Source organism: Calonectris borealis, unplaced genomic scaffold (assembly GCF_964195595.1).
Source record: "Calonectris borealis unplaced genomic scaffold, bCalBor7.hap1.2 HAP1_SCAFFOLD_33, whole genome shotgun sequence".
NCBI lineage: Eukaryota > Metazoa > Chordata > Aves > Procellariiformes > Procellariidae > Calonectris > Calonectris borealis.
Genome location: NW_027441449.1, coordinates 1,943,567 through 2,085,620, shown reverse-complemented (window position 1 = coordinate 2,085,620; position 142,054 = coordinate 1,943,567). Strand labels below are relative to the sequence as shown.

Below are 142,054 nucleotides of genomic sequence, written 5' to 3'. Positions count from 1 at the left end.
GTATTGTATGGTATTTATTGCATGGCATGTATTGTATGGTATGTATTGTATTGCACGTATGGTAGCTATGGTGGGGTATGGTATTAAATAGTATTGTATTGTATGGCATTGTACTGTACAGTATTGTAATGTATGGCATGGTATTGTATGGTATTGCATGGCATGCTGTTGTATTGTACGGCATGTATTGTATTGCAAGGTATTTACTGGATTGTATGTATGATATTGTATGGTACGGTATTTAGTGTATTGTATGTTTTGTGTTGTATGTATTGTATTTTGGTTTGGTTTGTATTTGTGCTGGTTTGGCCTGGATAGAGTTAATTTTCTCCACAGTAGCCTGTACGGGGCTGTGTTTTGGAGTTGTGCTGGAAACGGTGTGGATAACACAGCGCTGTTTCGTCCCTGCTGAGCAGGGCTTACACACGGCCACGGCCTCTTCTGCTCCTCCCTGCGCCCCACCAGCGAGCAGGCTGGGGGTGCCCCAGGAGCTGGGAGGGGACACAGCCGGGACAGCTGACCCCAGCTGGCCACAGGGATGTTCCGCACCACATGACGTCACGCTCAGCATATAAGGCTGGGGGAAGAAGGAGGAGGGGGGACGTTCGGAGTGATGGCGTTTGTCTTCCCAAGTCACCGTTAGGCGTGACGGAGCCCTGCTTTCCTGGGGATGGCTGAGCACCTGCCTGCCGGTGGGAAGTAGGGAATGAATTCCTTGATTTGCTTTGCTTGTGCGCGGTTTTTGCTTTCCCTGTTAAACTGTCTTTATCTCAGCCCAGGAGTTTTCTCACTTTTACCCTTCTGATTCTCTCCCCCATCCCACCGAGGGGGAGCGAGCGAGCAGATGTGTGGTGCTTAGTTGCCGGCTGGGGTTAAACCACGATGGTATTTTATTTTGGTTTGTATTGTATTTTATGTATTGTATAGATTGTCTTGTACTGCATTGTCTCTATTGTTCTGTATGTATTGTATTTATTCTATTGTCTGTAGTGCATGGTGTGGTATGTTTGTTACGTATTTTATTGTACGTATTGTATATTTTGTATAGGATATATTTATTGTATGTATTGTATTGTATGGTATGTATTGCATGGTATGGTATCGTATGGTATGGTATTTATGATGAGGAGAAACAAAAAGAAATGGATGAGGAGAAGCTGGAGGAAAAAGTGAAGGAGGAGCAGGAGGAGAAGGAGGAACACGAGAAGGAAGACGAGGATAAGGAGGAAGAAAAAACAGGACGAGGATGAAAAGGAGCAGGACGAGGAGAGGAGAAAGATGAGAAATGAGCAAGAGGAGGAAGAAGAGGAAGTGGAGGAGGAACAGGAGGAGAAGAAACAGGAAAAGGAACAGGAATAAGACGAGGAAGAGGAAGAGGAGGAGAAGAAAGAGAAGGAAAAAAGGAGGAGGGGGGACAGGAGGATGAGGAGGAAGAGAAAGAAGAAGAGGAGGAGGAGGAATAAGAGGAAGAAAATGAAGAAGAATAGGAGGAGGAGGAGAAGGAAGAACAGGAGGAGGAGAAAGAAAAAGAGGAATATGAGGTAGGAGAAGATGAAGAGGAGGAGGAAGAGGGTGAGGAAGAGGGTGAAGAACAGGAGGCAGAGGAGAAGGAAGGAGAAGGGGAAGGAAGAGGAAGAAGTAGAAGAAGAGGAGAAGGTGGAAAAAGAGCAGAAGGAAGAGGAAGATGAGGATAAAAAACAGGAGGGTAAAGAGAGTAACAGAGTAACAGGAAGAGAAGGAAGAGGAGGAAGAACAGGAAGAACAGGAGGAGGAAAAGGAGGAGGAAGAGAGAAAGTGGAGGAGGTGGAGGAAGAGGAGGAAGAACGGGATAAGGACGAGGAGGAGAATAAAGAAAAGAATGAGGAGGAAGAAAAAAGGAGGAGAAAAAAGGAGGAGGAGGACGAGGAGAAACGAAGAGGAAAGACAGGAGGAGGAAGAAAAGGAGGCGGAAGCACAGGAGGCAGAGGGAGAACAAGGGGAGGAGGAGGAGAAGGAAGAGAAGGAGGACGAGGGGGAAAAGGAGGACGAAGAAGAGCAGGAGGAGGAGGAACGGGAACAGGAGGAGAAGGAGGAGGAAGAATAAGACAAAGAAGAACGGAGAAGGAGGAGGAGGAAGAACAGGAGGAGGACGACGATGATGAAGAACCAGAGGAGGAGGAGGAGAAGCAGGAAGAGGAGGAGAAGGAGGAGGAGGAGGAGGAGAAGGAAACACCTCCAGATTCACTCTAGAGTGTCAGCACATCAAAATTTGTGGATGGAGCACCTGCTACATCTCTTTGTCCATGGGGATTCACTAAATCCAAGCCTACTGGTGAAGCCATTACTCACAGGAGTCGTTCCACGTCGTGGCCGTCACTCCTCTCGGGAACAGACGGGAAAGCTCTGGAGGACAAAGGCTGTCAGGACACGCTCCAGAAACGGAAGACCGGTGCAAGAAGATCTCCATCACCTAATCCCATAGAAATAATTCCAGCTCAGTGAAATGATTCTTGAACATGAAACACACAGAACAGCATCCGCCATCAAAACTCCTTCAGCGGCAGTTTGAACTGCTGCAGAGCTGCAGGCTGACGACCTTACCATCCTGTCACAGGACCCCAAAAGAAATAATAACTGGCAAACAGTAACTCTACCCATAGCCCATCTCCAGCTAGCCTTTCAAGGTAGAATACCTTAGCCCACAGCTCTGGAGCTATAAACCAGCCTATACTGACATGCTGTGTCTACCTACTCGATGATCTGTCCAGAAAGTCAAATCATAATTACCTTGGAAAGAGGACGGAACTGGGGGGTGGGGGTGGGGAGAAAGAAAGAAAGTGATGGGAAAAAGGGAACGTGTAGGCACAAAATTAAAAAAGAAAGGAGCCGAGTTATCCCGAAGGCCAGCTCAGCCCAACTCACTTTTGCTGGTGAAAAGCTGTGCGGCCTGGAGGGAAAAAAACCTCACTTTGGTGCTGGGATGCACGCAAATGTCTGAGTTCAGATCTGAAACAGCAGAAAAACCTCGCCAGGGCTGCTTTTCACTTTCCTCGTACCTGTGTGCATGCTGTGACTTCCTCGTCTGCCTGCAGTCCTCCCAGACTAACAGGGAAGGGGCCTCTGTCCAGTTCGTGTGCCATGAAGAGAAACAGTTTTGACTACGAAGGGGGTAGCAAACAACTGCATCTGCAGAAGCAAAGGGAGAGCTGCCCCTCAGCTTCGGAGATGCCCGAAGCTGCCCAGAGCCCCAGGAGCCCCTGGTAACCCGGCATTTGCTTGGCCCTGAAGCCCTGTGGGGCCTGCCAGCACTGGGGAGCCCCAGGACAGAAGCAAAGGACAGTGGTCAGCCCCCGTATGCATGCTCCTGAGTTCTTGGAGATGCAAACAGAAGCCTTTCTGTTACGGCCTAGGAACTAACTCACCCATGAGCTGTTCTTCAGAAAGGGCTACCGTCACTTGTCTGACATAAGCAATGCCCAAAGAGAGTTTCTGATGCACAGGGATGCAAACAAGGGATTGCTAAGACTCAGAGTAACTCACATCATGTAAGAACCCACAACAGGCACCTGAAAGTGAAAATGAGCCCAAAGAAAGTTGCAAAGTGGTGACACACTGGCACAGGTTGCCCAGAGAGGTGGTAGATGCCCCAGCCCTGGGGGCGTTCAAGGTCAGGTTGGACGGGGCTCTGAGCAACCTGATCTGGTTGAAGATGTCCCTGCCCACAGCAGGGGGGAAGGACTTGATGACCTTTAAAGGTCCCTTCCAACCCAAACTATTCTATGATTGTATGGTTCTATGAACGGGGTCTTTTCAGAATCAGTATCTACTTCTTTTTCATGTCCATATTTTCCTCACCACAGGGAGGAAACACAGACTCTGCAGCCCCTGCAGTCAAATACGGTTCTGCGGGACAGGGGGGAGAAGAAAGTAGACAGACCTGAACACGGAATTTTCAAATTTGTGAAGAATCAGGTAGAAACAGGTGCAAAGTGTAGCATCAATTTATAGAAATTTAAACCTGATGGAGCCGAGTAGTAGAAGTGAGCATTAGGGAGAATGAGAGGGGAGCACTGCAATCAAAAGGGTAAGCAATGCAGACAGCTCTAAGTGCACATTTGCACCCGACTGCCTTAAACAAAACAGGCTTGGGATCCCCATTGCTCACTTTGCCCTGGAATAGTCCCATTCCTCCTCTGAAAGCTACTGTGCGCCTGGCGGAGGACAGACACAATCCACACAGACACCAATCAGAGCTTTCCTTGGAAAGCATACGTTTTTTTTTAGAAAAAACTTGTTACTGCAAGAACCAGGAAGAAAAAAATCCCTGACAGGTTGACTGGAACCTCCCAGCTGTGGTAAAACCATCCACCCTCCGCACCTTCATTTCCCAAGAGCCGGCAGCACAGTTTGGGTGAGGGGAAAGGCACGTACCAGACCCTGGGGCCGAGAGAGGAGAATAAGCATCTGCCAAGGGATCTGCATCCTACCAGGAGCGCTCCCCACTTGCTTCTCTGACAACAAAGCCCTGGTGCGTGCTCTACCAGGACAGAGAAACACCTTCCACGTCTGGAAATCCCCATTTATGAAAGGCTCTCAACAGAGATGGGGTCGTCCATGAGCACGAGACCCACAGGAAGGCCTGGGGACAGCAAAGGCACCTGGTCTGTCCCACCAGAGCATGCCTGCTCCAAAGCTTGGAGCCTCCCGTCGGAGAGGAGGCCACTCTACCTTCCCCTGGCCTGCGGACATGAAACACCAGCTGTCAGGGCTTGGGCTGGTGACTCTCGGGGCAGCAGCGGGAGCCGCTCTGACCCTGGTTGTCGGGCTGTCCCTGGGGCTGAGCACTCGGGCCCAGGGCTGCTGAACTGGGTGGTGAGGTCTCCAGCTCCCTCCCCCCAGGCCTGTCCTCGCTGGGAGATACCTGCTCCAGCGCCTGCAGCTCTCCTACCCGTTGTCCTGGCATGGTGACTGGCCTGGCCTGGCCCTGGCCCTGGCCCTGGCCCTGGCCCTGGCCCTGGCCCCCAGCCCCGGCTGCCCCCCGCCCGTCTCTCACCCATTTCTCCTCAGGCCCCTCGGCCTCTGCCCCCTCCGGCCCCGCCCCAGGCCAGCTGTGACTGACAGGCCTCCTCCGGCTCCGCTGATTGGCTCAGCCGTGGCCAATGGCGTGGCTGTTGCCGGGCGGCAGGGGCAGCCCGGGCCTCTCCTCACAGAGCTGCCCTGCGCGCACCCCCCCCGCAACTGCTCCCCAGCCAGCCGGGACACTGGGCCTGCGCAGAGACGGCCCTCAGGAAGGGCCATGGCTCCCGGAGCGGCTCCCCCAGCGGCTCCCCCAGCGCTGCCCCGCACCCTCCCACCCGCCCGGCACCGCAGCCACGGCAGGGCCTCAGCAGCCTCTTCTCGCCGCAGGCGCCTCTCCGCAGCTTCGGCAGCGCGGCCTGGCAGCCGTCCCGCGCGTCCCAGCGCCCCCGAGAGCCAGACCCGGCACCAGCAGCCCCCGTCCGTGCCTGGAACAGCGGCCCGCCTGCCACGGAGCCCTGGAGGACCGGCCCCCGCCAGCCCGGACAGCCGCCCGGCCCGCCCGCCCCCAGCCCGGCCCCATGGCTGTCCCACTCCGCCAGCCGGCTGTCGCGGAACGGCCCCGCGCCCTCCAGCCCCCGGAGGAACTGAAACCGCCCCCCGCCCCCCGAGCCCAGTGCCCTGATCCTCCTGCAAGGCCTTGGGGCGGCCCCGCCAGGGGACAGCTTGGGGGTGCGATGAGAGACGCCTGAGGGACAGCTTCAGGGGTCGACCCTTTCTTGCTGAGTAACAGCACAGCAGTAAAGAGAGAGCAGCAGCACAATCGTCTGGGTCGTAACGGCAGCAAACCCAGGGATTCACCAACTCTGGGCTCAACTTTGTATCGGGGCACAGAGGGATGGGGATGCCTGGGGTGGTAGCAGGCAGGGAGCTGGGCATGTGACCCGCTGGCCATAAAAATGAGGGTTTGGGCCATGAAAAGGCAATTCTGAAGTCTAGAATCCAACCTGTGGACCCTAAAAGTGGAGCTTTGAGCCCCAAAAGAGGGGTTTACACCATAAAAATGAGGGTTTAGAAACTCAGTATATGGCTTGGACCCTAAAAAGAACTGGCTGGATCCTAAAACCGAGCGTTTGGAGCCTGAAAATCGGACTTTAGAAACTAAAAATGCAGCTTTGGACTCTAAAAATGAGATTTTGTAAACTGAAATGGAGCCTTTGGACCTTAAAAATGAGGGTTTGGGCCATAAAAAGGCAATTCTGAACTCTAGAATCAAAGCTGTGTACGCTAAAAATGAAGCTTGGAGCCCCAAAGGAGGGGTTTGGACCATCAAAATGAGGGTTTGGGCCATAAAAAAGGCAATTCTGAAGTCTAGACTCAAAGCTGTTGCCCTTAAAAATGAAGCTTTGAGCCCCAGAAGAGGGATTTGGACCCTAAAAATGAGGGTTTGGGCCTTAAAAAGGCAATTCTAAACTCCAAAATCAAAGCTGTGGAGCCTAAAAGTGGAGCTTTGAGCCCCAAAGGAGGGGTTTATACTACAAAAATGAAGGTTTTGTCCGTAAAAAGGCAGTTTTGAACTCCAGAATCAAAGCTGTGGACTCTAAAAATGAAGCTTGGAGCCCCAAAAGAGGGGTTTGGACCCTAAAAATGAGGATTTGTCCATAAAAATGGAGTTCTGAAGTCTAGAATCAAAGCTGTGAACCCTAAAAATGAAGCTTTGAGCCCCAAAAGAGGGGTTTGGCCCATCAAAATGAGGGTTTGGGCCATAAAAAGGGAATTTTGAACTCCAGACTCAAAGCTGTGGACCCTAAAAGTGGAGCTCTGAGCCGCAAAAGAGGGGTTTACACCACAAAAATGAGGGTTTGGGCCAAAAAAAAGGCAGTTTTGAACTCTAGAATCATAGCTGTGGACCTTAAAAATGAAGCTTTGAGCCCCAAAAGAGGGGTTTGGACCCTAAAAATGAGAGTTTGGGCCATAAAAAGGCAATTTTGAAGTCTAGACTCAAAGCTGTGGACCGTAGAACGGGAGCTCTGAGCCCCAAAAGAGGGGTTTGGACCCTAAAAATGAGGGTTTGGGCGACAAACAGGCAAATCTGAAGTCTAGAATCAAAGCTGTGGACCCTAAAAATGAAGCTTTGAGCCCCAAAAGAGTGGTTTGGACCATCAAAATGAGGGTTTGGGCCATAAAAAGGGAGTTCTGAACTCTAGAATCAAAGCTGCGGAGCCTGAAAATGAAGCTTTGAGCCCCAAAAGAGGGTTGCTGACCACAAAAATGAGGGTTTGGACCACAAAAAGGCAATTCTGAACTCTAGAATCAAAGCTGTGGACCCTAAAAATGAAGCTTTGGACTCTAAAAATGAGATTTTGTAAACTGAAACGGAGCATTTGGACCCTAAAAATGAGGGTTTGGGCTATAAAATGGCAGTTCTGAACTCTAGAATCAAAGCTGTGAACCCTAAAAATGAAGGTTGGAGCCTCAGAAGAGGGGTTTGGACCACAAAAATGAGGGTTTGGGCCATAAAAAGGCAATTCTGAACTCTAGAATCAAAGCTGTGTACGCTAAAAATGAAGCTTTGAGCCCCAGAATAGGGGTTTGGACCATAAAAATGAGGATTTGGAAACTCAGTATATGGCTTGGACCCTAAAAACAACTGGCTGGATCCTAAAACCGAGCCTTTGGAGCCTGAAAACCAGACTTCAGAAACTAAAAATGCAGCTTTCGACTCTAAAAATGAGATTTTGTAAACTGAAACAGAGCCTTTGAACCCTAGAAATGAGGGTTGGGGCCATAAAAAGGCAATTTTGAACTCTAGACTCAAAGCTGTGGACCCTAAAAATGAAGCTTTGAGCCCCAAAAGAGGGGTTTGGACCCTAAAAATGAGGGTTTGGGCCATAAAAAGGCAATTTTGAACTCTAAAATCAAAGCTGTGGACCCTAAAAATGAAGCTTTGAGGCCCAAAAGAGGGGTTTGGACCCTAAAAATGAGGGTTTGGGCCATAAAAAGGCAATTCTGAACTCTAGAATCAAAGCTGTGACCCTGAAAATAAAGCTCTGAGCCCCAAAAGAGGGATTTACACCATAAAAATGAGGGTTTGGAAACTCAGTATATGGCTTGGACCCTAAAGAGAACTGGCTGGATCCTAAAACCGAGCCTTTGGAGCCTGAAAATCAGACTTTAGAAACTAAAAATGCAGCTTTGGACTCTAAAAATGAGATTTTGTAAACTGAAGCGGAGGCTTTGGACCCTAAAAATGAGGGTTTGGGCCATAAAAAGGCAATTCTGAAGTCTAGAATCCAAGCTGTGGACCCTAAAAATGAAGCTTGGAGCCCCAAAAGAGGGGTTTGGACCCTAAAAATGAGGGTTTGGAAACTCAGTTTATAGCTTGGACCCTAAAAACAACTGGCTGGATCCTAAAACCGAGCCGTTGGAGCCTGAAAATCAGACTTTAGAAACTAAAAATGCAGCTTTGGACTCTAAAAATGAGATTTTGTAAACTGAAGCGGAGGATTTGGAACCTAAAAATGAGGGTTTGGGCCATGAAAAGGCAATTTTGAAGTCTAGAATCAAAGCAGTGGACCCTAAAAATGAAGCTTGGAGCCCCAAAAGAGGGGTTTGGACCATCAAAATGAGGGTTTGGGCCTTAAAAAGGCAATTCTGAACTCTAGAATCAAAGCTGTGGAGCCTGAAAAGGAAGATTGGAGCCCCAAAAGACGGGTTTGGACCCTAAAAATGAGGGTTTGGGCCATAAAAAGGCAATTCTGAAGTCTAGACTCAAAGCTGTGGATCCTAAAAGTGGAGCTTTGAGCCCCAAAAGAGGGGTTTACACCCTAAAAATGAGGGTTTGGGCCATAAAAAGGCAGTTCTGAACTCTAAAATCAAAGCTGTGTACGCTAAAAATGAAGCTTGGAGCCCCAAAAGAGGGGTTTGTACCCTAAAAATGAGGGTTTAGAAACTCAGTATATGGCTTGGACCCTAAAAAGACCTGGCTGGATCCTAAAACCGAGTCTTTGTAGCCTGAAAATCAGACTTCAGAAAGTAAAAATGCAGCTTTGGACTCTAAAAATGAGACTTTGTTAACTGAAACGGAGCCTTTGGACATTAAAAATGAGGATTTGGGCCATAAAAAGGCAATTCTGAACTCTAGAATCCAATCTATGGACCCTAAAAATGAAGCTTGGAGCCCCAAAAGAGGGGTTTGGACCATCAAAATGAGGGTTTGGGCCATAAAAAGGCAATTCTGAACTCTAGACTCAAAGCTGTGGACCCTAAAAATGAAGCTCTGAGCCCCAAAAGAGGGGTTTGGTCCCTAAAAATGAGGGTTTGGGCCATAAAAAGGCAATTCTGAACTCCAGAATCAAAGCTGTGGACCCTAAAAGTGGAGCTTTGAGCCCCAAAAGAGGGGTTTACACCATCAAAATGAGGGTTTGGGCCTTATAAAGGCAATTCTGAACTCCAGACTCAAAGCTGTGGACCCTAAAAGTGGAGCTTTGAGCCCCAAAAGAGGGGTTTACACCCTAAAAATGAGGGTTTGGGCCATAAAAAGGCAGTTCTGAACTCTAGAGTCAAAGCTGTGGAGCCTAAAAATGAAGCTTTGAGCCCCAAAAGAGGGGTTGGACCGTAAAAATGAGGGTTTGGAAACTCAGTATATGGCTTGGACCCTAAAAACAACTGGCTGGATCCTAAAACCGAGCCGTCGGAGCCTGAAAATCAGACTTTAGAAACTAAAAATGCAGCTTTGGACTCTAAAACTGAGATTTTGTAAACTGAAATGGAGCCTTTGGACCTTAAAAATGAGGGTTTGGTCCTTAAAAAGGCAATTCTGAACTCTAGAATCAAAGCTGTGGACCCTAAAAATGAAGCTTTGAGCCCCAAAAGCGGGGTTTGGACCATCAAAATGAGGGTTTGGGCCATAAAATGGCAATTCTGAACTCTAGAATCAAAGCTGTGGACCCTGAAAGTGGAGCTTTGAGCCCCAAAAGAGTGGTTTGGACCATAAAAATGAGGGTTTAGAAACTCAGTATATGGCTTGGACCCTAAAAACAACTGGCTGGATCCTAAAACCGAGCCTTTGGAGCCTGAAAATCAGACTTTAGAAACTAAAAATGCAGCTTTGGACTCTAAAAATGAGACTTTGTAAACTGAAATGGAGCCTTTGGACCTTAAAAATGAGGGTTTGGGCCATAAAAAGGCAATTCTGAATTCCAGACTCAAAGCTGTGGACCCTAAAAATGTAGCTTTGAGCCCCAAAAGAGGGGTTTACACCCTAAAAATGAGGGTTTGGGCCATAAAAAGGCAGTTCTGAACTCTAAAATCAAAGCTGTGTACGCTAAATATGAAGCTTGGAGCCCCAAAAGAGGGGTTTACACCATAAAAATGAGGGTTTGGAAACTCAGTATATGGCTTGGACCCTAAAAAGAACTGGCTGGATCCTAAAACCGAGCCTTTGGAGCCTGAAAATCAGACTTCAGAAACTAAAAATGCAGCTTTGGACTCTAAAAATGAGACTTTGTTAACTGAAACGGAGCCTTTGGACCTTAAAAATGAGGGTTTGGGCCATAAACAGGCAATTCTGAACTCTAGAATCAAAGCTGTGGACCCTAAAATTGGAGGTTTGAGCCCCAAAAGAGGGGTTTACATCACAAAAATGAGGGTTTTGTCCATAAAAAGGGAGTTCTGAACTCTAAAATCAAAGCTGTGTACGCTAAAAATGAAGCTTGGAACCCCAAAAGAGGGGTTTACACCATAAAAATGAGGGTTTGGAAACTCAGTATATGGTTTGGACCCTAAAAACAACTGGCTGGATCCTAAAACCGAGCCTTTGGAGCCTGAAAATCAGACTTCAGAAACTAAAAATGCAGCTTTGGACTCTCAAAATGAGATTTTGTAAACTGAAACGGAGCCTTTGGACCTTAAAAATGAGGGTTTGGGCCATAAAAAGGCAGTTCTGAACTCTAGACTCAAAACTGTTGACCTTAAAAATGAATCTTTGAGCCCCAGAAGAGGGGTTTGGACCATCAAAATGAGGGTTTGGGCCATAAAAAGGCAATTCTGAACTCTAGAATCAAAGCTGTGGAGCCTAAAAGTGGAGCTTTGAGCCCCAAAAGAGGGGTTTGGACCCTAAAAATGAGGGTTTGGGCCATAAAAAGGCAATTCTGAACTCTAGAATCAAAGCTGTGGACCCTAAAAGTGGAGGTTTGAGCCCCAAAAGAGGGGTTTACATCACAAAAATGAGGGTTTTGTCCATAAAAAGGCAGTTTTGAACTCTAAAATCAAAGCTGTGAACCCTAAAAATGAAGCTTTGAGCCCCAAAAGAGGGGTTTACACCCTAAAAATGAGGGTTTGGGCCATAAAAAGGCAGTTCTGAACTCTAAAATCAAAGCTGTGTACGCTAAAAATGAAGCTTGGAGCCCCAAAAGAGGGGTTTACACCATAAAAATGAGGGTTTGGAAACTCAGTATATGGCTTGGACCCTAAAAACAACTGGCTGGATCCTACAACCGAGCCGTTGGAGCCTTAAAATCAGACTTTAGAAACTAAAAATGCTGCTTTGGACTCTGTAAATGAGATTTTGTAAACTGAAGCGGAGCCTTTGGACCCTAAAAATGAGGGTTTGGGCCATAAAAAGGCAATTCTGAACTCTAGACTCAAAGCTGTGGACCCTAAAAATGAAGCTTGGAGCCCCAAAAGAGGGGTTTGGACCATCAAAATGAGGGTTTGGGCCATAAAAAGGCAATTCTGAACTCTAGACTCAAAGCTGTGGACCCTAAAAATGAAGCTCTGAGCCCCAAAAGAGGGGTTTGGTCCCTAAAAATGAGGGTTTGGGCCATAAAAAGGCAATTCTGAACTCCAGAATTAAAGCTGTGGACCCTAAAAGTGGAGCTTTGAGCCCCAAAAGGGGGGTTTACACCACAAAAATGAGGGTTTTGGCCGTAAAAAGGCATTTTTGAACTGTAGACTCTAAGCTGTGGACCCTAAAAATGAAGCTTGGAGCCCCAAAAGAGGGGTTTGGACCCTAAAAATGAGGGTTTGGGCCATAAAAAGGCAATTCTGAACTCCAGACTTGTTGGACTGACCATGGGTCGGAGTGGGAGCGCGTTCCCGGAGTAATGAGGAGTCCCAATGTGGGTATGGTCATTCTCCTTTATTTCAAGATATTGTGCTACTTTTATAAGCCAGCCACAGTAACACGCGCACCTCCGAATCCTCTATTGGTTTACAGTCAGCAAGCACACGAATCTGAACATACACGGATTGGTCAAAAGCAGGTGTCCACGCGAACGCTTCCTGCGCCTGCATTCCGTTACCTAATCTACTGATGTTTACATTCCTCAGCCTGTTTTTCCTACTCTGCGATCACTTCAGAGACTCTAAAACTACAATTGCTCTTTAGCAGCCTTATACTATTGCTAACAAATCCTCAGTGCTTGGAATGCTCATAGGATGACCGTTACTTAATAAAAATCCCTCCACAAATTCCCCCTTTTTTTTTTTGAACAATCCAAGCCTGATTTACTACTTTCGATACAGCCTTTTTTATACAACTAAAAGCAATACAAAAGCATACGCACAATATTAAGATGATAATCAATATACGCAAGCCTTCTTTTATCAGAGCTATCAGCCATTGAGCAACTCTCTAAAAATATTCATGAGCCATTCATCTAAAATGCCATGATTTTGTGGTATCATGCTTACATGGTTTTTTAATCATTGTAATTGTTTATGTGTAGACTCACCATGATCGGATAGGTTCATGCAACACATAAACTCTTCTACCCAGAAACCAGGCCCACCAAACAGGTTCTGAAAGGCTCAGTTGCCGTAGCAAGAGACAAAACAAAACGCAGATTGATCTGTTTTGTTTGCCCAGGTAACCTCTTCTTGTGAGAGTGCAGGCTTCACCGCTCGGCTAGGCACCCGTATTGGTCCCTTATCTGTGGAAACACACATGTATCCCCTCCCATTAAATATTACCGAAACTGGGCCCAGCCACGTGCCAGTGATTGGGTCTCGATACATTACTTTTAGTTTCGGAAGCGTTGTATGAGAGTTAAACTTAAGGTTCTGGTGATGGATTATAATCGATGGCTCTTCTCTGTCTCCCATCAGACACAAATAATTTAGGGTAAATAGGACTTTATGCAGTCTCATCTGCGGGTCCTTTTCTCCCTCCTTTTGCTTTGCTAGATAGTCCTTCAATACCTGATGCGTGCGTTCTACAAGGCTCTGCCCCGTCGGTGAGTGTGGGATGGCAGTAATATGCTTGACCCCCCATCTCATCAGAAAGGTTCTCAGCTTCTGACTGGTGTAAGCAGGGCCATTGTCTGTTTTCAGTTGTTCTGGCACACCCAACACTGCGAAGCAAGCAAGGAGGTGCTTACACACATGATGAGCCTTCTCACCCGATAAAGCCGTGGCCCATATTACTTTAGAGAAGGTATCTATGGTGACATGCACATATTTGAGCTGCCCAAATTCAGCAATGTGAGTGACGTCAGTCTGCCAGAGCTCTAAAGCCTTGAGACCTTTTGGATTAACGCCCAGCCCTATTCCAGGTCCATGATTTCCACACTTGGGACAGGCCTGTATGATAGAGCGAGCTTCGTTTTCTGATAACCCATATTGCCTTCTTAAACCCTTTGAGTTTTGATGAAATATTTCATGACCCTGCCTAGCTTGTAAAAATTTATCTACAGGTGGTACATGACACGCTGGACTGACAAGATTGTCCGCTATCTGATTGCCCCATCCTAAACCCAACTCCCATTGATGGCTACGGATATGAATGACACAGCACGGAGCCGCTCGCTGGGAGATGGTCGATCTTAATTGAATAAATAGTTTCCCTAGCTGAGGATTATTTGTTTCCCTAATCAGCGCATCTTGAATTCTTGGGATAAGGCCAGCTACATATAGAGAATCAGTCACCACATTCAAAGGATGATCAGGCCAGTTCCCTAACGCCCATACCACCGCCATTAATTCTAAAGTCTGTAAGGTATCTCCAGCTTGCCCTTGCAAAATCTTTTTGCACCATTGATCTGTTTCCCACCATACGCACGCAGCTTGTCTAGAACGTTTTCCCGCATCTGTGTATACCGTCAACCCCTCGAGTATCGGGCTATCAACCACTTTAGGTTTTTCTAGCCACTGATTTCGTTTTAGAATCTGCCACAATTTCCCTTGAGGTTGCTGAGAATGCACCTTTCCGCTAAATCCTAACAGAGATTCTTGAATGGCCAGCACGTGACGTATCCACCACTCTAAATCTACAGCGTTAACAGGAATACTGATGTCTGCTGGTTCCTGTCCTGTCAGCTCTATAATTCGCGTTCTCCCTTTTCGGATTAATTCCCCTACGGCTTCAGGACGAGTTTGTATACTGCAACGTGGTTGTACCCATAAGAAAACCCATTCCAAAATTTGAAAAAGGGAGGAATTTGGCAAGTTATCATTACTCTTGTTGTCAATGGCAATCACGGAGTTCATTCCCTGTTGTCCCTTCATCTCCCCCTTGTTTTGCCATTGACATATAACGGCAAAAGGTGATTCTTCGGTGTTACAGATAAGCAAAGAAAGTGGCAGTTCAAGGATTCTTCTTGCGGTCCAGGCTATAGTAAGTTTGTTTATAATGTGCTGTAAGGCTACGTGGTGTTTGTCCGTCATATGAATTTCAGCTGCAGGCTGAGTGCCTCGCAGTAATTCAATTAGTGGTTTAATGTCTGCATTGGTAATGCCAGCGCAATTGCGAACCCATTGGATGTCGCCTAAGACCGTTTGCACATCAGCCAATGTTTTAAGAGGAGTTTTTAGTGCTATTTTTTGAGGACGAATTTTTGCCTGTTCAATGATCCACCCTAGGTATTTCCAAGGTGGAGACCTCTGGATCTTTTCTGGTGCAATTACAAGTCCCTTGTCTGCTAGCATGGTTGTTAATTGTTGTATATGATGCACTTCAAAAGGAACTTGTTGACAACACAAAATATCATCCATATAATGATAGATGATAGTGTCAGGCCATTTTTCTCTTATTGGTTGCAGTGCCCAGGCGACATATAATTGACACAATGTAGGAGAGTTTTTCATCCCTTGTGGAAGCACCACCCACTCATACCGCTCTGCTGGTGCTGCTTTATTTATCGAGGGTATGGAAAAGGCAAATCTCTGAGTGTCCTGAGGGTGCAGTGGGATTGTGAAAAAGCAGTCCTTTAAATCAACTATAAGTATGTGCCAGTTTTCAGGTAACATCTTAGGTGATGGCATTCCAGGTTGTAAGGCTCCCATAGGCAACATTTGGTCATTTATTTTCCTCAAATCATGTAGTAAACGCCACTTCCCACTTTTCTTAGGGATGACAAAAAGAGGAGTATTCCATGGACTGACAGATGGTTTGATATGTCCCCCTATAAGTTGTTCGGATACCAGTTGTTTAATTATTTGCAATCGCTCTTTAGTCACGGGCCACTGGTCAACCCAAACAGGGTCATTGGAGATCCATGTTAACGGTGGGTTGGGCGATTGCTCCCCAGTGCCCATGACTAAAAATGCTTTGTAGTCAGCATTGCCCCGATCTGACTGAGAACATCACGTCCGATTAGTGCTTCCAAATTTCCAGGGAGTGACAAAACATGGACCTTCAGTGTTGCTCCCTGGCCTTCTGGGAAACTCACTTGAACCGGTTTACTACTTATATATGAGGCTGAGTTCCCTCCCACTCCTGCAATTAATGCCTTTGGGGTTTCTATTTCCCACTGCAACAGCCAATTTGCTCGATTTATAATAGTTATGTCGGCCCCAGTGTCTAACATTGCATTGATTCTTATTGAAAGGTTCTCCTGAGTCAAAGTCACAGTTTCGAGTGGGCGATGGTCTAATTTTGTAGTGAAACATACAGCAGGTCCAGTAGAACCAAATCCTTTACACCCACGCTCTTCCCAATCTTGGTTTGATTGATTTAAAGGATTTTTAAAAGCTAATATCTGGGCTATCCGACTGCCTTTTGGGATGAAGAGAGGAGGACTAATTGTATAGGCCATAATATGAATTTGACCAGTATAGTCTGCATCAATGACTCCAGGAATTACGATCAATCCTTTTATTCCTGCAGAAGATCGACCTAAGAGGATTCCACCTATCCTATTACTATCAGCTACTAAAGGCCCTACTGCATTGCTAGGGATTTTGCACACTTCTGTATTGGTTAAAGTGAAATCTATTGTTGTTTCCAGGTCGACTCCCAAACTTCCTTTGGTGGCAGCCGAGTGTTTTAGTAAAAACCCTGATTGCTGCTGTTGTTCTGAGGGGGCATTTGTGTCTGCACGCGGCCTCTCCTCGCGCTCAATTTGAAGTTTCCCGAACAGGCCTTAGTAGCATGGGTATTTTTTTGACACCGATCACACCATACGGGAGCACGACAATTTCGCTTGCTATGCCCCTGTTCCCCGCAACGATAGCAGATGCCTTTAAAGGGCTGAACTATTCCTGGAGAGTGTTTTCGCCTAACAACAGCTGCCAATGGTTGCACTACTTCTTGGACAGCACTTTGCAGCACAGCTGCCATCCACTCATTTTGTTGTTGAACTCCTGCTCTTTCCACCCGAGAAAGCATTTCTTCCACTCCTGCCCCTTTGGGCAGACTGGCTAGAATGGCCCTGGTAGTGTTATTGGCGTTATCAAAGGCCAAAATTCTAAACATTTGTTGTTTATTGTCCTCTCCCAAATCTGGGTGGTTCATTACTGCATCCCAAAGCCTATCGATAAAGTTGCTATACTTCTCAGTTGCACCTTGCGTCACCGAGCTGAAAGAAGGGCCTTCCGATCCTGGTAAGGAAAGAAACGCATCTAAAGCAAGCTTAGAAGATAACTGTAACATATTGACAGGAAAAGTCAGTTGGACATTTATATCCGCATAACGTCCCCCACCAATGAGCATTTCTGCTGTGACCCCATATAATGGATCCCCTGGCTGCTGATGTTGGGCAGCAGCATTCACTGCCCTCTGAGACCATGACGATCCCCATAACAAAAACTGCGTAGGTGTCAACAGAAGCCTCATCAGACTTTGACAATCATGAGGACACATCAAATCAGCAGAAAAAATCCAAATAACAATTTGTCGCGAGGCTTCCGATTTAACACCATACTGCGATATAGTATTTTTGGCTTGTTGTAGAATCTTCCAGTCATGCGGTTCCCATTTTCCTTGACCGTTTTGCTGTACCACCGGAAAAGCCATGGGGCCAATGTTGGATACAACTCCCCACTGTCCATCCAAAATAGCATCCCGAACACCTCCGCTCCATCCGGTAGCCGCGGTAGGTCCGGAGAAACAGGGTGGCAAGTTGTCTCTCGAACCGGCGGCTGACCAAGGTTCTCCTTTTCGCTGAGTCTGTGTAGTCAAGTCCTTTAGTTGTTGCACAACCTCTTTTAACAGCTGATTAATACTGTCTGTGGAATTTTTCTCTTTTCCGCTGGATGGCGGTGTGGCAGCACCGGAGGAATCACCGGAGAGTGGCAAGGGGGGGCGGAGAGGAGGGCGGTGGGAGGAGGGCGGCGCGTTTCCCGCCTGGAATCGGGGGGGTGGGTGGAGCTGGCCACTCCTCCCCCTCATGCCCGGCGGTTGCTCTTCTGCTTTTGTCTCACGCTGCTGCTGGGCGTCAGCCCCGGCAACTGCCGGCTGCTGTGGCGCAGGTGATATTGTCGGGCAAGATGGCGAACATAGACTGCCGAGCGTTTTTCAGTCCCGCTCAACTCTATCGCGCAATTCGGCAACAGTCTTAGAGGCGGACCCCGTCATACCCTTCACAGCAGGCAGCCCAAAAAATCGCGCGAAAGGTCCCGCCTTGGATTCCATGCTCTGAGACTGTTCCGGCATGGGGTCCGGAGCCAGCATCTGAGCAGCCGCACACGCCACCTCCCGTTCAGCTTTCATAGCTTTTAAAGTGTCTCCCCGCAAGTCTGACACAGACTCAAGCTCCTTCTCCAATTTTTTATCACCTTCAGTAAGCTTCTGCCACATTAGTTCTCCCAGCTCCCGCCATTCAAGCACAGAAAACGACATGTGAGAGTCTTTAAAATGTCCCAAACGTTGTCCTAACTTAATTAGCTTGATAAGCTGTTTCACCGTTGTCTCGATCCCTCTCTTAGAGAGTAGTCCTGCGAGCAACGCAGCTGCTGCCTCACTCTCCATGATGGCAGCGCACCCTCTGGGAGGCAGTTGGCCACCCTGCACCGATATCTATTCTATCTGTTTGAGCAATAGAATAGTACAACTCCCAGTCGCTGGTTTCCCGCTCCCCTTCTCTCGCTGCGCTTACCGCAGTCTCGAAGAATTGTAGTCTCTGCTACCAGACCTCTGGGTTACGAGCCCAGCACGTTTCCGCATCCTCTGCTACCAGATGTCGGAGTGACCATGGGTCGGAGTGGGAGCGCGTTCCCGGAGTAATGAGGAGTCCCAATGTGGGTATGGTCATTCTCCTTTATTTCAAGATATTGTGCTACTTTTATAAGCCAGCCACAGTAACACGCGCACCTCCGAATCCTCTATTGGTTACAGTCAGCAAGCACACGAATCTGAACATACACAGATTGGTCAAAAGCAGGTGTCCACGCGAACGCTTCCCGCGCCTGCATTCCGTTACCTAATCTACTGATGTTTACATTCCTCAGCCTGTTTTTCCTACTCTACGATCACTTCAGAGACTCTAAAACTACAATTGCTCTTTAGCAGCCTTATACTATTACTAACAAATCCTCAGTGCTTGGAATGTTCATAGGATGACCGTTATTTAATAAAAATCCCTCCACATAGACTCAAAGCTTTGGACCTTAAAAATGAAGCTTTGAGCCACAAAAGAGGAGTTTGGACCATCAAAATGAGGGTTTGGGCCAAAAAAAGGCAGTTCTGAACTCCAGACTCAAAGCTGTGGACCCTAAAAGTGGAGCTTTGAGCCGCAAAAGAGGGGTTTGGACCTTAAAAATGAGGGTTTGGGCCATAAAAAGGCAATTCTGAAGTCTAGATTCAAAGCTGTGGACCTTGAAAATGAAGCTTTGAGCGGCAAAAGAGGTGTTTAGACCCTAAAAATGAGGGTTTGGGCCATAAAAAGGCAGTTCTGAACTCTAGAATCAAAGCTGTGGACCCTAAAATGAAGCTTTGAGCCCCAAAAGAAGCGTTTACACCATAAAAATGAGGGTTTGGAAACTCGGTATATGGCTTGGACCCTAAAAACAACTGGCTGGATCCTAAAACCGAGCCTTTGGAGCCTGAAAATCAGACTTCAGAAAATCAAAATGCAGCTTTGGACTTTAAAAATGAGATTTTATAAACTGAAATGGAGCCTTTGGACCTTAAAAATGAGGCTTTGGGCCATAACAACGCAATTTTGAAGTCTAGACTCAAAGCTGTGGACCTTAAAAGGAAGCTTTGAGCCCCAAAAGAGGGGTTTGGACCCTAAAAATGAGTGTTTGGGCCATAAAAAGGCAATTCTGAACTCTAGAATCAAAGCTGTGGACCCTAAAAATGAAGGTTGGAGCCCCAGAAGAGGGGTTTGGACCCTAAAAATGAGGGTTTGGGCCATAAAAAGGCAATTCTGAACTCCAGACTCAAAGCTGTGGACCCTAAAAGTGGAGCTTTGAGCTGCAAAAGAGGGGTTTACACCACAAAAATGAGGGTTTTGGCCGTAAAAAGGCAGTTTTGAACTCTAGAATCAAAGCTGTGGAGCCTAAAAGTGGAGCTTTGAGCCGCAAAAGAGGGGTTTACACCCTAAAAATGAGGGTTTGGGCCATAAAAAGGCAGTTCTGAACTCTAGAATGAAAGCTGTGGACCCTAAAAATGAAGCTTTGAGCCCCAAAAGCGGGGTTGGACCATAAAATATGGGTTTGGAAACTCAGTATATGGTTTGGACCCTAAAAACAACTGGCTCGATCCTTAAACTGAGCCTTTGGACCCTGAAAATCAGACTTCAGAAACTGAAAATGCAGCTTTGGACTCTAAAAATGATATTTTGTAAACTGAAACGGAGGCTTTGGACCTTAAAAATGAGGCTTTGGTCCATAAAAAGGCAATTCTGAAGTCGAGAATCAAAGCTGTGGACACTAAAAATGAAGCTTGGAGCCCCAAAAGAGGGGTTTGGACCATCAAAATGAGGGTTTGGGCCAAAAAAAGGCAATTCTGAACTCTAGAATCAAAGCTGTGGACCCTAAAAGTGGAGCTTTGAGCCCCAAAAGAGGGGCTTACACCACAAAAATGAGGGTTTTGGCCGTAAAAAGGCAGTTTTGAACTCTAAAATCAAAGCTCTGGACCATAAAAATGAAGCTTGGAGCCCCTAAAGAGTGGTTTGGACCCTAAAAATGAGGGTTTGGGCCATAAAAAGGGAATTCTGAACTCTAGAATCAAAGCTGTGGACCCTAAAAATGAAGCTTGGAGCCCCAAAGGAGGGGTTTGGACCCTAAAAATGAGGGTTTGGGCCATAAACAGGTAATTCTGAACTCTAGACTCAAAGCTGTGGACCCTAAAAATGAAGCTTTGAGCCCCAAAAGAGGGGTTGGACCATAAAATATGGGTTTGGAAACTCAGTATATGGCTTGGACCCTAAAAACAACTGGCTCGATCCCTAAACTGAGCCTTTGGACCCTGAAAATCAGACTTCAGAAACTAAAAATGCAGCTTTGGACTCTAAAAATGAGATTTTGTAAACTGAAACGGAGGCTTTGGACCCTAAAAATGAGGCTTTGGTCCATAAAAAGGCAATTCTGAAGTCTAGAATCAAAGCTGTGTACGCTAAAAATGAAGCTTTGAGCCCCAAAGGAGGGGTTTGGACCCTAAAAATGAGGGTTTGGGCCATAAAAGGCAATTCTGAAGTCTAGAATCCAAGCTGTGGACACTAAAAATGAAGCTTTGAGCCCCAAAAGAGGGGTTTACACCACAAAAATGAGGGTTTGGGCCATAAAAAGGCAATTCTGAACTCCAGACTCAAAGCTGTTGACTTAAAAATGAATCTTTGAGCGCCAGAAGAGGGTTTTGGACCCTAAAAATGAGGGTTTGGGCCTTAAAAAGGCAAATCTGAAGTCTAGAATCCAAGGTGTGGACCCTAAAAATGAAACTTGGGGCCCCAAAAGAGGGGTTTGGACCCTAAAAATGAGGGTTTGGGCCATAAAAAGGCAATTCTGAACTCTAGAATCAAAGCTGTGGACCCTAAAAATGAAGCCTTGAGCCCCAAAAGAGTGGTTTACACCCTAAAAATGAGGGTTTGGGCCATAAAAAGGCAGTTCTGAACTCTAGAGTCAAAGCTGTGGACCCTAAAAATGAAGCTTTGAGCCCCCAAAGAGGGGTTTGGACTATCAAAATGAGGGTTTGGGCCATAAAAAGGCAATTGTGAAGTGTAGAGTCAAAGCTGTGGACCCTAAAAATGAAGCTTGGAGCCCCAAAAGAGCGGTTTGGACCCTAAAAATGAGGGTTTAGAAACTCAGTATATGGCTTGGACCCTAAAAACAACTGGCCGGATCCTAAAACCGAGCCTTTGGATCCTGAAAATCAGACTTCAGAACCTCAGAATGCAGCTTTGGACTCTAAAAATGAGATTCTGTAAACTGAAACAGAGCCTTTGGACCTTAAAAATGGGGGTTTGGGCCATAAAAAGGCAATTCTGAACTCTAGAATCAAAGCTGTGGACCCTAAAAGTGGAGCTTTGAGCCCCAAAAGAGGGGTTTACACCACAAAAATGAGGGTTTTGGCCGTGAAAAGGCAGTTTTGAACTCTAAAATGAAAGATGTGGACCCTAAAAATGAAGCTTTGAGCCCCAAAAGAGGGGTTTGGACCCTAAAAATGAGGATTTGGAAACTCAGTATATGGCTTGGACCCTAAAAACAACTGGCTGGATCCTAAAACCGAGCCTTTGGACCCTGAAAATCAGACTTCAGAAACTAAAAATGCAACTTTGGACTCTCAAAATGAGATTTTGTAAACTGAAATGGAGTCTTTGGACCTTAAAAATGAGGGTTTGGGCCATAAAAAGGCAATTCTGAACTCTAGAATCCAAGCTGAGGACCCTAAAAATGAAGCTTTGAGCCGCAAAAGAGGAGTTTAGACCATCAAAATGAAGGTTTGGGCCATAAAAAGGCAATTCTGAAGTCTAGAATCCAAGCTGTGGACCCTAAAAATGAAGCTTGGAGCCCCAAAAGCGGGGTTTGGACCCTAAAAATGAGGCTTTGGGCCATAAAAAGGCAGTTCTGAACTCTAGAGACAAGCTGTGGACCCTAAAAATGAAGCTTTGAGCCGCAAAAGAGGGGTTTGGACCCTAAAAATTAGGATTTGGGCCATAAAAAGGCAATTCTGAACTCTAGAATCCAAGCTGTGGTCCCTAAAAATGAAGCTTGGAGCTCTAAAAGAGCGGTTTGGACCCTAAAAATGAGGGTTTGGGCCATAAAAGGGGAATTCTGAACTCTAGTGTCAAAGCTGTGGACCCTAAAAATGAAGCTTTGAGCCCCAAAAGAGGGGTTTACGCCCTAAAAATGAGGGTTTGGGCCATAAAAAGGCAATTCTGAACTCTAGAATCAAAGCTGTGGTCGCTAAAAATGAAGCTTGGAGCCCCAAAAGAGGGGTTTGGACCATCAAAATGACGGTTTGGGCCATAAAAAGGCAATTCTGAAGTCTAGAATCCAAGCTGTGGACCCTAAAAATGAAGCTTGGAGCCCCAAAAGAGCGGTTTGGACCCTAAAAATGAGGGTTTGGGCCATAAAAAGGGAATTCTGAAGTCTAGAATCAAAGCTGTGGACCCTAAAAATGAAGCTTGGAGCCCAAAAAGAGGGGTTTGGACCCTAAAAATGAGGGTTTAGACCATAAAAAGTCAATTCTGAACTCTAGAATCAAAGCTGTGTACGCTAAAAATGAAGCTTTGAGCCCCAAAAGAGGGGTTTGGACCCTAAAAATTAGGTTTGGGCCGTAAAAAGGCAGTTCTGAACTCTAGAATCCAAGCTGTGGACCCTAAAAATGAAGCTTTGAGCCCCAAAAGAGGGGTTTGGACCCTAAAAATTAGGATTTGGGCCATAAAAAGGCAATTCTGAACTCTAGAATCCAAGCTGTGGTCCCTAAAAATGAAGTTTGGAGCCCCAAAAGAGGGGTTTGGACCCTAAAAATGAGGGTTTCGGCCTTAAAAAGACAATTCTGAACTCCAGACTCAAAGCTGTGAACCCTAAAAATGAAGCTTGGAGCTCTAAAAGAGCGGTTTGGACACTAAAAATGAGGGTTTGGGCCATAAAAAGGGAATTCTGAACTCTAGAGTCAAAGTTGTGGACCCTAAAAATGAAGCTTTGAGCCCTAAAAGAGGGGTTTGGACCATCAAAATGAGGGCTTGGGCCATAAAAAGGCAATTCTGAACCCTAGACTCAAAGCTGTGAACCCTAAAAATGAAGCTTGGAGCCCCAAAAGAGCGGTTTGGACCCTAAAAATGAGGGTTTGGGCCATAAAAAGGGAATTCTGAAGTCTAGAATCAAAGCTGTGGACCCTAAAAATGAAGCTTGGAGCCCAAAAAGAGGGGTTTGGACCCTAAAAATGAGGGTTTAGACCATAAAAAGTCAATTCTGAACTCTAGAATCAAAGCTGTGGACCCTAAAAATGAAGCTTTGAGCCCCAAAAGAGGGGTTTGGACCATGAAAATGAGGGTTTGGGCCATAAAAAGGCAATTCTGAAGTCTAGAATCCAAGCTGTGGACCCTAAAAATGAAGCTTTGAGTCCCAAAAGAGCGGTTTTGACCCTAAAAATTAGGGTTTGGGCCTTAAAAAGGCAATTCTGAACCCTAGAATCCAAGCTGTGGTCCCTAAAAATGAAGCTTGGAGCCCCAAAAGAGGGGTTTGGACCCTAAAAATGAGGGTTTGGGCCATAAAAAGGCAATTCTGAACCCTAGACTCAAAGCTGTGAACCCTAAAAATGAAGCTTGGAGCCCCAAAAGAGTGGTTTGGACTATCAAAATGAGGGTTTGGGCCATAAAAAGGGAATTCTGAACTCTAGAGTCAAAGCTGTGGACCCTAAAAATGAAGCTTGGAGCCCCAAAAGAGCGGTTTGGACCATGAAAATGAGGGTTTGGGCCTTAAAAAGGCAATTCTGAACTCCAGACTCAAAGCTGTGGACACTAAAAATGAAGCTTTGAGTCCCAAAAGAGCGGTTTTGACCCTAAAAATGAGGCTCTGGGCCATAAAAAGGCAATTCTGAAGTCTAGAATCCAAGCTGTGGTCCCTAAAAATGAAGCTTGGAGCCCCAAAAGAGGGGTTTGGACCATCAAAATGAGGGTTTGGGCCATAAAAAGTCAATTCTGAAGTCTAGAATCCAAGCTGTGGACCCTAAAAATGAAGCTTTGAGCCCCAAAAGAGGGGTTTGGACCCTAAAAATTAGGATTTGGGCCATAAAAATGCAATTTTGAACTCTAGAATCCAAGCTGTGGTCCCTAAAAATGAAGCTTGGAGCTCTAAAAGAGCGGTTTGGACCCTAAAAATGAGGGTTTGGGCCATAAAAAGGGAATTCTGAACTCTAGAGTCAAAGCTGTGGACCCTAAAAATGAAGCTTTGAGCCCCAAAAGAGGGGTTTGGACCCTAAAAATGAGGGTTTGGGCCATAAAAAGGCAATTCTGAACTCTAGAATCAAAGCTGTGGTCCCTAAAAATGAAGCTTGGAGCCCCAAAAGAGGGGTTTGGACCATCAAAATGACGGTTTGGGCCGTAAAAAGGCAATTCTGAACCCTAGACTCAAAGCTGTGAACCCTAAAAATGAAGCTTGGAGCCCCAAAAGAGCGGTTTGGACCCTAAAAATGAGGGTTTGGGCCATAAAAAGGGAATTCTGAAGTCTAGAATCAAAGCTGTGGACCCTAAAAATGAAGCTTGGAGCCCAAAAAGAGGGGTTTGGACCCTAAAAATGAGGGTTTAGACCATAAAAAGTCAATTCTGAACTCTAGAATCAAAGCTGTGTACGCTAAAAATGAAGCTTTGAGCCCCAAAAGAGGGGTTTGGACCCTAAAAATTAGGTTTGGGCCGTAAAAAGGCAGTTCTGAACTCTAGAATCCAAGCTGTGGACCCTAAAAATGAAGCTTTGACCCCCAAAAGAGGGGTTTGGACCCAAAAAATGAGGGTTTGGGCCTTAAAAAGGCAATTCTGAACTCTAGAATCCAAGCTGTGGTCCCTAAAAATGAAGCTTGGATCCCCAAAAGAGGGGTTTGGACCCAAAAAATGAGGGTTTGGGCCTTAAAAAGGCAATTCTGAACTCCAGACTCAAAGCTGTGAACCCTAAAAATGAAGCTTGGAGCTCTAAAAGAGCGGTTTGGACCCTAAAAATGAGGGTTTGGGCCATAAAAAGGGAATTCTGAACTCTAGAGTCAAAGCTGTGGACCCTAAAAATGAAGCTTTGAGCCCTAAAAGAGGGGTTTGGACCATCAAAATGAGGGTTTGGGCCATAAAAAGGGAATTCTGAACCCTAGACTCAAAGCTGTGAACCATAAAAATGAAGCTTGGAGCCCCAAAAGAGCGGTTTGGACCCTAAAAATGAGGGTTTGGGCCATAAAAAGGGAATTCTGAACTCTAGAGTCAAAGCTGTGGACCCTAAAAATGAAGCTTGGAGCCCAAAAAGAGGGGTTTGGACCCTAAAAATGAGGGTTTAGACCATAAAAGGTCAATTCTGAACTCTAGAATCAAAGCTGTGTACGCTAAAAATGAAGCTTTGAGCCCCAAAAGAGGGGTTTGGACCCTAAAAATTAGGTTTTGGCCGTAAAAAGGCAGTTCTGAACTCTAGAATCCAAGCTGTGGACCCTAAAAATGAAGCTTTGACCCCCAAAAGAGGGGTTTGGACCCTAAAAATGAGGGTTTGGGCCTTAAAAAGGCAATTTTGAACTCTAGAATCAAAGCTGTGGACCCTAAAAATGAAGCTTGGAGCCCCAAAAGAGGGGTTTGGACCATGAAAATGAGGGTTTGGGCCATAAAAAGGCAATTCTGAAGTCTAGAATCCAAGCTGTGGACCCTAAAAATGAAGCTTTGAGTCCCAAAAGAGCGGTTTTGACCCTAAAAATTAGGGTTTGGGCCTTAAAAAGGCAATTCTGAACCCTAGAATCAAAGCTGTGGTCCCTAAAAATGAAGCTTTGAGCCCCAAAAGAGGGGTTTGGACCCTAAAAATGAGGGTTTGGGCCATAAAAAGGGAATTTTGAACTCTAGAGTCAAAGCTGTGGACCCCAAAAATGAAGCTTTGAGCCCCAAAAGAGGGGTTTACACCCTAAAAATGAGGGTTTGGGCCATAAAAAGGCAATTCTGAACTCTAGAATCCAAGCTGTGGTCCCTAAAAATGAAGCTTGGAGCCCCAAAAGAGGGGTTTGGACCCTAAAAATGAGGGTTTGGGCCATAAAAAGGCAATTCTGAACCCTAGACTCAAAGCTGTGAACCCTAAAAATGAAGCCTGGAGCCCCAAAAGAGTGGTTTGGACTATCAAAATGAGGGTTTGGGCCATAAAAAGGCAATTCTGAACTCTAGAATCAAAGCTGTGGACCCTAAAAATGAAGCTTGGAGCCCCAAAAGAGGGGTTTGGACCATCAAAATGATAGTTTGGGCCATAAAAAGGCAATTCTGAACTCTAGAATCAAAGCTGTGGACCCTAAAAATGAAGCTTGGAGCCCCAAAAGAGGGGTTTGGACCCTAAAAATGAGGGTTTGGGCTATAAAAAGGCAGTTCTGAACTCTAGAATCAAAGCTGTGGACCCTAAAAATGAAGGTTTGAGTCCCAAAAGAGCGGTTTTGACCCTAAAAATGAGGGTTTAGAAACTCAGTATATGGCTTGGACCCTAAAAACAACTGGCTGGATCCTAAAACCGAGCCTTTGCAGCCTGAAAATCGGACTTTAGAAACTAAAAATGCAGCTTTGGACTGTAAAATGAGATTTTGTAAACTGAAATTGAGCCTTTGAACCCTAAAAATGAGGGTTTGGGCCATAAAAAGGCAATTCTGAACTCTAGAATCCAAGCTGTGGTCCCTAAAAATGAAGCTTGGAGCCCCAAAAGAGGGGTTTGGACCCTAAAAATGAGGGTTTGGGCCATAAAAAGGCAATTCTGAACTCTAGAATCAAAGCTGTGGACCCTAAAAATGAAACTTGGAGCCCCAAAAGAGGGGTTTGGACCATCAAAATGATAGTTTGGGCCATAAAAAGGCAGTTCTGAACTCTAGAATCAAAGCTGTGGATCCTAAAAATGAAGGTTTGAGTCCCAAAAGAGCGGTTTTGACCCTAAAAATGAGGGTTTAGAAACTCAGTATATGGCTTGGACCCTAAAAACAACTGGCTGGATCCTAAAACCGAGCCTTTGCAGCCTGAAAATCGGACTTTAGAAATTAAAAATGCAGCTTTGGACTCTAAAAATGAGATTTTGTAAACTGAAATTGAGCCTTTGAACCCTAAAAATGAGGGTTTGGGCCATAAAAAGGCAATTCTGAAGTCTAGAATCCAAGCTGTGGACCCTAAAAATGAAGCTTTGAGTCCCAAAAGAGCGGTTTTGACCCTAAAAATTAGGGTTTGGGCCTTAAAAAGGCAATTCTGAACCCTAGAATCAAAGCTGTGAACAGTAAAAATGAAGCTTGGAGCTCTAAAAGAGCGGTTTGGACCCTAAAAATGAGGGTTTGGGCCATAAAAAGGGAATTCTGAACTCTAGAGTCAAAGCTGTGGACCCTAAAAATGAAGCTTTGAGCCCCAAAAGAGGGGTTTACACCCTAAAAATGAGGGTTTGGGCCATAAAAAGGCAATTCTGAACTCTAGAATCAAAGCTGTGGTCCCTAAAAATGAAGCTTGGAGCCCCAAAAGAGGGGTTTGGACCTTAAAAATGACGGTTTGGGCCGTAAAAAGGCAATTCTGAACCCTAGACTCAAAGCTGTGAACCCTAAAAATGAAGCTTGGAGCCCCAAAAGAGCGGTTTTGACCCTAAAAATGAGGCTCTGGGCCATAAAAAGGCATTTCTGAAGTCTAGAATCCAAGCTGTGGTCCCTAAAAATGAAGCTTGGAGTCCCAAAAGAGGGGTTTGGACCATCAAAATGAGGGTTTGGGCCATAAAAAGGCAATTCTGAACTCTAGAATCAAAGCTGTGGACCCTAAAAATGAAACTTGGAGCCCCAAAAGAGGGGTTTGGACCATCAAAATGATAGTTTGGGCCATAAAAAGGCAATTCTGAACTCTAGAATCAAAGCTGTGGACCCTAAAAATGAAGCTTGGAGCCCCAAAAGAGGGGTTTGGACCCTAAAAATGAGGCTTTGGGCCATAAAAAGGCAGTTCTGAACTCTAGAATCAAAGCTGTGGACCCTAAAAATGAAGGTTTGAGTCCCAAAAGAGCGGTTTTGACCCTAAAAATGAGGGTTTAGAAACTCAGTATATGGCTTGGACCCTAAAAACAACTGGCTGGATCCTAAAACCGAGCCTTTGGAGCCAGAAAATCGGACTTTAGAAACTAAAAATGCAGCTTTGGACTCTAAAAATGAGATTTTGTAAACTGAAATTGAGCCTTTGAACCCTAAAAATGAGGGTTTGGGCCATAAAAAGGCAATTCTGAAGTCTAGAATCCAAGCTGTGGACCCTAAAAATGAAGCTCTGAGCCCCAAATGAGGGGTTTGGACCATCAAAATGAGGGTTTGGGCCATAAAAAAGGCAATTCTGAAGTCTAGAATCAAAGCTGTGGAGCCTAAAAATGAAGCTTGGAGCCCCAAAAGAGGGGTTTGGACCCTAAAAATGAGGGTTTAGACCATAAAAACGCAATTCTGAACTCCAGAATCAAAGCTGTGGACCATAAAATGAGGGTTTGGAAACTCAGTATATGGCTTGGACCCTAAAAAGAACTGGCTGGATCCCAAAAATGAGCCTTTAGAGCCTGAAAATCAGACTTCAGAAACTAAAAATGCAGCTTTGGACTCTAAAAATGAGACTTTGTAAACTGAAACGGAGCCTTTGGACCATAAAAATGAGGCTTTGGAGCCTAAGATGAGGTTTTCTGCCATAAAAGTGAGGGTTTAGACGCTAAAATTGGAAGCGTGTGTCGTAAAAAAAGGCTATTGTTAATAAAAGACAGGTTTGGACCCTATAAAGAAGGCTTTGGATGCTAAAAATGAGGCTTTGACCTTTAAAAGCACACTTTGGTCCTTAAAAATGAGGCTCTGGGTCCTTGAAATGAGTGTTTGGTCCTTAAAAGGGGGGGTTGGAACTTATGAGGGTTCGTACCCTAAAAATGAGGCTTGTCTCCAACAATATTTGGGCTGTGAAGAGGAGGATTTGGGCTCTGCTTCTGCTGTGCAGGTGCTTGTGATGCCACGCGGTTGGGGTGCTGGTAGGGCAGGAACAGGCAGGTGTGAGCAGCCTGAGGGTGACTGCTCCGAAGGGGAAATGGCTGAGCAGAAGAACGTTCCTGGGAGCCTGGGGACCAGAAGCATCCTTGAAACGTGCAGCTGGCCGCTCTGGAGCACAGCTGGGTACCGAGAATCCAGGCACCTCCAGGTCATCTCTGAAGTGAGACTCTGTGACTTTATCGGTCCCCTTTTGGGCTGACTTTTGGAGTGGGTTAGCTTTATCCGCCCACCTCGGGGATGGCTGAAGGCACAACTGGCCACTGCAGTAGGTGCCACACATAGGGACGGTCCCAGCTGGCAGCGGGGAGGCCATTACGTGCGGCCGGAGGGACCCCGGTCCTGCTTAACGCCTGTGTGAAGAAACGGAAGCTTTTGGACCAGAAGGCCTGGCACAGCTGTGAGCTCGGCCACCGAACTTCTGTGCTAAGGAGGGTGCCAGGGGCAAAGCTGCACAGGCAGAGCTCCTGCAGGTGACTGGAAGCTCCTCGAGTGAAGCCCCTGCCATTCTGCAGTTCCCTAACGGAGCTGCAATTCGCCGGTGAGCTCCTGCAGGTGACTGGAAGCTCCTCGAGTGAAGCCCCTGCTATTCTGCAGTTCCCTAACGGAGCTGCAATTCGCCGGTGAGCTCCTGCAGGTGACTGGAAGCTCCTCGAGTGAAGCCCCTGCCATTCTGCAGTTCCCTAACGGAGCTGCAATTCGCCGGTGAGCTCCTGCCCCTCTTCTGTAGCTATGCCCGCGATTTGGAAGCCTGCCACGATCTTGCAGGTGCCTCAGCGTGAAGCGCAGAAGATAACAACTTCCAGATGCAAACCCTTCTCACGCCAAAGCCGCTGGTAGGCAGCCGGAGGGGATGAGCCTAAGGAATTCTGCCGCTGGGAGGAGTGCTGCCAGCTGGAAGGGCAGGAGGAGCGGACCTATGACCTACCTGCGTGCTGTGGCCCCACGTTTCTTCCCCAGTGTCTGCGGTGCTGCTTATGCACCGTAATTGTTCGTAGAGTTTTGCGGCAGACGCTGACTTGCGGGCAATGCGGGGCAGAAGGCTGTGTTGTTTCAAGTCCCCCAACGGGTTCAGACAAGGCAAAACCTTTGGAGATACCTGTCCAAAGTCCCCTCGGCAGCTGGGGCTCTTCCTGCCACCCTTGCCTTCTTGAACAGGTTTCTCCTCCCCTTTAGCTGGGGAAGGATAGGGAGCAGCAGTACGGCTGACCGTACGTGGGGGGTGAGGAACAAGGGCAAGAGAGAGGGCCAGGGTTTTAGAGGGTCTCTGGTTTTAATGTGACCTAAACTCAGAAGCGTCTTCAATCGTGAGTCTGCACCAGGGCCTGCGAGAGAGCTGCAGCCATCGCTGAGGGAGCACCAGTAGCCCTCCACGGAAACGATAGGACAGCGTATCTCAGAACGACAACAAAGGTCGTCATAAAGGAGACGTTTAATGAGACAGAACAGGGTGGCAATGAAGCTAAGCGGATCTGTGGCGGGAGTCTGCTGCCCAGTAGGAGTCCGCTGCCCTGTCCGTGTTGGCCTTCATGCGCGCTGCCAGGCGGGAGAACGTTGGTCCGCTGGGCGTTCCCTCCAGGCTGAAGAGGTGCTCCAGTAAGGAAAGGCAGCAGCTCTGCCGCAGCAGCCGGGCTAGCCTCTTCCTCCTGCCGCACAAGAGAAACTGCTGGGCCCAGGGGCACCCGCTGCACAGTGCTACATGGGACAGGGACGGGGGAAGCGGGGCGGGGGACAAGCCAGTTACACCTCCTGGGAGGAAAGGGAGCTGATGGAGGGAGGGCTGCCGGAGCGGAAGGGGGCAGACAAAGAAGTGCCGCCGGGGGAAGCCGACCGCTGGAGAGGGCGTGTTGGCACTACAGCGCCGGGGGGGCCAAGCAAAGCTGGGAACCGGCAGGAAAAGGGGGATCACTCTCTGAGCTTCCTCATCCTCACTCCTCACCTCCACCTACTGCTCCGTCCCCACGTCCTGCTCCTGCCTCCAGACCCCCTGCCCCTCTTCAGCCTCTGCTCCCTGTTCACAGCTCTCTCTTCCCAGCCACCACCAACCCCCTGCCACTGCCAACGCGCGCCGGCAGACGCATCCCCGGCTGCAAGCTGCTCTTTACCCAAAGGCGTGCTTTGTTCCCACGACTGCGCAGGGAGGGAGGGAGCGTGGGGCTCTGCCGGTCCCTGTTCTACCCGCGCATCGCTCCTTGGTGCCTCGGTCCTGCTAAGGCCCATGCGCCAGGTTAGGTGTGGCCTCAAGTCTAGGCAGGGCTGGGCCTGGGTGCCTGGGACCAGGGAGGAGATGGCTCTTCCTCCCCTGGGTTCTCAGTTCTGCTTCTTACCGGGCCTCCTGCGGCAGGGAGGATGCTCTTCTGGCAACGTACGCGGCACACGGCAACTTTTCCACCTGAGACTTGACAAAGGCTCCGAGGATGGTCCGGGGGAACTGCCTTTTGAGCAGGCTCAAAGCCTTCCTGATCATTTTCTTTGCCAGCTTCACGCGTCCCATACGCCAGGAGGCCTGCAGAGGAAAAGGGAAACATCCCGACATGGCCGAGTTGCCCAAGAGACTGCAGGAATCTGCCAGTGGCTGGAGGTGCCGGGGATATCCCCTGCAACTGGGGCAGGCATCCAGCTCCGTCCCCAAGGAGATCCTTCCAGACCTCCCCGTCTCTTTACCTCCCCTTTGAGGCTGAAGAAGGTGGCCTCTTCGAAGCGGGCTATCACCTTCGCTCTCTCCGCTACCGAGTTCCTCAGAACCTCCGCTTCATTCAGCTTCATGAGGGCCTTTGCGCAAGCACACAGAGAGCAGGTGAGCGTGGGTGCGGAGCCCACGGCCAGCCCTGTCCTCCCTCGTTGCCTCCGGCATCGGTCTTAAGAGGGCCTGTTTCTCCCCCTGGTGATGCCCGCCCAAACACAGCCACGCTGGCTCAGAGCACAGCACCAGTGATCCTTCAGACCGCCTCCCTGCTAATGCCCCTCGTGCCAAGGGCACAGCGCCCTGCGTCTCTTGCCGCAGAAGAGGCGAACCGGAGGAAAAAGTCAGGGTCTGACCCCCGTCCCTTCCAAGGCACGCCCGACTGCAACGGGGAAGTTGTCCTGCCCGGAGCCAGGCAGGACTCCGTGCACAGTGGGTGCTGGCAAGCGGGGCACCTCACCATGTAGATGTTGGAGACGTGCAGGTAGGCAGCCGCACACTCCAGGAGGTAGTAAAAGGCTCTGGCAGTATCGCCCACCGCCTTGTAGTGGCGAGCCAAAGGCACGAGCACCGATTCCATGATGGCTTCGCATTCACAGGAGCACGCGCTGCTGCTCTTCCCGTCGGTCTTGCTGGGCAGCTCAGCTGCCTGTTCGCTCTCTGCCGCACTGCTCAGAGGAGAGTTCCCGGGGAGGAAGAGAGCAAAGAACACACGGGCATCACCTCTGCTGGTCTTTCTCCCCACAGAGACGGCACCAAAAGCCCTTTGTTCAAAGCAGAGCACGAGGCCGCAGGCAGGCGTGACTCTTACAGGTGCTTTGTAGGTAGGGAGAAAAACACAAGCTGGGCTTTCTGTCACCTCCCACGGGCAAACCAGCCGAGTCCCTCTGGCGGCTTTTCCCCTGCAGATTTTGCAGCGCTACTCTGCAGGAACTGGAAAGCCAGGGCTGTTCCAGTGTAGTGTGGCGATCGCTCTGAGCCCACGGGCTTCCTCAGGCACTTTCTCATCTCCATGGCCATCTCCTCCCAGCTCCCACCCCACGGAAAGCCTCTTCCCTAAGCTAGAGTCACAACCAGCAGCCAAATGCCGGCACTTCCTTTGTCTCCTCTGGAGACCCTGAGCTCACTGGCTTCAAAAATAATCAAAACTTTGTCTGCTCACCCAAAATCCTCCTCCGTGAAAGCCTGCAGAGGATCTGCAGCATCTGGGAAGAGAACAGGGGGTTAGACACCTCCTCGCCTACCCCAGGGGCAGAGCTGCTCTCCCTCTCCCAGCGGCCTTGCAAGAATCCTTGCAAGGGTCCCGACACACAGAGGAAAGTCTGCCGTGGTCGTCCTCACCTCCCGGGCTGGTCCCTAGCAGATCTACTCCCACCCGATCCCCAGCACACGCCCCTGGGCTCCTGGAGGGCCCGGGCTGCGGAGCACGGTGCACAGCATACCCTCGGTGTCGCGGATCCTATTCCTCTTCAGCTGTTCTCCTGCCAACACCAAGGCCTCCCAGCTGCACGAGTCGCCCTGCTCAGCAGGGCTCCGACAGCTCCCTCCGTCCTGGGTGCTGGTGACGGCGAAGCGGTGGAAGGCCACAAAGTCCCCTTGGCCGCAGCTCTGGCATTTGTGTGCGTGCTGCTCCAGGAAGGCGGCACACTTGCGGTGCAAGGTGCCCCGCTGTCTCGCGGGCCACAGCTCGTAGGCAACCTCCCGCAGCAGTGGGACGCGGAAGGCCAGGACGCTGCACTGCTGCTGCACGGCCTTCCTGCTCAGACAGGGGCTCTCCATGCCTGCAAGGCAAAGGGCCTTTGCATCAGCCCGAGCTGGGGCCAGGGCTCGGGGCCGTCCCAACCGGGGCGCGAAAGTCCTGCCTTGGTGCGCAGCCTGGGCAGCGAACCAGCGCTGCTGCACGCCGAGCCTTGCGGCGCGGGGCGAAAGGGCCCGGCTTGCTTTGCTGACGCTAGGACAGCCCCGGGGACACAGCGCTCAGCTACGCTCCGGGCAGGAGCTGGGGGTGTTGCCGCCAGCCGAAGCAAGCCCCAGCCAGCGCCTTCTCCCCGCTCTTGGCAGGGCAGTCCCCAGCCTCCTGAGCTCTCCCCTCTGCCACAAGGGAATCAAAGCTGAGTAAAGGCCTGTCGAAGGCCCCAGGGCACTCTGGAGGGCATCTTTCATCTGGACGCTGCAGGCGGCCGGGAGAGGACGTCAGGGATTCCACACGCCCTCTCATGCCTGCGCCACGAGCAGTGCTTGGAGGCAGGGGAGCGGAGGCCCTTGGGCCAGCTGGTGGGACCTTCCCTCCGGCGCAAAGCTGGTGTGCTTTGAGATCGACCTGTGAGACCTTTGAACAGCCCACGCCGAACAGCCGTGCCTGCCCGAGCTCCACCCGCCCATCACGGGGGGGAAGCGCACCATGCCCCGGGGAGCCCCGCCGGGACACAGCCGGGAGCTCCCTGGCTCACCTCACTGCTACCCCTTACCGTGCTCTGCCTGCGGGCAGATGGCTGGCCCCTCTTGGGCATCTTCTGGCAGCTCTGTGTCTTTCAGCCACTTAAGGATGTTGTCGCTCACCAGCATGTCCAACAAGCAATTCATCTTGTGCCTGACGTCAGCGGGAAGGATGTGCGACAGCATCTGGGTGGTAAACACCGGCCCGATGACAGCTGCGAACTTCAAAATCATCTGCTTCAGTGGCTTTGTCCGGTCGAGCTGAGCCAGCACAACCTCTGTCAAAAAGAAGCAACACGTCTCCCTCTTGCCTGTTCCCCAGGCTGAGGCTGCAAAGTTTCAACACGTGAAACGGGGTAGACTTTGGCCTCCTCTCCTCGGGACTGCGCCTGCTGGGCAATCGCAGCCCAGGGTAGGCGTCTTCAAAACGGCTCCGCTCCTGTTGGAATCGCAGGCCACGAGGCCTGGGGAAAAGCGAGATGCTCAAACAAATGCTCCCCCACCGAGGCAGAGGAGGGCAGGATCCAGCAGGTACAGGCATCCCGTGATGCGCCCGGCCAGACCTGGAGTAGGTTTCTGCCCAACAGTGCACGCAGAGAACGGAGAACTTTCCCCACCTCAGAGGGGGACTGGGAGCTCCCCACAACGGTTGTCTTAACTTGCCCAGACGATACTATTCCTTTCTTTTGGTTTTCTTCTGGGCTTGTTTTTGGACAAAGCAACTTAATAGCGGGAATGCTTTAGCGTGACGTTTCTCCAAGGTTCATACAAATGGCTACGGCTAGAGAGGAGGGACGCTCCTTGACAGCTCCCCCACCCAGCTCCCCTGGCTACGGGGGGATTTCTGTGCCAATCCACAGAAAAAAAATGGATTTGATTTGGGTCAAGTGCCTTGAGACCAGCGTTAGCTGGGGAACTTAAAAAGAGAATAGCGAGGTAGAAGCCACATTCAAAGCTGAGTCAGAGGCAAGTCACAGATTTTTCCCAGCAAAGGATTTGTTTCTGTGAGAAAAGGGAGCCGTGTTAGTCTTGCACCAATAACCTTTTCTCTCCTACCTGCTGCTGGAAAGCAGCCAGCAGGCTCACAGCTGGTGCACACCCAGGAGGGGAAAACGGCTGCCCGCAACCCCAGGCCTGTTTCTGGTTCCCAGCAGAGCCCCCGGGCTGAGAGGGCGACTCTGCAGCCCCCCGGGCAGAGCGGGCAGAGCGGTGCTCGGCCCCTCACCTTTCAAGGTGCCGGGCAGCACGGTGTTCTCCAGGTTCACGTCTGGTCTGATGATGCAGACCCTGCCGTCGGTCCCCGCGCTGGAGCTCGAGGGTGCTGGGAGGGACGACGCCTCGACTGCAGAAGCTGGGTGGAGCAGGAGAGCACGAATAAGGCAATTTGCAAAGGGACTTGCAGCTTGCAAACATCTCAAAATTCACCTGAGATGGGACAAGTCCCACCTTACGTGGCCCAGTGCGGGCGCGCTGACCTGCCTGTGCTGAACGTGGTCATGAAGCAGAGCAAAACAGTTTCTTTGCATAGCCCTCCCAAAGATGTTCTGCCTTCAGACCAGCTTTCCCAAACAGTCCCTCAGTCAAAGCTTCCGCGACTGAACGCCCCGGGACAGAAAGCAGCAGCATCGCTGCCTTCAACAGCGCTGCCTCGCAGCCAGGGAAATTGCCGGCGATGATGCAAAACGGAGCGTCAGTCCTGGCTGTTCCCAAGGCCACAGCACTCTGGCTGGCATTGCCCTCTCGGCGGCATTACCACCGTTTTCTTCTATTACCAGCATCCTTGTGGGGATTTATGGGTTTGGATTCAAGTTTCCCGGGCCTGTCCCCCACCTCAAGCTGGGGTTTGTTCTCAAGCGAGCTGGCATTTGGCCAAGGCAAATGACATGCCCACTAGGACGCCTAAGAAACAGCAGAAACATGTGCTCCAGAACAATTTCCCCTGTTTTAGCCCCCCAGCCCCTGCCCCGAGAATTTAGGCCCCTCCAAGCCACCAGAACTCGCTAGCCCCTGCTTTGGCTGTCCCAACAGCAAGGCACGCAGGAGCCCACACCTCCGCCAGACCAAGTTCTGCCCTGCTGCAGGATCTGACTCTGCCCAGATCCGTGGGGGAACGACGGGGCAAGACTGTGCTGCGGAGAATGCGCCACAACAACTCGCTCGTCAGCCGTAAAGGTGCTTACTGATCAGGCTCTCCCAGTTGTCCTCTGCTTTTTCACCCTGCCTCCGGGTGCGGAACAGGAGCATGTCGTTGCTGCGAAGGCAGCGCAGCAGCTCCTCGCAGTAATATGGGTTCCCCGAGCTCCTTTGGATCAGGAACCTGGACAGGAGCAGACCCAGCAGTGACCAGCAGAAGGGAAGTAAGGTGAAACACAGTTCGGGTGGGTGGTGAGTCACTCGCGCCTAACAGGGGAGCCGGCAGCCAGCTACACCTCACTTTTGAAAGGGACGGTCCTCCCGCTGGCTTGGGCTTTTGGGCCCCCCTGCACCTCCAGCCTTCGCTGAAGTCCATGGGAAAAGAATTGCGGACAACGCCCAAAGCACCGAGCAGCGAGCCCGGCCTTTCCTCTCCGCAGGAGCTTAGGTCCTCTCTGGCAGCAGGGCGGACCTCTGCCCCAGGGAATCTCCCCCACAGCCTGGCCACCTAGACCGAGGCCTTTTCACAGCCCGGCCACGCTGGGGCTCGGGACTCTTCCTCCCTGCCTCCCTTCCTCCCTCCCAACAGCCCCGCGCTCTGTGTCTGGGGAGTCGCCCGCTCTCAGCTCCCGCCTGCCAGGGCCAGGCACAACAAGCAACCCCCGTCAGGCACTCGCTAGAGTCAGTGCTGCTTCTGGAGGCCCTGCGCTCCCTCTCCTGGGGGGTTGATTCCCTTCCACGGTCTGCAGAGGTTCGAGCCCTCAGGAAGAGCTCCCCTGGCTCCAACTTACCTCGCCAGATCCCTGGAGATGCTGACCACTCCGAGGCTCTTGCAGACTTTCTGCACCACGGCTGAGGGTTTCAGCTCAGCCAGACGAAGATAGGTGATTTTCTGGGGTGTTGTGTTGTCTGCTGCAGCTTTGCGGAAGTTCTCTGTTCTCGCGTAGCCCGGAGCTAAGCTTATGACCATGAAGAGGGAGATGTTTCGGAGCACGGGTGACATGATACTCCAGGAGGCAAGGTCGATGAAATGGGCATTGCCGATGACAACTATGCCAAATTCTCCTCCAATGGTCTGAAAAAAGCAGGTTGTTCTGAGGGGAATCCGGTGGATTCTCAAGCGTCTTCCAGGGGAGGTTTAGCCTCTCTCTCCAGAGGATTCCCTGAAGTTTCTCCTCAACCACTTCCCTGCTCAGCAGCTTACTGACACTTAATTCCCTTGAGACTTTCAGGTCGCACCTAACATCGCTTGCCCTGCAGGAGGAGGGAGCTTGGCCGAGGGAATGCAGAAGACTGTTTCTCCTGCAGGGCAGGCTTTACAGGAGGAAAGTTACGGGGTGTGTTTGTGGGGCTGCGGGGGGAGGTGGGGGGTTTCTCGGGCCCTGAAGCGCGATGACCCAGGCACGTGGTCCTCCCACCCGCTCACACTGCTGTGGCGCAGAGCCCGCAGCCGGCAGGGTTGTTGTCCTTCTGCGACCCAGGAGGAAGGAAGGAGAAATGCTCACCTTCTCTAGCACTTTCGTCCAAGTCGCGTGCAATTCATTTTTTCTTTCCGTTTCATGCATCTTGCGAACCTTGTCCGAAACGGGAAACTGGCCAGAAAAGCAGAGTCAGGGAGAAACGTCACTCCGGGGCTAGGCACGCTTACCCACCAAGCAAGAGTGCAGAGCAAACCGCCGCTGCTGGCCTCAGCACCCCACCTCTCCCCAACACGGGGAGCCCCAGTGGGGACTTCGCCCGGAGCCTCAAGCAGAGGCCCTCTGCTGAGGGTCTTTGGCAGAGCTGGGGCTTTGGGGTGGGCTGAAGAGCTGGTTCTCCGGCTGTGGGCATCTCGGGCTGGCTGGAGCAGACCACTCACGCAGCAGTGACCTCAGCACCAGGGCAGCACCAGCCTCTCTCCAACGCACTTCCAGGGTGCTGAGCAAGGCACCGGGCGCTGCCGGCTGAAGTGCGGGACATGATCTCACCACCGGGCCCGGGAGTGGGAAACGTGTGCCGTGACCCCTGCGATTCCCCCCCTGAGCTAAGGCACGCCCAGCAGCGCGCCCACACAACGTCGGACCCCGAAGAGCTCAGGAGGCGGCCTCCTCCAGGGCCAGAGAGGCCTCTCTCTTACCTCGACGAGGAAAATGTCATTGAGGTGGCAATAGCTGCTCTCTTCGATGGTCCCTTGGAGCTTTTCCTGCAGCACGCTCTGCCTGGCGCTGCTCGATTCACAGTCGTGGAGGCCCAGAGCCCTGGCCATCAGGGTACGGAGGGCAGAGAAGGACTGCCTCATGTTGACCTCGACCAGTTTCATGGCAACCACCCTGCCGTGCAAAAGCAAAAGGGACTGAGCTCCCCAACGGCCCATGCCTTCTAAGACCAAAGGGTGGAGGTGCCCTTGCGCGGGGCTCTTCAGCCACCCATCCCAAAGTGCTTCCCAGAGAAGCCCAAGCTTTTCACTCCCCGTACGAGAAAGGGCACAGAGGGGCAGTTGCTGCCAAGCCACTGGGAGAGCTGGGCCCAGACCCCCTGTCGGCCCCAGGTCTCGCTACGTGCCCCCTGCAGAGGAACTCACGGGGCTAAGAGGCAAGGGTGGAGCAAGGGGTGAGCTTGCCTTTGGGCTCCAGACCTCAGCAGTCTGCCTCCCAGGCCACAGGAAGGCTTTTCTGCCCCAGTCCTCCCGCTGGGACACAGGCAGAGGGCAAGCAGGGCTTCTGGGATGGGCCACCCTGCTGTCTGTTGGGTCTGGAGCCAGCTGAAAAGCACTGAGCTTGGGCTCTTTCCTTCTATCTGTGCCTGGCCCAGAGGTGAAGGAGGAAAGGCCACGGCTCAAGAAGCCACTTCCAACTCCCCGAAGAGGCAGAGGCGGGAGCCGAGCACACAGGAGCTCCTAGGGAGTGTCTCCAGGAGGCTTTTTCGGGAGGCTGCAGTCCAAGGGCCAGGCGCACTGGCAGAGGGGCTGGAGTGTTCCATGGCTGTCAGGGGATGGGCAGGGGCAGTGTCCCAAAGCTACGGGTCAAAAACCTGTACCTGTAGCCAGCTTCCTGGCCTAAATGGGCCAGTTCAGTAAGTAAGTGGCTCCTGCCGGAGCCCAGCCTGCCCTCAAATGCCAGGATGTGCCTTTGTCCTAACTCCTTATAGGCTTCCAAGCAGCTGCGAAAGAGGTCAATCTCCTTCTCCCGACCTGGGAAGACAAACAAGAAAAGGAGCTGCTGGGGTGTGCTGAAAAGCAAAGAGCCGTCCCTTCAGCTGGCACCCTCCACCGCAGCTTCCCTCCCCGCCACCGCACCCGCCAGCCTGCCTACACCCAGGCCTCCTTCCCGCCCTCTCATCCCGGCTTTTGCCCCTCTGCCTTCCTCAGCGCGGCAGCAGACCCGCCTGCCCGCCTGCCCCACAGCGCCGCTCCCGTGCCCTCTTCCCTGCCCCGCTCCCCTCCCGTAAGCACAGAGATTCAGCCGGCCCCACGCGACTCCCCGCGCCGATCCGGCGCGAGACTGGAAGGGGTGATTTGAGTCGCTGCAGGCAGCTATGTCCCAAACAGACCCCTCGCTGTACCGTGAGCCGCAGAGCACTTCCCAGTAGCTAAGGCGGCATCTTCAAACCTGTACTGGTTTTGGCTGGGCTAAAGTTAACCTTCTTCAGTAACAGTTCCTACGGTGCTGTGTTTTGGATTTGTGACCCAACATCGGCGTTGATAACACAACGATGTTCGAGTTGTTGCTGAAGAGTGCTTGCACGGCATCAAGGCCTTTTCCATTCCTCACGCCGCCCCGCCAGCGAGCAGGCTGGGGGTGCATAAGAAGCTTGGAGGCGGCGCAGCCGCGACAGCTGACCCAACTGCCCAAAGGCCTATTCCGTGCCATGTGATGCTGTGCTCAGCAAGAAAAGCTGGGGGAAAGGAGGAGGAAGGGGGACATTCGGAGTTATGGAGCTTGTCTTCCCAAGTCACCGTTACGCACGATGAAGCCCTGCTTTCCTGGAAGTGGCTAGACACCTTCCTGCCGAAGGGAAGCAGTGAATGAATGCCTGATTTTGCCTTGCGCGCGTGCGCAGCTTTTGCTTTCCCTATTAAGCTGTCTGTATCGCAGCCCACCAGTGTTCTCCCTTTTGCCCTTCCAATTCTCTTCCCCATCCCACTGTGGGGAGCGAGCGGCTCTGTGGGGCTGAGCTGCCTACTGGGCTTAAGCCATAGCAGGGCCCAAAACATCCGGCAAGACACCGAGCGATTAAAGGCATCCCGTGTGTCCTGACATTTCCATGTCTACTCGCAGACGCCGCCAAGAAAGGAACTCCGAGGAGTACGAGGGGGAGAACCCACCACCAAAACTCTCCGTCAGTCTGGCAGAAGGAAATCTCTTTCCTGACCCCAAAGACGGGGATCAGCTTAGCCCCCGGGGTGTGAGCAGCTCCATAGTTGAAAGGAACCTTTGTACGAGGTCTGGAGCACGGCAGGGAGCACCAGGCGCCTCACCCTGCTTTCCACTCCACAGATACCAACCAAGTAGAGGCCAAGACAGGCGGCACTTCCTTAGGGCCGCTGGAGGCGAAACCATCCCTGGCAAAAGCTTCTCCCTTCCCAGCGTGGCACTAAAAGTTACCACGGGGAAGAAACTGGGGTTCAGAAGAGCAAGGCGTTCTCCACCTACCCAGCAAGGGGAGTTCCTCTGACCTCTCCGTGGTAAGAGCCATGCCAAATATGCTAGAAGCAGGGGAAAAGAAAACACAAGTCAATTAGCTGGTGAGAAGCCAGGGGACACAGAGAAGCAGCCTGACGTGGAGGGGCAGGATGTGCTCCTCGGGTACCTGCTTTTCTTTCGAGCAGCATCTTATCCCCTGCACGCTCCCCCAGCCAAAGTTCAAGCTGCACATTAGGACAGCTTCAAGCATAGAGAAGCCCAACGGCCATGGTGGGACAGGAGGACGTATCAAGAATCCATCCCCAGAGGCCAAACCCAGAGAAATTGGAGACATGAAAGAAGGCAGGGTGTGCTCTTGGCTAGCAGACAGCTTCACCACGTTGGCCAAGAAAAGCAAGTGCCTTGGAAAGGAGGACTTGTGTCACTGAACGAGTTGGGATGCCAAGCACCTGACACCTGTGGCTCAAGTCTTCCTGTAGTTTCAAAGAGACGGCGATGTTAACATTCAAACCGTCATCCAAAGAGAAGGTTAAATCCTGGCCCAGAGGAAGAGCTGAGATTTCAGCAGGAAGACACGAGGAAGAGTGTCCCGATGGTCCACATTCCCCATGGGAACCGGACTGGCCCAAAGCTTCCTGCTCGGAAGCCGCTGGGACAAAAACCTCCTTAGGTCAGCATTACCAGGGCACGTGGTGGAGCAAGCACGGCACGGAAAGCCCAGTTGAAAGCCATTTGGACAGAGCCTGCAAGGCCAGGTTGTGTCTGCCAAGACAGACAAACCGTCCCCATCCCTGTGGCTACTCCCGCTCTCTCAGCAGCAGGAGACAGCAGGGGAGAGAGGCAAAAAGCCTCCCACGCCAGGGCTTCTGACCCTCTCAGCCCCACGGAAGGGAGACCAGCCCGGTCTCTCTCTGCAGAACTCCTCTTTGCTGGCCAAGGCTGCACCCTTGGTGCCACCGTCCCCTCATCCAGCCCTCTCAGAGGACACTCACTCCTCCTTGGTGATCCCCAGGTATTCATAGACAGTGCCAGGGTGTTCAAGGCCTTTCATCTCCTTGTCCTCCAGCTTCTTGAAGTAGTGAGGGGGCAGCCGAGAGGCGGCGTACATCACTGCATCACAGGACACCAGCCCAGGGTAGTTCACCATCATCCGGGCTGCCAAATTCACCTTCTGGCCAATGACTGCCAGGGAGAGAGAGAGAGCACGCGTTGATGTACCTGTGCCACCCGCCCCGCGACGCCCTTCCCAGCCAACGGCCGCCTCGCCTCCGGCACAGGCCAACGCCACGGCGGGGTCAGCAGAACCCAGGGGAACAACCGGCCGCGGAGCCCATTCTCCCGCCCTGGGCCAGGACCGGCGCCGCCTGGGCCATTCCCGACCGGCTGCTGGGCAAGCCCTCTCCCAGCCCGCCTTCCTCTTCCAGGCTGCTGTGCGTAAGCGGGCCCACGCCAGCCTCCCGCGCCGCAGACGTGTGCCTCCTACCTGTGTATTCGTGCCGCAAAGGGTGGCCAAGGACTCCGCAGAACACCGTCCCGCTGGTAACGGCAACAGACACTGCCCTGGCACACAGGGAAACGGTGTGGCTTCAGCAGCGTCCCAGGCACAGTCCTGCCCGCCCGGCTCCATCCCTTCCTGCCCCTCCCCGCGGCGCTAGCCTGGGCCGCCTGCCGTCCTGCCCCGCCAGCGCGGGCCTCGGGGACGTGGAGAGCTCAGGGGTGCGACATGCCCGGGTTGCAAAGGACAAAGGACAGGGGTAGAGCGCGTGCAGGAAGTTTTGGACTCTTCCCCTGAGGCCACGTTCCCTGAGCTGCGACCTGCAGAAGGCCCCAGCCTTCTTGTGAGAAAAGAGAGAGGGAAGAAGGCCCCCATGATGTCACCGCCTGCGATGACAGCAACTTGAGATGAGGTGGCTTCAGTTCATGGGCCAGTCGCCCAGAAGGGCCTTTTCCCTCTGGCACCAAGGAGCCTCTCGCCCTTGCGAGGGCTCGCTCCAGCACGGTGGCTAGCAGGGTGTGCTTGGAGGGAGTCCGCCTGGCTGCCGTGGGCTAAGCCCAGGGGTCACCTGCCACTTCTCAGGGCACTGCCTCCTTCCTGCCAGGGACGAGGGCGGGCAAGCTAGAAGGCACGTCTCTTTCTGGTAAGCCCCCTTGCACCGTCCCAGGCAGCGTGCACCCGCCCCCCCACCACACACTCACTGTATTTCCCTGAGCATCATGGGGCACGCGTAGGAGATCTGACTAGCGCACTGCAAGGCGTGAACGCTCTCGTAGGGCAGCTTTTCTCCGGTGAGCCCAAACACGCAGAGGAACGTGCAGCCCTGCCAAGGACAGATGCAGCACATCTTGCTACGACGCCTAAGTAGGGTCTCTCCCTCTTGCTCACCGCCCACCCTCTCGGGGTAGGGGGAGACGATTGCTCCCTCACACTCACTTTATCAAACAGGAGGACTTTGTTGATTTCGCCGTTGTGCGGACGGAGGATTTCTAGCATCATCCTGCTGGCATTGCGGAGGATTACGCAGAAATCCTCTTTGCTGCTTCCTGCAGCCAGCCGCAGTTGGACGAAGAGGCTGGTGACCGGCCGTAGCTCAGAGAAGAAGTCCAGCGGCACTCTGTCATCAAGCTGGAAGACAAGAGCAGGACGGCTTCACCGCCCAGCTCTCCCGGGGGCTTACTGCCCACCCCCCATCCCGAGGGAGAGCAGGCGTCCCGGCAATAGCAGGTACGAGGAGGAAGGGGTAAATCCTCCTCTGGGTGCAGATGGCCGGCAGGCTGCCCGGCCTGCGGCAGGCAGATACAGGTACGGACATGAGGGGCGACCCTCAGGAGCGCCCCAGGGACTTCACTGGAATCTCCCCTTTATCCCACCGTCATGTCCGCAGCACGTCCAGAACCACACCCACGGCAAAGACAGAGAGACAGACGCCCGCCTCCCGCCACCCGCGTCTCTCTGAGGACAACGCACGCAATGGTGCAGCACTGGTGCCCCTTGGCTCAGTTTCCCCGCGTTGTCGTCTCAGGGTGCATTTTCTTTTGTTTGTCTGTTCTCGTGAGAACTCCATCTCTGCAGTGCACCGCTGCTGCCCTCCAAAAACGCAGCCCCCGGCAGTGGTGGCCTGGCCATACCTTCCTGAGAGCAGCTTCTGGTATGTACTTCCTAATCTCCTCCTCCGCATCAGGGTCATGGGGCATAAGAGGAGGCCTCATGGCACCTGAGGAGAGAAAGTGCAGGTGGTCGCTGGGAGGATGGGACTACGAGGCGGTGGAAAGCAGGGAGGAGAAAGAGCCTTCTCGTTTGCTCACGTTGCCACCTCCAGATGCTCGGGGCAGAACTGTCCCCTGCAGGAGGAGGCAGCAGCAGTGACTGCCCCAGCCGATGCACAGGAGGGCCAAAAGCGTGAGCGCTGACGGAAAGGGGGAAGAGGGCAGAAGTGGTTCCTCTCTGGCCCCTGAAGCAGCCGGGCCGCACCTTCCCAGGCAGTCACAGAAGAAGGTGAAGCTGGCACTCACCTTCCCCTTCCAAGCGGTGCTCCATTGGGTATTGGACAAGCCTGCGTAAAACGTCTTGGGATTCTGACCAAGGCATCCAATCCATGTCCGTAACCTGAAGACACAGGGAATGAAAGCGCTGCCACTGGCCTCCCCAGGAGCCCCAGGGGACAGAGCCTGCCCCCCACTGTCACTGCCCAGAAGAGGGGAGAACAAGCCCTCCTGGCTGGATGGGACAGCAGTGCTTCCTCAGAAGCACCGGAGCTGGGCAGGCATCCCCCAAGCATCCCCCAGCTGTCAACAACAGCTCCGGGACCCACAGAGGACGTTGCTGGTGGGGCCAGAACCCTTCCAGTGCCTCCCGACCCCTCAAACCCAGCAAGCCCAGCCCACAGGTACCCCTGAGGTGGAAGGACAAGAGCTTCAGCTGCCTGCCCGCTTTCACAGCTACAACTCCCTCCACGTTCAGCTCCTCAGCCTTCTGACACCTCCCTCCTTCATGCCCAGGTCGGGGTCTTCAGAATGGCTCTAGACGCCATCCCATCCACCCACCTTCCTAGCTCTTTTGCCTGCACATGTCCTGGTCCTGAGACTCTGCTGCTCACATTGCTCCCAGGCGGCGGCCGAGAGGATAACTTCGCCTGCCGTTGCAAGCTCTTGGGCCTCACAAACTTCATCCAGGGCCGGGCCAGAGATCAAGAAGTACTGCCACGTCCTCTGTCTGACAATCAGGAGGTCCATGGGCCCTGCAGAGATCCCTGGTGAGAGAGGGAGAAGCAGAACTGTCACAGGGAACGTTTTGAGCTCCGCAGCCCCCGGCATCTCAGCTGTTCAGAAGCTAATCTGAAGCCCAGCGGGGAGATGGGCGTTATGGAGGGGGAGGGCACCCTCCATCCGACTCGGGAGCGCACTGACACGGGTCCCTGAAACGGGTGTCTAGAAATAGAATGTGTTGAGAGTGCCGGGCGTCAGAAGCCCTGCCTGCCCCAGAAGCCCAGCAAACCAGCAGGCTTGATCACCGCCTGCTCCGTTTACGTGCAGGCAGGTTGTAGCTCTCTGCTTGAGAAAACACAACAGCCTGCCAAAGCCCTTCCCACAGCCGTCTGCAAAGCCGTTCCCCTTTGCTCTTTGTGCAAGGCAGGGGAGAATCCAGCAGGGGAAAGGGGGCAAAGCTGCCCCCACCTGAAAAAAATGAAAGGGTAGCTCCCTCCTGCAGAGGTCTCTGCTAAAACGGACATTCCAAGACCCTAATACTTGATCTGACACCCGCTCTGCCTTGAAGCTTCCTCTGCCTCTGCAAACGCGTGCAAACCCAGCAGTCCTGGTCTCCCATCCCCGCTCCGACCACAGCTGGCCCCCTGAATGCTTGCAGGAGATGCTTTCCTTTGGCACCAGCCCCAGTAGGGATCCCCGCATTCCCTGCCGGTGAGAAGCACCCTGTGGCACGGGAGAGTGCCACGGCTCTGCGCCTGGCACAGCACCCGTACCTATCTTCAGCTGGATGTTCTGACGCACGTTCGTCTCATGACTCCCGTGTTTCTTCTGGATCTGCCGGCTACATTGCAGCACCAGGCGGATGGTCTTAGCCATCTCCTGGGGGGGGGCTCTCCACAGCACCAGCACAGCATCCCCTGGGGAAAGCGAGGGGAAGGTACAGGCTCTGCTGAGCCCTGACTCTCCCCGACCTATGCTCAGTGGCAGGGACAGCAGAAACCGGCCGCCGTGCTGAGGAAGATGGGCTTGTGGGAGGGCATCCTGCTGGAGCACCACACCCTGGGCACCGGGACACCTCTCCTCTCCCGGGCCAGCCGCAGCAGCAGCCAGCCGGCAGCGGTGGCACCCCCCGCCCCGAGCGCTCCTCTGCAGCTGCAGCGCACCAGGGACGACCCCTCCCCTCGCAGCCTGGCAGCCCGAGCTCCGCCACCACCAGGACCTCCCTGCCCCTCACCACCACCCCGACACACACCTTCGGCGGCGCTCCCGAGGGGGTCTCTTCCTCTCGGTGCTTCCTTGCCCCCACCCCCAGCCCAGGGCCCTACGAGCGGGGGCAGAGCGAGGGGAGCCAAAGCCAAACCGCAGGCAGGCCCGGGGGGGAAGAGAAGCCTGGAGAAAGGGCGCTGCGGGGGGGGGTGCGTGCCTGGCCAGAAAGCTGGCTGAAGGTGCTGCACGGAGCCCCTTGGGAAGGAGAGCAGAGCAAATGGCCGCCACACCAGTTCAGTGCTGCAGATCAGGACCCGTGGGCATCGTCGTCCTAAGTACATACCGGCAAACTTCAAGATGTCTCCTCCAAACACCAGTATCTCTGTGGACAGAGGGAAGGAAAAGAAGAGTCATGTGGACACCTTCTTCCAGAAGCCACAGAGCAAGCCCCTCTGCCCGGAGAGGAGCACCCGGGCGAGGGTGCGCTCTGGGGCACAGCTCAGGAAAGCCCCACTCCGGCCTGTCTCCCAGGCTCACAGTGGCCACAGCCCTGGTACCCGCACAGCAGGCAGGGTCGCGGGGCCTCCAGACGCCACCAAAGCTCGGAAAAGTGGAAGCTGGAAGGGACCTCTGGGGTCCATCTGGTCCAACCCCGCTGCTTAAGCAGGGCCGCACAGAGCCAGCTGCCCAGGACGGTGGCGAGATCGTTTTTGAATAGCTCTAAGGAGGGAGACTCCACAACCTGTGCCAGGGCTCAGTCACCCTCGCGGTCAAAAAGTGCTTCCTGACATACAGAGGGAACCTCCCGTGTTTCAGTGCCTGCCCGTGGCGTGGCCTCTGGTCCTGACGCTGGGCACCACTGGCAAGAGTGGCTCTTTGCACCCTCCCTTCAGGTTTTAGACACATTACGAAGATCCCCCCTGAGCCGTCTCTTCTCTGGAGCAAAGAGTCCCAGCTCTCCCAGCCTGTCCTCATAGGAGAGATGCTCCAGACCCTTCATCATCTTTGAGGACTCTCTTGCTTTGCTCCACAAGTGCTGCCAAAGGGGTGGCCACAATGTGCTGGTGGTCAGCTCGGAAGGGTCAAGACATCCCCTGTGAAAGGGGGCTCGTGGGGGTCACACGCACGCCCACACGTCAGTGCCAGCACCCTCAGGTCACTCGCACGCTGGCACTTGCTGGGTGCCCTCAGCCTGCTCCGGGCCCCAAGGCGTCACCGCGCCTGCTGTTCGCGCCAGCGGCACAGAGGTGCCTGCACCAAGCGGGTGCCTCCTTGGCCACAGAAAGGACCTGCGCTGGTCCTGGCTCGCCAGGAGACCCTGGCTGCTCTCGCTGTTCCTCCGGGCCACAGAAAGCCCCAGCCCTTCCAAGGAGGCAGGAGCAGGCTGCCTGGCATGTCTGCCTCCACCCTCCACGAGCAGCCTCACGGCCCGATGCCAGGGAGGCTCTTACCCTCCAAAATGTCACCCAAGTAGGAGTTGAGGGTTTGCGCCAGCTCATCAGTGCCTCTGTCCAGGCCGCTCATCTGGATGAACTTCTCTGTCAAAGCAGTGAAACCTGGAACAGGGACACCCAGAAATCAGGAGATGCCCGTGTGGGCCAAAGGACCCGGCAGCCAGTTCCACGCTGCCCGGCGCGAGAGCCTGTAGGTCACACCTTCCCGTGCCCCGGCTCAGCGCCGGTGGCACCAGCGGTTGACTGCCCAAGATAAGCCATCCCGCTCTCTTTGGGCATCCCAGCAAAAGACCTCAGCAGTGACAAGATGGCCACTCTGGCTGAGGGGTAGGGACAGGGCTCCAAAGGGCCCGGTGTGCCCCAAAATGGCTCCTGCCCGTGGTTGCTCCTCCCTGCTCGCCCCACCTGAAATATCCGCGAAGAGCAGCACTCCGTGGACAGACTGAATGTCGGTCTTGGGGCAGTCCTCAGCAAGGAGGGTGGGGAGGAAAGCTGCTGCTTTCTCCAGGTCGGAGTAGTAATATTGCCTCTCCCAGATGGAAGCCATCGCCAGCGCCCTGTGGCACGTGGGGTGCCTCAGGAGAAGATGGCCGTGCCCAGCTGGGAGGAGGACGAGGACCTCGCCGCACAGCGCGAGTCGCAGTGAGCCCGGGGCCTCTGCGCGGGACGACTGGCCCTCTGCCCTCGCGGGGTGGTCACAATCGCCCGTCAGCTGTCCTCAAGCGACACAATCAGCTCACAGTGACATCCTCCCTATGTCATCGCCCGCCACCGTGACCCCGGTCCCCTCCTTGCCGCTGAGCCACTGACCCGGAGGCGCCCAGTGCCGAAGGGAGGCTCGTGCAGCGAGGTCCATTAATTATTAGAAGCAGTTCTGAAGGGGACTGCACCCCCAGAAGGACTTGCACAAAAGCCTACAGTTAGGAAATGGTATGCATACTTGACAGGAATTGCAGAGGAAATAAGATTAACTGAAGGACACACTAAACTTTCCAAATTACAGATGCCTATAAATGCAGACCCATTAGCATTACAACAACCTTTTAAACCCTCACCTATTTTAAATGCGCCTCCCTTTACCGAGGGAACACCATCAGAAGATATTTGGCTTACTGATGCCTCAGCAAGGAGAATAGATGGCAAATGGCAACCCAAGGCTGCTGCATTAAACATCAACAAATTATCGAAGAAGGTGAAGGTAGTGCACAAGTAGGAGAATTAAGGGCAGTTGTTCTAGCAGCACAAAATAGAGCAAAAGTTATCTGTGTCGACTCCGATGCCGTGGGGGTGGTGCATTCCAGGGGGGCAACAAACTGAGCATTCTTTGTAAAAGCTGAGCCTAATATTCCCCCTGCTGATGAAAGAAGCCGTCTGCTAACATTACAGCCAGGGCAACCTGTTATGGTAAATTTACCACAAATTGGAACTGTGCCTGTGACTTTAACTAAACCCCGTGGCCCACTTGCTTGGGAAGCTACTGGTAGCAGTGGTGCAAAACACAGAATCGGTACTAGATGGATTTTTCCTTCTTTCTAAAAGGGGTAACCTGTTCGGCCTTCCCCACCGAAACGTCGTCTTTCTTCTTCTTCAACAGGAGAAGATGAACCTATACCGATGGCAACAACAACAGCAGCAGCATCTCCCCAACCCAATGTTGTTTTTCCTTTTAGTCGAGATAAGGATAACCCTTCTAGTTGAGACACAAGATCCCTGGGACCATGCACCACTAAATTACACTGGACGTGTGGGAACCCTACCAACAGACAAGACAAACCTGAGCCTTGCTCTTTTAGTTGTACATGGGAACGAGGCATATCCAAAAGATGAATGGAGATGGGAGACACTACACTGGAAAGAAATTAAGATATCTCACAAAAATAACAACGTTCATCAAATATTATCACTTCAAGCACACCAGGGGAAGAAATAAAAAGAGGGTGCCGTGCAATCCATGGATCTACCCACAAAAAACCCCACTGAAATAAAAATAGATTACACTGATTTTTCTAAGCGTAAAGACAATGAGAAATCTTGCTGTAAACCACCAGAACCAAATTGTTGGTACAATTTCACTTTCATGCAACCTGTACTCACATTTTGCTTCTGGAGCAATCGTGGTGTAGAACTATTGTTTGATTTTATGATTAGCGAGCGCAAAATTTGGAATTTGTGTACGACGGGGTGGCCGTGGGTTGATGCATACATACTTTTTAACATACCTACACCTGATCTAAATTTATCTGCAACAGCACTACACAATAACATCACCTTTCATAGGCAGGAATGGATTATTACAGCTGAAAATGAAAATCAACACATTCCATCCTTAAAGGGAACCAAAGGAGACACCATTTCGATAGGATGCCGAATTGAAAATCACACTAAATGTATGACAGCAACCTTACACGTTGTTGTAAGCAACGTTGAAGGAAAAGACAACATACATACCTGTCCTTCTAAACACGAATGCTGGTATACTTTTACTATATCCCATTCAGTACTCGTACTGTGTCTTTGGACAAACCCTAACTCTCATTCCAGCTTAGGTTTTCAATTCAGGATTGATACCGCACAACCACATTCACCAACTCAGCCTCCTACCAAACTGTCTCCTCACATTTATAACATTGGTCCCTAGATAATCAAGAACATAGGACAACAGCAAGTGCTATTTAATCCCTCGTGGTCTCTCAAACGAGTGGAGCTATCAACGCAAGTTGATATCTCTACAATTAACCTGCTTGCTCACCATTCCTGAATAACAGGATGGTTAGCGTGGGTGCATGGGCGAACCCTCACCTCTCCAAAACGATCAAGGAGAGATGTGACTGGCATTCTGGGAACGGGACTAGGAATATTGAACAGCGTGGATGCTGAAGTTTTAGCAAACAAAATAATTTGGCAACAAGTGATTTACATAAATTGGAACACCCATTACGATCTTCTTTGACAGCATTAGGAATTAGTCAATGGCTTTTAGCTAATATATTGCTTAAATGGGAAAGAATTAATGAAGAGGACCACCAACTAATCACAAACGCATTTGGCATAATTCAAAATAACATTTCTCTAGCTCTTAGCTGCATCCAGGCTCAATTACGGATACAATCTCCCGTGGCAGCAATTATAAGGGAAGGTGACGAGGGCACCTTGCCCACTGAAATCCAAAAGGTAGTTTGGGATAACGCAACTAAATTTGAAAAAGAATTTCAATCTTGGTGGCGTCTAGTCCATTTGACTTATGACCCCACTGACAGCAAAGTCACAGCTTTTGTTTTGACAATACGCAATGCTTCGGTATATATCATATACCCAATCATTGCGCTGGGATTAAATCACAATGGAACGGGACTCTACCCGTTAGAACATGGAGTATGGGCCCAACAAAATGGGAATAAATGGCAAATTATTGATGTTGATGCACGTGTTGTGCAAGAACAACAGGGATTTATTTGTGCAAGCAAGACAATGAAGGCTCAAGACATTTGTCTTGACGCTAGACAAAATGTTTGTCATTTTGAAATACATCCTGATGAAACCCCTGAAACTGTACTTATATACGTTGGAAATGGATGTGTTTGCATGAGAACGCTTTGTGATTCTATATTTACAGACAACACCCCTGGGGAAACATCTAACCACTCAAATATCTGTATTTGTAATTTTACTAAGATTGTGGGATGCGACTTCAACTATTCAGCTCCTGTTACAACCCATCAGTTGCTACAATCAAGCTATGCGTCTTATCAAGATCTACTGCCTACCCGCATTGGAATGAATCTTACATTAGTAAGAAAACTGTGACAACACGATGACTTGAATCAATTGCTAAACCAGATTCGAAACAACACGGACAAAGAGCTCTGATTATCGTCCATCATGATGCAGAGAGGATACATCATGTCCTAGAAAAGGTGAAGAAGGATGGAGAACATCACTGGTGGGATGTTTTATTTGGATGGTCACCAACAGTAACGGGAACTTTGAATTGGGTTTTACATCCCATGACAATTTTACTAATTTCTATTGTGCTGTGCTTATTGTTGAACATTCTTCTATGTGTTAAAGTGTGGAAAATAACTAAACAAATGGCACCAACACCAAAACCTCCTCGCATATATAACATTGCTTAATTGTACTTAATAAAACCTTAAGAGTTAAGTATATTAATAATTAAGTATACCAACGAAAAATTTCCCTCAAACTACAATTGGAACATGGCATTGATCTGTTTATAGGCACAGAGGCAAGAGGCGACCACACCGCCACTCTGTCATCAAGATGGATTGACTTTAGTCACGGGGTGGATTGTGGTGGTGCATTCACACCCCCCCTTTTCTTCCCTGGGCCGCTTGTTGATCTCAGAAATTCCCATGAAACCTCGGCCTTGGTGTATTGAAGTCTGGCGGCTGAGCGCTCCTTGACCGTATCAGAAACTCTGCGTAGCTGAGGCTGGGAACGTCCTCCCACTGCCTGGCCCAGGTGTCCAGTGGAACAACACCGAAACCTGGAGAATTTTTTAGTACTTACCACCTGGGACTGCGGCCAGGATGGAAATTTACGGAGGACTAAAGCCAACCATCTTGTGAACCTATAAAGGGTGGTCCTAAGTGAGGCCCTTTGAGCTCTCCTGCACCGCAGCGGCTGCACCCAGCATCTCCCTCGGAGTGGGAGCCTCTCAGAGCTCGCGACCTTTCGGGCCTGCGATATTCGGAGGACCGCTGGGTCCTGGGTGAGTCCCCTTCGAAGCTCAACCCTTCCGCCCGTTGAGAGGGAATGCCTAGACATTCGACGTGAATATTTCTTCACTGACATCGAGGGGAATTTTTAACAGGTATACCTTCTGTATATATATATTCTTTTTAATATAGATATATATTTCCCTGTGTATGTGAACTGGTAGTAAGCATAATCTGTAATTAAGTTGTGATTGTAGTAGACTTACTAACACACTTTGCAAATATTGAATTAGTTAATGATTAAGCGTTACTAAAGTTTGTAAATGATTAGTTGCTAATTAAGTGTTGCTAAACTGTGCTGCCGAACACATATAGTCCCTGAGATATAAACCCTTAGATGATTTTCCTTTATATGTTTTCATCGTTGTAATAAGTAACAGAGTGACCCTTGCCATCGAATTCTGTTAGGTCGCACCTTTATAAATCTCTATTAAAATCACTTTCTGCCAATATCTTTGATGGTGATTCTTTAAGCGGCCTCTAAACCACTCATTCGCGACTAATTGGCGTAGTCGGCAGGATGGCAAGTAGCATCACTGATTACTTACAAAAACATGGAATAAATCCAAGTCCCAAATTCTCAGAAGAATGGGCTCGTAATAATTGGCATGATTGGGAAGCTGTGGAAAAACAACTAAAAGTAGCTAGGGGCTATGGAAAAGATGGAAAAGGAATTATTTGCAAAATGTTAGGCACCTGTTTGGAAGCTGCTTATCAATACAGAAAGAATAACAATAGAAGGGAGCAGGACCTGAAAGAAGAAATAGAAGGCAGAAAGGAAGCTGAATTAATACTGTCCTTGAAAATCGAGCAGCTGCAAAAACAGTTACAGGAAGAAAAGGAGAAATCACAAAAGCTGGAAGAAAAGATCGAGAGGATGCTTCTGCGGGCTCCCAATCCCCCTGACATTGTACAGATTAAGAAACTAAATGTATCCCCTGAGGAATGGGATGGTCATATTTGTGGTGATCCTGATGACTATGATGAGGGCAATGATGACCCCTTGTTCCCCTCAGATTCCTCTGAATATGAGGCTAGACCCATCATTAAAGCAAAGTATATTTTAATTCCAGTTGGTCCTCGGCAACAATTAGTAAAATTTTTAATAGATACAGGAGCACAAATTTCAATATTAACACAACAAGATGCCGAGAGGCTGGGTGTATGACCCGGACGGCAAAGAGTTAAAATCACTGGAGTGAACAGAGCAAGTGTTATGTGCCAACAGCAAAAGTTAATTTACGGCTCCCGGGCGAGAAGCGTATCTCATCTATTGTGTTGTGTTGTATGGTATGTGTTGTACGGTATGTGTTGTATTGTAGCTGTGGTAGGGTGTGGTATTGTATGGTATTGCATGGTATATTGTATGGCATGGCATGGCATGGCATGGCATGGCATGGCATGGCATGGCATGGCATGGTATGGTATGGGATGGTATGGTATGGTATTGCATGGTATTGTTTGTTAGGTATTCTCTGTGTTCTATTGTCTGTGTGGAATTGTAATGTACGGTATTTATTGTATTGTATGTATTGTGGTTTTATAAATGTAATGTATTTATTCTGTTGTACTACGGTTTCTTTTGTATTGTGGATTGTTTGTATTTTATTGTACGGTCTGGTATTTATTTTATGTATCGTATCGTAGTATATGTATTGTATTGTGTGTATTATATTTTCTATTGTAATGTAATATTGTATTGTAGGTATTGTATTATATTTTATGTCTTGTATTATATTTTATTATCTGTATATTAATGTAGTTGGTGTTGTAATGTATTGTGTATTGTATGTATTTTATGGAATGTATTTTATTGTATGTATTTTATTGTCAGTATTGTAATGTATTTTGCAAGGTCCTGTATTTTGTATTGTATTGTGTGTATCATATTGTATTTTTCTTTTGTATTTTGCACTGTATTGCATTTTGTATTGTATGGTATGATATGTATGGTGTGGTATGTATTGCATTTTTTTTTTATTGTATTTGTTATTCTGTTGTCTGCTATTTATTGTCCTTTTATATCGTGTTGTAGGTGATGGTACTTATGAAATTGTATGTATTGTATTGTATGTATCGCATTGTATTGTATTTTGTATTTTGACTTGTATTTTGTATTTTGTATTGTTTGCATTGTATTTTATGTATTTATTGGATGGATTGTATTTTACATTGTATTTTGCATTCAATTTTGTATGATACGCATTGTATTGGATGGATTGTATTATACTTGTTTTGTAGCTTGTTTTGTATCGTACTGTAGTTGGTATTGTATTGTGTATTGTATGTATTGTCTGGTGCGTTATTTATCGTCTTGTATGTATCGTATTGTATATATCGCATTGTTTGTATTGTATATATTGTATTCTTTTTATTGTATTGTTTTTTGTATTGTATTTTGAATTGTATTTGGGATTTTGTATTGCATTTTGTATTGTATTTTATGTATTGTATTTTCTATTGCATTCTCTGCTTTGCATTGCATGTATTGTATTTTGTATTGTGTTTCATATGCAGTCTTTTATGTCCTGTATTTTATGTATTGTATGGTATGGTATTTATAGTATTGTATGCATTCCAATGTAGTTTGTATTGTATTGTATATATTGTGTTTATTTTATTGTATGTATTGTATGGTTTGTAATGTATTTTGTATTGTAATGTATTTTATATTGTAGTTTATGTATTGTTTGTATTGTATGGATTGTATTGTATGGTTTGTATTGTATGGTTTTGTATGTATGATGTGGTATGTATTGTACTTTATGTATTGTGTCTTGCATTGTTTTGTATGTATTGTGTGCGTTGTGTTTTACTGTGTTGTATGGTATTTTTTGTATTGTATATATTGTATATATTGTATGTCTTGTATGTCTTGTATTTTATGTATGGTATGTATTGTATGGGAAGGTATGTATGCATTGTATGGTAATGCATGTATCATATTGTATCGTATCTAACGTATCGTATCGTATTGCATCGTATGTATCATATTGTATTGTATGTATTGTATTGTATATATTGTATGTATTGAATTGTATGGTGTTTCCAATGCATGTCTTGAATTTCTTGCATGCAGTGTATGGTATGTGATTTATTGTATTTTATGAATTGTATTGTGCTGTCTTGTGTTGTATTTTAGGTGCTGTATTGTACGTGTAGTATTCTGTATAATATGGTATGGTATGCGTTGTATGGTACGTGTTGTATGGCACGGATTGGATTGGATTTTGGTTTGGATTGGGTTTTGGTTTGTACTTGTCGTGGTTTAAGCTGGCAGGCAGCCAAATACCGCGCAGCCGCTCGCTCACTCCCCCCCCGCAGTGGGACGGGAGAGAATCGGAAGGGCAAGAGTGAGAAAAACTCGTGGGTTGAGGTAAAGACAGTTTAATGGAACAGAAAAGGGAAAATAAGAATGATAATGATAGAATATACAAAATGAGTGATGCACAACGCAATTGCTCACCACCCGCGCTGACCGACAGCCAAGTAGCGATCGCTACTTCCTGGATCACGCCTACCGTTCCTATACTGAGCATGACGTCACATGGTATGGAATACCTCGTTGGCCAGCTGGCCAGCTGTCCTGATGATGCTCCCTCCCATCCTCTGCGTGGTGGTAGGAGAGCTGTCCTGGGCAGGGTACTTAGCAACAACTGAACTCATCAGTGTTCTCAACATCCTTCTCATACTAAATCCAAAACACAGCACTAGGAAGAAATTTAACTCTATCCCAGCTGAAGCCAGGACAGTCTGTATTTTGTTTTGTACTGTGTTGTATACAGTGTATGTAGTGTATTGTATGGTATTTATTGTATGGCATGTATTGTATGGTATGTATTGTATTGCAGGTATGGTAGCTATGGTGGGGTATGGTATTAAATAGTATTGTATTGTATGGTATTGTACTGTACAGTATTGTAATGTATGGCATGGTATTGTATGGTATTGTATGGCATGCTGTTGTATTGTACGGCATGTACTGTATTGCAAGGTATTTACTGGATTGTATGTATGATATTGTATGGTACGGTATTTATTGTATTGTATGTTTTGTGTTGTATGTATTGTATTTTGGTTTGGTTTGTATTTGTGCTGGTTTGGCCTGGATAGAGTTAATTTTCTCCACAGTAGCCTGTACGGGGCTGTGTTTTGGAGTTGTGCTGGAAACGGTGTGGATAACACAGCGCTGTTTCGTCCCTGCTGAGCAGGGCTTACACACGGCCACGGCCTCTTCTGCTCCTCCCCCCGCCCCACCAGCGAGCAGGCTGGGGGTGCCCCAGGAGCTGGGAGGGGACACAGCCGGGACAGCTGACCCCAGCTGGCCACAGGGATGTTCCGCACCACATGACGTCACGCTCAGCATATAAGGCTGGGGGAAGAAGGAGGAGGGGGGGGCGTTCGGAGTGATGGCGTTTGTCTTCCCAAGTCACCGTTAGGCGTGACGGAGCCCTGCTTTCCTGGGGATGGCTGAGCACCTGCCTGCCGGTGGGAAGTGGGGAATGAATTCCTTGATTTGCTTTGCTTGTGCGCGGTTTTTGCTTTCCCTGTTAAACTGTCTTTATCTCAGCCCCGGAGTTTTCTCACTTTTACCCTTCTGATTCTCTCCCCCATCCCACCGAGGGGGAGCGAGCGAGCAGATGTGTGGTGCTTAGTTGCCGGCTGGGGTTAAACCACGATGGTATTTTATTTTGGTTTGTATTGTATTTTATGTATTGTATAGATTGTCTTGTACTGCGTTGTCTCTATTGTTCTGTATGTATTGTATTTATTCTATTGTCTGTAGTGCATGGTGTGGTATGTTTTTTACGTATTTTATTGGACGTATTGTATATTTTGTAGAGGATATATTTATTGTATGTATTGTATTGTATGGTATGTATTGCATGGTATGGTATCGTATGGTATGGTATTTATGATGAGGAGAAACAAAAAGAAATGGATGAGGAGAAGCTGGAGGAAAAAGCGAAGGAGGAGCAGGAGGAGAAGGAGGAACATGAGAAGGAAGACGAGGATAAGGAGGAAGAAAAGGAGCAGGACGAGGAGGAGGAGAAAGATGAGAAATGAGCAAGAGGAGGAAGAAGAGGAGGTGGAGGAGGAACAGGAGGAGAAGAAACAGGAAAAGGAACAGGAATAAGACGAGGAAGAGGAAGAGGAGGAGAAGAAAGAGAAGGAAAAAATGAGGAGGGGGGACAGGAGGATGAGGAGGAAGAGAAAGAAGAAGAGGAGGAGGAGGAATAAGAGGAAGAAAATGAAGAAGAATAGGAGGAGGAGGAGAAGGAAGAACAGGAGGAAGAACAGGAGGAGGAGAAAGAAAAAGAGGAATATGAGGTAGGAGAAGATGAAGAGGAGGAGGAAGAGGGGGAGGAAGAGGGTGAAGAACAGGAGGCAGAGGAGAAGGAAGGAGAAGGGGAAGGAAGAGGAAGAAGTAGAAGAAGAGGAGAAGGTGGAAAAAGAGCAGAAGGAAGAGGAAGATGAGGATAAAGAACAGGAGGGTAAAGAGAGTAACAGAGTAACAGGAAGAGAAGGAAGAGGAGGAAGAACAGGAAGAACAGGAGGAGGAAAAGGAGGAGGAAGAGAGAAAGTGGAGGAGGTGGAGGAAGAGGAGGAAGAACGGGATAAGGACGAGGAGGAGAATAAAGAAAAGGATGAGGAGGAAGAAAAAAGGAGGAGAAAAAAGGAGGAGGAGGACAAGGAGAAACGAAGAGGCAAAACAGGAGGAGGAAGAAAAGGAGGCGGAAGCACAGGAGGCAGAGGGAGAACAAGGGGAGGAGGAGGAGAAGGAAGAGAAGGAGGACGAGGGGGAAAAGGAGGACGAAGAAGAGCAGGAGGAGGAGGAAGAGGGAGGAGGAGGAACGGGAACAGGAGGAGGAGGAAAAACAAAAGGAGGAGGAAAAACAAAAGTAGGAGGAACAAGAGGAGGAGGAGGAGGAGAAGGAAGAGAAGGAGGACGAGGGGGAAAAGGAGGACGAAGAAGAGCAGGAGGAGGAGGAACGGGAACAGGAGGAGGAGGAGGAGGAAGAATAAGACAAAGAAGAACGGAGAAGGAGGAGGAGGAAGAACAGGAGGAGGACGACGATGATGAAGAACCAGAGGAGGAGGAGGAGAAGCAGGAAGAGGAGGAGAAGGAGGAGGAGAAGGAGGAGGAGGAAACACCTCCAGATTCACTCTAGAGTGTCAGCACATCAAAATTTGTGGATGGAGCACCTGCTACATCTCTTTGTCCATGGGGATTCACTAAATCCAAGCCTACTGGTGAAGCCATTACTCACAGGAGTCGTTCCACGTCGTGGCCGTCACTCCTCTCGGGAACAGACGGGAAAGCTCTGGAGGACAAAGGCTGTCAGGACACGCTCCAGAAACGGAAGACCGGTGCAAGAAGATCTCCATCACCTAATCCCATAGAAATAATTCCAGCTCAGTGAAATGATTCTTGAACATGAAACACACAGAACAGCATCCGCCATCAAAACTCCTTCAGCGGCAGTTTGAACTGCTGCAGAGCTGCAGGCTGACGACCTTACCATCCTGTCACAGGACCCCAAAAGAAATAATAACTGGCAAACAGTAACTCTACCCATAGCCCATCTCCATCTAGCCTTTCAAGGTAGAATACCTTAGCCCACAGCTCTGGAGCTATAAACCAGCCTATACTGACATGCTGTGTCTACCTACTCGATGATCTGTCCAGAAAGTCAAATCATAATTACCTTGGAAAGAGGACGGAACTGGGGGGTGGGGGTGGGGAGAAAGAAAGAAAGTGATGGGAAAAAGGGAACGTGTAGGCACAAAATTAAAAAAGAAAGGAGCCGAGTTATCCCGAAGGCCAGCTCAGCCCAACTCACTTTTGCTGGTGAAAAGCTGCGCGGCCTGGAGGGAAAAAAACCTCACTTTGGTGCTGGGATGCACGCAAATGTCTGAGTTCAGATCTGAAACAGCAGAAAAACCTCGACAGGGCTGCTTTTCACTTTCCTCGTACCTGTGTGCATGCTGTGACTTCCTCGTCTGCCTGCAGTCCTCCCAGACTAACAGGGAAGGGGCCTCTGTCCAGTTCGTGTGCCATGAAGAGAAACAGTTTTGACTATGAAGGGGGTAGCAAACAACTGCATCTGCAGAAGCAAAGGGAGAGCTGCCCCTCAGCTTCGGAGATGCCCGAAGCTGCCCAGAGCCCCAGGAGCCCCTGGTAACCCGGCATTTGCTTGGCCCTGAAGCCCTGTGGGGCCTGCCAGCACTGGGGAGCCCCAGGACAGAAGCAAAGGACAGTGCTCAGCCCCCGTATGCATGCTCCTGAGTTCTTGGAGATGCAAACAGAAGCCTTTCTGTTACGGCCTAGGAACTAACTCACCCATGAGCTGTTCTTCAGAAAGGGCTACCGTCACTTGTCTGACATAAGCAATGCCCAAAGAGAGTTTCTGATGCACAGGGATGCAAACAAGGGATTGCTAAGACTCAGAGTAACTCACATCATGTAAGAACCCACAACAGGCAACTGAAAGTGAAAATGAGCCCAAAGAAAGTTGCAAAGTGGTGACACACTGGCACAGGTTGCCCAGAGAGGTGGTAGATGCCCCAGCCCTGGGGGCGTTCAAGGTCAGGTTGGACGGGGCTCTGAGCAACCTGATCTGGTTGAAGATGTCCCTGCCCACAGCAGGGGGGAAGGACTTGATGACCTTTAAAGGTCCCTTCCAACCCAAACTATTCTATGATTGTATGGTTCTATGAACGGGGTCTTTTCAGAATCAGTATCTACTTCTTTTTCATGTCCATATTTTCCTCACCACAGGGAGGAAACACAGACTCTGCAGCCCCTGCCGTCAAATACGGTTCTGCGGGACAGGGGGGAGAAGAAAGTAGACAGACCTGAACAGGGAATTTTCAAATTTGTGAAGAATCAGGTAGAAACAGGTGCAAAGTGTAGCATCAATTTACAGAAATTTAAACCTGATGGAGCCGAGTAGTAGAAGTGAGTATTAGGGAGAATGAGAGGGGAGCACTGCAATCAAAAGGGTAAGCAATGCAGACAGCTCTAAGTGCACATTTGCACCTGACTGCCTTAAACAAAACAGGCTTGGGATCCCCATTGCTCACTTTGCCCTGGAATAGTCCCATTCCTCCTCTGAAAGCTACTGTGCGCCTGGCGGAGGACAGACACAATCCACACAGACACCAATCAGAGCTTTCCTTGGAAAACATACGTATTTTTTTAGAAAAAACTTGTTACTGCAAGAACCAGGAAGAAAAAAATCCCTGACAGGTTGACTGGAACCTCCCAGCTGTGGTAAAACCATCCACCCTCCGCACCTTCATTTCCCAAGAGCCGGCAGCACAGTTTGGGTGGGGGGAAAGGCACGTACCAGACCCTGGGGCCGAGAGAGGAGAATAAGCATCTGCCAAGGGATCTGCATCCTACCAGGAGCGCTCCCCACTTGCTTCTCTGACAACAAAGCCCTGGTGCGTGCTCTACCAGGACAGAGAAACACCTCACACGTCTGGAAATCCCCATTTATGAAAGGCTCTCAACAGAGATGGGGTCGTCCATGAGCACGAGACCCACAGGAAGGCCTGGGGACAGCAAAGGCACCTGGTCTGTCCCACCAGAGCATGCCTGCTCCAAAGCTTGGAGCCTCCCGTCGGAGAGGAGGCCACTCTACCTTCCCCTGGCCTGCGGGCATGAAACACCAGCTGTCAGGGCTTGGGCTGGTGACTCTCGGGGCAGCAGCGGGAGCCGCTCTGACCCTGGTTGTCGGGCTGTCCCTGGGGCTGAGCACTCGGGCCCAGGGCTGCTGAACTGGGCCAAGGCGGGGCCCATGGGTGGTGAGGTCTCCAGCTCCCTCCCCCCAGGCCTGTCCTCGCTGGGAGATACCTGCTCCAGCGCCTGCAGCTCTCCCACCCGTTGTCCTGGCATGGTGACTGGACTGGATTGGCCTGGCCCTGGCCCTGGCCCTGGCCCCCAGCCCCGGCTGCCCCCCGCCCGTCTCTCACCCATTTCTCCTCAGGCCCCTCGGCCTCTGCCCCCTCCGGCCCCGCCCCAGGCCAGCTGTGACTGACAGGCCTCCTCCGGCTCCGCTGATTGGCTCAGCCGTGGCCAATGGCGTGGCTGTTGCCGGGCGGCAGGGGCAGCCCGGGCCTCTCCTCACAGAGCTGCCCTGCGCGCACCCCCCCCGCAACTGCTCCCCAGCCAGCCGGGACACTGGGCCTGCGCAGAGACGGCCCTCAGGAAGGGCCATGGCTCCCGGAGCGGCTCCCCCAGCGGCTCCCCTAGCGCTGCCCCGCACCCTCCCACCCGCCCGGCACCGCAGCCACGGCAGGGCCTCAGCAGCCTCTTCTCGCCGCAGGCGCCTCTCCGCAGCTTCGGCAGCGCGGCCTGGCAGCCGTCCCGCGCGTCCCAGCGCCCCCGAGAGCCAGACGCGGCACCAGCAGCCCCCGTCCGTGCCTGGAACAGCGGCCCGCCTGCCACGGAGCCCTGGAGGACCGGCCCCCGCCAGCCCGGACAGCCGCCCGGCCCGCCCGCCCCCAGCCCGGCCCCCATGGCTGTCCCACTCCACCAGCCGGCTGTCGCGGAACGGCCCCGCGCCCTCCAGCCCCCGGAGGAACTGAAACCGCCCCCCGCCCCCCGAGCCCAGTGCCCTGATCCTCCTGCAAGGCCTTGGGGCGGCCCCGCCAGGGGACAGCTTGGGGGTGCGATGAGAGACGCCCCAGGGACAGCTTCAGGGGTCGACCCTTTCTTGCTGAGTAACAGCACGGCAGTAAACAGAGAGCAGCAGCACAATCGTCTGGGTCGTAACGGCAGCAAACCCAGGGATTCACCAACTCTGGGCTCAACTTTGTATTGGGGCACAGAGGGATGTGGATGCATGCGGCGGTAGCAGGCAGGGAGCTGGGCATGTGACCCGCTGGCCATGAAAATGAGGGTTTGGGCCATGAAAAGGCAATTTTGAACTCTAGAATCAAAGCTGTGAACCCTAAAAATGAAGCTTTGAGCCCCAAAAGAGGGGTTTGGACCCTAAAAATGAGGGTTTGGGCCATAAAAAGGCAATTCTGAACTCTAGACTCAAAGCTCTGGACCCTAAAAATGAAAATTGGAGGCCAAAAAGAGGGGTTTGGACCCTAAAAATGAGGGTTTGGGCCATTAAAAAGGCAATTCTGAAGTCTAGAGTCAAAGCTATGGACCCTAAAAATGAAGATTGGAGGCCCAAAAGAGGGGTTTGGACCCTCAAAATGAGGGTTTGGGCCATAAAAAGGCAATTCTGAACTCCAGACTCAAAGCTGTGGACGCTAAAAGTGGAGCTTTGAGCCCCAAAAAGAGGGGTTTACACCACAAAAATGAGGGTTTGGGCCATGAAAAGGCAGTTTTGAACTCTAAAATCAAAGCTGTGGACCCTAAAAATGAAGCTTTGAGCCCCGAAAGAAGGGTTTACACCCTCAAAATGAGGGTTTGGGCCATAAAAAGGCAATTCTGAACTCTAGAATCCAAGCTGTGGACCCTAAAAATGAAGCTTTGATCCGCAAAAGAGGAGTTTAGACCATCAAAATGAAGTTTTGGGCCATAAAAAGACAATTCTGAACTCTAGACTCAAAGCTGTGGACCCTAAAAATGAAGCTTTGAGCCCCAAAGTGGGGTTTGGACCCTAAAAATGAGGGTTTGGGCCATAAAAAGGCAATTCTGAACTCTAGAATCCAAGCTGTGGAGCCTAAAAATGAAGCTTTGTGCCCCAAAGGAGCAGTTTGGACCCTAAAAATGAGGGTTGGGCCATAAAAAAGGCAACTCTGAAGTCTAGAATCAAAGCTGTGGACCCTAAAAATGAAGCTTTGAGCCCCAAAACAGGGGTTTGGACCCTAAAAATGAGGGTTTGGGCCATAAAAAGGCAATTCTGAAGTCTAGAATCCAAGCTGTGGACCCTAAAAATGAAGCTTTGAGCCCCAAAAGAGCGGTTTGGACCCTAAAAATGAGGGTTTAGAAACTCAGTATATGGCTTGGACCCTAAAAAGAACTGGCTGGATCCTAAAACCGAGCCTTTAGAGCCTGAAAATCAGACTTTAGAAACTAAAAATGCAGCTTTGGACTCTCAAAATGAGATTTTGTAAACTGAAGCGGAGCCTTTGGACCTTAAAAATGAGGGTTTGGGCCATAAAAAGGCAATTCTGAACTCTAGAATCCAAGCTGTGGACCCTAAAAATGAAGCTTTGAGCCGCAAAAGAGGAGTTTAGACCATCAAAATGAAGGTTTGGGCCATAAAAAGGCAATTCTGAACTCTAGAATCCAAGCTGTGGAGCCTAAAAATGAAGCTTTGAGCCCCGAAAGAGGGGTTTGGATCCTAAAAATAAGGGTTTGGGCCATAAAAAGGCAATTCTGAACTCCAGACTCAACGCTATGGACCCTAAAAAGGAAGCTTTGAGCCCCAAAAGTGGGGTTTGGACCCTAAAAATGAGGGTTTTGGCCAGGAAAAGGCAGTTTTGAACTCTAGAATCCAAGCTGTGGAGCCTAAAAATGAAGCTTTGTGCCCCAAAGGAGCAGTTTGGACCCTAAAAATGAGGGTTGGGCCATAAAAAAGGCAACTCTGAAGTCTAGAATCAAAGCTGTGGACCCTAAAAATGAAGCTTTGAGCCCCAAAACAGGGGTTTGGACCCTCAAAATGAGGGTTTGGGCCATAAAAAGGCAATTCTGCAGTCTAGAATCAAAGCTGTGCACGCTAAAATTGGAGCTTTGAGCCCCAAAAGAGGGGTTTACACCACAAAAGTGAGGGTTTTGGCCGTGAAAAGGCAGTTTTGAACTCTAAAATCAAAGCTGTGTACCCTAAAAATGAAGCTTCGCGCCCCAAAAGAGGGGTTTACACCCAAAAAATGAGGGTTTGGGCCATAAAAAGGCAATTCTGAAGTCTAGAGTCAAAGCTGTGGACCCTAAAAATGAAGCTCTGAGCCCCAAAAGCGGGGTTTGGACCATCAAAATGAGGGTTTGGGCCTTAAAAAGGCAATTCTGAACTCCAGACACAAAGCTGTGGACGCTAAAAGTGGAGCTTTGAGCCCCAAAAAGAGGGGTTTACACCACAAAAATGAGGGTTTTGGCCATGAAAAGGCAGTTTTGAACTCTAAAATCAAAGCTGTGGACCCTAAAAATGAAGCTTTGATCCCCGAAAGAAGGGTTTACACCCTCAAAATGAGGGTTTGGGCCATAAAAAGGCAATTCTGAACTCCAGACTCAAAGCTGTGGAGCCTAAAAATGAAGCTTTGTGCCCCAAAGGAGCAGTTTGGACCCTAAAAATGAGGGTTGGGCCATAAAAAAGGCAACTCTGAAGTCTAGAATCAAAGCTGTGGACCCTAAAAATGAAGCTTTGAGCCCCAAAACAGGGGTTTGGACCCTCAAAATGAGGGTTTGGGCCATAAAAAGGCAATTCTGAACTCCAGACTCAAAGCTGTGGACGCTAAAACTGGAGCTTTGAGCCCCAAAAGAGGGGTTTACACCACAAAAGTGAGGGTTTTGGCCGTGAAAAGGCAGTTTTGAACTCTAGAATCAAAGCTGTGTACCCTAAAAATGAAGCTTCGAGCCCCAAAAGAGGGGTTTACACCCAAAAAATGAGGGTTTTGGCCATAAAAAGGCAATTCTGAAGTCTAGAGTCAAAGCTGTGGACCGTAAAAATGAAGCTCTGAGCCCCAAAAGAAGGGTTTACACCCTAAAAATGAGGGTTTGGGCCATAAAAAGGCAATTCTGAACTCTAGAATCCAAGCTGTGGACCCTAAAAATGAAGCTTTGAGCCGCAAAAGAGGAGTTTAGACCATCAAAATGAGGGTTTGGGCCATAAAAAGGCAATTCTGAACTCTAGACTCAACGCTGTGGACCCTAAAAATGAAGCTTTGAGCCCCAAAGTGGGGTTTGGACCCTAAAAATGAGGGTTTGGGCCATAAAATGCAATTCTGAACTCTAGAATCCAAGCTGTGGAGCCTAAAAATGAAGCTTTCAGCCCCAAAACGGGTTTGGACCATCAAAATGAGGGTTTGGGCCTTAAAAATGCAATTCTGAAGTCTAGAATCAAAGCTGTGAACCCTAAAAATGAAGCTTTGAGCCCCAAAAGAGGGGTTTGGACCCTAAAAATGAGGGTTTGGGCCATAAAAAGGCAATTCTGAAGTCTAGAATCAAAGCTGTGGACCCTAAAAATGAAGATTGGAGGCCCAAAAGAGGGGTTTGGACCCTAAAAATGAGGGTTTGGGCCATAAAAAGGCAATTCTGAAGTCTAGAATCCAAGCTGTGGACCCTAAAAATGAAGCTTTGAGCCCCAAAAGAGCGGTTTGGACCCTAAAAATGAGGGTTTAGAAACTCAGTATATGGCTTGGACCCTAAAAAGAACTGGCTGGATCCTAAAACCGAGCCTTTGGAGCCTGAAAATCAGACTTTAGAAACTAAAAATGCAGCTTTGGACTCTCAAAATGAGATTTTGTAAACTGAAGCGGAGCCTTTGGACCTTAAAAATGAGGGTTTGGGCCATAAAAAGGCAATTCTGAACTCTAGACTCAACGCTGTGGACCCTAAAAATGAAGCTTTGAGCCCCAAAAGTGGGGTTTGGACCCTAAAAATGAGGGTTTGGGCCATAAAAAGGCAATTCTGAACTCTAGAATCCAAGCTGTGGAGCCTAAAAATGAAGCTTTGTGCCCCAAAGGAGCAGTTTGGACCCTAAAAATGAGGGTTGGGCCATAAAAAAGGCAACTCTGAAGTCTAGAATCAAAGCTGTGGACCCTAAAAATGAAGCTTTGAGCCCCAAAACAGGGGTTTGGACCCTCAAAATGAGGGTTTGGGCCATAAAAAGGCAATTCTGAACTCCAGACTCAAAGCTGTGGACGCTAAAACTGGAGCTTTGAGCCCCAAAAGAGGGGTTTACACCACAAAAGTGAGGGTTTTGGCCGTGAAAAGGCAGTTTTGAACTCTAAAATCAAAGCTGTGTACCCTAAAAATGAAGCTTCGAGCCCCAAAAGAGGGGTTTACACCCAAAAAATGAGGGTTTGGGCCATAAAAAGGCAATTCTGAAGTCTAGAGTCAAAGCTGTGGACCCTAAAAATGAAGCTCTGAGCCCCAAAACAGGGGTTTGGACCCTAAAAATGAGGGTTTGGGCCATAAAAAGGCAATTCTGAAGTCTAGAATCCAAGCTGTGGACCCTAAAAATGAAGCTTTGAGCCCCAAAAGAGCGGTTTGGACCCTAAAAATGAGGGTTTGGGCCATAAAAAGGCAATTCTGAAGTCTAGAATCAAAGCTGTGGAGCCTAAAAATGAAGCTTTGTGACCCAAAGGAGCAGTTTGGACCCTAAATTGAGGGTTGGGCCATAAAAAAGGCAACTCTGAAGTCTAGAATCAAAGCTGTGGACCCTAAAAATGAAGCTTTGAGCCCCAAAACAGGGGTTTGGACCCTCAAAATGAGGGTTTGGGCCATAAAAAGGCAATTCTGAACTCCAGACTCAAAGCTGTGGACGCTAAAACTGGAGCTTTGAGCCCCAAAAGAGGGGTTTACACCACAAAAGTGAGGGTTTTGGCCGTGAAAAGGCAGTTTTGAACTCTAAAATCAAAGCTGTGTACCCTAAAAATGAAGCTTCGCGCCCCAAAAGAGGGGTTTACACCCAAAAAATGAGGGTTTGGGCCATAAAAAGGCAATTCTGAAGTCTAGAGTCAAAGCTGTGGACCCTAAAAATGAAGCTCTGAGCCCCAAAAGCGGGGTTTGGACCATCAAAATGAGGGTTTGGGCCTTAAAAAGGCAATTCTGAACTCCAGACTCAAAGCTGTGGACGCTAAAAGTGGAGCTTTGAGCCCCAAAAAGAGGGGTTTACACCACAAAAATGAGGGTTTTGGCCATGAAAAGGCAGTTTTGAACTCTAAAATCAAAGCTGTGGACCCTAAAAATGAAGCTTTGATCCCCGAAAGGAGGGTTTACACCCTCAAAATGAGGGTTTGGGCCATAAAAAGGCAATTCTGAACTCTAGAATCCAAGCTGTGGACCCTAAAAATGAAGCTTTGATCCGCAAAAGAGGAGTTTAGACCATCAAAATGAAGGTTTGGGCCATAAAAAGGCAATTCTGAACTCTAGAATCCAAGCTGTGGAGCCTAAAAATGAAACTTGGAGCCCCAAAAGAGGGGTTTGGACCCTAAAAATGAGGGTTTGGGCCATAAAAAGGCAATTCTGAACTCTAGAATCCAAGCTGTGGAGCCTAAAAATGAAACTTGGAGCCCCAAAAGAGGGGTTTGGACCCTAAAAATGAGGGTTTGGGCCATAAAAAGGCAATTCTGAACTCCAGACTCAAAGCTGTGGATGCTAAAACTGGAGCTTTGAGCCCCAAAAGAGGGGTTTACACCACAAAAGTGAGGGTTTTGGCCGTGAAAAGGCAGTTTTGAACTCTAAAATCAAAGCTGTGTACCCTAAAAATGAAGCTTCGAGCCCCAAAAGAGGGGTTTACACCCAAAAAATGAGGGTTTTGGCCATAAAAAGGCAATTCTGAAGTCTAGAGTCAAAGCTGTGGACCGTAAAAATGAAGCTCTGAGCCCCAAAAGAAGGGTTTACACCCTAAAAATGAGGGTTTGGGCCATAAAAAGGCAATTCTGAACTCTAGAATCCAAGCTGTGGACCCTAAAAATGAAGCTTTGAGCCGCAAAAGAGGAGTTTAGACCATCAAAATGAGGGTTTGGGCCATAAAAAGGCAATTCTGAACTCTAGACTCAACGCTGTGGACCCTAAAAATGAAGCTTTGAGCCTCAAAGTGGGGTTTGGACCCTAAAAATGAGGGTTTGGGCCATAAAATGCAATTCTGAACTCTAGAATCCAAGCTGTGGAGCCTAAAAATGAAGCTTTCAGCCCCAAAACAGGGGTTTGGACCATCAAAATGAGGGTTTGGGCCTTAAAAATGCAATTCTGAAGTCTAGAATCAAAGCTGTGGAGCCTAAAAATGAAGCTTAGAGCCCCAAAAGAGGGGTTTGGACCCTAAAAATGAGGGTTTGGGCCATAAAAAGGCAATTCTGAAGTCTAGAATCAAAGCTGTGGACCCTAAAAATGAAGATTGGAGGCCCAAAAGAGGGGTTTGGACCCTAAAAATGAGGGTTTGGGCCATAAAAACGCAATTCTGAAGTCTAGAATCCAAGCTGTGGACCCTAAAAATGAAGCTTTGAGCCCCAAAAGAGCGGTTTGGACCCTAAAAATGAGGGTTTAGAAACTCAGTATATGGCTTGGACCCTAAAAAGAACTGGCTGGATCCTAAAACCGAGCCTTTGGAGCCTGAAAATCAGACTTTAGAAACTAAAAATGCAGCTTTGGACTCTCAAAATGAGATTTTGTAAACTGAAGCGGAGCCTTTGGACCTTAAAAATGAGGGTTTGGGCCATAAAAAGGCAATTCTGAACTCTAGACTCAACGCTGTGGACCCTAAAAATGAAGCTTTGAGCCCCAAAAGTGGGGTTTGGACCCTAAAAATGAGGGTTGGACCATAAAAAAGGCAACTCTGAACTCCAGAATCAAAGCTGTGGACCCTAAAAATGAAGCTTTGAGCCCCAAAACAGGGGTTTGGACCCTCAAAATGAGGGTTTGGGCCATAAAAAGGCAATTCTGAACTCCAGACTCAAAGCTGTGGACGCTAAAAGTGGAGCTTTGAGCCCCAAAAGAGGGGTTTACACCACAAAAGTGAGGGTTTTGGCCGTGAAAAGGCAGTTTTGAACTCTAAAATCAAAGCTGTGTACCCTAAAAATGAAGCTTCGAGCCCCAAAAGAGGGGTTTACACCCAAAAAATGAGGGTTTGGGCCATAAAAAGGCAATTCTGAAGTCTAGAGTCAAAGCTGTGGACCCTAAAAATGAAGCTCTGAGCCCCAAAACAGGGGTTTGGACCCTAAAAATGAGGGTTTGGGCCATAAAAAGGCAATTCTGCAGTCTAGAATCCAAGCTGTGAACCCTAAAAATGAAGCTTTGAGCCCCAAAGTGGGGTTTGGACCCTAAAAATGAGGGTTTGGGCCATAAAAAGGCAATTCTGAACTCTAGAATCCAAGCTGTGGAGCCTAAAAATGAAGCTTTGTGCCCCAAAGGAGCAGTTTGGACCCTAAAAATGAGGGTTGGGCCATAAAAAAGGCAACTCTGAAGTCTAGAATCAAAGCTGTGGACCCTAAAAATGAAGCTTTGAGCCCCAAAACAGGGGTTTGGACCCTCAAAATGAGGGTTTGGGCCATAAAAAGGCAATTCTGAACTCCAGACTCAAAGCTGTGGACGCTAAAACTGGAGCTTTGAGCCCCAAAAGAGGGGTTTACACCACAAAAGTGAGGGTTTTGGCCGTGAAAAGGCAGTTTTGAACTCTAAAATCAAAGCTGTGGACCCTAAAAATGAAGCTTCGCGCCCCAAAAGAGGGGTTTACACCCAAAAAATGAGGGTTTGGGCCATAAAAAGGCAATTCTGAAGTCTAGAGTCAAAGCTGTGGACCCTAAAAATGAAGCTCTGAGCCCCAAAAGCGGGGTTTGGACCATCAAAATGAGGGTTTGGGCCTTAAAAAGGCAATTCTGAACTCCAGACTCAAAGCTGTGGACGCTAAAAGTGGAGCTTTGAGCCCCAAAAAGAGGGGTTTACACCACAAAAATGAGGGTTTTGGCCATGAAAAGGCAGTTTTGAACTCTAAAATCAAAGCTGTGGACCCTAAAAATGAAGCTTTGATCCCCGAAAGAAGGGTTTACACCCTCAAAATGAGGGTTTGGGCCATAAAAAGGCAATTCTGAACTCTAGAATCCAAGCTGTGGACCCTAAAAATGAAGCTTTGATCCGCAAAAGAGGAGTTTAGACCATCAAAATGAAGGTTTGGGCCATAAAAAGGCAATTCTGAACTCTAGAATCCAAGCTGTGGAGCCTAAAAATGAAACTTGGAGCCCCAAAAGAGGGGTTTGGACCCAAAAATGAGGGTTTGGGCCATAAAAAGGCAATTCTGAACTCTAGACTCAACGCTGTGGACCCTAAAAATGAAGCTTTGAGCCCCAAAGTGGGGTTTGGACCCTAAAAATGAGGGTTTGGGCCATAAAAAGGCAATTCTGAACTCTAGAATCCAAGCTGTGGAGCCTAAAAATGAAGCTTTGTGCCCCAAAGGAGCAGTTTGGACCCTAAAAATGAGGGTTGGGCCATAAAAAAGGCAACTCTGAAGTCTAGAATCAAAGCTGTGGACCCTAAAAATGAAGCTTTGAGCCCCAAAACAGGGGTTTGGACCCTAAAAATGAGGGTTTGGGCCATAAAAAGGCAATTCTGCAGTCTAGAGTCAAAGCTGTGGACGCTAAAACTGGAGCTTTGAGCCCCAAAAGAGGGGTTTACACCACAAAAATGAGGGTTTTGGCCGTGAAAAGGCAGTTTTGAACTCTAAAATCAAAGCTGTGTACCGTAAAAATGAAGCTTCGAGCCCCAAAAGAGGGGTTTACACCCAAAAAATGAGGGTTTGGGCCATAAAAAGGCAATTCTGAAGTCTAGAGTCAAAGCTGTGGACCCTAAAAATGAAGTTTGAGCCCCAAAAGAGGGGTTTGGACCATCAAAATGAGGGTTTGGGCCATAAAAAGGCAATTCTGCAGTCTAGAATCCAAGCTGTGGACCCTAAAAATGAAGCTTTGAGCCCCAAAAGAGCGGTTTGGACCCTAAAAATGAGGGTTTAGAAACTCAGTATATGGCTTGGACCCTAAAAAGAACTGGCTGGATCCTAAAACCGAGCCCTTGGAGCCTGAAAATCAGACTTTAGAAACTAAAAATGCAGCTTTGGACTCTCAAAATGAGATTTTGTAAACTGAAGCGGAGCCTTTGGACCTTAAAAATGAGGGTTTGGGCCATAAAAAGGCAATTCTGAACTCTAGACTCAACGCTGTGGACCCTAAAAATGAAGCTTTGAGCCCCAAAAGTGGGGTTTGGACCCTAAAAATGAGGGTTTGGGCCATAAAAAGGCAATTCTGAACTCTAGAATCAAAGCTGTGGACCCTAAAAATGAAGCTTTGAGCCCCAAAACAGGGGTTTGGACCCTCAAAATGAGGGTTTGGGCCATAAAAAGGCAATTCTGAAGTCTAGAGTCAAAGCTGTGGACCCTAAAAATGAAGTCTGAGCCCCAAAAGAGGGGTTTGGACCATCAAAATGAGGGTTTGGGCCTTAAAAATGCAATTCTGAACTCTAGACTCAAAGCTGTGAACCCTAAAAATGAAGCTTTGAGCCCCAAAAGAGGGGTTTGGACCCTAAAAATGAGGGTTTGGGCCATAAAAAGGCAATTCTGAAGTCTAGAATCCAAGCTGTGGACCCTAAAAATGAAGCTTTGAGCCCCAAAAGAGCGGTTTGGACCCTAAAAATGAGGGTTTAGAAACTCAGTATATGGCTTGGACCCTAAAAAGAACTGGCTGGATCCTAAAACCGAGCCTTTAGAGCCTGAAAATCAGACTTTAGAAACTAAAAATGCAGCTTTGGACTCTCAAAATGAGATTTTGTAAACTGAAGCGGAGCCTTTGGACCTTAAAAATGAGGGTTTGGGCCATAAAAAGGCAATTCTGAACTCTAGAATCCAAGCTGTGGACCCTAAAAATGAAGCTTTGAGCCGCAAAAGAGGAGTTTAGACCATCAAAATGAAGGTTTGGGCCATAAAAAGGCAATTCTGAACTCTAGAATCCGAGCTGTGGAGCCTAAAAATGAAGCTTTGAGCCCCGAAAGAGGGGTTTGGATCCTAAAAATAAGGGTTTGGGCCATAAAAAGGCAATTCTGAACTCCAGACTCAACGCTATGGACCCTAAAAAGGAAGCTTTGAGCCCCAAAAGTGGGGTTTGGACCCTAAAAATGAGGGTTTTGGCCAGGAAAAGGCGGTTTTGAACTCTAGAATCCAAGCTGTGGAGCCTAAAAATGAAGCTTTGTGCCCCAAAGGAGCAGTTTGGACCCTAAAAATGAGGGTTGGGCCATAAAAAAGGCAACTCTGAAGTCTAGAATCAAAGCTGTGGACCCTAAAAATGAAGCTTTGAGCCCCAAAACAGGGGTTTGGACCCTAAAAATGAGGGTTTGGGCCATAAAAAGGCAATTCTGCAGTCTAGAATCAAAGCTGTGCACGCTAAAACTGGAGCTTTGAGCCCCAAAAGAGGGGTTTACACCACAAAAGTGAGGGTTTTGGCCGTGAAAAGGCAGTTTTGAACTCTAAAATCAAAGCTGTGTACCCTAAAAATGAAGCTTCGCGCCCCAAAAGAGGGGTTTACACCCAAAAAATGAGGGTTTGGGCCATAAAAAGGCAATTCTGAAGTCTAGAGTCAAAGCTGTGGACCCTAAAAATGAAGCTCTGAGCCCCAAAAGAGGGGTTTGGACCATCAAAATGAGGGTTTGGGCCATAAAAAGGCAATTCTGCAGTCTAGAATCCAAGCTGTGGACCCTAAAAATGAAGCTTTGAGCCCCAAAAGAGCGGTTTGGACCCTAAAAATGAGGGTTTAGAAACTCAGTATATGGCTTGGACCCTAAAAAGAACTGGCTGGATCCTAAAACCGAGCCCTTGGAGCCTGAAAATCAGACTTTAGAAACTAAAAATGCAGATTTGGACTCTCAAAATGAGATTTTGTAAACTGAAGCGGAGCCTTTGGACCTTAAAAATGAGGGTTTGGGCCATAAAAAGGCAATTCTGAACTCTAGACTCAACGCTGTGGACCCTAAAAATGAAGCTTTGAGCCCCAAAAGTGGGGTTTGGACCCTAAAAATGAGGGTTTGGGCCATAAAAAGGCAATTCTGAACTCTAGAATCAAAGCTCTGGACCCTAAAAATGAAGCTTTGAGCCCCAAAACAGGGGTTTGGACCCTCAAAATGAGGGTTTGGGCCATAAAAAGGCAATTCTGAACTCCAGACTCAAAGCTGTGGACGCTAAAACTGGAGCTTTGAACCCAAAAGAGGGGTTTACACCACAAAAGTGAGGGTTGTGGCCTTGAAAAGGCAGTTTTGAACTCTAAAGTCAAAGCTGTGTACCCTAAAAATGAAACTTCGAGCCCCAAAAGAGGGGTTTACACCCAAAAAATGAGGGTTTGGGCCATAAAAAGGCAATTCTGAAGTCTAGAGTCAAAGCTGTGGACCCTAAAAATGAAGCTCTGAGCCCCAAAAGAGGGGTTTGGACCATCAAAATGAGGGTTTGGGCCTTAAAAAGGCAATTCTGAAGTCTAAACTCAAAGCTGTGGAGCCTAAAAATGAAGCTTTGAGCCCCAAAACAGGGGTTTGGACCCTCAAAATGAGGGTTTGGGCCATAAAAAGGCAATTCTGAACTCCAGACTCAAAGGTGTGGAGCCTAAAAATGAAGATTGGAGGCCCAAAAGAGGGGTTTGGACCCTAAAAATGAGGGTTTGGGCCATAAAAATGCAATTCTGAAGTCTAGAATCCAAGCTGTGGACCCTAAAAATGAAGCTTTGAGCCCCAAAAGAGCGGTTTGGACCCTAAAAATGAGGGTTTAGAAACTCAGTATATGGCTTGGACCCTAAAAAGAACTGGCTGGATCCTAAAACCGAGCCTTTGGAGCCTGAAAATCAGACTTTAGAAACTAAAAATGCAGCTTTGGACTCTCAAAATGAGATTTTGTAAACTGAAGCGGAGCCTTTGGACCTTAAAAATGAGGGTTTGGGCCATAAAAAGGCAATTCTGAACTCTAGACTCAACGCTGTGGACCCTAAAAATGAAGCTTTGAGCCCCAAAAGTGGGGTTTGGACCCTAAAAATGAGGGTTTGGGCCATAAAAAGGCAATTCTGAACTCTAGAATCCAAGCTGTGGAGCCTAAAAATGAAGCTTTGTGCCCCAAAGGAGCAGTTTGGACCCTAAAAATGAGGGTTGGGCCATAAAAAAGGCAACTCTGAAGTCTAGAATCAAAGCTGTGGACCCTAAAAATGAAGCTTTGAGCCCCAAAACAGGGGTTTGGACCCTCAAAATGAGGGTTTGGGCCATAAAAAGGCAATTCTGCAGTCTAGACTCAAAGCTGTGGACGCTAAAACTGGAGCTTTGAGCCCCAAAAGAGGGGTTTACACCACAAAAGTGAGGGTTTTGGCCGTGAAAAGGCAGTTTTGAACTCTAAAATCAAAGCTGTGTACCCTAAAAATGAAGCTTCGCGCCCCAAAAGAGGGGTTTACACCCAAAAAATGAGGGTTTGGGCCATAAAAAGGCAATTCTGAAGTCTAGAGTCAAAGCTGTGGACCCTAAAAATGAAGCTCTGAGCCCCAAAAGCGGGGTTTGGACCATCAAAATGAGGGTTTGGGCCTTAAAAAGGCAATTCTGAACTCCAGACACAAAGCTGTGGACGCTAAAAGTGGAGCTTTGAGCCCCAAAAAGAGGGGTTTACACCACAAAAATGAGGGTTTTGGCCATGAAAAGGCAGTTTTGAACTCTAAAATCAAAGCTGTGGACCCTAAAAATGAAGCTTTGATCCCCGAAAGAAGGGTTTACACCCTCAAAATGAGGGTTTGGGCCATAAAAAGGCAATTCTGAACTCCAGACTCAAAGCTGTGGAGCCTAAAAATGAAGCTTTGTGCCCCAAAGGAGCAGTTTGGACCCTAAAAATGAGGGTTGGGCCATAAAAAAGGCAACTCTGAAGTCTAGAATCAAAGCTGTGGACCCTAAAAATGAAGCTTTGAGCCCCAAAACAGGGGTTTGGACCCTCAAAATGAGGGTTTGGGCCATAAAAAGGCAATTCTGAACTCCAGACTCAAAGCTGTGGACGCTAAAACTGGAGCTTTGAGCCCCAAAAGAGGGGTTTACACCACAAAAGTGAGGGTTTTGGCCGTGAAAAGGCAGTTTTGAACTCTAGAATCAAAGCTGTGTACCCTAAAAATGAAGCTTCGAGCCCCAAAAGAGGGGTTTACACCCAAAAAATGAGGGTTTTGGCCATAAAAAGGCAATTCTGAAGTCTAGAGTCAAAGCTGTGGACCGTAAAAATGAAGCTCTGAGCCCCAAAAGAAGGGTTTACACCCTAAAAATGAGGGTTTGGGCCATAAAAAGGCAATTCTGAACTCTAGAATCCAAGCTGTGGACCCTAAAAATGAAGCTTTGAGCCGCAAAAGAGGAGTTTAGACCATCAAAATGAGGGTTTGGGCCATAAAAAGGCAATTCTGAACTCTAGACTCAACGCTGTGGACCCTAAAAATGAAGCTTTGAGCCCCAAAGTGGGGTTTGGACCCTAAAAATGAGGGTTTGGGCCATAAAATGCAATTCTGAACTCTAGAATCCAAGCTGTGGAGCCTAAAAATGAAGCTTTCAGCCCCAAAACGGGTTTGGACCATCAAAATGAGGGTTTGGGCCTTAAAAATGCAATTCTGAAGTCTAGAATCAAAGCTGTGAACCCTAAAAATGAAGCTTTGAGCCCCAAAAGAGGGGTTTGGACCCTAAAAATGAGGGTTTGGGCCATAAAAAGGCAATTCTGAAGTCTAGAATCAAAGCTGTGGACCCTAAAAATGAAGATTGGAGGCCCAAAAGAGGGGTTTGGACCCTAAAAATGAGGGTTTGGGCCATAAAAAGGCAATTCTGAAGTCTAGAATCCAAGCTGTGGACCCTAAAAATGAAGCTTTGAGCCCCAAAAGAGCGGTTTGGACCCTAAAAATGAGGGTTTAGAAACTCAGTATATGGCTTGGACCCTAAAAAGAACTGGCTGGATCCTAAAACCGAGCCTTTGGAGCCTGAAAATCAGACTTTAGAAACTAAAAATGCAGCTTTGGACTCTCAAAATGAGATTTTGTAAACTGAAGCGGAGCCTTTGGACCTTAAAAATGAGGGTTTGGGCCATAAAAAGGCAATTCTGAACTCTAGACTCAACGCTGTGGACCCTAAAAATGAAGCTTTGAGCCCCAAAAGTGGGGTTTGGACCCTAAAAATGAGGGTTTGGGCCATAAAAAGGCAATTCTGAACTCTAGAATCCAAGCTGTGGAGCCTAAAAATGAAGCTTTGTGCCCCAAAGGAGCAGTTTGGACCCTAAAAATGAGGGTTGGGCCATAAAAAAGGCAACTCTGAAGTCTAGAATCAAAGCTGTGGACCCTAAAAATGAAGCTTTGAGCCCCAAAACAGGGGTTTGGACCCTCAAAATGAGGGTTTGGGCCATAAAAAGGCAATTCTGAACTCCAGACTCAAAGCTGTGGACGCTAAAACTGGAGCTTTGAGCCCCAAAAGAGGGGTTTACACCACAAAAGTGAGGGTTTTGGCCGTGAAAAGGCAGTTTTGAACTCTAAAATCAAAGCTGTGTACCCTAAAAATGAAGCTTCGAGCCCCAAAAGAGGGGTTTACACCCAAAAAATGAGGGTTTGGGCCATAAAAAGGCAATTCTGAAGTCTAGAGTCAAAGCTGTGGACCCTAAAAATGAAGCTCTGAGCCCCAAAACAGGGGTTTGGACCCTAAAAATGAGGGTTTGGGCCATAAAAAGGCAATTCTGAAGTCTAGAATCCAAGCTGTGGACCCTAAAAATGAAGCTTTGAGCCCCAAAAGAGCGGTTTGGACCCTAAAAATGAGGGTTTGGGCCATAAAAAGGCAATTCTGAAGTCTAGAATCAAAGCTGTGGAGCCTAAAAATGAAGCTTTGTGACCCAAAGGAGCAGTTTGGACCCTAAATTGAGGGTTGGGCCATAAAAAAGGCAACTCTGAAGTCTAGAATCAAAGCTGTGGACCCTAAAAATGAAGCTTTGAGCCCCAAAACAGGGGTTTGGACCCTCAAAATGAGGGTTTGGGCCATAAAAAGGCAATTCTGAACTCCAGACTCAAAGCTGTGGACGCTAAAACTGGAGCTTTGAGCCCCAAAAGAGGGGTTTACACCACAAAAGTGAGGGTTTTGGCCGTGAAAAGGCAGTTTTGAACTCTAAAATCAAAGCTGTGTACCCTAAAAATGAAGCTTCGCGCCCCAAAAGAGGGGTTTACACCCAAAAAATGAGGGTTTGGGCCATAAAAAGGCAATTCTGAAGTCTAGAGTCAAAGCTGTGGACCCTAAAAATGAAGCTCTGAGCCCCAAAAGCGGGGTTTGGACCATCAAAATGAGGGTTTGGGCCTTAAAAAGGCAATTCTGAACTCCAGACTCAAAGCTGTGGACGCTAAAAGTGGAGCTTTGAGCCCCAAAAAGAGGGGTTTACACCACAAAAATGAGGGTTTTGGCCATGAAAAGGCAGTTTTGAACTCTAAAATCAAAGCTGTGGACCCTAAAAATGAAGCTTTGATCCCCGAAAGGAGGGTTTACACCCTCAAAATGAGGGTTTGGGCCATAAAAAGGCAATTCTGAACTCTAGAATCCAAGCTGTGGACCCTAAAAATGAAGCTTTGATCCGCAAAAGAGGAGTTTAGACCATCAAAATGAAGGTTTGGGCCATAAAAAGGCAATTCTGAACTCTAGAATCCAAGCTGTGGAGCCTAAAAATGAAACTTGGAGCCCCAAAAGAGGGGTTTGGACCCTAAAAATGAGGGTTTGGGCCATAAAAAGGCAATTCTGAACTCTAGAATCCAAGCTGTGGAGCCTAAAAATGAAACTTGGAGCCCCAAAAGAGGGGTTTGGACCCTAAAAATGAGGGTTTGGGCCATAAAAAGGCAATTCTGAACTCCAGACTCAAAGCTGTGGATGCTAAAACTGGAGCTTTGAGCCCCAAAAGAGGGGTTTACACCACAAAAGTGAGGGTTTTGGCCGTGAAAAGGCAGTTTTGAACTCTAAAATCAAAGCTGTGTACCCTAAAAATGAAGCTTCGAGCCCCAAAAGAGGGGTTTACACCCAAAAAATGAGGGTTTTGGCCATAAAAAGGCAATTCTGAAGTCTAGAGTCAAAGCTGTGGACCGTAAAAATGAAGCTCTGAGCCCCAAAAGAAGGGTTTACACCCTAAAAATGAGGGTTTGGGCCATAAAAAGGCAATTCTGAACTCTAGAATCCAAGCTGTGGACCCTAAAAATGAAGCTTTGAGCCGCAAAAGAGGAGTTTAGACCATCAAAATGAGGGTTTGGGCCATAAAAAGGCAATTCTGAACTCTAGACTCAACGCTGTGGACCCTAAAAATGAAGCTTTGAGCCTCAAAGTGGGGTTTGGACCCTAAAAATGAGGGTTTGGGCCATAAAATGCAATTCTGAACTCTAGAATCCAAGCTGTGGAGCCTAAAAATGAAGCTTTCAGCCCCAAAACAGGGGTTTGGACCATCAAAATGAGGGTTTGGGCCTTAAAAATGCAATTCTGAAGTCTAGAATCAAAGCTGTGGAGCCTAAAAATGAAGCTTAGAGCCCCAAAAGAGGGGTTTGGACCCTAAAAATGAGGGTTTGGGCCATAAAAAGGCAATTCTGAAGTCTAGAATCAAAGCTGTGGACCCTAAAAATGAAGATTGGAGGCCCAAAAGAGGGGTTTGGACCCTAAAAATGAGGGTTTGGGCCATAAAAACGCAATTCTGAAGTCTAGAATCCAAGCTGTGGACCCTAAAAATGAAGCTTTGAGCCCCAAAAGAGCGGTTTGGACCCTAAAAATGAGGGTTTAGAAACTCAGTATATGGCTTGGACCCTAAAAAGAACTGGCTGGATCCTAAAACCGAGCCTTTGGAGCCTGAAAATCAGACTTTAGAAACTAAAAATGCAGCTTTGGACTCTCAAAATGAGATTTTGTAAACTGAAGCGGAGCCTTTGGACCTTAAAAATGAGGGTTTGGGCCATAAAAAGGCAATTCTGAACTCTAGACTCAACGCTGTGGACCCTAAAAATGAAGCTTTGAGCCCCAAAAGTGGGGTTTGGACCCTAAAAATGAGGGTTGGACCATAAAAAAGGCAACTCTGAACTCCAGAATCAAAGCTGTGGACCCTAAAAATGAAGCTTTGAGCCCCAAAACAGGGGTTTGGACCCTCAAAATGAGGGTTTGGGCCATAAAAAGGCAATTCTGAACTCCAGACTCAAAGCTGTGGACGCTAAAAGTGGAGCTTTGAGCCCCAAAAGAGGGGTTTACACCACAAAAGTGAGGGTTTTGGCCGTGAAAAGGCAGTTTTGAACTCTAAAATCAAAGCTGTGTACCCTAAAAATGAAGCTTCGAGCCCCAAAAGAGGGGTTTACACCCAAAAAATGAGGGTTTGGGCCATAAAAAGGCAATTCTGAAGTCTAGAGTCAAAGCTGTGGACCCTAAAAATGAAGCTCTGAGCCCCAAAACAGGGGTTTGGACCCTAAAAATGAGGGTTTGGGCCATAAAAAGGCAATTCTGCAGTCTAGAATCCAAGCTGTGAACCCTAAAAATGAAGCTTTGAGCCCCAAAGTGGGGTTTGGACCCTAAAAATGAGGGTTTGGGCCATAAAAAGGCAATTCTGAACTCTAGAATCCAAGCTGTGGAGCCTAAAAATGAAGCTTTGTGCCCCAAAGGAGCAGTTTGGACCCTAAAAATGAGGGTTGGGCCATAAAAAAGGCAACTCTGAAGTCTAGAATCAAAGCTGTGGACCCTAAAAATGAAGCTTTGAGCCCCAAAACAGGGGTTTGGACCCTCAAAATGAGGGTTTGGGCCATAAAAAGGCAATTCTGAACTCCAGACTCAAAGCTGTGGACGCTAAAACTGGAGCTTTGAGCCCCAAAAGAGGGGTTTACACCACAAAAGTGAGGGTTTTGGCCGTGAAAAGGCAGTTTTGAACTCTAAAATCAAAGCTGTGGACCCTAAAAATGAAGCTTCGCGCCCCAAAAGAGGGGTTTACACCCAAAAAATGAGGGTTTGGGCCATAAAAAGGCAATTCTGAAGTCTAGAGTCAAAGCTGTGGACCCTAAAAATGAAGCTCTGAGCCCCAAAAGCGGGGTTTGGACCATCAAAATGAGGGTTTGGGCCTTAAAAAGGCAATTCTGAACTCCAGACTCAAAGCTGTGGACGCTAAAAGTGGAGCTTTGAGCCCCAAAAAGAGGGGTTTACACCACAAAAATGAGGGTTTTGGCCATGAAAAGGCAGTTTTGAACTCTAAAATCAAAGCTGTGGACCCTAAAAATGAAGCTTTGATCCCCGAAAGAAGGGTTTACACCCTCAAAATGAGGGTTTGGGCCATAAAAAGGCAATTCTGAACTCTAGAATCCAAGCTGTGGACCCTAAAAATGAAGCTTTGATCCGCAAAAGAGGAGTTTAGACCATCAAAATGAAGGTTTGGGCCATAAAAAGGCAATTCTGAACTCTAGAATCCAAGCTGTGGAGCCTAAAAATGAAACTTGGAGCCCCAAAAGAGGGGTTTGGACCCAAAAATGAGGGTTTGGGCCATAAAAAGGCAATTCTGAACTCTAGACTCAACGCTGTGGACCCTAAAAATGAAGCTTTGAGCCCCAAAGTGGGGTTTGGACCCTAAAAATGAGGGTTTGGGCCATAAAAAGGCAATTCTGAACTCTAGAATCCAAGCTGTGGAGCCTAAAAATGAAGCTTTGTGCCCCAAAGGAGCAGTTTGGACCCTAAAAATGAGGGTTGGGCCATAAAAAAGGCAACTCTGAAGTCTAGAATCAAAGCTGTGGACCCTAAAAATGAAGCTTTGAGCCCCAAAACAGGGGTTTGGACCCTAAAAATGAGGGTTTGGGCCATAAAAAGGCAATTCTGCAGTCTAGAATCAAAGCTGTGCACGCTAAAACTGGAGCTTTGAGCCCCAAAAGAGGGGTTTACACCACAAAAGTGAGGGTTTTGGCCGTGAAAAGGCAGTTTTGAACTCTAAAATCAAAGCTGTGTACCCTAAAAATGAAGCTTCGCGCCCCAAAAGAGGGGTTTACACCCAAAAAATGAGGGTTTGGGCCATAAAAAGGCAATTCTGAAGTCTAGAGTCAAAGCTGTGGACCCTAAAAATGAAGCTCTGAGCCCCAAAAGAGGGGTTTGGACCATCAAAATGAGGGTTTGGGCCATAAAAAGGCAATTCTGCAGTCTAGAATCCAAGCTGTGGACCCTAAAAATGAAGCTTTGAGCCCCAAAAGAGCGGTTTGGACCCTAAAAATGAGGGTTTAGAAACTCAGTATATGGCTTGGACCCTAAAAAGAACTGGCTGGATCCTAAAACCGAGCCCTTGGAGCCTGAAAATCAGACTTTAGAAACTAAAAATGCAGATTTGGACTCTCAAAATGAGATTTTGTAAACTGAAGCGGAGCCTTTGGACCTTAAAAATGAGGGTTTGGGCCATAAAAAGGCAATTCTGAACTCTAGACTCAACGCTGTGGACCCTAAAAATGAAGCTTTGAGCCCCAAAAGTGGGGTTTGGACCCTAAAAATGAGGGTTTGGGCCATAAAAAGGCAATTCTGAACTCTAGAATCAAAGCTCTGGACCCTAAAAATGAAGCTTTGAGCCCCAAAACAGGGGTTTGGACCCTCAAAATGAGGGTTTGGGCCATAAAAAGGCAATTCTGAACTCCAGACTCAAAGCTGTGGACGCTAAAACTGGAGCTTTGAACCCAAAAGAGGGGTTTACACCACAAAAGTGAGGGTTGTGGCCTTGAAAAGGCAGTTTTGAACTCTAAAGTCAAAGCTGTGTACCCTAAAAATGAAACTTCGAGCCCCAAAAGAGGGGTTTACACCCAAAAAATGAGGGTTTGGGCCATAAAAAGGCAATTCTGAAGTCTAGAGTCAAAGCTGTGGACCCTAAAAATGAAGCTCTGAGCCCCAAAAGAGGGGTTTGGACCCTCAAAATGAGGGTTTGGGCCTTAAAAAGGCAATTCTGAACTCCAGACTCAAAGGTGTGGAGCCTAAAAATGAAGATTGGAGGCCCAAAAGAGGGGTTTGGACCCTAAAAATGAGGGTTTGGGCCATAAAAATGCAATTCTGAAGTCTAGAATCCAAGCTGTGGACCCTAAAAATGAAGCTTTGAGCCCCAAAAGAGCGGTTTGGACCCTAAAAATGAGGGTTTAGAAACTCAGTATATGGCTTGGACCCTAAAAAGAACTGGCTGGATCCTAAAACCGAGCCTTTGGAGCCTGAAAATCAGACTTTAGAAACTAAAAATGCAGCTTTGGACTCTCAAAATGAGATTTTGTAAACTGAAGCGGAGCCTTTGGACCTTAAAAATGAGGGTTTGGGCCATAAAAAGGCAATTCTGAACTCTAGACTCAACGCTGTGGACCCTAAAAATGAAGCTTTGAGCCCCAAAAGTGGGGTTTGGACCCTAAAAATGAGGGTTTGGGCCATAAAAAGGCAATTCTGAACTCTAGAATCCAAGCTGTGGAGCCTAAAAATGAAGCTTTGTGCCCCAAAGGAGCAGTTTGGACCCTAAAAATGAGGGTTGGGCCATAAAAAAGGCAACTCTGAAGTCTAGAATCAAAGCTGTGGACCCTAAAAATGAAGCTTTGAGCCCCAAAACAGGGGTTTGGACCCTCAAAATGAGGGTTTGGGCCATAAAAAGGCAATTCTGAACTCCAGACTCAAAGCTGTGGACGCTAAAACTGGAGCTTTGAGCCCCAAAAGAGGGGTTTACACCACAAAAATGAGGGTTTTGGCCGTGAAAAGGCAGTTTTGAACTCTAAAATCAAAGCTGTGTACCGTAAAAATGAAGCTTCGAGCCCCAAAAGAGGGGTTTACACCCAAAAAATGAGGGTTTGGGCCATAAAAAGGCAATTCTGAAGTCTAGAGTCAAAGCTGTGGACCCTAAAAATGAAGTTTGAGCCCCAAAAGAGGGGTTTGGACCATCAAAATGAGGGTTTGGGCCATAAAAAGGCAATTCTGCAGTCTAGAATCCAAGCTGTGGACCCTAAAAATGAAGCTTTGAGCCCCAAAAGAGCGGTTTGGACCCTAAAAATGAGGGTTTAGAAACTCAGTATATGGCTTGGACCCTAAAAAGAACTGGCTGGATCCTAAAACCGAGCCCTTGGAGCCTGAAAATCAGACTTTAGAAACTAAAAATGCAGCTTTGGACTCTCAAAATGAGATTTTGTAAACTGAAGCGGAGCCTTTGGACCTTAAAAATGAGGGTTTGGGCCATAAAAAGGCAATTCTGAACTCTAGACTCAACGCTGTGGACCCTAAAAATGAAGCTTTGAGCCCCAAAAGTGGGGTTTGGACCCTAAAAATGAGGGTTTGGGCCATAAAAAGGCAATTCTGAACTCTAGAATCCAAGCTGTGGAGCCTAAAAATGAAGCTTTGTGCCCCAAAGGAGCAGTTTGGACCCTAAAAATGAGGGTTGGGCCATAAAAAGGCAATTCTGAAGTCTAGAGTCAAAGCTGTGGACCCTAAAAATGAAGTCTGAGCCCCAAAAGAGGGGTTTGGACCATCAAAACGAGGGTTTGGGCCTTAAAAATGCAATTCTGAAGTCTAGAATCAAAGCTGTGAACCCTAAAAATGAAGCTTTGAGCCCCAAAAGAGGGGTTTGGACCCTAAAAATGAGGGTTTGGGCCATAAAAAGGCAATTCTGAAGTCTAGAATCCAAGCTGTGGACCCTAAAAATGAAGCTTTGAGCCCCAAAAGAGCGGTTTGGACCCTAAAAATGAGGGTTTAGAAACTCAGTATATGGCTTGGACCCTAAAAAGAACTGGCTGGATCCTAAAACCGAGCCTTTAGAGCCTGAAAATCAGACTTTAGAAACTAAAAATGCAGCTTTGGACTCTCAAAATGAGATTTTGTAAACTGAAGCGGAGCCTTTGGACCTTAAAAATGAGGGTTTGGGCCATAAAAAGGCAATTCTGAACTCTAGAATCCAAGCTGTGGACCCTAAAAATGAAGCTTTGAGCCGCAAAAGAGGAGTTTAGACCATCAAAATGAAGGTTTGGGCCATAAAAAGGCAATTCTGAACTCTAGAATCCGAGCTGTGGAGCCTAAAAATGAAGCTTTGAGCCCCGAAAGAGGGGTTTGGATCCTAAAAATAAGGGTTTGGGCCATAAAAAGGCAATTCTGAACTCCAGACTCAACGCTATGGACCCTAAAAAGGAAGCTTTGAGCCCCAAAAGTGGGGTTTGGACCCTAAAAATGAGGGTTTTGGCCAGGAAAAGGCAGTTTTGAACTCTAGAATCCAAGCTGTGGAGCCTAAAAATGAAGCTTTGTGCCCCAAAGGAGCAGTTTGGACCCTAAAAATGAGGGTTGGGCCATAAAAAAGGCAACTCTGAAGTCTAGAATCAAAGCTGTGGACCCTAAAAATGAAGCTTTGAGCCCCAAAACGGGTTTGGACCCTAAAAATGAGGGTTTGGGCCATAAAAAGGCAATTCTGCAGTCTAGAATCAAAGCTGTGCACGCTAAAACTGGAGCTTTGAGCCCCAAAAGAGGGGTTTACACCACAAAAGTGAGGGTTTTGGCCGTGAAAAGGCAGTTTTGAACTCTAAAATCAAAGCTGTGTACCCTAAAAATGAAGCTTCGCGCCCCAAAAGAGGGGTTTACACCCAAAAAATGAGGGTTTGGGCCATAAAAAGGCAATTCTGAAGTCTAGAGTCAAAGCTGTGGACCCTAAAAATGAAGTTTGAGCCCCAAAAGAGGGGTTTGGACCATCAAAATGAGGGTTTGGGCCATAAAAAGGCAATTCTGCAGTCTAGAATCCAAGCTGTGGACCCTAAAAATGAAGCTTTGAGCCCCAAAAGAGCGGTTTGGACCCTAAAAATGAGGGTTTAGAAACTCAGTATATGGCTTGGACCCTAAAAAGAACTGGCTGGATCCTAAAACCGAGCCCTTGGAGCCTGAAAATCAGACTTTAGAAACTAAAAATGCAGATTTGGACTCTCAAAATGAGATTTTGTAAACTGAAGCGGAGCCTTTGGACCTTAAAAATGAGGGTTTGGGCCATAAAAAGGCAATTCTGAACTCTAGACTCAACGCTGTGGACCCTAAAAATGAAGCTTTGAGCCCCAAAAGTGGGGTTTGGACCCTAAAAATGAGGGTTTGGGCCATAAAAAGGCAATTCTGAACTCTAGAATCAAAGCTCTGGACCCTAAAAATGAAGCTTTGAGCCCCAAAACAGGGGTTTGGACCCTAAAAATGAGGGTTTGGGCCATAAAAAGGCAATTCTGAACTCCAGACTCAAAGCTGTGGACGCTAAAACTGGAGCTTTGAACCCAAAAGAGGGGTTTACACCACAAAAGTGAGGGTTGCGGCCTTGAAAAGGCAGTTTTGAACTCTAAAGTCAAAGCTGTGTACCGTAAAAATGAAGCTTCGAGCCCCAAAAGAGGGGTTTACACCCAAAAAATGAGGGTTTGGGCCATAAAAAGGCAATTCTGAAGTCTAGAGTCAAAGCTGTGGACCCTAAAAATGAAGCTCTGAGCCCCAAAAGAGGGGTTTGGACCATCAAAATGAGGGTTTGGGCCTTAAAAAGGCAATTCTGAAGTCTAAACTCAAAGCTGTGGAGCCTAAAAATGAAGCTTTGAGCCCCAAAACAGGGGTTTGGACCCTCAAAATGAGGGTTTGGGCCATAAAAAGGCAATTCTGAACTCCAGACTCAAAGCTGTGGAGCCTAAAAATGAAGCTTTGTGCCCCAAAGGAGCAGTTTGGACCCTAAAAATGAGGGTTGGGCCATAAAAAAGGCAACTCTGAAGTCTAGAATCAAAGCTGTGGACCCTAAAAATGAAGCTTTGAGCCCCAAAACAGGGGTTTGGACCCTCAAAATGAGGGTTTGGGCCATAAAAAGGCAATTCTGAACTCCAGACTCAAAGCTGTGGACGCTAAAACTGGAGCTTTGAGCCCCAAAAGAGGGGTTTACACCACAAAAGTGAGGGTTTTGGCCGTGAAAAGGCAGTTTTGAACTCTAAAATCAAAGCTGTGTACCGTAAAAATGAAGCTTCGAGCCCCAAAAGAGGGGTTTACACCCAAAAAATGAGGGTTTGGGCCATAAAAAGGCAATTCTGAAGTCTAGAGTCAAAGCTGTGGACCCTAAAAATGAAGCTTTCAGCCCCAAAAGAGGGGTTTGGACCATCAAAATGAGGGTTTGGGCCTTAAAAAGGCAATTCTGAAGTCTAGAATCAAAGCTGTGAACCCTAAAAATGAAGCTTTGAGCCCCAAAAGAGGGGTTTGGACCCTAAAAATGAGGGTTTGGGCCATAAAAAGGCAGTTCTGAAGTCTAGAATCAAAGCTGTGGACCCTAAAAATGAAGATTGGAGGCCCAAAAGAGGGGTTTGGACCCTAAAAATGAGGGTTTGGGCCATAAAAATGCAATTCTGAAGTCTAGAATCCAAGCTGTGGACCCTAAAAATGAAGCTTTGAGCCCCAAAAGAGCGGTTTGGACCCTAAAAATGAGGGTTTAGAAACTCAGTATATGGCTTGGACCCTAAAAAGAACTGGCTGGATCCTAAAACCGAGCCTTTGGAGCCTGAAAATCAGACTTTAGAAACTAAAAATGCAGCTTTGGACTCTCAAAATGAGATTTTGTAAACTGAAGCGGAGCCTTTGGACCTTAAAAATGAGGGTTTGGGCCATAAAAAGGCAATTCTGAACTCTAGACTCAACGCTGTGGACCCTAAAAATGAAGCTTTGAGCCCCAAAAGTGGGGTTTGGACCCTAAAAATGAGGGTTTGGGCCATAAAAAGGCAATTCTGAACTCTAGAATCCAAGCTGTGGAGCCTAAAAATGAAGCTTTGTGCCCCAAAGGAGCAGTTTGGACCCTAAAAATGAGGGTTGGGCCATAAAAAAGGCAACTCTGAAGTCTAGAATCAAAGCTGTGGACCCTAAAAATGAAGCTTTGAGCCCCAAAACAGGGGTTTGGACCCTCAAAATGAGGGTTTGGGCCATAAAAAGGCAATTCTGAACTCCAGACTCAAAGCTGTGGACGCTAAAACTGGAGCTTTGAGCCCCAAAAGAGGGGTTTACACCACAAAAATGAGGGTTTTGGCCGTGAAAAGGCAGTTTTGAACTCTAAAATCAAAGCTGTGTACCGTAAAAATGAAGCTTCGAGCCCCAAAAGAGGGGTTTACACCCAAAAAATGAGGGTTTGGGCCATAAAAAGGCAATTCTGAAGTCTAGAGTCAAAGCTGTGGACCCTAAAAATGAAGTTTGACCCCCAAAAGAGGGGTTTGGACCATCAAAATGAGGGTTTGGGCCATAAAAAGGCAATTCTGCAGTCTAGAATCCAAGCTGTGGACCCTAAAAATGAAGCTTTGAGCCCCAAAAGAGCGGTTTGGACCCTAAAAATGAGGGTTTAGAAACTCAGTATATGGCTTGGACCCTAAAAAGAACTGGCTGGATCCTAAAACCGAGCCCTTGGAGCCTGAAAATCAGACTTTAGAAACTAAAAATGCAGCTTTGGACTCTCAAAATGAGATTTTGTAAACTGAAGCGGAGCCTTTGGACCTTAAAAATGAGGGTTTGGGCCATAAAAAGGCAATTCTGAACTCTAGACTCAACGCTGTGGACCCTAAAAATGAAGCTTTGAGCCCCAAAAGTGGGGTTTGGACCCTAAAAATGAGGGTTTGGGCCATAAAAAGGCAATTCTGAACTCTAGAATCCAAGCTGTGGAGCCTAAAAATGAAGCTTTGTGCCCCAAAGGAGCAGTTTGGACCCTAAAAATGAGGGTTGGGCCATAAAAAAGGCAACTCTGAAGTCTAGAATCAAAGCTGTGGACCCTAAAAATGAAGCTTTGAGCCCCAAAACAGGGGTTTGGACCCTCAAAATGAGGGTTTGGGCCATAAAAAGGCAATTCTGAACTCCAGACTCAAAGCTGTGGACGCTAAAACTGGAGCTTTGAGCCCCAAAAGAGGGGTTTACACCACAAAAGTGAGGGTTTTGTCGTGAAAAGGCAGTTTTGAACTCTAAAATCAAAGCTGTGTACCCTGAAAATGAAGCTTCGAGCCCCAAAAGAGGGGTTTACACTCAAAAAATGAGGGTTTGGGCCATAAAAAGGCAATTCTGAAGTCTAGAGTCAAAGCTGTGGACCCTAAAAATGAAGCTCTGAGCCCCAAAACAGGGGTTTGGACCCTAAAAATGAGGGTTTGGGCCATAAAAAGGCAATTCTGCAGTCTAGAATCCAAGCTGTGGACCCTATAAATGAAGCTTTGAGCCCCAAAGTGGGGTTTGGACCCTAAAAATGAGGGTTTGGGCCATAAAAAGGCAATTCTGAACTCTAGAATCCAAGCTGTGGACCCTAAAAATGAAGCTTTGTGCCCCAAAGGAGCAGTTTGGACCCTAAAAATGAGGGTTGGGCCATAAAAAAGGCAACTCTGAAGTCTAGAATCAAAGCTGTGGACCCTAAAAATGAAGCTTTGAGCCCCAAAACAGGGGTTTGGACCCTAAAAATGAGGGTTTGGGCCATAAAAAGGCAATTCTGAACTCCAGACTCAAAGCTGTGGACGCTAAAACTGGAGCTTTGAGCCCCAAAAGAGGGGTTTACACCACAAAAGTGAGGGTTTTGGCCGTGAAAAGGCAGTTTTGAACTCTAAAATCAAAGCTGTGTACCCTAAAAATGAAGCTTCGCGCCCCAAAAGAGGGGTTTACACCCAAAAAATGAGGGTTTGGGCCATAAAAAGGCAATTCTGAAGTCTAGAGTCAAAGCTGTGGACCATAAAAATGAAGCTCTGAGCCCCAAAAGCGGGGTTTGGACCATCAAAATGAGGGTTTGGGCCTTAAAAAGGCAATTCTGAACTCCAGACTCAAAGCTGTGAACCCTAAAAATGAATCTTTGAGCCCCAAAAGAGGGGTTTGGACCCTAAAAATGAGGGTTTGGGCCATAAAAAGGCAATTCTGAAGTCTAGAATCAAAGCTGTGGACCCTAAAAATGAAGATTGGAGGCCCAAAAGAGGGGTTTGGACCCTAAAAATGAGGGTTTGGGCCATAAAAATGCAATTCTGAAGTCTAGAATCCAAGCTGTGGACCCTAAAAATGAAGCTTTGAGCCCCAAAAGAGCGGTTTGGACCCTAAAAATGAGGGTTTAGAAACTCAGTATATGGCTTGGACCCTAAAAAGAACTGGCTGGATCCTAAAACCGAGCCTTTGGAGCCTGAAAATCAGATTTTAGAAACTAAAAATGCAGCTTTGGACTCTCAAAATGAGATTTTGTAAACTGAAGCGGAGCCTTTGGACCTTAAAAATGAGGGTTTGGGCCATAAAAAGGCAATTCTGAACTCTAGACTCAAAGCTCTGGACCCTAAAAATGAAGCTTTGAGCCCCAAAACAGGGGTTTGGACCCTCAAAACGAGGGTTTGGGCCAAAAAAAGGCAATTCTGAACTCCAGACTCAAAGCTGTGGACGCTAAAAGTGGAGCTTTGAGCCCCAAAAGAGGGGTTTACACCACAAAAATGAGGGTTTTGGCCATGAAAAGGCAGTTTTGAACTCTAAAATCAAAGCTGTGGACCCTAAAAATGAAGCTTTGAGCCCCAAAGTGGGGTTTGGACCCTAAAAATGAGGGTTTGGGCCATAAAAAGGCAATTCTGAACTCTAGAATCCAAGCTGTGGAGCCTAAAAATGAAGCTTTGTGCCCCAAAGGAGCAGTTTGAACCCTAAAAATGAGGGTTGGGCCATAAAAAAGGCAACTCTGAAGTCTAGAATCAAAGCTGTGGACCCTAAAAATGAAGCTTTGAGCCCCAAAAGAGGGGTTTGGACCATCAAAATGAGGGTTTGGGCCATAAAAAGGCAATTCTGAACTCTAGAATCAAAGCTGTGGACCCTAAAAATGAAGCTTGGAGCCCCAAAAGAGCGGTTTGGACACTAAAAATGAGGGTTTGGGCCATAAAAAGGCAGTTCTGAACTCTAGAATCAAAGCTGTGGACCCTAAAAATGAAGCTTTGAGCCCCAAAAGAGGGGTTTGGACCATCAAAATGAGGGTTTGGGCCATAAAAAGGCAATTCTGAACTCTAGAATCAAAGCTGTGGACCCTAAAAATGAAGCTTTGAGTCCCAAAGTACGGTTTTGACCCTAAAAATGAGGGTTTAGAAACTCAGTATATGGCTTGGACCCAAAAAACAACGGGCTGGATCCTAAAACCGAGCCTTTGGAGCCTGAAAATCAGACTTTAGAAACTAAAAATGCAGCTTTGGACTCTCAAAATGAGATTTTGTAAAATGACATGGAGCCTTTGGACCTTAAAAATGATGGTTTGGGCCATAAAAAGGCAATTCTGAACTCTAGAGTCAAAGCTGTGGACCCTAAAAATGAAGCTTTGAGCCCCAAAAGAGGGGTATACACCCTAAAAATGAGGGTTTTGGCCGTGAAAAGGCCGTTTTGAACTCTAAAATGAAAGCTGTGGACCCTAAAAATGAAGCTTTGAGCCCCAAAAGAGGGGTTTACACCATAAAAATGAGGATTTGGAAACTCAGTATATGGCTTGGACCCTAAAAACAACTGGCTGGATCCTAAAACCGAGCCTTTGGAGCCTGAAAATCAGACTTTAGAAACTAAAAATGCAGCTTTGGACTCTAAAAACGAGATTTTGTAAACTGAAATGGAGCCTTTGGACCTTAAAAATGACGGTTTGGGCCATAAAAAGGCAATTCTGAACTCTAGAGTCAAAGCTGTGGACCCTAAAAATGAAGCTTTGAGTCCCAAAAGAGCGGTTTTGACCCTAAAAATGAGGGTTTAGAAACTCAGTATATGGCTTGGACCCTAAAAACAACTGGCTGGATCCTAAAACCGAGCCTTTGGATCCTGAAAATCAGACTTCAGAAACTCAAAATGCAGCTTTGGACTCTCAAAATGAGATTTTGTAAACTGAAATGGAGCCTTTGGACCCTAAAAATGAGGGTTTGGGCCATAAAAAGGCAGTTCTGAACTCTAGAATCCAAGCTGTAGACCCTAAAAATGAAGCTTTGAGCCCTAAAAGAGGGGTTTGGACCATCAAAATGAGGGTTTGGGCCATTAAAAAGGCAATTCTGAAGTCTAGAATCAAAGCTGTGGACCCTAAAAATGAAGCTTTGAGCCCCAAAAGAGGGGTTTGGACCCTAAAAATGAGGGTTTGGGCCATTAAAATGCAATTCTGAACTCTAGAATCAAAGCTGTGGACGCTAAAAGTACAGCTTTGAGCCCCAAAAGAGGGGTTTACACCACAAAAGTGAAGGTTTGGGCCGTGAAAAGGCAGTTTTGAACTCTAAAATCAAAGCTGTGTACCCTAAAAATGAAGCTTCGAGCCCCAAAAGAGGGGTTTACACCCAAAAAATGAGGGTTTGGGCCTTAAAAAGGCAATTCTGAACTCCAGACTCAAAGCTGTGGACGCTAAAAGTGGAGCTTTGAGCCCCAAAAGAGGGGTTTACACCACAAAAATGAGGGTTTTGGCCATGAAAAGGCAGTTTTGAACTCTAAAATCAAAGCTGTGGACCCTAAAAATGAAGCTTTGATCCCCGAAAGAAGGGTTTACACCCTCAAAATGAGGGTTTGGGCCATAAAAAGGCAATTCTGAACTCTAGAATCCAAGCTGTGGACCCTAAAAATGAAGCTTGGAGCCCCAAAAGAGGAGTTTGGACCATCAAAATGAAGGTTTGGGCCATAAAAAGGCAATTCTGAACTCTAGAATCCAAGCTGTGGAGCCTAAAAATGAAACTTGGAGCCCCAAAAGAGCGGTTTGGACCCTAAAAATGAGGGTTTGGGCCATAAAAAGGCAGTTCTGAACTCTAGACTCAACGCTGTGGACCCTAAAAATGAAGCTTTGAGCCCCAAAGTGGGGTTTGGACCCTAAAAATGAGGGTTTGGGCCATAAAAAGGCAATTCTGAACTCTAGAATCAAAGCTGTGGACCCTAAAAATGAAGCTTTGATCCACAAAACAGGGGTTTGGACCCTAAAAATGAGGGTTTGGGCCATAAAAAGGGAATTCTGCAGTCTAGAGTCAAAGCTGTGGACGCTAAAACTGGAGCTTTGAGCCCCAAAAGAGGGGTTTACACCACAAAAATGAGGGTTTTGGCCGTGAAAAGGCAGTTTTGAACTCTAAAATCAAAGCTGTGTACCGTAAAAATGAATCTTTGAGCCCCAGAAGAGGGGTTTACACCCAAAAAATGAGGGTTTGGGCCATAAAAAGGCAATTCTGAAGTCTAGAGTCAAAGCTGTGGACCCTAAAAATGAAGTTTGAGCCCCAAAAGAGGGGTTTGGACCCTAAAAATGAGGGTTTGGGCCATAAAAAGGCAATTCTGAAGTCTAGAATCAAAGCTGTGAACCCTAAAAATGAAGCTTTGAGCCCCAAAAGAGGGGTTTGGACCCTAAAAATGAGGGTTTGGGCCATAAAAAGGCAACTCTGAAGTCTAGAATCAAAGCTGTGGACCCTAAAAATGAAGATTGGAGGCCCAAAAGAGGGGTTTGGACCCTAAAAATGAGGGTTTGGGCCATAAAAAGGCAATTCTGAAGTCTAGAATCCAAGCTGTGGACCCTAAAAATGAAGCTTTGAGCCCCAAAAGAGCGGTTTGGACCCTAAAAATGAGGGTTTAGAAACTCAGTATATGGCTTGGACCCTAAAAAGAACTGGCTGGATCCTAAAACCGAGCCTTTGGAGCCTGAAAATCAGACTTTAGAAACTAAAAATGCAGATTTGGACTCTCAAAATGAGATTTTGTAAACTGAAGCGGAGCCTTTGGACCTTAAAAATGAGGGTTTGGGCCATAAAAAGGCAATTCTGAACTCTAGACTCAAAGCTGTGGACCCTAAAAATGAAGCTTTGAGCCCCAAAACAGGGGTTTGGACCCTCAAAATGAGGGTTTGGGCCATTAAAAAGGCAATTCTGAAGTCTAGAATCAAAGCTGTGGACCCTAAAAATGAAGCTTTGAGCCCCAAAACAGGGGTTTGGACCCTCAAAATGAGGGTTTGGGCCATAAAAAGGCAATTCTGAACTCCAGACTCAAAGCTGTGGACGCTAAAAGTGGAGCTTTGAGCCCCAAAAAGAGGGGTTTACACCACAAAAATGAGGGTTTTGGCCATGAAAAGGCAGTTTTGAACTCTAAAATCAAAGCTGTGGACCCTAAAAATGAAGCTTTGAGCCCCAAAGTGGGGTTTGGACCCTAAAAATGAGGGTTTGGGCCATAAAAAGGCAATTCTGAACTCTAGAATCCAAGCTGTGGAGCCTAAAAATGAAGCTTTGTGCCCCAAAGGAGCAGTTTGGACCCTAAAAATGAGGGTTGGGCCATAAAAAAGGCAACTCTGCAGTCTAGAATCAAAGCTGTGGACCCTAAAAATGAAGCTTTGAGCCCCAAAAGAGGGGTTTGGACCATCAAAATGAGGGTTTGGGCCATAAAAAGGCAATTCTGAACTCTAGAATCAAAGCTGTGGACCCTAAAAATGAAGCTTGGAGCCCCAAAAGAGCGGTTTGGACACTAAAAATGAGGGTTTGGGCCATAAAAAGGCAGTTCTGAACTCTAGAATCAAAGCTGTGGACCCTAAAAATGAAGCTTTGAGCCCCAAAACAGGGGTTTGGACCCTCAAAATGAGGGTTTGGGCCATAAAAAGGCAGTTCTGAACTCTAGAATCAAAGCTGTGGACCCTAAAAATGAAGCTTTGAGCCCCAGAAGAGGGGTTTGGACCCTAAAAATGAGGGTTTGGGCCATAAAAGGCAATTCTGAACTCTAGAATCAAAGCTGTGGACCCTAAAAATGAAGCTTTGAGCCCCAAAAGAGGGGTTGGACCATAAAAATGATGGTTTGGAAACTCAGTATATGGCTTGGACCCTAAAAACAACTGGCTGGATCCTAAAACCGAGCCTTTGGAGCCTGAAAATCAGACTTTAGACGCTAAAAATGCAGCTTTGGACTCTCAAAATGAGATTTTGTAAACTGAAGCGGAGCCTTTGGACCTTAAAAATGATGGTTTGGGCCATAAAAAGGCAATTCTGAACTCTAGAGTCAAAGCTGTGGACCCTAAAAATGAAGCTTTGAGCCCCAAAAGAGGGGTTTACACCCTAAAAATGAGGGTTTTGGCCGTGAAAAGGCCGTTTTGAACTCTAAAATGAAAGCTGTGGACCCTAAAAATGAAGCTTTGAGCCCCAGAAGAGGGGTTTGGACCCTAAAAATGAGGGTTTGGGTCATAAAAGGCAATTCTGAACTCTAGACTCAAAGCTGTGGACCCTAAAAATGAAGCTTTGAGCCCCAAAAGAGCGGTTGGACCATAAAAATGATGGTTTGGAAACTCAGTATATGGCTTGGACCCTAAAAACAACTGGCTGGATCCTAAAACCGAGCCTTTGGATCCTGAAAATCAGACTTCAGAAACTCAAAATGCAGCTTTGGACTCTAAAAATGAGATTTTGTAAACTGAAATGGAGCCTTTGGACCTTAAAAATGAGGGTTTGGGCCATAAAAAGGCAGTTCTGAACTCTAGAATCCAAGCTGTGGAGCCTAAAAATGAAGCTTTGAGTCCCAAAAGAGCGGTTTTGACCCTAAAAATGAGGGTTTAGAAACTCAGTATATGGCTTGGACCCTAAAAACAACTGGCTGGATCCTAAAACCGAGCCTTTGGAGCCTGAAAATCAGACTTCAGAAACTCAAAATGCAGCTTTGGACTCTCAAAATGAGATTTTGTAAACTGAAATGGAGCCTTTGGACCCTAAAAATGAGGGTTTGGGCCATAAAAAGGCAGTTCTGAACTCTAGAATCCAAGCTGTAGACCCTAAAAATGAAGCTTTGAGCCCTAAAAGAGGGGTTTGGACCATCAAAATGAGGGTTTGGGCCATTAAAAAGGCAATTCTGAAGTCTAGAATCAAAGCTGTGGACCCTAAAAATGAAGCTTGGAGCCCCAAAAGAGGGGTTTGGACCCTAAAAATGAGGGTGTGGGCTACAAAAAGTCCATTCTAAACTCTAGAATCAAAGCTGTGGACCTTAAAATTGAAGCTTTGAGCCAGAAAAGAGGGGTTTGGACCCTAAAAATGAGGGTTTGGGCCATTAAAATGCAATTCTGAACTCTAGAATCAAAGCTGTCATAATCAGACTTTGGTCCTTAAGAATGAGGCTCTGGGCCCTTGAAATGAGTGTTTGGCCCTTAAAAGCGGGGGGTTGGAAATTATGAGGGTTCGTACCCTAAAAATGAGGCTTGGCTCCAACAATATTTGAGCTGAGAAGAGGAGGATTTGGGCTCTGCTTCTGCTGTGCAGGTGCTTGTGATGCCACGCGGTTGGGGTGCTGGTAGGGCAGGAACAGGCAGGTGTGAGCAGCCTGAGGGTGACTGCTCCGAAGGGGAAATGGCTGAGCAGAAGAACGTTCCTGGGAGCCTGGGGACCAGAAGCATCCTTGAAACGTGCAGCTGGCCGCTCTGGAGCACAGCTGGGTACCGAGAATCCAGGCACCTCCAGGTCATCTCTGAAGTGAGACTCTGTGACTTTATCGGTCCCCTTTTGGGCTGACTTTTGGAGTGGGTTAGCTTTATCCACCCACCTCGGGGATGGCTGAAGGCACAACTGGCCACTGCAGTAGGTGCCACACATACGGACGGTCCCAGCTGGCAGCGGGGAGGCCATTACGTGCGGCCGGAGGGACCCCGGTCCTGCTTAACGCCTGTGTGAAGAAACGGAAGCTTTTGGACCAGAAGGCCTGGCACAGCTGTGAGCTCGGCCACCGAACTTCTGTGCTAAGGAGGGTGCCAGGGGCAAAGCTGCACAGGCAGAGCTCCTGCAGGTGACTGGAAGCTCCTGGAGTGAAGCCCCTGCCATTCTGCAGTTCCCTAACGGAGCTGCAATTCGCCGGTGAGCTCCTGCCCCTCTTCTGTAGCTATGCCCGCGATTTGGAAGCCTGCCACGATCTTACAGGTGCCTCAGCGTGAAGCGCAGAAGATAACAACTTCCAGATGCAAACCCTTCTCACGCCAAAGCCGCTGGTAGGCAGCCGGAGGGGATGAGCCTAAGGAATTCTGCCGCTGGGAGGAGTGCTGCCAGCTGGAAGGGCAGGAGGAGCGGACCTATGACCTACCTGCGTGCTGTGGCCCCACGTTTCTTCCCCAGTGTCTGCGGTGCTGCTTATGCACCGTAATTGTTCGTAGAGTTTTGCGGCAGACGCTGACTTGCGGGCAATGCGGGGCAGAAGGGTGTGTTGTTTCAAGTCCCCCAACGGGTTCTGACAAGGCAAAACCTTTGGAGATACCTGTCCAAAGTCCCCTCGGCAGCTGGGGCTTTTCCTGCCACCCTTGCCTTCTTGAACAGGTTTCTCCTCCCCTTTAGCTGGGGAAGGATAGGGAGCAGCAGTACGGCTGACCGTACGTGGGGGGTGAGGAACAAGGGCAAGAGAGAGGGCCAGGGTTTTAGAGGGTCTCTGGTTTGAATGTGACCTAAACTCAGAAGCGTCTTCAATCGTGAGTCTGCACCAGGGCCTGCGAGAGAGCTGCAGCCATCGCTGAGGGAGCACCAGTAGCCCTCCACGGAAACGACACGACAGCGTATCTCAGAACGACAACAAAGATCGTCATAAAGGAGACGTTTAATGAGACGGAACAGGGTGGCAATGAAGCTAAGCGGATCTGTGGCGGGAGTCTGCTGCCCAATAGGAGTCCGCTGCCCTGTCCGTGTTGGCCTTCATGCGCGCTGCCAGGCGGGAGAACGTTGGTCCGCTGGGCGTTCCCTCCAGGCTGAAGAGGTGCTCCAGTAAGGAAAGGCAGCAGCTCTGCCGCAGCAGCCGGGCTAGCCTCTTCCTCCTGCCGCACAAGAGAAACTGCTGGGCCCAGGGGCACCCGCTGCACAGTGCTAAATGGGACAGGGACGGGGGAAGCGGGGCGGGGGACAAGCCAGTTACACCTCCTGGGAGGAAAGGGAGCTGATGGAGGGAGGGCTGCCGGAGCGGAAGGGGGCAGACAAAGAAGTGCCGCCGGGGGAAGCCGACCGCTGGAGAGGGCGTGTTGGCACTACAGCGCCGGGGGGGCCAAGCACAGCTGGGAACCGGCAGGAAAAGGGGGATCACTCTCTGAGCTTCCTCATCCTCACTCCTCACCTCCACCTACTGCTCCGTCCCCACGTCCTGCTCCTGCCTCCAGACCCCCTGCCCCTCTTCAGCCTCTGCTCCCTGTTCACAGCTCTCTCTTCCCAGCCACCACCAACCCCCTGCCACTGCCAACGCGCGCCGGCAGACGCATCCCCGGCTGCAAGCTGCTCTTTACCCAAAGGCGTGCTTTGTTCCCACGACTGCGCAGGGAGGGAGGGAGCGTGGGGCTCTGCCGGTCCCTGTTCTACCCGCGCATCGCTCCTTGGTGCCTCGGTCCTGCTAAGGCCCATGCGCCAGGTTAGGTGTGGCCTCAAGTCTAGGCAGGGCTGGGCCTGGGTGCCTGGGACCAGGGAGGAGATGGCTCTTCCTCCCCTGGGTTCTCAGTTCTGCTTCTTACCGGGCCTCCTGCGGCAGGGAGGATGCTCTTCTGGCAACGTACGCGGCACACGGCAACTTTTCCACCTGAGACTTGACAAAGGCTCCGAGGATGGTCCGGGGGAACTGCCTTTTGAGCAGGCTCAAAGCCTTCCTGATCATTTTCTTTGCCAGCTTCACGCGTCCCATACGCCAGGAGGCCTGCAGAGGAAAAGGGAAACATCCCGACATGGCCGAGTTGCCCAAGAGACTGCAGGAATCTGCCAGTGGCTGGAGGTGCCGGGGATATCCCCTGCAACTGGGGCAGGCATCCAGCTCCGTCCCCAAGGAGATCCTTCCAGACCTCCCCGTCTCTTTACCTCCCCTTTGAGGCTGAAGAAGGTGGCCTCTTCGAAGCGGGCTATCACCTTCGCTCTCTCCGCTACCGAGTTCCTCAGAACCTCCGCTTCATTCAGCTTCATGAGGGCCTTTGCGCAAGCACACAGAGAGCAGGTGAGCGTGGGTGCGGAGCCCACGGCCAGCCCTGTCCTCCCTCGTTGCCTCCGGCATCGCTCTTAAGAGGGCCTGTTTCTCCCCCTGGTGATGCCCACCCAAACACAGCCACGCTGGCTCAGAGCACAGCACCAGTGATCCTTCAGACCGCCTCCCTGCTAATGCCCCTCGTGCCAAGGGCACAGCGCCCTGCGTCTCTTGCCGCAGAAGAGGCGAACCGGAGGAAAAAGTCAGGGTCTGACCCCCGTCCCTTCCAAGGCACGCCCGACTGCAACGGGGAAGTTGTCCTGCCCGGAGCCAGGCAGGACTCCGTGCACAGTGGGTGCTGGCAAGCGGGGCACCTCACCATGTAGATGTTGGAGACGTGCAGGTAGGCAGCCGCACACTCCAGGAGGTAGTAAAAGGCTCTGGCAGTATCGCCCACCGCCTTGTAGTGGCGAGCCAAAGGCACGAGCACCGATTCCACGATGGCTTCGCATTCACAGGAGCACGCGCTGCTGCTCTTCCCGTCGGTCTTGCTGGGCAGCTCAGCTGCCTGTTCGCTCTCTGCCGCACTGCTCAGAGGAGAGTTCCCGGGGAGGAAGAGAGCAAAGAACACACGGGCATCACCTCTGCTGGTCTTTCTCCCCACAGAGACGGCACCAAAAGCCCTTTGTTCAAAGCAGAGCACGAGGCCGCAGGCAGGCGTGACTCTTACAGGTGCTTTGTAGGTAGGGAGAAAAACACAAGCTGGGCTTTCTGTCACCTCCCACGGGCAAACCAGCCGAGTCCCTCTGGCGGCTTTTCCCCTGCAGATTTTGCAGCGCTACTCTGCAGGAACTGGAAAGCCAGGGCTGTTCCAGTGTAGTGTGGCGATCGCTCTGAGCCCACGGGCTTCCTCAGGCACTTTCTCATCTCCATGGCCATCTCCTCCCAGCTCCCACCCCACGGAAAGCCTCTTCCCTAAGCTAGAGTCACAACCAGCAGCCAAATGCCGGCACTTCCTTTGTCTCCTCTGGAGACCCTGAGCTCACTGGCTTCAAAAATAATCAAAACTTTGTCTGCTCACCCAAAATCCTCCTCCGTGAAAGCCTGCAGAGGATCTGCAGCATCTGGGAAGAGAACAGGGGGTTAGACACCTCCTTGCCTACCCCAGGGGCAGAGCTGCTCTCCCTCTCCCAGCGGGCTTGCAAGAATCCTTGCAAGGGTCCCGACACACAGAGGAAAGTCTGCCGTGGTCGTCCTCACCTCCTGGGCTGGTCCCTAGCAGATCTACTCCCACCCGATCCCCAGCACACGCCCCTGGGCTCCTGGAGGGCCCGGGCTGCGGAGCACGGTGCACAGCATACCCTCGGTGTCGCGGATCCTATTCCTCTTCAGCTGTTCTCCTGCCAACACCAAGGCCTCCCAGCTGCACGAGTCGCCCTGCTCAGCAGGGCTCCGACAGCTCCCTCCGTCCTGGGTGCTGGTGACGGCGAAGCGGTGGAAGGCCACAAAGTCCCCTTGGCCGCAGCTCTGGCATTTGTGTGCGTGCTGCTCCAGGAAGGCGGCACACTTGCGGTGCAAGGTGCCCCGCTGTCTCGCGGGCCACAGCTCGTAGGCAACCTCCCGCAGCAGTGGGACGCGGAAGGCCAGGACGCTGCACTGCTGCTGCACGGCCTTCCTGCTCAGACAGGGGCTCTCCATGCCTGCAAGGCAAAGGGCCTTTGCATCAGCCCGAGCTGGGGCCAGGGCTCGGGGCCGTCCCAACCGGGGCGCGAAAGTCCTGCCTTGGTGCGCAGCCTGGGCAGCGAACCAGCGCTGCTGCACGCCGAGCCTTGCGGCGCGGGGCGAAAGGGCCCGGCTTGCTTTGCTGACGCTAGGACAGCCCCGGGGACACAGCGCTCAGCTACGCTCCGGGCAGGAGCTGGGGGTGTTGCCGCCAGCCGAAGCAAGCCCCAGCCAGCGCCTTCTCCCCGCTCTTGGCAGGGCAGTCCCCAGCCTCCTGAGCTCTCCCCTCTGCCACAGGGGAAGCAAAGCTGAGTAAAGGCCTGTCGAAGGCCCCAGGGCACTCTGGAGGGCATCTTTCATCTGGACGCTGCAGGCGGCCGGGAGAGGACGTCAGGGATTCCACACGCCCTCTCATGCCTGCACCACGAGCAGTGCTTGGAGGCAGGGGAGCGGAGGCCCTTGGGCCAGCTGGTGGGACCTTCCCTCCGGCGCAAAGCTGGTGTGCTTTGAGATCGACCTGTAAGACCTTTGAACAGCCCACGCCGAACAGCCGTGCCTGCCCGAGCTCCACCCGCCCATCACGGGGGGGAAGCGCACCATGCCCCGGGGAGCCCCGCCGGGACACAGCCGGGAGCTCCCTGGCTCACCTCACTGCTACCCCTTACCGTGCTCTGCCTGCGGGCAGATGGCTGGCCCCTCTTGGGCATCTTCTGGCAGCTCTGTGTCTTTCAGCCACTTAAGGATGTTGTCGCTCACCAGCATGTCCAACAAGCAATTCATCTTGTGCCTGACGTCAGCGGGAAGGATGTGCGACAGCATCTGGGTGGTAAACACCGGCCCGATGACAGCTGCGAACTTCAAAATCATCTGCTTCAGTGGCTTTGTCCGGTCGAGCTGAGCCAGCACAACCTCTGTCAAAAAGAAGCAACACGTCTCCCTCTTGCCTGTTCCCCAGGCTGAGGCTGCAAAGTTTCAACACGTGAAACGGGGTAGACTTTGGCCTCCTCTCCTCGGGACTGCGCCTGCTGGGCAATCGCAGCCCAGGGTAGGCGTCTTCAAAACGGCTCCGCTCCTGTTGGAATCGCAGGCCACGAGGCCTGGGGAAAAGCGAGATGCTCAAACAAATGCTCCCCCACCGAGGCAGAGGAGGGCAGGATCCAGCAGGTACAGGCATCCCGTGATGCGCCCGGCCAGACCTGGAGTAGGTTTCTGCCCAACAGTGCACGCAGAGAACGGAGAACTTTCCCCACCTCAGAGGTGGACTGGGAGCTCCCCACAACGGTTGTCTTAACTTGCCCAGACGATACTATTCCTTTCTTTTGGTTTTCTTCTGGGCTTGTTTTTGGACAAAGCAACTTAATAGCGGGAATGCTTTAGCGTGACGTTTCTCCAAGGTTCATACAAATGGCTACGGCTAGAGAGGAGGGACGCTCCTTGACAGCTCCCCCACCCAGCTCCCCTGGCTACGGGGGGATTTCTGTGCCAATCCACAGAAAAAAAAATGGATTTGATTTGGGTCAAGTGCCTTGAGACCAGCGTTAGCTGGGGAACTTAAAAAGAGAATAGCGAGGTAGAAGCCACATTCAAAGCTGAGTCAGAGGCAAGTCACAGATTTTTCCCAGCAAAGGATTTGTTTCTGTGAGAAAAGGGAGCCGTGTTAGTCTTGCACCAATAACCTTTTCTCTCCTACCTGCTGCTGGAAAGCAGCCAGCAGGCTCACAGCTGGTGCACACCCAGGAGGGGAAAACGGCTGCCCGCAACCCCAGGCCTGTTTCTGGTTCCCAGCAGAGCCCCCGGGCTGAGAGGGCGACTCTGCAGCCCCCCGGGCAGAGCGGGCAGAGCGGTGCTCGGCCCCTCACCTTTCAAGGTGCCGGGCAGCACGGTGTTCTCCAGGTTCACGTCTGGTCTGATGATGCAGACCCTGCCGTCGGTCCCCGCGCTGGAGCTCGAGGGTGCTGGGAGGGACGACGCCTCGACTGCAGAAGCTGGGTGGAGCAGGAGAGCACGAATAAGGCAATTTGCAAAGGGACTTGCAGCTTGCAAACATCTCAAAATTCACCTGAGATGGGACAAGTCCCACCTTACGTGGCCCAGTGCGGGCGCGCTGACCTGCCTGTGCTGAACGTGGTCATGAAGCAGAGCAAAACAGTTTCTTTGCATAGCCCTCCCAAAGATGTTCTGCCTTCAGACCAGCTTTCCCAAACAGTCCCTCAGTCAAAGCTTCCGCGACTGAACGCCCCGGGACAGAAAGCAGCAGCATCGCTGCCTTCAACAGCGCTGCCTCGCAGCCAGGGAAATTGCCGGCGATGATGCAAAACGGAGCGTCAGTCCTGGCTGTTCCCAAGGCCACAGCACTCTGGCTGGCATTGCCCTCTCGGCGGCATTACCACCGTTTTCTTCTATTACCAGCATCCTTGTGGGGATTTATGGGTTTGGATTCAAGTTTCCCAGGCCTGTCCCCCACCTCAAGCTGGGGTTTGTTCTCAAGCGAGCTGGCATTTGGCCAAGGCAAATGACATGCCCACTAGGACGCCTAAGAAACAGCAGAAACATGTGCTCCAGAACAATTTCCCCTGTTTTAGCCCCCCAGCCCCTGCCCCGAGAATTTAGGCCCCTCCAAGCCACCAGAACTCGCTAGCCCCTGCTTTGGCTGTCCCAACAGCAAGGCACGCAGGAGCCCACACCTCCGCCAGACCAAGTTCTGCCCTGCTGCAGGATCTGACTCTGCCCAGATCCGTGGGGGAACGACGGGGCAAGACTGTGCTGCGGAGAATGCGCCACAACAACTCGCTCGTCAGCCGTAAAGGTGCTTACTGATCAGGCTCTCCCAGTTGTCCTCTGCTTTTTCACCCTGCCTCCGGGTGCGGAACAGGAGCATGTCGTTGCTGCGAAGGCAGCGCAGCAGCTCCTCGCAGTAATATGGGTTCCCCGAGCTCCTTTGGATCAGGAACCTGGACAGGAGCAGACCCAGCAGTGACCAGCAGAAGGGAAGTAAGGTGAAACACAGTTCGGGTGGGTGGTGAGTCACTCGCGCCTAACAGGGGAGCCGGCAGCCAGCTACACCGCACTTTTGAAAGGGACGGTCCTCCCGCTGGCTTGGGCTTTTGGGCCCCCCTGCACCTCCAGCCTTCGCTGAAGTCCATGGGAAAAGAATTGCGGACAACGCCCAAAGCACCGAGCAGCGAGCCCGGCCTTTCCTCTCCGCAGGAGCTTAGGTCCTCTCTGGCAGCAGGGCGGACCTCTGCCCCAGGGAATCTCCCCCACAGCCTGGCCACCTAGACCGAGGCCTTTTCACAGCCCGGCCACGCTGGGGCTCGGGACTCTTCCTCCCTGCCTCCCTTCCTCCCTCTGCAACAGCCCCGCGCTCTGTGTCTGGGGAGTCGCCCGCTCTCAGCTCCCGCCTGCCAGGGCCAGGCACAACAAGCAACCCCCGTCAGGTACTCGCTAGAGTCAGTGCTGCTTCTGGAGGCCCTGCGCTCCCTCTCCTGGGGGGTTGATTCCCTTCCACGGTCTGCAGAGGTTCGAGCCCTCAGGAAGAGCTCCCCTGGCTCCAACTTACCTCGCCAGATCCCTGGAGATGCTGACCACTCCGAGGTTCTTGCAGACTTTCTGCACCACGGCTGAGGGTTTCAGCTCAGCCAGACGAAGATAGGTGATTTTCTGGGGTGTTGTGTTGTCTGCTGCAGCTTTGCGGAAGTTCTCTGTTCTTGCGTAGCCCGGAGCTAAGCTTATGACCATGAAGAGGGAGATGTTTCGGAGCACGGGTGACATGATACTCCAGGAGGCAAGGTCGATGAAATGGGCATTGCCGATGACAACTATGCCAAATTCTCCTCCAATGGTCTGAAAAAAGCAGGTTGTTCTGAGGGGAATCCGGTGGATTCTCAAGCGTCTTCCAGGGGAGGTTTAGCCTCTCTCTCCAGAGGATTCTCTGAAGTCTCTCCTCAACCACTTCCCTGCTCAGCAGCTTACTGACACTTAATTCTCTTGAGACTTTCAGGTCGCACCTAACATCACTTGCCCTGCAGGAGGAGGGAGCTTGGCCAAGGGAATGCAGAAGACTGTTTCTCCTGCAGGGCAGGCTTTACAGGAGGAAAGTTACGGGATGTGTTTGTGGGGCTGCGGGGGGAGGTGGGGGGTTTCTCGGGCCCTGAAGCGCGATGACCCAGGCACGTGGTCCTCCCACCCGCTCACACTGCTGTGGCGCAGAGCCCGCAGCCGGCAGGGTTGTTGTCCTTCTGCGACCCAGGAGGAAGGAAGGAGAAATGCTCACCTTCTCTAGCACTTTCGTCCAAGTCGCGTGCAATTCATTTTTTCTTTCCGTTTCATGCATCTTGCGAACCTTGTCCGAAACGGGAAACTGGCCAGAAAAGCAGAGTCAGGGAGAAACGTCACTCCGGGGCTAGGCACGCTTACCCACCAAGCAAGAGTGCAGAGCAAACCGCCGCTGCTGGCCTCAGCACCCCACCTCTCCCCAACACGGGGAGCCCCAGTGGGGACTTCGCCCGGAGCCTCAAGCAGAGGCCCTCTGCTGAGGGTCTTTGGCAGAGCTGGGGCTTTGGGGTGGGCTGAAGAGCTGGTTCTCCGGCTGTGGGCATCTCGGGCTGGCTGGAGCAGACCACTCACGCAGCAGTGACCTCAGCACCAGGGCAGCACCAGCCTCTCTCCAACGCACTTCCAGGGTGCTGAGCAAGGCACCGGGCGCTGCCGGCTGAAGTGCGGGACATGATCTCACCACCGGGCCCGGGAGTGGGAAACGTGTGCCGTGACCCCTGCGATTCCCCCCCTGAGCTAAGGCACGCCCAGCAGCGCGCCCACACAACGTCGGACCCCGAAGAGCTCAGGAGGCGGCCTCCTCCAGGGCCAGAGAGGCCTCTCTCTTACCTCGACGAGGAAAATGTCATTGAGGTGGCAATAGCTGCTCTCTTCGATGGTCCCTTGGAGCTTTTCCTGCAGCACGCTCTGCCTGGCGCTGCTCGATTCACAGTCGTGGAGGCCCAGAGCCCTGGCCATCAGGGTACGGAGGGCAGAGAAGGACTGCCTCATGTTGACCTCGACCAGTTTCATGGCAACCACCCTGCCGTGCAAAAGCAAAAGGGACTGAGCTCCCCAACGGCCCATGCCTTCTAAGACCAAAGGGTGGAGGTGCCCTTGCGCGGGGCTCTTCAGCCACCCATCCCAAAGTGCTTCCCAGAGAAGCCCAAGCTTTTCACTCCCCGTACGAGAAAGGGCACAGAGGGGCAGTTGCTGCCAAGCCACTGGGAGAGCTGGGCCCAGACCCCCTGTCGGCCCCAGGTCTCGCTACGTGCCCCCTGCAGAGGAACTCACGGGGCTAAGAGGCAAGGGTGGAGCAAGGGGTGAGCTTGCCTTTGGGCTCCAGACCTCAGCAGTCTGCCTCCCAGGCCACAGGAAGGCTTTTCTGCCCCAGTCCTCCCGCTGGGACACAGGCAGAGGGCAAGCAGGGCTTCTGGGACGGGCCACCCTGCTGTCTGTTGGGTCTGGAGCCAGCTGAAAAGCACTGAGCTTGGGCTCTTTCCTTCTATCTGTGCCTGGCCCAGAGGTGAAGGAGGAAAGGCCATGGCTCAAGAAGCCACTTCCAACTCCCCGAAGAGGCAGAGGCGGGAGCCGAGCACACAGGAGCTCCTAGGGAGTGTCTCCAGGAGGCTTTTTCGGGAGGCTGCAGTCCAAGGGCCAGGCGCACTGGCAGAGGGGCTGGAGTGTTCCATGGCTGTCAGGGGATGGGCAGGGGCAGTGTCCCAAAGCTACGGGTCAAAAACCTGTACCTGTAGCCAGCTTCCTGGCCTAAATGGGCCAGTTCAGTAAGTAAGTGGCTCCTGCCGGAGCCCAGCCTGCCCTCAAATGCCAGGATGTGCCTTTGTCCTAACTCCTTATAGGCTTCCAAGCAGCTGCGAAAGAGGTCAATCTCCTTCTCCCGACCTGGGAAGACAAACAAGAAAAGGAGCTGCTGGGGTGTGCTGAAAAGCAAAGAGCCGTCCCTTCAGCTGGCACCCTCCACCGCAGCTTCCCTCCCCGCCACCGCACCCGCCAGCCTGCCTACACCCAGGCCTCCTTCCCGCCCTCTCATCCCGGCTTTTGCCCCTCTGCCTTCCTCAGCGCGGCAGCAGACCCGCCTGCCCGCCTGCCCCACAGCGCCGCTCCCGTGCCCTCTTCCCTGCCCCGCTCCCCTCCCGTAAGCACAGAGATTCAGCCGGCCCCACGCGACTCCCCGCGCCGATCCGGCGCGAGACTGGAAGGGGTGATTTGAGTCGCTGCAGGCAGCTATGTCCCAAACAGACTCCTCGCTGTACCGTGAGCCGCAGAGCACTTCCCAGTAGCTAAGGCGGCATCTTCAAACCTGTACTGGTTTTGGCTGGGCTAAAGTTAACCTTCTTCAGTAACAGCTCCTACGGTGCTGTGTTTTGGATTTGTGACCCAACATCGGCGTTGATAACACAACGATGTTCGAGTTGTTGCTGAAGAGTGCTCGCACGGCGTCAAGGCCTTTTCCATTCCTCACGCCGCCCCGCCAGCGAGCAGGCTGGGGGTGCGTAAGAAGCTTGGAGGCGGCGCAGCCGCGACAGCTGACCCAACTGCCCAAAGGCCTATTCCGTGCCATGTGATGCTGTGCTCAGCAAGAAAAGCTGGGGGAAAGGAGGAGGAAGGGGGACATTCGGAGTTATGGAGCTTGTCTTCCCAAGTCACCGTTACGCACGATGAAGCCCTGCTTTCCTGGAAGTGGCTAGACACCTTCCTGCCGAAGGGAAGCAGTGAATGAATGCCTGATTTTGCCTTGCGCGCGTGCGCAGCTTTTGCTTTCCCTATTAAGCTGTCTGTATCGCAGCCCACCAGTGTTCTCCCTTTTGCCCTTCCAATTCTCTTCCCCATCCCACTGTGAGGAGCGAGCGGCTCTGTGGGGCTGAGCTGCCTACTGGGCTTAAGCCATAGCAGGGCCCAAAACATCCGGCAAGACACCGAGCGATTAAAGGCATCCTGCGTGTCCTGACATTTCCATGTCTACTCGCAGACGCTGCCAAGAAAGGAACTCCGAGGAGTACGAGGGGGAGAACCCACCACCAAAACTCTCCGTCAGTCTGGCAGAAGGAAATCTCTTTCCTGATCCCAAAGACGGGGATCAGCTTAGCCCCCGGGGTGTGAGCAGCTCCATAGTTGAAAGGAACCTTTGTACGAGGTCTGGAGCACGGCAGGGAGCACCAGGCGCCTCACCCTGCTTTCCACTCCACAGATACCAACCAAGTAGAGGCCAAGACAGGTGGCACTTCCTTAGGGCCGCTGCAGGCAACACCATCCCTGGCAAAAGCTTCTCCCTTCCCAGCGTGGCACTAAAAGTTACCACGGGGAAGAAACTGGGGTTCAGAAGAGCAAGGCGTTCTCCACCTACCCAGCAAGGGGAGTTCCTCTGACCTCTCCGTGGTAAGAGCCATGCCAAATATGCTAGAAGCAGGGGAAAAGAAAACACAAGTCAATTAGCTGGTGAGAAGCCAGGGGACACAGAGAAGCAGCCTGACGTGGAGGGGCAGGATGTGCTCCTCGGGTACCTGCTTTTCTTTCGAGCAGCATCTTATCCCCTGCACGCTCCCCCAGCCAAAGTTCAAGCTGCACATTAGGACAGCTTCAAGCATAGAGAAGCCCAACGGCCATGGTGGGACAGGAGGACGTATCAAGAATCCATCCCCAGAGGCCAAACCCAGAGAAATTGGAGACATGAAAGAAGGCAGGGTGTGCTCTTGGCTAGCAGACAGCTTCACCATGTTGGCCAAGAAAAGCAAGTGCCTTGGAAAGGAGGACTTGTGTCACTGAACGAGTTGGGATGCCAAGCACCTGACACCTGTGGCTCAAGTCTTCCTGTAGTTTCAAAGAGGCGGCGATGTTAACATTCAAACCGTCATCCAAAGAGAAGGTTAAATCCTGGCCCAGAGGAAGAGCTGAGATTTCAGCAGGAAGACACGGGGAAGAGTGTCCCGATGGTCCACATTCCCCATGGGAACCGGACTGGCCCAAAGCTTCCTGCTCGGAAGCCGCTGGGACAAAAACCTCCTTAGGTCAGCATTACCAGGGCACGTGGTGGAGCAAGCACGGCACGGAAAGCCCAGTTGAAAGCCATTTGGACAGAGCCTGCAAGGCCAGGTTGTGTCTGCCAAGACAGACAAACGTTCCCCATCCCTGTGGCTATTCCCGCTCTCTCAGCAGCAGGAGACAGCAGGGGAGAGAGGCAAAAAGCCTCCCACGCCAGGGCTTCTGACCCTCTCAGCCCCACGGAAGGGAGACCAGCCCGGTCTCTCTCTGCAGAACTCCTCTTTGCTGGCCAAGGCTGCACCCTTGGTGCCACCGTCCCCTCATCCAGCCCTCTCAGAGGACACTCACTCCTCCTTGGTGATCCCCAGGTATTCATAGACAGTGCCAGGGTGTTCAAGGCCTTTCATCTCCTTGTCCTCCAGCTTCTTGAAGTAGTGAGGGGGCAGCCGAGAGGCGGCGTACGTCACTGCATCACAGGACACCAGCCCAGGGTAGTTCACCATCATCCGGGCTGCCAAATTCACCTTCTGGCCAATGACTGCCAGGGAGAGAGAGAGAGCACGCGTTGATGTACCTGTGCCACCCGCCCCGCGACGCCCTTCCCAGCCAACGGCCGCCTCGCCTCCGGCACAGGCCAACGCCACGGCGGGGTCAGCAGAACCCAGGGGAACAACCGGCCGCGGAGCCCATTCTCCCGCCCTGGGCCAGGACCGGCGCCGCCTGGGCCATTCCCGACCGGCTGCTGGGCAAGCCCTCTCCCAGCCCGCCTTCCTCTTCCAGGCTGCTGTGCGTAAGCGGGCCCACGCCAGCCTCCCGCGCTGCAGACGTGTGCCTCCTACCTGTGTATTCGTGCCGCAAAGGGTGGCCAAGGACTCCGCAGAACACCGTCCCGCTGGTAACGGCAACAGACACTGCCCTGGCACACAGGGAAACGGTGTGGCTTCAGCAGCGTCCCAGGCACAGTCCTGCCCGCCCGGCTCCATCCCTTCCTGCCCCTCCCCGCGGCGCTAGCCTGGGCCGCCTGCCGTCCTGCCCCGCCAGCGCCCGCCTCGGGGACGTGGAGAGCTCAGGGGTGCGACATGCCCGGGTTGCAAAGGACAAAGGACAGGGGTAGAGCGCGTGCAGGAAGTTTTGGACTCTTCCCCTGAGGCCACGTTCCCTGAGCTGCGACCTGCAGAAGGCCCCAGCCTTCTTGTGAGAAAAGAGAGAGGGAAGAAGGCCCCCATGATGTCACCGCCTGCGATGACAGCAACTTGAGATGAGGTGGCTTCAGTTCATGGGCCAGTCGCCCAGAAGGGCCTTTTCCCTCTGGCACCAAGGAGCCTCTCGCCCTTGCGAGGGCTCGCTCCAGCACGGTGGCTAGCAGGGTGTGCTTGGAGGGAGTCCGCCTGGCTGCCGTGGGCTAAGCCCAGGGGTCACCTGCCACTTCTCAGGGCACTGCCTCCTTCCTGCCAGGGACGAGGGCGGGCAAGCTAGAAGGCACGTCTCTTTCTGGTAAGCCCCCTTGCACCGTCCCAGGCAGCGTGCACCCGCCCCCCCACCACACACTCACTGTATTTCCCTGAGCATCATGGGGCACGCGTAGGAGATCTGACTAGCGCACTGCAAGGCGTGAACGCTCTCGTAGGGCAGCTTTTCTCCGGTGAGCCCAAACACGCAGAGGAACGTGCAGCCCTGCCAAGGACAGATGCAGCACATCTTGCTACGACGCCTAAGTAGGGTCTCTCCCTCTTGCTCACCGCCCACCCTCTCGGGGTAGGGGGAGACGATTGCTCCCTCACACTCACTTTATCAAACAGGAGGACTTTGTTGATTTCGCCGTTGTGCGGACGGAGGATTTCTAGCATCATCCTGCTGGCATTGCGGAGGATTACGCAGAAATCCTCTTTGCTGCTTCCTGCAGCCAGCTGCAGTTGGACGAAGAGGCTGGTGACCGGCCGTAGCTCAGAGAAGAAGTCCAGCGGCACTCTGTCATCAAGCTGGAAGACAAGAGCAGGACGGCTTCACCGCCCAGCTCTCCCGGGGGCTTACTGCCCACCCCCCATCCCGAGGGAGAGCAGGCGTACCGGCAATAGCAGGTACGAGGAGGAAGGGGTAAATCCTCCTCTGGGTGCAGATGGCCGGCAGGCTGCCCGGCCTGCGGCAGGCAGATACAGGTACGGACATGAGGGGCGACCCTCAGGAGCGCCCTAGGGACTTCACTGGAATCTCCCCTTTATCCCACCGTCATGTCCGCAGCACATCCAGAACCATACCCACGGCAAAGACAGAGAGACAGACGCCCGCCTCCCGCCACCCGCCTCTCTCTGAGGACAACGCACGCAATGGTGCAGCACCGGTGCCCCTTGGCTCAGTTTCCCCGCGTTGTCGTCTCAGGGTGCATTTTCTTTTGTTTGGCTGTTCTCGTGAGAACTCCATCTCTGCAGTGCACCGCTGCTGCCCTCCAAAAACGCAGCCCCCGGCAGTGGTGGCCTGGCCATACCTTCCTGAGAGCAGCTTCTGGTATGTACTTCCTAATCTCCTCCTCCGCATCGGGGTCATGGGGCATAAGAGGAGGCCTCATGGCACCTGAGGAGAGAAAGTGCAGGTGGTCGCTGGGAGGATGGGACTACGAGGCGGTGGAAAGCAGGGAGGAGAAAGAGCCTTCTCGATTGCTCACGTTGCCACCTCCAGATGCTCGGGGCAGAACTGTCCCCTGCAGGAGGAGGCAGCAGCAGTGACTGCCCCAGCCGATGCACAGGAGGGCCAAAAGCGTGAGCGCTGACGGAAAGGGGGAAGAGGGCAGAAGTGGTTCCTCTCTGGCCCCTGAAGCAGCCGGGCCGCACCTTCCCAGGCAGTCACAGAAGAAGGTGAAGCTGGCACTCACCTTCCCCTTCCAAGCGGTGCTCCATTGGGTATTGGACAAGCCTGCGTAAAACGTCTTGGGATTCTGACCAAGGCATCCAATCCATGTCCGTAACCTGAAGACACAGGGAATGAAAGCGCTGCCACTGGCCTCCCCAGGACCCCCAGGGGACAGAGCCTGCCCCCCACTGTCACTGCCCAGAAGAGGGGAGAACAAGCCCTCCTGGCTGGATGGGACAGCAGTGCTTCCTCAGAAGCACCGGAGCTGGGCAGGCATCCCCCAAGCATCCCCCAGCTGTCAACAACAGCTCCGGGACCCACAGAGGACATTGCTGGTGGGGCCAGAACCCTTCCAGTGCCTCCCGACCCCTCAAACCCAGCAAGCCCAGCCCACAGGTACCCCTGAGGTGGAAGGACAAGAGCTTCAGCTGCCTGCCCGCTTTCACAGCTACAACTCCCTCCACATTCAGCTCCTCAGCCTTCTGACACCTCCCTCCTTCATGCCCAGGTCGGGGTCTTCAGAATGGCTCTAGACGCCATCCCATCCACCCACCTTCCTAGCTCTTTTGCCTGCACATGTCCTGGTCCTGAGACTCTGCTGTTCACATTGCTCCCAGGCGGCGGCCGAGAGGATAACTTCGCCTGCCGTTGCAAGCTCTTGGGCCTCACAAACTTCATCCAGGGCCGGGCCAGAGATCAAGAAGTACTGCCACGTCCTCTGTCTGACAATCAGGAGGTCCATGGGCCCTGCAGAGATCCCTGGTGAGAGAGGGAGAAGCAGAACTGTCACAGGGAACGTTTTGAGCTCCGCAGCCCCCGGCATCTCAGCTGTTCAGAAGCTAATCTGAAGCCCAGCGGGGAGATGGGCGTTATGGAGGGGGAGGGCACCCTCCGTCCGACTCGGGAGCGCACTGACACGGGTCCCTGAAACAGGTGTCTAGAAATAGAATGTGTTGAGAGTGCCGGGCGTCAGAAGCCCTGCCTGCCCCAGAAGCCCAGCAAACCAGCAGGCTTGATCACCGCCTGCTCCGTTTACGTGCAGGCAGGTTGTAGCTCTCTGCTTGAGAAAACACAACAGCCTGCCAAAGCCCTTCCCACAGCCGTCTGCAAAGCCGTTCCCCTTTGCTCTTTGTGCAAGGCAGGGGAGAATCCAGCAGGGGAAAGGGGGCAAAGCTGCCCCCACCTGAAAAAAATGAAAGGGTAGCTCCCTCCTGCAGAGGTCTCTGCTAAAACGGACATTCCAAGACCCTAATACTTGATCTGACACCCGCTCTGCCTTGAAGCTTCCTCTGCATCTGCAAACGCGTGCAAACCCAGCAGTCCTGGTCTCCCATCCCCGCTCCGACCACAGCTGGCCCCCTGAATGCTTGCAGGAGATGCTTTCCTTTGGCACCAGCCCCAGTAGGGATCCCCGCATTCCCTGCCGGTGAGAAGCACCCTGTGGCACAGGAGAGTGCCACGGCTCTGCGCCTGGCACAGCACCCGTACCTATCTTCAGCTGGATGTTCTGACGCACGTTCGTCTCATGACTCCCGTGTTTCTTCTGGATCTGCCGGCTACATTGCAGCACCAGGCGGATGGTCTTAGCCATCTCCTGGGGGGGGGCTCTCCACAGCACCAGCACAGCATCCCCTGGGGAAAGCGAGGGGAAGGTACAGGCTCTGCTGAGCCCTGACTCTCCCCGACCTATGCTCAGTGGCAGGGACAGCAGAAACCGGCCGACGTGCTGAGGAAGATGGGCTTGTGGGAGGGCATCCTGCTGGAGCACCACACCCTGGGCACCGGGACACCTCTCCTCTCCCGGGCCAGCCGCAGCAGCAGCCAGCCGGCAGCGGTGGCACCCCCCGCCCCGAGCGCTCCTCTGCAGCTGCAGCGCACCAGGGACGACCCCTCCCCTCGCAGCCTGGCAGCCCGAGCTCCGCCATCACCAGGACCTCCCTGCCCCTCACCACCACCCCGACACACACCTTCGGCGGCGCTCCCGAGGGGGTCTCTTCCTCTCGGTGCTTCCTTGCCCCCACCCCCAGCCCAGGGCCCTACGAGCGGGGGCAGAGCGAGGGGAGCCAAAGCCAAACCGCAGGCAGGCCCGGGGGGGAAGAGAAGCCTGGAGAAAGGGCGCTGCGGGGGGGGGGTGCGTGCCTGGCCAGAAAGCTGGCTGAAGGTGCTGCACGGACCCCCTTGGGAAGGAGAGCAGAGCAAATGGCCGCCACACCAGTTCAGTGCTGCAGATCAGGACCCGTGGGCATCGTCGTCCTAAGTACATACCGGCAAACTTCAAGATGTCTCCTCCAAACACCAGTATCTCTGTGGACAGAGGGAAGGAAAAGAAGAGTCATGTGGACACTTTCTTCCAGAAGCCACAGAGCAAGCCCCTCTGCCCGGAGAGGAGCACCCGGGCGAGGGTGCGCTCTGGGGCACAGCTCAGGAAAGCCCCACTCCGGCCTGTCTCCCAGGCTCACAGTGGCCACAGCCCTGGTAGCCGCACAGCAGGCAGGGTCGCGGGGCCTCCAGACGCCACCAAAGCTCGGAAAAGTGGAAGCTGGAAGGGACCTCTGGGGTCCATCTGGTCCAACCCCGCTGCTTAAGCAGGGCCGCACAGAGCCAGCTGCCCAGGACGGTGGCGAGATCGTTTTTGAATAGCTCTAAGGAGGGAGACTCCACAACCTGTGCCAGGGCTCAGTCACCCTCGCGGTCAAAAAGTGCTTCCTGACATACAGAGGGAACCTCCCGTGTTTCAGTGCCTGCCCGTGGCGTGGCCTCTGGTCCTGGCGCTGGGCACCACTGGCAAGAGTGGCTCTTTGCACCCTCCCTTCAGGTTTTAGACACATTACGAAGATCCCCCCTGAGCCGTCTCTTCTCTGGAGCAAAGAGTCCCAGCTCTCCCAGCCTGTCCTCATAGGAGAGATGCTCCAGACCCTTCATCATCTTTGAGGACTCTCTTGCTTTGCTCCACAAGTGCTGCCAAAGGGGTGGCCACAATGTGCTGGCGGTCAGCTCGGAAGGGTCAAGACATCCCCTGTGAAAGGGGGCTCGTGGGGGTCACACGCACGCCCACACGTCAGTGCCAGCACCCTCAGGTCACTCGCACGCTGGCACTTGCTGGGTGCCCTCAGCCTGCTCCGGGCCCCAAGGCGTCACCGCGCCTGCTGTTCGCGCCAGCGGCACAGAGGTGCCTGCTGAGAAAGCGGGTGCCTCCTTGGCCACAGAAAGGACCTGCGCTGGTCCTGGCTCGCCAGGAGACCCTGGCTGCTCTCGCTGTTCCTCCGGGCCACAGAAAGCCCCAGCCCTTCCAAGGAGGCAGGAGCAGGCTGCCTGGCATGTCTGCCTCCACCCTCCACGAGCAGCCTCACGGCCCGATGCCAGGGAGGCTCTTACCCTCCAAAATGTCACCCAAGTAGGAGTTGAGGGTTTGCGCCAGCTCATCGGTGCCTCTGTCCAGGCCGCTCATCTGGATGAACTTCTCTGTCAAAGCAGTGAAACCTGGAACAGGGACACCCAGAAATCAGGAGATGCCCGTGTGGGCCAAAGGACCCGGCAGCCAGTTCCACGCTGCCCGGCGCGAGAGCCTGTAGGTCACACCTTCCCGTGCCCCGGCTCAGCGCCGGTGGCAGCAGCGGTTGACTGCCCAAGATAAGCCATCCCGCTCTCTTTGGGCATCCCAGCAAAAGACCTCAGCAGTGACAAGATGGCCACTCTGGCTGAGGGGTAGGGACAGGGCTCCAAAGGGCCCGGTGTGCCCCAAAATGGCTCCTGCCCGTGGTTGCTCCTCCCTGCTCGCCCCACCTGAAATATCCGCGAAGAGCAGCACTCCGTGGACAGACTGAATGTCGGTCTTGGGGCAGTCCTCAGCAAGGAGGGTGGGGAGGAAAGCTGCTGCTTTCTCCAGGTCGGAGTAGTAATATTGCCTCTCCCAGATGGAAGCCATCGCCAGCGCCCTGTGGCACGTGGGGTGCCTCAGGAGAAGATGGCCGTGCCCAGCTGGGAGGAGGACGAGGACCTCGCCGCACAGCGCGAGTCGCAGTGAGCCCGGGGCCTCTGCGTGGGATGACTGGCCCTCTGCCCTCGCGGGGTGGTCACAATCGCCCGTCAGCTGTCCTCAAGCGACACAATCAGCTCACAGTGACATCCTCCCTATGTCATCGCCCGCCACCGTGACCCCGGTCCCCTCCTTGCCGCTGAGCCACTGACTCGGAGGCGCCCAGTGCCGAAGGGAGGCTCGTGCAGCGAGGTCCATTAATTATTAGAAGCAGTTCTGAAGGGGACGGCACCCCCAGAAGGACTTGCACAAAAGCCTACAGTTAGGAAATGGTATGCATACTTGACAGGAATTGCAGAGGAAATAAGATTAACTGAAGGACACACTAAACTTTCCAAATTACAGATGCCTATAAATGCAGACCCATTAGCATTACAACAACCTTTTAAACCCTCACCTATTTTAAATGCGCCTCCCTTTACCGAGGGAACACCATCAGAAGATATTTGGCTTACTGATGCCTCAGCAAGGAGAATAGATGGCAAATGGCAACCCAAGGCTGCTGCATTAAACATCAACAAATTATCGAAGAAGGTGAAGGTAGTGCACAAGTAGGAGAATTAAGGGCAGTTGTTCTAGCAGCACAAAATAGAGCAAAAGTTATCTGTGTCGACTCCTGTGCCGTGGGGGTGGTGCATTCCAGGGGGGCAACAAACTGAGCATTCTTTGTAAAAGCTGAGCCTAATATTCCCCCTGCTGATGAAAGAAGCCGTCTGCTAACATTACAGCCAGGGCAACCTGTTATGGTAAATTTACCACAAATTGGAACTGTGCCTGTGACTTTAACTAAACCCCGTGGCCCACTTGCTTGGGAAGCTACTGGTAGCAGTGGTGCAAAACACAGAATCGGTACTAGATGGATTTTTCCTTCTTTCTAAAAGGGGTAACCTGTTCGGCCTTCCCCACCGAAACGTCGTCTTTCTTTTTCTTCACCAGGAGAAGATGAACCTATACCGATGGCAACAACAACAGCAGCAGCATCTCCCCAACCCAATTTTGTTTTTCCTTTTAGTCGAGATAAGGATAACCCTTCTAGTTGAGACACAAGATCCCTGGGACCATGCACCACTAAATTACACTGGACGTGTGGGAACCCTACCAACAGACAAGACAAACCTGAGCCTTGCTCTTTTAGTTGTACATGGGAACGAGGCATATCCAAAAGATGAATGGAGATGGGAGACACTACACTGGAAAGAAATTAAGATATCTCACAAAAATAACAACGTTCATCAAATATTATCACTTCAAGCACACCAGAGGAAGAAATAAAAAGAGGGTGCCGTGCAATCCATGGATCTACCCACAAAAAACCCCACTGAAATAAAAATAGATTACACTGATTTTTCTAAGCGTAAAGACAATGAGAAATCTTGCTGTAAACCACCAGAACCAAATTGTTGGTACAATTTCACTTTCACGCAACCTGTACTCACATTTTGCTTCTGGAGTAATCGTGGTGTAGAACTATTGTTTGATTTTATGATTAGCGAGCGCAAAATTTGGAATTTGTGTACGACGGGGTGGCCGTGGGTTGATGCATACATACTTTTTAACATACCTACACCTGATCTAAATTTATCTGCAACAGCACTACACAATAACATCACCTTTCATAGGCAGGAATGGATTATTACAGCTGAAAATGAAAATCAACACATTCCATCCTTAAAGGGAACCAAAGGAGACACCATTTCGATAGGATGCTGAATTGAAAATCACACTAAATGTATGACAGCAACCTTACACGTTGTTGTAAGCAACGTTGAAGGAAAAGGCAACATACATACCTGTCCTTCTAAACACGAACGCTGGTATACTTTTACTATATCCCATTCAGTACTCGTAATGTGTCTTTGGACAAACCCTAACTCTCATTCCAGCTTAGGTTTTCAATTCAGGATTGATACCGCACAACCACATTCACCAACTCAGCCTCCTACCAAACTGTCTCCTCACATTTATAACATTGGTTCCTAGATAATCAAGAACATAGGACAACAGCAAGTGCTATTTAATCCCTCGTGGTCTCTCAAACGAGTGGAGCTATCAACGCAAGTTGATATCTCTACAATTAACCTGCTTGCTCACCATTCCTGAATAACAGGATGGTTAGCGTGGGTGCATGGGCGAACCCTCACCTCTCCAAAACGATCAAGGAGAGATGTGACTGGCATTCTGGGAACGGGACTAGGAATATTGAACAGCGTGGATGCTGAAGTTTTAGCAAACAAAATAATTTGGCAACAAGTGATTTACATAAATTGGAACACCCATTACGATCTTCTTTGACAGCATTAGGAATTAGTCAATGGCTTTTAGCTAATATATTGCTTAAATGGGAAAGAATTAATGAAGAGGACCACCAACTAATCACAAACGCATTTGACATAATTCAAAATAACGTTTCTCTAGCTCTTAGCTGCATCCAGGCTCAATTATGGATACAATCTCCCGTGGCAGCAATTATAAGGGAAGGTGACGAGGGCACCTTGCCCACTGAAATCCAAAAGGTAGTTTGGGATAATGCAACTAAATTTGAAAAAGAATTTCAATCTTGGTGGCGTCTAGTCCATTTGACTTATGACCCCACTGACAGCAAAGTCACAGCTTTTGTTTTGACAATACGCAATGCTTCGGTATATATCATATACCCAATCATTGCGCTGGGATTAAATCACAATGGAACGGGACTCTACCCGTTAGAACATGGAGAATGGGCCCAACAAAATGGGAATAAATGGCAAATTATTGATGTTGATGCACGTGTTGTGCAAGAACAACAGGGATTTTTTTGTGCAAGCAAGACAATTAAGGCTCAAGACATTTGTCTTGACGCTAGACAAAATGTTTGTCATTTTGAAATACATCCTGATGAAACCCCTGAAACTGTACTTATATATGTTGGAAATGGATGTGTTTGCATGAGAACGCTTTGTGATTCTATATTTACAGACAACACCCCTGGGGAAACATCTAACCACTCAAATATCTGTATTTGTAATTTTACTAAGATTGTGGGATGCGACTTCAACTATTCAGCTCCTGTTACAACCCATCAGTTGCTACAATCAAGCTATGCGTCTTATCAAGATCTACTGCCTACCCGCATTGGAATGAATCTTACATTAGTATGAAAACTGTGACAACATGATGACTTGAATCAATTGCTAAACCAGATTCGAAACAACACGGACAAAGAACTCTGATTATCGTCCATCATGATGCAGAGAGGATACATCATGTCCTAGAAAAGGTGAAGAAGGATGGAGAACATCACTGGTGGGATGTTTTATTTGGATGGTCACCAACAGTAACGGGAACTTTGAATTGGGTTTTACATCCCATGACAATTTTACTAATTTCTATTGTGCTGTGCTTATTGTTGAACATTCTTCTATGTGTTAAAGTGTGGAAAATAACTAAACAAATGGCACCAATACCAAAACCTCCTCGCATATATAACATTGCTTAATTGTACTTAATAAAACCTTAAGAGTTAAGTATATTAATAATTAAGTATACCAACGAAAAATTTCCCTCAAACTACAATTGGAACATGGCATTGATCTGTTTATAGGCACAGAGGCAAGAGGCGACCACACTGCCACTCTGTCATCAAGATGGATTGACTTTAGTCACGGGGTGGATTGTGGTGGTGCATTCACACCCCCCCTTTTCTTCCCTGGGCCGCTTGTTGATCTCAGAAATTCCCATGAAACCTCGGCCTTGGTGTATTGAAGTCTGGCGGCTGAGCGCTCCTTGACCGTATCAGAAACTCTGCGTAGCTGAGGCTGGGAACGTCCTCCCACTGCCTGGCCCAGGTGTCCAGTGGAACAACACCGAAACCTGGAGAATTTTTTAGTAATTACCACCTGGGACTGCGGCCAGGATGGAAATTTACGGAGGACTAAAGCCAACCATCTTGTGAACCTATAAAGGGTGGTCCTAAGTGAGGCCCTTTGAGCTCTCCTGCACCACAGCGGCTGCACCCAGCATCTCCCTCGGAGTGGGAGCCTCTCAGAGCTCGCGACCTTTCGGGCCTGTGATATTCGGAGGACCACTGGGTCCTGGGCTGAGTCCCCTTCGAAGCTCAACCCTTCCGCCCGTTGAGAGGGAATGCCTAGACATTCGACGTGAATATTTCTTCACTGACATCGAGGGGAATTTTTAACAGGTATACCTTCTGTATATATATATTCTTTTTAATATAGATATATATTTCCCTGTGTGTGTGAACTGGTAGTAAACATAATCTGTAATTAAGTTGTGATTGTAGTAGACTTACTAACACACTTTGCAAATATTGAATTAGTTAATGATTAAGCATTACTAAAGTTTGTAAATGATTAGTTGCTAATTAAGTGTTGCTAAACTGTGCTGCTGAACACATATAGTCCCTGAGATACAAACCCTTAGATGATTTTCCTTTATACGTTTCATCGTTGTAATAAGTAATAGAGTGACCCTTGCCATCGAATTCTGTTAGGTCGCATCTTTATAAATCTCTATTAAAATCACTTTCTGCCAATATCTTTGATGGTGATTCTTTAAGCGGCCTCTAAACCACTCATTCGCGACTAATTGGCGTAGTCGGCAGGATGGCAAGTAGCATCACTGATTACTTACAAAAACATGGAATAAATCCAAGTCCCAAATTCTCAGAAGAATGGGCTCGTAATAATTGGCATGATTGGGAAGCTGTGGAAAAACAACTAAAAGTAGCTAGGGGCTATGGAAAAGATGGAAAAGGAATTATTTGCAAAATGTTAGGCACCTGTTTGGAAGCTGCTTATCAATACAGAAAGAATAACAATAGAAGGGAGCAGGACCTGAAAGAAGAAATAGAAGGCAGAAAGGAAGCTGAATTAATACTGTCCTTGAAAATCGAGCAGCTGCAAAAACAGTTACAGGAAGAAAAGGAGAAATCACAAAAGTTGGAAGAAAAGATCGAGAGGATGCTTCTGCGGGCTCCCAATCCCCCTGACATTGTACAGATTAGGAAACTAAATGTATCCCCTGAGGAATGGGATGGTCATATTTGTGGTGATCCTGATGACTATGATGAGGGCAATGATGACCCCTTGTTCCCCTCAGATTCCTCTGAATATGAGGCTAGACCCATCATTAAAGCAAAGTATATTTTAATTCCAGTTGGTCCTCGGCAACAATTAGTAAAATTTTTAATAGATACAGGAGCACAAATTTCAATATTAACACAACAAGATGCCGAGAGGCTGGGTGTATGACCCGGACGGCAAAGAGTTAAAATCACGGGAGTGAACGGAGCAAGTGTTATGTGCCAACTGCAAAAGTTAATTTACGGCTCCCGGGCGAGAAGCGTATCTCATCTACTGGCTTTGCAGTTGAAGATCACAATGAAAATATTTTAGGATTCGATGTTTTGAACGGTCGAACCTGGTGTCTGCCGGACGGCAGCGTGTGGTCCTTCGGTTCAAATGTCGACCCAAACCCTGATAAAAATCGGGAAATGACAGTGCGCGTACTCCGCGCAGCTCCTGCATTCCCTGATTCAAAAATCACCAACGTCCCGCAGTATCCGATCTCTGCTGCAGCACGAGCTGGAATCTCTGAAGTAACAGCAGATTTGGAAAAACGGCACATTATCTCCAGAACCCACTCCCCATATAATTCACCGGTTTGGCCCGTCCGAAAAGCAGACGGGAGGTGGCGACTAACAATTGGTTATCGGCGCTTAAATGCCAACACAGCTCTGCTAACGGCTGCCGTACCTAATATTGCAACTTTAACAGCCACGCTGCAAGCAGCCGCACACCCATGGATGGCAGCATTAGATGTAAAGGATATGTTCTTCGTGGTCCCCTTGCAGGAAAAGGATAAAGAGAAATTTGCTTTTACTGGGGAGGGGATACAATACACCTTTAACAGACTCCCACAGGGCTACAAACGTTCACTCACAATCGCTCACGCTGCGCTTGCTGAGCTTTTACAAACAGCCTCACTCCCCCAGAATGTGAAACTGTACCCATCTATAGATGATATCCTAATCGGCGGAGATTCCTCTGAAGAGGTAGGGGAAGCAGCAACAGCAGTACGGCAAGCGCTACCTAAAGCAGAAATTGAAACCCCCCGCCAAGAAATGTCAGGGACCAAGTAGAGAAGTAAAATTTTTAGCTACTTGGTGGATTGCAGGTAGTGCAACAATTCCACCAGACACCCGAAGTAAAACAGAACAATTACAGATGCCCCAATCTAGGGAAGAATTACAACAGCTTGTGGGTACTTTAGGATGGTGGAGAAAACACGTACCTGGATTTTCTATCATTGCTCACCCGCTATACTCACTTTTATGAAAGGGAAAACCATGGGAATGGAATTCAAAGCATGAAGAGGCAGTCAAAACTCTAATTCAGGAATTAAAAGCATATCAATCATTGGGACCAGTGCACCCCCACGACCCTCTTACAGCAGAATGGGGCTTTGCTGAACACGGTGCTTATTGTAGCCTGTTCCAAACGGGCCCTGGCGGACCGAAAAGACCTTTGATGTTCAGTTCGACTGCATTTAAAGAGACAGAACAGAGATATTCCGAGTGGGAATATCCAGCGTGGCAGAGCGGAGGCCATCAGAGAGGCCGTAGCGGAGCAGCAATCAAGCCTCCCGCAGCTGCACGACTGCGTTCTCGGTTGTGCCGAAGCGCTGTGCCCAAGTGCCGCCACTCTCCCAGGGCGATGCAGAGGAGCAGGGGCCATTTGCAGCGAGTCAGCAGGAGGTGCTGGGCCTCCTGGGACTGGCACGAGAGCTGTGCAACCTCTCACGGGGCAAGGAAGCCTCCCCGGGCTGGGAACCCTGGGAACCCTCCTCCACCGGGCTCCGCGCTCCCATCAGCTGTCGCCGTGGGCCAGGCAGCGCGCTACCAGAGAAGCGCGAGCACTGCCAAGAGCAGGACTGTGAAGGGGAGGAGAGCTACCAGCCAGCGCCACCAGGTCCTGCAGAGGCCAAAGCTCTTCTTCTCCCTGTCCAGTCAAAGGAAGGGCTGGATGAGTTGGGGTGCCAGGGAGACGGTGACGCTGGGGGGGACGGTGGTCTGCACAGCCCCCTCAGTGCCCCTCTGACTTGGCCTCTGCCTTGGGAAGTGAGTGGGGAAGCGAGCACCAGCCCTGGGAAAGGGCTTCAGGCCAGCCTGTGCCATCCTGCTGCTGACGGCAAACAGCCGAGCACCTGACGGTAGAAACCCACCTTCCCCCTTCTCTCCCTTCCTCAGCGCTACAGGAGAGGCTGTCTTCTTGCCTGCATAAGCTTTCCCTGAAAGACCAGTACCAAAACTCAAAAACAAGCAGAGGAGACTCATTCAAAGTAGTTACAGCCGGTGTCTGCCCGTGACATTCCAACATGCACAAAAAAGCCAGGAAGGTTTCTGTGTGCCTGCCTGCCCAGCTCTCATGCCAGAGAGCTGGGGCAGAAGGGCCTGGAAGCTGCTGCTGCAGCAAAAGGAAGGGACAGAGCTCTCTATTCTGGGGACAAGAGGTGGAGAGGGACCAGGGACCCTTGCTGGGCCATATCTGAAGAGCACTGGGCAGCATGCAGGCAGCCAGCCAACAGTCTCTCCTGTGAGGAGCAGCAAGGGCTGGCTGCTCCTTAAGGGAACGTCAGCGCGGAGTTGCCCAGCGCAGGCAGTGCTCTGGCCACCGGCTCGCACCGAGGGCTACCTGTTGCTCCCTCAGCGATGGCTGCAGCTCTCTCGCAGGCCCTGGTGCAGACTCACGATTGAAGACGCTTCTGAGTTTAGGTCACATTAAAACCAGAGACCCTCTAAAACCCTGGCCCTCTCTCTTGCCCTTGTTCCTCACCCCCCACGTACGGTCAGCCGTACTGCTGCTCCCTATCCTTCCCCAGCTAAAGGGGAGGAGAAACCTATTTAAACAGGCAAGGGTGGCAGGAAGGGCCCCAGATGCCTTGCCACCCATAACCACGCTGCCTTGGGTCAAATCCCTGTTTTGCTATTTCTAAATAGTTGGCTAACCTTTGAAAAAGCAGAAACAGTATTCTTGAGAAGTACCAATAGGGGTATTTTGGTTACCCAAGGACGTTCAAGATCCTGAAGAGTTATTGTAACAAGAGAGAAAACATCTACCCCACAGGAGAAAAAGGGGAAGGTGCCATTCTGTGTTTCTTCCACCGATTGGCTCTCGGGGGAGAAAAAGGAAAAAGTGTAATTGTTAATTGTCTCCATGCGATGGTTCCCAAAATACAGGAAAGGCATCAATGCAGGGCCCACAACCAAGTTAGGGTCAAGGCCACTGCTTCTATCATAATTCTCCCAGGTACAAAACCACCAAGTGCTACACAGCACAGCAAAAAAGGGAGCATGGCATGGATCAGATAAACCAATGTCGGGAACAGATAAGGCAACCACACAACCAGCAACTGTTAAACAGATGTAAGAATTATATGCTCTAATATGCTCCGGTCAAATCTTTTGTTACTCCAAACCCTTTGAGCCCCATGTTGGGTTTAACTGTGGTAGGCAGCTAAGCACCACACAGCCGCTCAATCGCTTCCCAACCCGCAGTGGGTTGGGGAGAGAATCGGAACGGTAAAAGTGCAAAAACTTATAAGTTGAGATAAAGACAGTTGAATAAAAAGGGGGGAAAAAACCAACAAAGAAAAGCAGAACGAAGAAAAGTACGTGATGCAAAAAACCTAAACCGCTCACCACCGACCAACTGATGCCCAGCCAGCTGTGGCGGTGCATTTCCCCCACCTCTCCTGGGCCGCTCTGTGACCTCAGGAACTCCCGTTAGGCCTTGGCCTTTGGGTAATGAGTTGGGCGGTGAAGCGTCCCTTGACCGTACCTGGAACTCTTGCATGGCTGAGGTGGGGAACAGCACTGACCGCACCAGGAACTCCTGCTGCCTGCCCAAGGTGGGGAACGAGAGCGGGGATAATTCATCATCCCCGGACATCCTTATCTGAATCGTAGCTCGAGTGGAACGGTACCATTGGTACTGGAATCTTGAGAATTCTGGTAACCACCACCTTGGATTGTGGCCAGGATGGAAGTTTACGGATGACTAAAGCCAATCATCTTGCGAACCTATAAACAGCAGTCCTACGTGAGACCCTTCGAGCTCTCCTGGACCGCAGCGGGCTGTGACCAGCATCGCCCTCGGAGTGGGAGCCTCTCAGAGCTCGCAAACTCTTGAGTTTGCGATATTCGGAGGACCGTCGCCAAAAGCTGACGACGGGACCTGGGCTGAAACACTCCTCGAGGCTCAACCCCTCGCCTGTTGAGAAACGCCGAGACATTTGACATGAATATTTCACTGGACTCGAGGGGAATTTTTAACAGGTATACCTTTTGTACATTTATATATATTTGTGTCTCTGTGTGTGTGTGTGAATTGATTTAGGTAACCAATAGTAAGTATAATCTGTAATTAAGTCACTGTTGTGATTGTAGTAAATTCTATTAACTCGCTTTGTAAATGTTAAATTAGTCAATGATTAAGTGTTGCTAAAATCTTGTGATCCACCTTAAAACTGTGAATGAGCCTTAGACTGCTGCTAGACACATCTAATCCCTTAGACATAATCCGCTGACCAAGTCTGGGACCAGGAGTGGATCCAGCCGTACCTAAGCTCCACCGGGAGTTTAGAAAGCAAGGGGTTGTTCTCTGAACCTCGTGACTCAACGGGAGGGTCTCCCGTACTCTTTTATGTCTTCGGTCTCTCTATAAATCATTCTAGCTCGATTCTAACTCAGTTTTTCCTTTGTATGTTTCATCCACGCAGTAAGTGATAAAGTGAACCTTGCCATCGACCTCTGTTAAGTCACACTAATAATAAATTCCTATTAAAACCACTTTTTGCTAATACCTTTGATGGTGATTCTTTAAGCGGCCCCTAAACCACTCATTCGCGACACTGGTGAAGCCATTACTCACCGGAGTCGTTCCACGTCGTGGCCGTCACTCCTCTCAGGAACAGACGGGAAAGCTCTGGAGGACAAAGGCTGTCAGGACGCGCTCTAGAAACAGAAGACCAGTGCAAGAAGATCCCATCACCTAATCCCAGAGAAGTAATTGTCTCTGGTATTTTGTGTTCTGTTGTGTCTTGTATTGTAATTTATTGTGCATTGTGTCTCGATTGTCTGTATGGTATGCAGTGTACTGTATTTTGTACTGTATGGTATGTATTGTATTTTCTATTGCATTGTATTGCATTGTATTGTGGTTTATGTATTGTATGTATTATGTACTGTATGTACTGTCATATATTTTGTATTGTAATGTATTTTGTATTGCATTTTACGTATTGTAACGTGTGGTATGTATTCTATTTATTTTGTATTGTATTGTATGTATTGTATTGTATGTATCGTATGGGTTTTGTTCTATTGTACGGTATGGTATTTATTGTATTGTATGAATTCTCTTGTATTTCGGTTTGTATGGTATTTTGTTTTTTTACTATAGAGTATGTAGTGTATTGCATGGTATGTATTGCATGGTAGGTATTGTATGGTAGGTATTGTGGGTATGGTGGGTATGGTAGGGTATAGTATTGTATTGTATGTATTGTTCTGTAGGTAGTGCATTGTATGTATTGTATCGTACTGTATTTTTTCCTGTACTGTAGTTTCTTTTGTATTGTGTATTGTATTTTGTATTGTATTGTGTATTGTCTGTATGGTATGGTATGGAATGGTACTTATTGTGTGTATCGTACTGTATGTATCCTATCCTATTTTATTGTATTGTATCCTATTGTATCCTATTGTATCCTATTTATTTTGTATTGTAGGTATGCTACTGTATTTTGTATTGTATTGTAGGTCTTCTATTTTGCATTGTGTATTGTATTCTGTATTGCATTGTGTATTGTATGTCTTGTATGGCATGGTATTTATTGTATTGGATGTATGGTATTGTACGGGATTGTATTTATCATATATGTATCTTATGTATCGTACCGTATGTATCACACTGTATTTTGGATTTTGTACTGTATTTTGTATTATATTGTACTTTGTATTGTATTGTACTGTAGGTATTGTATTGTTTGCATTTTATTGTATTTATTGCATTTTTTGGAGTGTTCTGTATTCGGTATTTGATATTGTAATGTATTTGGTATTGTAATGGTTTTTGTATTGTATTTTATGGTCCGTACTGTATGCTTTCCTAGTATTGTGTGGTATGTATCCTATTGTATATATTCTATTTTGTCTTGTGTTTTCTTGTATGTATTGTATGTGTTGTGCTTTATTGTATGGTATGGTATTTATTGTATGTATTGTATCGTATGTGTTGAATTGTATGGGAACGTATTTGTTATATTTTATGCATTGTATGTATTGTATTTCATGTATGGTAAGTATTGTAGGGTAAGGTATGTTTTGTATGGTATTGTATGTATGGCATTGTGCCATTGTATGCTATGTATTGTATTGTATGTATTGTACGTATAGTTTTGCTTTAATGTGTGTAGTGTATGGTATGGTATTTATTGTATTTTATGTATTTATGTATTATCTTGTATTATATTTTGTCGTATTGTATTGTGTTGTATTCTATGTGTTGTATTATACGTGTTGTACTTTGTATTGTGTTGTATGGTATGTGTTGTACGGTATGTGTTGTATTGTAGCTGTGGTAGGGTGTGGTATTGTATGGTATTGCATGGTATATTGTATGGCATGGCATGGCATGGTATGGTATGGTATGGTATGGTATTGCATGGTATTGTTTGTTAGGTATTCTCTGTGTTCTATTGTCTGTGTGGAATTGTAATGTACGGTATTTATTGTATTTATTGTATTGTGGTTTTATAAATGTAATGTATTTATTCTGTTGTACTACGGTTTCTTTTGTATTGTGGATTGTTTGTATTTTATTGTACGGTCTGGTATTTATTTTATGAATCGTATCGTAGTATATGTATTGTATTGTATGTATTATATTTTCTATTGTAATGTAGTATTGTATTGTAGGTATTATATTTTATGTCTTGTATTATATTTTATTATCTGTATATTAATGTAGTTGGTGTTGTAATGTGTATTGTATGTATTTTATGGAATGTATTTTATTGTATGTATTTTATTGTCAGTATTGTAATGTATTTTGCAAGGTACTGTATTTTGTATTGTATTGTGTGTATCATTGTATTTTTCTTTTGTATCTTGCACTGTATTGCATTTTGTATTGTATGGTATGATATGTATGGTGTGGTATGTATTGCAGCTTTTTTTTATTGTATTTGTTATTCCGTTGTCTGCTATTTATTGTCCTTTTATATCGTGTTGTAGGTGATGGTACTTACGAAATTGCATGTATTGTATTGTATGTATCGCATTGTATTGTATTTTGTATTTTGACTTGTATTTTGTATTTTGTATTGTTTGCATTGTATTTTATGTATTTATTGGATGGATTGTATTTTACATTGTATTTTGCATTCAATTTTGTATGATACGCATTGTATTGGATGGATTGTATTATACTTGTTTTGTAGCTTGTTTTGTATCGTACCGTAGTTGGTATTGTATTGTATATTGTATGTATTGTCTGGTGCGTTATTTATCGTCTTGTATGTATCGTATTGTATATATCGCATTGTTTGTATTGTATATATTGTATTCTTTTTATTGTATTGTTTTTTGTATTGTATTTTGAATTGTATTTGGGATTTTGTATTGCATTTTGTATTGTATTTTATGTATTGTATTTTCTATTGCATTCTCTGCTTTGCATTGTATGTATTGTATTTTGTATTGTGTTTCATATGCAGTCTTTTATGTCCTGTATTTATGTATTGTATGGTATGGTATTTACAGTATTGTATGCATTCCAATGTAGTTTGTATTGTATTGTATATATTGTGTTTATTTTATTGTATGTATTGTATGGTTTGTAATGTATTTTGTATTGTAATGTATTTTATATTGTAGTTTATGTATTGTTTGTATTGTATGGTTTGTATTGTATGGTTTTGTATGTATGATGTGGTATGTATTGTACTTTATGTATTGTGTCTTGCATTGTTTTGTATGTATTGTGTGCGTTGTGTTTTACTGTGCTGTATGGTATTTTTTGTATTGTATATATTGTATATATTGTATATATTGTATGCCTTGTATGTCTTGTATTTTATGTATGGTATGTATTGTATAGAAAGGTATGTATGCGTTGTATGGTATTGCATGTATCATACTGTATCGTATCTAACGTATCGTATTGCATCGTATGTATCATATTGTATTGTATGTATTGTATTGTATATATTGTATGTATTGAATTGTATGGTGTTTCCAATGCATGTCTTGAATTTCTTGCATGCAGTGTATGGTATGTGATTTATTGTATTTTATGAATTGTATTGTGCTGTCTTGTGTTGTATTTTAGGTGCTGTATTGTACGTGTAGTATTCTGTATAATATGGTATGGTATGCATTGTATGGTACGTGTTGTATGGCACGGATTGGATTGGATTTTGGTTTGGATTGGGTTTTGGTTTGTACTTGTCGTGGTTTAAGCTGGCAGGCAGCCAAATACCGCGCAGCCGCTCGCTCACTCCCCCCCCGCAGTGGGACGGGAGAGAATCGGAAGGGCAAGAGTGAGAAAAACTCGTGGGTTGAGGTAAAGACAGTTTAATGGAACAGAAAAGGGAAAATAAGAATGATAATGATAGAATATACAAAATGAGTGATGCACAACGCAATTGCTCACCACCCGCGCTGACCGACAGCCAAGTAGCGATCGCTACTTCCTGGATCACGCCTACCGTTCCTATACTGAGCATGACGTCACATGGTATGGAATACCTCGTTGGCCAGCTGGCCAGCTGTCCTGATGATGCTCCCTCCCATCCTCTGCGTGGTGGTAGGAGAGCTGTCCTGGGCAGGGTACTTAGCAACAACTGAACTCATCAGTGTTCTCAACATCCTTCTCATACTAAATCCAAAACACAGCCCTAGGAAGAAATTTAACTCTATCCCAGCTGAAGCCAGGACAGTCTGTATTTTGTTTTGTACTGTGTTGTATACAGTGTATGAGTGTATTGTATGGTATTTATTGTATGGCATGTATTGTATGGTATGTATTGTATTGCAGGTATGGTAGCTATGGTGGGGTATGGTATTAAATAGTATTGTATTGTATGGTATTGTACTGTACAGTATTGTAATGCATGGCATGGTATTGTATGGTATTGCATGGCATGCTGTTGTATTGTACGGCATGTACTGTATTGCAAGGTATTTACTGGATTGTATGTATGATATTGTATGGTACGGTATTTATTGTATTATACGTTTTGTGTTGTATGTATTGTATTTTGGTTTGGTTTGTATTTGTGCTGGTTTGGCCTGGATAGAGTTAATTTTCTCCACAGTAGCCTGTACGGGGCTGTGTTTTGGAGTTGTGCTGGAAACGGTGTGGATAACACAGCGCTGTTTCGTCCCTGCTGAGCAGGGCTTACACACGGCCACGGCCTCTTCTGCTCCTCCCCCCGCCCCACCAGCGAGCAGGCTGGGGGTGCCCCAGGAGCTGGGAGGGGACACAGCCGGGACAGCTGACCCCAGCTGGCCACAGGGATGTTCCGCACCACATGACGTCACGCTCAGCATATAAGGCTGGGGGAAGAAGGAGGAGGGGGGGGCGTTCGGAGTGATGGCGTTTGTCTTCCCAAGTCACCGTTAGGCGTGACGGAGCCCTGCTTTCCTGGGGATGGCTGAGCACCTGCCTGCCAGTGGGAAGTGGGGAATGAATTCCTTGATTTGCTTTGCTTGTGCGCGGTTTTTGCTTTCCCTGTTAAACTGTCTTTATCTCAGCCCAGGAGTTTTCTCACTTTTACCCTTCTGATTCTCTCCCCCATCCCACCGAGGGGGAGCGAGCGAGCAGATGTGTGGTGCTTAGTTGCCGGCTGGGGTTAAACCACGATGGTATTTTATTTTGGTTTGTATTGTATTTTATGTATTGTATAGATTGTCTTGTACTGCATTGTCTCTATTGTTCTGTATGTATTGTATTTATTCTATTGTCTGTAGTGCAGGGTGTGGTATGTTTTTTACATATTTTATTGTACGTATTGTATATTTTGTATAGGATATATTTATTGTATGTATTGCATGGTATGGTATGTATTGCATGGTATGGTATCGTATGGTATGGTATTTATGATGAGGAGAAACAAAAAGAAATGGATGAGGAGAAGCTGGAGGAAAAAGTGAAGGAGGAGCAGGAGGAGAAGGAGGAACACGAGAAGGAAGACGAGGATAAGGAGGATGAAAAGGAGCAGGACGAGGAGGAGAAAGATGAGAAATGAGCAAGAGGAGGAAGAGGAGGAGGTGGAGGAGGAACAGGAGGAGAAGAAACAGGAAAAGGAACAGGAATAAGACAAGGAAGAGGAAGAGGAGGAGAAGAAAGAGAAGGAAAAAAGGAGGAGGGGGGACAGGAGGATGAGGAGGAAGAGAAAGAAGAAGAGGAGGAGGAGGAATAAGAGGAAGAAAATGAAGAAGAATAGGAGGAGGAGGAGAAGGAAGAACAGGAGGAAGAACAGGAGGAGGAGAGAAGAAAGAAAAGAGGAATATGAGGTAGGAGAAGATGAAGAGGAGGAGGAAGAGGGGGGGGAAGAGGGTGAAGAACAGGAGGCAGAGGAGAAGGAAGAAGAAGGGGAAGGAAGAGGAGGAAGTAGAAGAAGAGGAGAAGGTGGAAAAAGAGCAGAAGGAAGAGGAAGATGAGGATAAAGAACAGGAGGGTAAAGAGAGTAACAGAGTAACAGGAAGAGAAGGAAGAGGAGGAAGAACAGGAAGAACAGGAGGAGGAAAAGGAGGAGGAAGAGAGAAAGTGGAGGAGGTGGAGGAAGAACGGGATAAGGACGAGGAGGAGAATAAAGAAAAGGATGAGGAGGAAGAAAAAAGGAGGAGAAAAAAGGAGGAGGAGGACGAGGAGAAACGAAGAGGCAAAACAGGAGGAGGAAGAAAAGGAGGCGGAAGCACAGGAGGCAGAGGGAGAACAAGGGGAGGAGGAGGAGAAGGAAGAGAAGGAGGACGAGGGGGAAAAGGAGGACGAAGAAGAGCAGGAGGAGGAGGAAGAGGGAGGAGGAGGAACGGGAACAGGAGGAGGAGGAAAAACAAAAGGAGGAGGAAAAACAAAAGTAGGAGGAACAGGAGGAGGAGGAGGAGGAGAAGGAAGAGAAGGAGGACGAGGGGGAAAAGGAGGATGAAGAAGAGCAGGAGGAGGAGGAACGGGAACAGGAGGAGGAGGGAAAAACAAGAGTAGGAGGAACGGGAGAAGGAGGAGGAGGAAGAATAAGACAAAGAAGAACGGAGAAGGAGGAGGAGGAAGAACAGGAGGAGGACGACGATGATGAAGAACCAGAGGAGGAGGAGGAGAAGCAGGAAGAGGAGGAGAAGGAGGAGGAGGAGGAGGAGAAGGAGGAAACACCTCCAGATTCACTCTAGAGTGTCAGCACATCAAAATTTGTGGATGGAGCACCTGCTACATCTCTTTGTCCATGGGGATTCACTAAATCCAAGCCTACTGGTGAAGCCATTACTCACAGGAGTCGTTCCACGTCGTGGCCGTCACTCCTCTCGGGAACAGACGGGAAAGCTCTGGAGGACAAAGGCTGTCAGGACACGCTCCAGAAACGGAAGACCGGTGCAAGAAGATCTCCATCACCTAACCCATAGAAATAATTCCAGCTCAGTGAAATGATTCTTGAACATGAAACACACAGAACAGCATCCGCCATCAAAACTCCTTCAGCGGCAGTTTGAACTGCTGCAGAGCTGCAGGCTGACGACCTTACCATCCTGTCACAGGACCCCAAAAGAAATAATAACTGGCAAACAGTAACTCTACCCATAGCCCATCTCCAGCTAGCCTTTCAAGGTAGAATACCTTAGCCCACAGCTCTGGAGCTATAAACCAGCCTATACTGACATGCTGTGTCTACCTACTCGATGATCTGTCCAGAAAGTCAAATCATAATTACCTTGGAAAGAGGACGGAACCGGGGGGTGGGGGTGGGGAGAAAGAAAGAAAGTGATGGGAAAAAGGGAACGTGTAGGCACAAAATTAAAAAAGAAAGGAGCCGAGTTATCCCGAAGGCCAGCTCAGCCCAACTCACTTTTGCTGGTGAAAAGCTGTGCGGCCTGGAGGGAAAAAAACCTCACTTTGGTGCTGGGATGCACGCAAATGTCTGAGTTCAGATCTGAAACAGCAGAAAAACCTCGACAGGGCTGCTTTTCACTTTCCTCGTACCTGTGTGCATGCTGTGACTTCCTCGTCTGCCTGCAGTCCTCCCAGACTAACAGGGAAGGAGCCTCTGTCCAGTTCGTGTGCCATGAAGAGAAAGAGTTTTGACTACGAAGGGGGTAGCAAACAACTGCATCTGCAGAAGCAAAGGGAGAGCTGCCCCTCAGCTTCGGAGATGCCCGAAGCTGCCCAGAGCCCCAGGAGCCCCTGGTAACCCGGCATTTGCTTGGCCCTGAAGCCCTGTGGGGCCTGCCAGCACTGGGGAGCCCCAGGACAGAAGCAAAGGACAGTGCTCAGCCCCCGTATGCATGCTCCTGAGTTCTTGGAGATGCAAACAGAAGCCTTTCTGTTACGGCCTAGGAACTAACTCACCCATGAGCTGTTCTTCAGAAAGGGCTACCGTCACTTGTCTGACATAAGCAATGCCCAAAGAGAGCTTCTGATGCACAGGGATGCAAACAAGGGATTGCTAAGACTCAGAGTAACTCACATCATGTAAGAACCCACAACAGGCAACTGAAAGTGAAAATGAGCCCAAAGAAAGTTGCAAAGTGGTGACACACTGGCACAGGTTGCCCAGAGAGGTGGTAGATGCCCCAGCCCTGGGGGCGTTGAAGGTCAGGTTGGACGGGGCTCTGAGCAACCTGATCTGGTTGAAGATGTCCCTGCCCACAGCAGGGGGGAAGGACTTGATGACCTTTAAAGGTTCCTTCCAACCCAAACTATTCTATGATTGTATGGTTCTATGAACGGGGTCTTTTCAGAATCAGTATCTACTTCTTTTTCATGTCCATATTTTCCTCACCACAGGGAGGAAACACAGACTCTGCAGCCCCTGCTGTCAAATACGGTTCTGCGGGACAGGGGGGAGAAGAAAGTAGACAGACCTGAACAGGGAATTTTCAAATTTGTGAAGAATCAGGTAGAAACAGGTGCAAAGTGTAGCATCAATTTACAGAAATTTAAACCTGATGGAGCCGAGTAGTAGAAGTGAGTATTAGGGAGAATGAGAGGGGAGCACTGCAATCAAAAGGGTAAGCAATGCAGACAGCTCTAAGTGCACATTTGCACCCGACTGCCTTAAACAAAACAGGCTTGGGATCCCCATTGCTCACTTTGCCCTGGAATAGTCCCATTCCTCCTCTGAAAGCTACTGTGCGCCTGGCGGAGGACAGACACAATCCACACAGACACCAATCAGAGCTTTCCTTGGAAAACATACGTATTTTTTTAGAAAAAACTTGTTACTGCAAGAACCAGGAAGAAAAAAATCCCTGACAGGTTGACTGGAACCTCCCAGCTGTGGTAAAACCATCCACCCTCCGCACCTTCATTTCCCAAGAGCCGGCAGCACAGTTTGGGTGGGGGGGAAGGCACGTACCAGACCCTGGGGCCGAGAGAGGAGAATAAGCATCTGCCAAGGGATCTGCATCCTACCAGGAGCGCTCCCCACTTGCTTCTCTGACAACAAAGCCCTGGTGCGTGCTCTACCAGGACAGAGAAACACCTTCCACGTCTGGAAATCCCCATTTATGAAAGGTTCTCAACAGAGATGGGGTCGTCCATGAGCACGAGACCCACAGGAAGGCCTGGGGACAGCAAAGGCACCTGGTCTGTCCCACCAGAGCATGCCTGCTCCAAAGCTTGGAGCCTCCCGTCGGAGAGGAGGCCACTCTACCTTCCCCTGGCCTGCGGGCATGAAACACCAGCTGTCAGGGCTTGGGCTGGTGACTCTCAGGGCAGCAGCGGGAGCCGCTCTGACCCTGGTTGTCGGGCTGTCCCTGGGGCTGAGCACTCGGGCCCAGGGCTGCTGAACTGGGCCAAGGCGGGGCCCATGGGTGGTGAGGTCTCCAGCTCCCTCCCCCCAGGCCTGTCCTCGCTGGGAGATACCTGCTCCAGCGCCTGCAGCTCTCCTACCCGTTGTCCTGGCATGGTGACTGGACTGGACTGGCCTGGCCTGGCCTGGCCTGGGCCTGGGCCTGGGCCTGGGCCTGGGCCTGGCCCCCAGCCCCGGCTGCCCCCCGCCCGTCTCTCACCCATTTCTCCTCAGGCCCCTCGGCCTCTGCCCCCTCCGGCCCCGCCCCAGGCCAGCTGTGACTGACAGGCCTCCTCCGGCTCCGCTGATTGGCTCAGCCGTGGCCAATAGCGTGGCTGTTGCCGGGCGGCAGGGGCAGCCCGCACCTCTCCTCACAGAGCTGCCCTGCGCGCACCCCCCCCCGCAACTGCTCCCCAGCCAGCCGGGACACTGGGCCTGCGCAGAGACGGCCCTCAGGAAGGGCCATGGCTCCCGGAGCGGCTCCCCCAGCGGCTCCCCCTAGCGCTGCCCCGCACCCTCCCACCCGCCCGGCACCGCAGCCACGGCAGGGCCTCAGCAGCCTCTTCTCGCCGCAGGCGCCTCTCCGCAGCTTCGGCAGCGCGGCCTGGCAGCCGTCCCGCGCGTCCCAGCACCCCCGAGCGCCAGACCCGGCACCAGCAGCCCCCGTCCGTGCCTGGAACAGCGGCCCGCCTGCCACGGAGCCCTGGAGGACCGGCCCCCGCCAGCCCGGACAGCCGCCCGGTCCGCCCGCCCCCAGCCCGGCCCCATGGCTGTCCCACTCCGCCAGCCGGCTGTCGCGGAACGGCCCCGCGCCCTCCAGCCCCCGGAGGAACTGAAACCGCCCCCCGCCCCCCGAGCCCAGTGCCCTGATCCTCCTGCAAGGCCTTGGGGCGGCCCCGCCAGGGGACAGCTTGGGGGTGCGATGAGAGACGCCCCAGGGACAGCTTCAGGGGTCGACCCTTTCTTGCTGAGTAACAGCACAGCACTAAATAGAGAGCAGCAGCACAATCGTCTGGGTCGTAACGGCAGCAAACCCAGGGATTCACCAACTCTGGGCTCAACTTCGTATCGGGGCACAGAGGGATGTGGATGCCTGCGGCGGTAGCAGGCAGGGAGCTGGGCATGTGACCCGCTGGCCATAAAAATGAGGGTTTGGGCCATGAAAAGGCAATTCTGAACTCTAGAATCAAAGCTGTGAACCCTAAAAATGAAGCTTTGAGCCCCAAAAGAGGGGTTTGGACCCTAAAAATGAGGGTTTGGGCCATTAAAAAGGCAATTCTGAACTCTAGACTCAAAGCTGTGGACCCTAAAAATGAAGATTGGAGGCCCAAAAGAGGGGTTTGGACCCTAAAAATGAGGGTTTGGGCCATTAAAAAGGCAATTCTGAACTCTAGACTCAAAGCTGTGGACCCTAAAAATGAAGATTGGAGGCCCAAAAGAGGGGTTTGGACCCTAAAAATGAGGGTTTGGGCCATTAAAAAGGCAATTCTGAAGTCTAGAATCAAAGCTGTGGACCCTAAAAATGAAGCTTTGAGCCCCAAAACAGGGGTTTGGACCCTCAAAATGAGGGTTTGGGCCATAAAAAGGCAATTCTGAACTCCAGACTCAAAGCTGTGGACGCTAAAAATGAAGCTTTGAGCCCCAAAAAGAGGGGTTTACACCACAAAAATGAGGGTTTTGGCCATGAAAAGGCAGTTTTGAACTCTAAAATCAAAGCTGTGGACCCTAAAAATGAAGCTTTGAGCCCTGAAAGAAGGGTTTACACCCTAAAAATGAGGCTTTGGGCCATAAAAAGGCAATTCTGAACTCTAGAATCCAAGCTGTGGACCCTAAAAATGAAACTTTGAGCCCCAAAAGAGGAGTTTAGACCATCAAAATGAAGGTTTGGGCCATAAAAAGGCAATTCTGAACTCTAGAATCCAAGCTGTGGAGCCTAAAAATGAAGCTTGGAGCCCCAAAAGAGGGGTTTGGACCCTAAAAATGAGGGTTTGGGCCATAAAAAGGCAATTCTGAACTCTAGACTCAACGCTGTGGACCCTAAAAATGAAGCTTTGAGCCCCAAAGTGGGGTTTGGACCCTAAAAATGAGGGTTTGGGCCATAAAAAGGCAATTCTGCAGTCTAGAGTCAAAGCTGTGGACGCTAAAACTGGAGCTTTGAGCTCCAAAAGAGGGGTTTACACCACAAAAATGAGGGTTTTGGCCGTCAAAAGGCAGTTTTGAACTATAAAATCAAAGCTGTGTACCCTAAAAATGAAGCTTCGAGCCCCAAAAGAGGGGTTTACACCCAAAAAATGAGGTTTTGGGCCATAAAAAGGCAATTCTGAAGTCTAGACTCAAAGCTGTGGACCCTAAAAATGAAGCTTTGAGCCCCAAAAGAGGGGTTTGGACCATCAAAATGAGGGTTTGGGCCATAAAAAGGCAATTCTGAAGTCTAGAATCAAAGCTGTGGACCCTAAAAATGAAGCTCTGAGCCCCAAAAGAGGGGTTTGGACCATCAAAATGAGGGTTTGGGCCTTAAAAAGGCAATTCTGAAGTCTAGAGTCAAAGCTGTGGACCCTAAAAAAGAAGCTTTGAGCCTCAAAAGAGCGGTTTGGACCCTAAAAATGAGGGTTTAGAAACTCAGTATATGGCTTGGACCCTAAAAAGAACTGGCTGGATCCTAAAACCGAGCCTTTGGAGCCTGAAAATCAGACTTTAGAAACTAAAAATGCAGCTTTGGACTCTCAAAATGAGATTTTGTAAACTGAAGCGGAGCCTTTGGACCTTAAAAATGAGGGTTTGGGCCATAAAAAGGCAATTCTGAACTCTAGACTCAAAGCTCTGGACCCCAAAAATGAAGATTGGAGGCCCATAAGAGGGGTTTGGACCCTAAAAATGAGGGTTTGGGCCATTAAAAAGGCAATTCTGAAGTCTAGAATCAAAGCTGTGGACCCTAAAAATGAAGCTTTGAGCCCCAAAACAGGGGTTTGGACCCTCAAAATGAGGGTTTGCGCCATAAAAAGGCAATTCTGAACTCCAGACTCAAAGATTTGGACGCTAAAAGTGGAGGTTTGAGCCCCAAAAAGAGGGGTTTACACCACAAAAATGAGGGTTTTGGCCATGAAAAGGCAGTTTTGAACTCTAAAATCAAAGCTGTGGACCCTAAAAATGAAGCTTTGAGCCCCGAAAGGAGGGTTTACACCCTAAAAATAAGGGTTTGGGCCATAAAAAGGCAATTCTGAAGTCTAAAGTCAAAGCTGTGGACCCTAAAAATGAAGCTTTGAGCCGCAAAATAGGGGTTTACACCCAAAAAATGAGGGTTTGGGTCATAAAAAGGCAATTCTGAAGTCTAGAGTCAAAGCTGTGGACCCTAAAAATGAAGCTCTGAGCCCCAAAAGAGGGGTTTGGACCATCAAAATGAGGGTTTGGGCCTTAAAAAGGCAATTCTGAACTCTAGAATCCAAGCTGTGGAGCCTAAAAATGAAGTTTTGAGCCCCAAAAGAGCGGTTTGGACCCTAAAAATGAGGGTTTAGAAACTCAGTATATGGCTTGGACCCTAAAAAGAACTGGCTGGATCCTAAAACCGAGCCTTTGGAGCCTGAAAATCAGACTTTAGAAACTAAAAATGCAGCTTTGGACTCTCAAAATGAGATTTTGTAAACTGAAACGGAGCCTTTGGACCTTAAAAATGAGGGTTTGGGCCATAAAAAGGCAATTCTGAACTCTAGACTCAAAGCTGTGGACCCTAAAAATGAAGCTTTGAGCCCCAAAACAGGGGTTTGGACCCTCAAAATGAGGGTTTGGGCCATAAAAAGGCAATTCTGAACTCCAGACTCAAAGCTGTGGACGCTAAAACTGGAGCTTTGAGCCCCAAAAAGAGGGGTTTACACCTCAAAAATGAGGGTTTTGGCCATGAAAAGGCAGTTTTGAACTCTAAAATCAAAGCTGTGGACCCTAAAAATGAAGCTTTGTGCCCCAAAGGAGCAGTTTGGACCCTAAAAATGAGGGTTGGGCCATAAAAAAGGCAACTCTGAAGTCTAGAATCAAAGCTGTGGACCCTAAAAATGAAGCTTTGAGCCCCAAAACAGGGGTTTGGACCCTCAAAATGAGGGTTTGGGCCATAAAAAGGCAATTCTGAACTCCAGACTCAAAGCTGTGGACGCTAAAACTGGAGCTTTGAGCCCCAAAAGAGGCGTTTACACCACAAAAATGAGGGTTTTGGCCGTGAAAAGGCAGTTTTGAACTCTAAAATCAAAGCTGTGGACCCTAAAAATGAAGCTTTGAGCCCCAAAACAGGGGTTTGGACCCTAAAAATGAGGGTTTGGGCCATAAAAAGGCAATTCTGAACTCCAGACTCAAAGCTGTGGACGCTAAAACTGGAGCTTTGAGCCCCAAAAGAGGCGTTTACACCACAAAAATGAGGGTTTTGGCCGTGAAAAGGCAGTTTTGAACTCTAAAATCAAAGCTGTGTACCATAAAAATGGAGCTTTGAGACCCAAAAGAGGGGTTTACACCCAAAAAATGAGGGTTTGGGCCTTAAAAAGGCAATTCTGAAGTCTAGAATCAAAGCTGTGGACCCTAAAAATGAAGCTTTGAGCCCCAAAACAGGGGTTTGGACCCTCAAAATGAGGGTTTGGGCCATAAAAAGGCAATTCTGAACTCCAGACTGAAAGCTGTGGACGCTAAAAGTGGAGCTTTGAGCCCTAAAAAGAGGGGTTTACACCACAAAAATGAGGGTTTTGGCCATGAAAAGGCGGTTTTGAACTCTAAAATCAAAGCTGTGGACCCTAAAAATGAAGCTTTGAGCCCCGAAAGGAGGGTTTACACCCTAAAAATAAGGGTTTGGGCCATAAAAAGGCAATTCTGAACTCTAGAATCCAAGCTGTGGACCCTAAAAATGAAGCTTTGAGCCCCAAAAGAGCGGTTTGGACCATCAAAATGAGGGTTTGGGCCTTAAAAATGCAATTTTGAACTCTAGAATCAAAGCTGTGGACCCTAAAAATGAAGCTTTGAGCCCCAAAAGAGGGGTTTGGACCCTAAAAATGAGGGTTTGGGCCATAAAAAGGCAATTTTGAAGTCTAGAATCAAAGCTGTGGACCCTAAAAATGAAGCTTTGACCCCCAGAAGAGGGGTTTGGACCCTAAAAATGAGGGTTTGGGCCATAAAAAGGCAATTCTGAACTCTAGAATCCAAGCTGTGGAGCCTAAAAATGAAGCTTTGTGCCCCAAAGGAGCAGTTTGGACCCTAAAAATGAGGGTTGGGCCATAAAAAAGGCAACTCTGAAGTCTAGAATCAAAGCTGTGGACCCTAAAAATGAAGCTTTGAGCCCCAAAACAGGGGTTTGGACCCTCAAAATGAGGGTTTGGGCCGTAAAAAGGCAATTCTGAACTCCAGACTCAAAGCTGTGGACGCTAAAACTGGAGGTTTGAGCCCCAAAAGAGGGGTTTACACCACAAAAATGAGGTTTTTGGCCGTGAAAAGGCAGTTTTGAACTATAAAATCAAAGCTGTGTACCCTAAAAATGAAGCTTTGAGCCCCAAAAGAGGGGTTTGGACCATCAAAATGAGGGTTTGGGCCTTAAAAAGGCAATTCTGAAGTCTAGAATCAAAGCTGTGGACCCTAAAAATGAAGCTTTGAGCCCCAAAAGTGCGGTTTGGACCCTAAAAATGAGGGTTTAGAAACTCAGTATATGGCTTGGACCCTAAAAAGAACTGGCTGGATCCTAAAACCGAGCCTTTGGAGCCTGAAAATCAGACTTTAGAAACTAAAAATGCAGCTTTGGACTCTCAAAATGAGATTTTGTAAACTGAAACGGAGCCTTTGGACCTTAAAAATGAGGGTTTGGGCCATAAAAAGGCAATTCTGAACTCTAGACTCAAAGCTGTGGACCCTAAAAATGAAGCTTTGAGCCCCAAAACAGGGGTTTGGACCCTAAAAATGAGGGTTTGGGCCATAAAAAGGCAATTCTGAACTCCAGACTCAAAGCTGTGGACGCTAAAAGTGGAGCTTTGAGCCCCAAAAAGAGGGGTTTACACCACAGAAATGAGGGTTTTGGCCATAAAAAGGCAATTCTGAACTCTAGAATCCAAGCTGTGGACCCTAAAAATGAAGCTTTGAGCCGCAAAAGAGGAGTTTAGACCATCAAAATGAAGGTTTGGGCCATAAAAAGGCAATTCTGAACTCTAGAATCCAAGCTGTGGAGCCTAAAAATGAAGCTTTGTGCCCCAAAGGAGCAGTTTGGACCCTAAAAATGAGGGTTGGGCCATAAAAAAGGCAACTCTGAAGTCTAGAATCAAAGCTGTGGACCCTAAAAATGAAGCTTTGAGCCCCAAAACAGGGGTTTGGACCCTCAAAATGAGGGTTTGGGCCATAAAAAGGCAATTCTGAACTCCAGACTCAAAGCTGTGGACGCTAAAACTGGAGCTTTGAGCCCCAAAAGAGGCGTTTACACCACAAAAATGAGGGTTTTGGCCGTGAAAAGGCAGTTTTGAACTCTAAAATCAAAGCTGTGGACCCTAAAAATGAAGCTTTGAGCCCCAAAACAGGGGTTTGGACCCTCAAAATGAGGGTTTGGGCCATAAAAAGGCAATTATGAACTCCAGACTCAAAGCTGTGGACGCTAAAAGTGGAGCTTTGAGCCCCAAAAAGAGGGGTTTACACCTCAAAAATGAGGGTTTTGGCCATGAAAAGGCAGTTTTGAACTCTAAAATCAAAGCTGTGGACCCTAAAAATGAAGCTTTGAGCCCCGAAAGAAGTGTTTACACCCTAAAAATGAGGGTTTGGGCCATAAAAAGGCAATTCTGAACTCTAGAATCCAAGCTGTGGACCCTAAAAATGAAGCTTGGAGCCCCAAAAGAGGAGTTTAGACCATCAAAATGAGGGTTTGGGCCATAAAAAGGCAATTCTGAATTCCAGACTCAAAGCTGTGGACCCTAAAAATGAAGCTTGGAGCCCCAAAAGAGGGGTTTGGACCCTAAAAATGAGGGTTTGGGCCATAAAAAGGCAATTCTGAAGTCTAGAATGAAAACTGAGGACCACAAAAAATGAAGCTTTGAGCCCCAAAAGAGGGGTTTGGACCCTAAAAATGAGCGTTTGGGCCATAAAAAGGCAATTCTGAACTCTAGAATCCAAGCTGTGGAGCCTAAAAATGAAGCTTTGTGCCCCAAAGGAGCAGTTTGGACCCTAAAAATGAGGGTTGGGCCATAAAAAAGGCAACTCTGAAGTCTAGAATCAAAACTGTGGACCCTAAAAATGAAGCTTTGAGCCCCAAAACAGGGGTTTGGACCCTAAAAATGAGGGTTTGGGCCATAAAAAGGCAATTCTGCAGTCTAGAGTCAAAGCTGTGGACGCTAAAACTGGAGCTTTGAGCCCCAAAAGAGGGGTTTACACCACAAAAATGAGGGTTTTGGCCGTGAAAATGCAGTTTTGAACTCTAAAATCAAAGCTGTGTACCCTAAAAATGAAGCTTCGAGCCCCAAAAGAGGGGTTTACACCCAAAAAATGAGGGTTTGGGCCATAAAAAGGCAATTCTGAAGTCTAGAATCAAAGCTGTGGACCCTAAAAATGAAGTTTGAGCCCCAAAAGAGGGGTTTGGACCATCAAAATGAGGGTTTGGGCCTTAAAAATGCAATTTTGAACTCTACAATCAAAGCTGTGAACCCGAAAAATGAAGCTTTGAGCCCCAAAAGAGGGGTTTGGACCCTAAAAATGAGGGTTTGGGCCTTAAAAATGCAATTTTGAACTCTACAATCAAAGCTGTGAACCCTAAAAATGAAGCTTTGAGCCCCAAAAGAGGGGTTTGGACCCTAAAAATGAGGGTTTGGGCCATAAAAAGGCAATTCTGAAGTCTAGAATCAAAGCTGTGGACCCTAAAAATGAAGTTTGAGCCCCGAAAGGAGGGTTTACACCCTAAAAATGAGGGTTTGGGCCATAAAAAGGCAATTCTGAAGTCTAGAATCCAAGCTGTGGACCCTAAAAATGAAGCTTTGAGCCGCAAAAGAGGAGTTTAGACCATCAAAATGAAGGTTTGGACCATAAAAAGGCAATTCTGAACTCTAGAATCCAAGCTGTGGAGCCTAAAAATGAAGCTTTGTGCCCCAAAGGAGCAGTTTG

At 49.2% G+C, this 142,054-nt stretch overlaps 1 pseudogene; it reads right to left on the bottom strand.

Moving 5' to 3' along the window:
- Positions 1-30,761: 30,761 nt before the first annotated feature.
- On the bottom strand, positions 30,762-112,453 carry LOC142076129 (adenylate cyclase type 10-like; annotated as a pseudogene).
- Positions 112,454-142,054: the final 29,601 nt, after the last annotated feature.